The 141,780-nt window shown below is 49.2% G+C and overlaps 2 protein-coding genes across 5 annotated transcripts in view; both read left to right on the top strand.

Annotated features, from left to right (window-relative positions):
* The first annotated feature begins 31,886 nt into the window (after positions 1-31,886).
* On the top strand, positions 31,887-86,219 carry LOC116912156 (tensin-2-like). 2 transcript variants are annotated; one of them, XM_032916077.1, is made up of 4 exons: positions 31,887-32,098; positions 51,259-51,370; positions 65,818-65,855; positions 86,136-86,219. In XM_032916077.1, exons 1-4 carry the CDS (start codon positions 32,072-32,074, stop codon positions 86,208-86,210), a joined length of 252 nt encoding a protein of 83 aa, XP_032771968.1. In that variant the 5' UTR covers positions 31,887-32,071; the 3' UTR covers positions 86,211-86,219. The 2 variants fall into 2 exon arrangements, with proteins under 2 accessions (XP_032771968.1, XP_032771967.1); XM_032916076.1 differs by lacking the exon at positions 31,887-32,098 and adding an exon at positions 43,013-43,328.
* A 21,930-nt stretch (positions 86,220-108,149) lies between these two features.
* Positions 108,150-141,780, top strand: part of Tns3 (tensin 3) — a 130,720-nt gene continuing 97,089 nt past the window's right edge. Inside the window, exons 1-10 of one of the 3 annotated variants that reach the window (XM_032916075.1) lie at positions 108,150-108,178; positions 120,128-120,180; positions 122,162-122,333; positions 123,972-124,022; positions 125,937-126,059; positions 129,815-129,879; positions 132,830-132,913; positions 137,225-137,337; positions 138,024-138,084; positions 138,840-138,915. In XM_032916075.1, the coding sequence (XP_032771966.1) occupies positions 108,155-108,178; positions 120,128-120,180; positions 122,162-122,333; positions 123,972-124,022; positions 125,937-126,059; positions 129,815-129,879; positions 132,830-132,913; positions 137,225-137,337; positions 138,024-138,084; positions 138,840-138,915 (822 nt within the window). In that variant the 5' untranslated portion in view covers positions 108,150-108,154. Of the gene's footprint in view, positions 108,179-108,565; positions 108,660-120,127; positions 120,181-122,161; positions 122,334-123,971; positions 124,023-125,936; positions 126,060-129,814; positions 129,880-132,829; positions 132,914-137,224; positions 137,338-138,023; positions 138,085-138,839; positions 138,916-141,780 lie in introns of those variants that run through there. The other 2 variants (XM_032916073.1, XM_032916074.1) reach the window with 2 other exon arrangements.

Raw genomic sequence — 141,780 nt, 5'->3', positions numbered from 1 at the left:
TTCATTGATCTTTCCCCCCGACTCTCCTTGACTGATCCACAGTCTTGGGGAGACATGCTGTGGTCTCATGAGAGGATTAGAAGCAGCTCTCTTGGAAAGGGCTTCCCAGCAGGCCAACCCACATTCATGGAATGGTCTGATTTTCACAAAACCGGACGGATCCTATCATTTGAAGCTGTCAAAGAAAGGTCTTGTGAGCATCTATTGGGAGGGAGAGTCATAGTGGAGTCTGAAAGCTCCAGCGGGAAAAGTCTGAGATCTCAGATCCATTCAGCATAATTAACTATGACTCTGTTCAGGCTGTTTTCTGCCTGTGACTATCCAATCCAGAAACTGAGGACCTCTGGGCTAGCCCAGGGCAATACATCCATGAAGGTGTATTGAATCAACTCACCAGTCACTATACACAGAGAAGAACACAGCCCAATTCCCAAGAAACCTGATTTGCTACATAAACCCTAAGACTGCATCTATTTCTTAGTATCTGTGTTGTCCCATTAATGTGTGCTTAGGGAATATGGTACCACCACAACAAGGTTTTCTGGGAAGCAGAACCAAAAGAATTTATCCATAACAGGATTTATTACAGAGATCAGCTAGTGTTAGATTCTGGAGGCTAAGAAGCCCCTACCATCTACAGAGCCAGGAACGCTGTGGTGCTGTCCAGCCTTAGTTTGAAGGCCTGAGAGCCAGAAGCAATCTGTTCAAGAGCAGGGCAGCATGAAATTAAGAGCTCATGAAGAGAGAACATTTGTTCTTCTGTCTCCTTTGCTCCTCAGGACTCGAAGGATTGGAGGACGCTCACCGACACCAGAGAAGTCCATCCTAACTCACCATGCCGATTCAAATGCTGATGTGCACTTGGAACACCTTTGAAAATGCCCCAAAACAATGTTCGGTCAGCAGTCTGCACATCCCTCAGCCTTTTCAGGTTGACAGGTACAACTGATGATAGCTCTGGAGGAAACTCTAGACGCAATGTAGGCGAGGGCTGGGCCAGCCTGTGGTGTCCCACATCTGTAAAACCAACATGTTCCAGGCAAGAGGATGAAGAGGGTGAGAACAGCATGGGCTACCCAGCAAGGCCTATTAAGAACTAATCTAAACAAATAAACAAAGCGTGGGTTGGGCAGTGTGAAGCTTCTGCTGTCGAGTTGGGGGTGAGGATCTGCACGTGTGGGGAGACAGAAGGAGAAGAAGAGAGGGGGAAGTGTGTAGCGAACGTCTTAGGGGACACCATAACTGAAGGCAAAGCCTTGGAGCAAGCTTACACTCAAACCCTGGTTGCTTCACAGCCAGCCCTGCAGGCTATGAGGCTACCTCTCGTGTGTTTCCTGTTGCTGTTCAGTAGGTCTTTGGAAAACATTAATTTTCAGTGAAAGGGGGACTCATTAAGGAAAATATCTTAGTCAACCATCTAGGGATATAAATGTATCAGACATTTATCAGGGTAGACAGGGTATCAAGGGCAAAATTACTAAGAATTACCCAGACTCCAGTTGGGTAGAGTCAAGGAGGCTGCAGAGGGATTGGGGGTGGGGGGGTGGGGCTGGGACTGGGAAAGGAAGGAACAGGGCAATGGTTCCAGCCCCACTAGCGCTCTCCCCGCTGGGGGAACTGGCAGGGAGGGGCCAGCTCGGCAGACTTTCCTTTAGCTAAATTGGTTTGACACTTTTGGTTTTCAACTCTGAGACATTTTTGGAGGGCCAAGCCTGGAAAAAAAACACACATGATCTTCTCTTTTTGGGATAATTGCTCATGCCTTGTTTTTGTTTTAGGGTTTTGGAAATTCAGAGCCATGGCACGTGGAGTGGGGAGGCCCTGTGGTGCTCAGCTGTGTATCAGCCAGGCCCAAGTCATACATCCAAAGGTTTCTTTGTTCATTCAGACAAAATGCAGGAACCAGGGAGCAGCCAGACTGCTTGGCATGGCAGCACTCAGGGATACTATGGTCCAGCTTCTCTTTTCAGTTCATTTTTAAACGCTAGCACTGAGTGTAAGGACGGACAGTACGAGCATTGGACCCCCACTGTTTACTGTTCTAGAAACAAGGGTCTAGTTAGGGTACCCATCCCACACTGGAACTACCCAGCAGCGAGGGGCAGGGACAGAGGTCTGGAATCATTTCGTTTGGGTAGGGATAACAGAATAGAGAGATCTTAGCAGAGGCTTCTGTTAAGGAGATGCAGAACCCCTGCCTTGCCTGGAGTCTTCCTCATTCTGAGCTAACAAGTACTTCTTCCGCATTAGCTCTTACCGAGGGTGATCTTAAAGCCTGGTGGAAATTCCTGCATTCCCCCAGGCAGCTGGGATCAAATGAGGCCAGCCAGTGACTGGAGGGCTAGAGTGCGTAGGCAGCTGGTAAAAAAATCTGAGAGAATAGCACAGACTCTGGATAGTCTTGGGTCCTTACCTTAGAGTGCGCTGATCCCTATCACTGCGTTTACTTCTGTCAAGTTAAGATTTTGGGGGGCGGGGGTTTCCTCAAAGTAACGGTTCCTGCCTTGCTCCCCATTTCTAGCAGGATGACTGTGACCTCCTCCCTACCCCCCTCCAACGGGTCATTTGCAAGCATCCTGTGCCTCACCCATGACCCCATGGACTCCCAGAGGGCAGAGAAATTCCTGTTTCATTCCTTAGGGCCTAGGGGCTCAGTGCCCGGGAAGCCTTTACCTCAGGCAACTTCTCCTCCCAATGTCACGGTTTCCCAGAGATAGGTCTAATCTTCCCAAACCATGAACGTCTCATACCTCTTTGCCTGGTGGAGAGGAATAGGAGTGTGGCCCAGGCTGTAGCCTGGCATCCGATCCAGGGTTTCAGTGTCGCTGAAGGCTGCACTGAAAACAGATTTACCAGATAGAATTTTCCTGGCTCTGCTTCTCCAACTGTTCCTGACGAGCCTGGTTCTCCCTGAAGGCACACCAGGGCAAGAATAGGACAGGTTTGGCTAACCTGGCATCGGGCAGTGACCTCACCTGGCTCCAGGTAGGACCCTCAGACAGTTGTTGCACTGGGCAGATGCGATTTTTACCCTTTTGCAAGACGCAAAGCTACCCTGGGTATTTTCCCGGAACAGAATCGAGATATTAAGGGCTGCTGGTGCCCACTTGGAACTGATGGAAATTCCATCTCATTTGTTGCAGAAGTGTTTGAAAGACGATACAATGGCAAAATGGCGTGCCATCCCTTCCCTGGAGTTCACAATGAAAAAACGGGGACAGAGACCCAGCATTTGAATCTTGGGTATCTCTTAGGAAATCTTGTTCAGGAGATCTTTTTCTCCTGTATTCCTGACCTGCCTCAACCTTGCTCTCTCCCACCAGGTTCACTTTAAGAAGTCAAGGAACTTCTACCCAGTACCATCATCTCCTCCTGCCCCGTGAATTCCGGACCTGGCAGGGGCTGTTGAAGCATCCTGAGCTGTCTTGTAGACTGCTGCTTGATACACGTATACCGCCCTCCCCCCGCCCCTACCACCACGTATACACCTATTCCTCCCGGCAGGCACAACACTTAGACACACTGAATGAAACTGGTTTTGCAGGAATGGGACTCGAACCTCCCTCTCCAGGTGCACCTACCTAGCTAGACCTGGAACTGTTGAGCCTATAGAATACTGGGGCCCCGAGGTATTTAGGGAGGCCAGCGAAGTGGGAGGGTATTTTAAGAGCTCATCCTTTGGGTCAATAACCCGAGGGGTGGGTGTTGGGGTACAGCCCCTGGAAGCGCAGGACATTGTTAAGATGTTGAGACCAGGTGACCGGCAGGGCTCCGGTGCGCGGGCCGTCCGTGGCGATTGCCCGAGCCGCCTCGAGGGGGCCCTGCCGCGGGCGCGGGCCGCCAGCCAGGAGGACGGGCCCGCCCGCGAGCAGCTCGGAGCCCAGCTTCGCTTCGGCCATCGTCCCGCCGGACTGCGCTGCGGGTTCGCTCAGGTACCCGGGTCGGGAGCAGGGCAGCAGGGCAGCAGGGCAGGGGCGGCCACGCGCCGCCACACTCTTTGTTTTGGGGCCCCCGCTCAGGTTCCAGAGTTTGGGAGTTCGGGGTCTTGGAGCTGGGACCCAGACCAGCAAACACCAAATCTGAGCGCAGAGACAGTTGAGGGTGTGGGGACAAGGCGCGGGGGCACCCGGGAAGGGCGTTCGGGACCCAGGACTGAGGACAGCCAGGGGGTCTGCAGCGATCTGGAAGCTGGGGCTCATCCAGCTCCCCGGGCCGGCAGGAGCCGGCTCGCCGGAGCTGAGCAGGGCTGGGAACGCGGCTGGGGCGCGGGCCGGCAGGGTCCGGGTCGTGGCGCCTGGCGCCTTACTAGGCGGGCGGGGGCGGAGCGGCACTATCGCCGCCCCGGCCCTGAGGACTTTGCTCCCTGAGACTGTTAGGGACGAGGAGACGGAGAGCCGCTTGGGGCTGCAATGAGACTTCTCAGGACTTTACTCCCGCCTTTTCCAGGCAAGTGACTTGTGTGCCTCTTTCCCTTTCCTTTCGGTTGTTTGGGTGCCGGGGGGGGGGTCTCATCGCGCTTTTCCCCATCATTCGGAGGGGGTACGAGTGCAGGCGCAGGCCTGGGGGCCACCTGTGGCACGTGCCTCCTGGCACGCGGGCACTGTAGCTGACAAGTAGGAGGGAGGGTCCTGGGCCCCGGGGTTTCCGTGCAGTACTGTGTTCTGCCCCTGGGGACGTTTGCTTGGACTCATTTGAGAATCTATGATACAGGGAGAGACCCCAAACCCCTTCCTTCCCCAACTGACATTCTGGCCAGTGCCAGTAGGTGATCCGAACTCTGTAGCGTGACTGAACACAGAAAGTTCCCCTCCAGGTCGTGGGGCCAGCGGACCTCACTATTTAGAGTGACCACAACTGATTGGAATGCCCCAGGCTCTGTCACAGCCCACTCCAACTTTTGTTTTTGAGTTGTGTCTTCTGTCCCACTGAATAGAGCTTCAAAGAGACACCCCAAGCCAGGAATACAGGAGTTACTATATTAATAATGTATACCCCATCAGAGCTAACCCTTTTGACATATTGATGTATTTCCTTGAGGCTTTGGTCTGTTCATATGAATACTAATTAAAAGTGCTTCTAGTTCTTTGCCTGTTAAAAGAGATTTGAGTGTCCTTGTGATTTTGTTGCTTCCCTCTGTGGGGCCTAGGAGGTTATATTTGCAAATCAATCAACAAGTATTAAGAAAGGCTTTTCTGTGCTGAGGGCCAGGAAGGGGACGGGGATGGCTGCAGCTGGAAGATGGAGTAGGCTAGGCCAGGACTCAGAGTGTGTGTTAGAGAGTGTCTGACTGTGTGTGTGGGGGGGGGCTGCAGACAAGGGGTGCGTTTGCTGCGTCCTGGGGAGCTAACTGGGGGGCAATTGGCAAGAAGCCAGACCTCAGACAAAGTCATGGTGACCCCCCCATAGTGACAGAGGGCAATAAGGACCTCTGGCTGAGTATACTAAACTCTTTGCCTGTTGTTCATTTCATCTCACTCAGATGACTCTTGGAAGGAGGAGGGAAGTGGGATTATCATGCCCATTTTGCATATGGGCAGAGAAATGTGGTGGAGTAACCGGGATCCTGGGACACAACGCCTGAGTTCTATGGCCTGGCTCCTGCAGACTGGCTGCTCCGGCTCCCCTGTCAAGTCGTTTTGAATGCTTGTCCAGACAGCAGCAGTTCTTCCGCTGGGGCTAGCTCCTCGCTGAGGCTGCTAAAGCTATCGGTGGCAGCAGCAGATGCTATGCAAACCATAACCACTAAAAAGACAGAACAAGTAGTTGCTTCAGGGAACGCCATACTCTGAAATGCAAACCGACTAGCTTTTACAAAGTGTCTCTCTGGCTTTGCTGTGTTTTGAAATTGAGCTACTTGTAAATGTTGACTTCATAGTTCACAAGGTCAAATATGTTACTTTGCTTTCTTTAGAAGGTACTAGGGGAGGTTTTGCACGTGGCGGGTAGCCACAACCTGACAAGGAGTCAGTCAGACAAGAAGGTGAAATGGAAGATACCAAAGGGAGAGGGCATTTGAGTCTGTCTGGCAGTCACGGCTTCTCTCTGCCCAGGACACAAGGACCAATTTTACAGACCAGAAAAATTACAAGCAAGTTTCCAAAGTCCAGGAGCTACTGGTGTATCTGCACGCAGCCTGCCCCTGGGGCTACATTTTGTTGTTTAGGATCAGCCTACTGTTAGCCATGGGTATGTTCAGGGGAGGCCTGTTCTGACTCTGTGTTTGAACTTGGATGTGGGGAGCGCTGGGTACTGCTAGCAAAAGTTCTTTATTTTTTTTCTTTCTGCAAATGGAACAGTCTTTTACGGGACCATGCCACCTACCAGATAGTCCCAGGTATCGCTGACTGACTACCAGGGTAGCATCCTTCCTTACCAAGGACTCCTTACAGGAGCTTCCGATAGACTGCCCCCTGTATGTTCTCTCGCTTTGTGGCTGGGTGGATTTTGATGTGTCTGCTCCCTGTGGCCAGGGTGGATTTACACTGGGTCTAGGCAAAAGTTCTTTAAGGAGTGCACTGACCTGGCCCCTTCTTGTAGGACCCTGACGCACTGGGAAACAGGAGAGTCTTTATTTCACCTGGAAAGAAATCTGCCAGGAGTGACCTAATGACCTAGAGCGAGCCTCATCTACTCAGAGCTCCCGCTGTCATTTCTACTAGAATAAGGGGATTAGGCCAGCTGCTTCAGTAGGTATTTGGTCCAGTGTTAGCCACCCTGTGCTTCTCAGAGAGTAAAGAGCATTCGCAGCCAGAGCACAATTACTCCTAATACTCACGGTGAAGCCTATGTATCCTCAGTGGACCATCCACGTGGAAATGACGTTTTACCTCCTTACTGTGGGTGAGAAGGAGTGTGTACTACATTTCAAAACCCCCAAGGATGGGGTGTATCTTTTGGTGGAGCCCTTGTGTAGCATGTGAGGACTTGGGTTCAATCACCAGGACTACAGAAGGAAGTAAACAAAGTTAAGTCCCAAGACAAAAACCCATTCTCTTACATTGAGAGCAAAATTGGGATCCTGTTTTGCTGAATCTGCACTCCTCCCCCACCATGCTCTATACAAGCACACTTTGCGGAGTGCAGCTTAGGGGCAGTGACATTCATTTCCTTGATGCTTGCTTCTTGTAAAAGTGGAAGACGCAGACTCCCCAAGTTTCTTGGGACTTCCTTTTGAATTTTGCATCAGGAGTGTTTTGTGCATGTCTGCTGCTGTGGTAAGGGATATGGTGCTGCACTCAGAGTCCCCCGGAGAGGTCCTCAGTGTCTGTGTGGCAGATCTTCCTGTGGCATGAACTGTTGTATGGTGCACCCAATTCTCAGAGAGCGTCTAAGCACCTATTTTGTTTTTACAGCTCGTGTGACCTTGAATTTTGGGTGAATCCTGCTGCCTCAGCCTCCCAAGTGCTGGAATTACCGGCATGAGCCACTGTGCCTGGTTCTGGTCTTTATTTTACACCTGTCCCAGTGTAGCTGCATTCAGGGTTCCTTATGTGGCAATGCAGATGCCCAGTGTGGTCTGCTTCTGCCACACAGGGGGGAAGCCAGGGAAGGGAAGGTAATTGATGATTGGGGCCATCTTGCTTAAGCACAAATAAGACAGCACAAATCCAGGGCCTCCAGAATTTTCCAGGGGAAATTTTCTTTTAACCTTTTATATTTGTTTGTCTGTTTACTCTGTATGTTGTATGTATGTGTGTGTATGCCTCTATGCATGTGTGTGCACCCATGTATTCTCTGACCTATGTGCAAAGGCCAGAGGACAGCTTGCTGAAGTCCGTTCTCTCCTTCCATGATGTGGGTTTCAGAGACTGATCTCAGGTCATGGGGCAAACACTCTTACCTGCTGAGATATCTTGGTGGCCCAAAGTAGCCATTCTCTAGGGCCGTCATAATGACCTATAGATTTGTAAAAAGAGAGCAATAAGCTGTCTTTAGTGCATTTTGTTCCAAATGGGCAAACTTCACGAGAGATTTATTCCCATGATCCTGAAAAGTTTTCCCTGTAGAGTACCTATCCAGGACTGGTTCGGGAGCTCCTAGCAAGAGTGTGGGACCTTTATCCAGGCTGGGGAGAGTGTCACATTTCACAGCGCTCGTGGCTTGTGCCAGCATCCCTGTCTGCTCAGTCTGATTTTCCATGCTGACTTTCTCCATTTCTCTGGAGTTAGTGAGTATAAGTAGTCCGCCCACACCATGGGATGTCAGGTTCCTCGTGAGTCCAATGTCTGCAGTGCTTGAAGAGCTTTCTCAAAGAGGGGACTTCCTCAGCCCCCAGGAGGGAATGCCTCACCCTGCTTCAATGGACCAGCTTGGCTCAGACACGGCAGCCAGAACTCTGGTCCCAGCTGCTTCCTCGGACACTGAGACCAGCCTTTCTTTACATCTCTTCCTTCCTCTCAGCTCTAATTATGGCGCATTAAGTTACTGGTTCTTCCTCTTCCTCTTCTCTTCGGGGAGAGAGAGATAATCACAGCCACACAGCCTTACAACCTGCCCTTGTTTCTGCTTCGAAGACGTTAGAAGATCTCCTGGGAAAATCTGATTACAGCTGCCCAAGGAGGGCCCAGGAAGTCTTAACCTGGGTGCCTGCTGTTGACTGACAGGGAGGCCACCCTTCATAGACCAGCAGGGCACACTTCCAAGTAGAGGAAAGGGTATTGCCTCCTTAGCGGACAGTGTGCTATGATGCCTCATGTGGACATTTTATTTATTTACTTATTTGAAAATACCTGTTTGTATTTACTATGTATTCATGCACACCACATGTATGCCCTGTCCACGCGGTTGTCAACCAGTGTGGGTACTGGAATGGAAGCCAGAACCCACACAAAAGCAGCGAAAGCCTTAACCGTCGGTCCATCTCCTTTAGCCCTTGTGTGCAGCTTTTAATGGAACTGTTATGAGAAATAGGGACCAGGTCCTGATGTTTTTTTTTAATGTTTCAGAATCCCGTAGTTGGGAAATAAAAAACAAAACCACTCTGAAATTGTGGGTGGGGCCTAGTGAGTGGCTTCTCTCTTTACAGAAGAGCCCAGCCCACTCCGGGCCCACAGGAGCCAGTTATTCCCGCCAGAGGGTTCAGGAATCCTGGCTCTCATTACCTTGGAGCACAGCTGCAGTTTGCAGCCTCACGGTGGGCCCACAATAAACTGTGCAGGCCCACATCTGGCCTGCTGGCGGGCGGGCAGGCGGGCGGGCGGGCAGCCCTGGGGCCACATTGGGCCATTAGCCAGGGTGTCTGAGTCTGTGCACATTCCTTCCAGAACAAAGGCCTCCCTAGGCCTGGTCCTGGCGCTCCTCTCTAGTTTGGTAATTCATCACCTTAGAGGCTTCCTTACTCACCTACTCCTCCTCACCCGGCCGTTGTGAAAGTAGATCAGAAATGCGCTCAGGGAAATAAACAGAGCCGCCTCTGGCATCTCCCAAACCTGAGGTAAAAACTCCCAAACTTCGGCAGCCTTCTCCGGCAGCCCAGGGAGCAGGGTCCCGTGTGACTGTGACCCTTGCTGCTTGCTGGCTCCAGGTCCAGCGCTACTTTCGGTTGTGCCGAATTCCTCTTCTGAGTGGGTCTGAAGAGCACCCGGCCCGTGACCGGAAGGATTTCCTGGTCTGGAGGTGTTAGCAGATTCTTGCCTGGGAGGAGACACTCGTTTTCACAGGGAGATCAGAATGATAAATGGCTTCATCGCAGGGATGGGGACAACAGTGTCCAGTTTGACTCCTGTGGTAACACCTGTGGAGTCAGGAGCCCAAGAGTGGAGGAGAGGCAGGCTTGATTTAGGGTGCTTCACATATGGGTGGGGGCTGGGCTGGCACTCAGGGGGCTGGGTGGGGGCTGGGCTGGCACTCAGGGGGCTGTGTGGGGGCTGGGCTGGCACTCAGGGGGCTGGGTGGGGGCTGGGCTGGCACTCAGGGGGCTGGGTGGGGGCTGGGCTGGCACTCAGGGGGCTGTGTGGGGGCTGGGCTGGCACTCAGGGTGCTTGGTGGGGGCTGGGGCTGGGCTGGCACTCAGGGGGCTGTTTGGGAATTCGTTTCCAAATCCTTCTTAGTTTTACTCTTGAGGTAATGGATGCCCTTTTGTTTTCTAGCTGCGTTTTGGACTATGTTTCTATAAAACCTGCCCTCGTTGTAGATACGCTTGGGAAAATGCTAAGGAATCTTGCTCAATGTCCTCTCAGTCAGCTTTCTGCCCTAGCAGAAACAAACCCAAGGACATCTGTGACAGAGAGGACCATTTCATTTTGGCTTATGCGGTCAGGGAGTTCGGTCCACGGTCATTAGGCTTCTTTGCTTTTAGGCCTGCAGAAGGGGAGGCGCTAGCTTGGTAGGGAGTTGACTTCCGGGCAACCCGGAAACAGAACCAGCAAGAAAGGGTCTCAAATATCCCCCACTGTCCTACCTTCCCACCATTGGTCTTCGGAATATTCTACCAGCTTCTAATAAAATCACAGTCTGGAGCCTTTGTGGGACCGTTTAAGGCTCAAGTCCCAGAAACCCTGGCGTTCATCGGTGGGCACCTTGTATTTCCTGTGCCTTTTGAATTGACTAAGCCCAGATCCTTTAAAAAACACTGTGGCAGCTTAAGCACTTAGCTGTACAAGCAGAAATGCTACTGACAGTATGTGCACTTGGTGTGGTTAGTGGGGCTTATCCATCTGTCTGTTTGTTGGTCACAAATGGTGTACATCTTTGCACGTAGACTTTTGGGTGTATCCTCGATAGTCATTTCCTCGGAAGATTTCTAGTGGGTTGAAAGAAAAGAACTCAGACTTTCTTCTATCGTTGTGATAAACTCCGTGTGATGTAATGTTAGCATTTTAACTGTTAACAGCGCCCAGCTCCATGCTTCTCAGTCAGTACATTTCATCCACCGTGCTGTGCAACCATCTGTACCAAGGATCGCCAGAACTCGGCATCTTGCAAAACTACACTGGCTCCCTGATTCCCTCCCGCAGCTCCTGGCAACTGCCATTTTTCTTTCTGTCTGCCTGAGCTGGACTGCTCTGCGGTCCTCCTGTAAGTGGAACCACTCAGCGTCTCTCCTTCTGTGACTGGTAGAAAGCCTTAAACAATCATCCGTGGTATAGTGTGTGTTGGCTTTCCTTTCTTCCCTCCTTCCTTCCCTCCTTCTTCAGGCTTTAATAGTAATCCAGTACTTGATAGTTAGTACTCCAGTGTGGTCCACCATGTCTTAATGGATCCAGTTGTCAGTTAACGAATCTGGGCTGCTTCCACCTTTGAGTGACAGGAAGTAATGTTATTGGGACATAGCCGGGTTGTCCCTTTTCTCTGTTCTTCCTCTAGACACTGAGAAGCAACCACAGTTTTTTGGAGTTCCTTGACATGGCCAAACTGCAACCAAGACACTGGGCTTCTCAGGGCCCTCAAGCTCTTGGTTGGCACCCACAGGGTAAGATCCAGGCCTGAAGAAAGGGATGAGGGAGGCTTTTTACACAAGCTACTTTTTTGACAGATTGCATAAACTTGGTGATGAATGGAATGAGAAAGAAGGAAGAACGTCCTTCATTGAGAGAGAGAGAGAGAGAGAGAGAGAGAGAGAGAGAGAGAGAGAGAGAGCGCTAGCTCAAGTAAGCGCCTTTAGGGCTGCTCGGTTTTATTTTTCAATTAAAAGGGTCTGACTTTGTTTCAGGGGAATGGTTTTAATTTGGATAAATGGTTCGGTCTGGGAACCACATGCCAGCACTTATGATCTATGAGTGCAATTACACAGGGTTACCTCAGCCGAGATTTGCAGCGAATAGTGCAGAGCCCAGCTTGCTCTGGGTTGGCTCTGTTGAATGGCACTGCAGGTCCCTGAGTCACTGGGAGGAGGCAGCTTTTCTGAGCAGCACAGGGAGCTTGCTGGGAACGGCAGCGAGAGCCATACCACTCTCGTGGCTGGCACTGGTTAATTTTTACCCTCTGAGAACGTATTCACAATTCTAAGTCAGGAGTGTCAACAAATGGCTGCCTGTCCCTCTTGGAACACACTGAACCGGAATCAAACTGAACCAGAATTCACCCTTCCCAGCGTGACCCTCTGCACAATTGGTCACGTTTGGAAGGAGGAGGGACACTCATCCTCAGGTTCCCCCCCCACCCCGATTTTTTGAGGCTCCTAGGCCAGCTGGGAGTGTGGGCCCTAGGGAGAAGGCGGAAAGATGTTGAAGGAGGTGGGGCCACATGGGGGCTTGGTCGTGTGGATCAAGCCCCCAGGGGTAACCACCTGCAGTAGCCAAGGGAAATAGCACGAGGCCAAGAAGAATGGAAAGACTCAGGAAGAGGATTCTACTCATCAACTAGAATGAGATGAGTCATAGGGCAATTCTCCACAGTTGGCAGTAATTTGGCCAGCAAATCCGCACTAGTACCCGCTGATGTCAGGGGGCCGGTGGACCCTTGGGGAAGGCAGCCACATGGGAGCTTCAGAGTGGGAGGTGGAGATCTGAGGGTGCAGCCTGCAAAGCAGGATCAGGTGTCGCCCTGCTGGCTTGGGGAAAACCTGATCCTCATCGTTCTCCCAGTAAAGGAAGCACAAGGGGTGACTGGGGCATGGGGGAAGAGGAAGGCAGGGTGGACTCTAGTACTTGGGTCCTGAGCTCTTTCCTAGGGAAAGACAGGTAGGTGGGTGTGTTAGTCAACTGAGAGTTACCGTAACAAAACACCCGAGGCAGGTTGGCGTTGGAAAAATAAGGTTTGTTTGGCAAACAGTTTTGGAGATGGCAAGTCTTTGCTCCTTAGATCCTGGTGAGGGTCTAATGGGGGAGGGCAGCACAGTGGTGGGAACACATATGGGAGAGCGCTCACATCTTGAAACAGGAAGCCAGGCTGTGCTTCAGAGCTCTTCTCTGATAGCTCGGGATCCCATGAGTTTCCATGTCGGTTTCCCCAATAACCTAGCCACCTCCCGATACTTCTCCTATTCTGGGGTTATAGACAACATACAACATGCCACTTTCTATTAGGCTCCACCTCTTACAGGTGCCCCCTACCTCTCAAGACCTCTGCACAGAGAATCAACCTTCATCGTGTCTCTCTAGAGGGACACACTTGAACAGTACCCCAACTGTATCAGCCTTACCACTGTGGGTCCACTGTGCGACACTAGGCTACATGGCCCCATCTCTCCGAAGCACCTCGGTTTCCTTGTTCCTCAGAGACCTTTCTCATTTCCTTTAACAAGAGTGTCATCTTAACCAACTGGTGACGATTGAGAAGTTGAACCAGTGAAACTTCAGCACCATGAGAGTTAGTCGTCCTTCTCCTTTAACCCCTTTACCCCTGCCTCCATTTTAGTAGACATGATCTAGAGATATGGGTCATCGGGATACACACACTGCTCTTGTAAGACATTTTGCTAGAGATGGTAAAACTAACAGAACAATTGAAGGCAAACGGTTCTCACGCTATAACCTTCTCACACGGTGGCGAACGATCACGTTCCTCCTCCTGTCTGGTCCTCCGGTCATCTTCAGAGGCTTAGCTTTAGAGACACAGTGCATGCATGTGTAGTTAGCTTTGGAGATTTTCGCAAAGCTCCGCCCCCATCCTCAGCATGCCCCGTGCTCTCACTATCTTTCTGTGAGTGCCGGAAATGGCTTCACAGTGTGCTCATGGTAATGACCAAACACCGGCACGGTCCCCCAGCTTCAGGGCTGACTTAAAAGTGATCTCGTGGGGTTGGGGATTTGGCTCAGTGGTAGAGCGCTTGCCTAGGAAGTGCAAGGCCCTGGGTTGGTCCCCAGCTCCGAAAAAAGAACCAAAAAAAAAAAAAAAAAAAAAAAAGTGATCTCGTCAATGCTTTTTTCTGAAAATCCCAACTCCTCCTTGTCTACTGCTGGCCAAGTAGCTGGGTGCCCTCTAATTTTGCAGCTCGCCTGAGGAAAGTCTGTGTAGAAGTGGCCCCCGTTGTGGGGCAGGTCGTGGGTTGTAGTCATATCTCCAGGAAATCAGTCAGTGCTCCAACCCCTTCCCAGCTGGAGCACTGACTGGTTTCCTTGTTCTGGTTTCTGGGACCTTCCTGGGTGAACTCAGACACCTGTGACCAACAGGGCTCTGATGGGACTGGGCACGCACTGGAGCGTTAGTGCTGACTTTGGCCCTGTGGGTGTTTGTGGTTGGGACAGTTGGTAAATGTCCAGCTGGGGCCTCTGAGTTCAGCTGTGTACCCACTGCCAGCCCAGCCCAGCTCCAGGCAGACTGGGTCAGCTCTCGGTGCCAGGATGAGCTGGGAGAGTAAGTGGGGGCTGAGCTGACAGAGACTTTTGGCAGATTGTGATCTCTGTTGTCCTGTGTCCCTTTAACCTCTGGAATTACGGCGTGGCCTTTCGTTGTTTCTGCCACGTTGTTCTGCCTGTTGTCAGAACCATGCGTCTTGGGAACTCCAGTTCTCTGGCTCCTGTGGTGCCAGATGGTTTTATGCAAATAAGGGGAAGGCCTCAACTTGGAGCTGCTGGGGACAAACTGGCCCTGCCTGTTTGTTCTGGGGGTGATGGAGCAGAGGAGACTGAGGGAACAAGGTGGCTCTCACACCTGCCTCGGCCCTGTGCTGCCAGGTGGTTCTAGAACTGTCCTTAGGCTCCTGTGACGTGGTGCTGAGAACAGGTCAGCATTGAGGACCTTTCTGAGTGGTGAGGGGTTGTCTGGGGTCACGCACCCAAGAACCATCCTATTTAAAAGCTAAGGGCACACTTGTGTTTTTGTTTTTGTTTTTTCTTTCCTCTGATATGATTTCTTCTTGGAGCCATAGAAGCTTTTTATAATAGGGACAGTGACCTCATGCCAGCCCCGCCTCCCACCCCCCCTCCCCCCACTGGTCAGGCTGGGTTGGCTGCAAGGCCTCTCAAGCTTTCTTAACCCTTGTCTCATCCAGGGTGTTCTAAGGGGGGGCATACTGTCTACCGCAAGTCTTCCTGCTGATGTCCTGAGAGCAAAGTAGCCACGCCCCTCCTTCTGATACTCCCTGAGAAGTTCGTGTTAGATCTCTCACTTGCCACTGAACTCCAAGGACAAGATAGCTCTGTGTCCTTGGGCCAGGGATTACCTGACTCAGGCTCTGTTTTATCCTTGTCTGATGCCCACATGCTTTGCACGAGTGTGTGTGGGAGATGTTTGGGGTTCTGTGCCCAGCTGGGAAACATTCTAGCTTATCTTTACGAAAAGGGTGCGTGTGCGTGTGTGTGGAGGGGGTTGGGAAATGTGCAAGTGAGCACAAAATCGCACATTTTCCCAGGGTTTCAATCAATGTTTCCAGGGTCATGATTTTTTTTTCCTTCTAAGAGTTTCGCTTTGCAATGTCTTTAGCATTCAAAAGAGTAGTTTGTACTTATTTTTTACAGACTTGGGGATCTCACTGGGTGTTACTTTCTTGGGAAGAAGTCACGTTTCCGTTGCCATCTCAGTGAAAGTTGATGGCTAATGCCTGTGAGGAATGTCTGTCAGGCCCCCTGTGGCGAACTGTAGATACAAAGCCTGTACTTGACTAGGCTGGTAGCACAAAGGAATTGTTCTTTCTGGATAGCATGTGGGGGCAGTCTCCCTGAGATCCTTACATTAAAATGGCAAGAATTATTCCCTTTGTCTCCATCTCAAAATGGGTGCTAGTCTTCATACAGACCCACCAGGAAGCGCGTAACCTCTTGTTTAACATTTTAAGTAAAGGTTCTGTTCTCCAAAGATGCCAGGCATCCAGAAGAGCAGGCTTGCGAAACTGGGGTCCCCCCCACACACTTGTTCAGTTGAGGCTACCCCAGTGGCGTTCTTGGATCTTGTATTCAGGACCACACACACTGCCAGATTTCGCAGAGGTGTTTGGATCTGTTTAATGAAAACACCGGTGCCTGAAAGTGGAACAGTTAGCCTGCTTGGGTGAGGACTGTTTGAGGGGACAGCAGGTGGCTCCGCCCACATGCGTTGCGGGCTATGCTCACTCCGTTTGGTGGAAGGTAGCAGTCCCAGGAGACACCATTCCCTTCTTTCTTGGTTCAGCTGGCCTTTCTCTCAGAGGATGCAGCCTCTTCAGGAGTGCTGTGCCAATCAGCTGGGCTCGGCCTTGACCCTGGTGCAGTCACATGACTGCAGTGCAGTCTTTCGGTCATAGCTCCCAGTTTCTGCCTAGGTTTCCATCACGCTGTTCCATGGCTTACTGCGTGAGAAACTGTGGATCTGTGGCAGCTGGACCACCTGGGGCTGGTGGGGGTGAATGGCAGATCTGTACCTTGGGGTGAAGGCAGTGACAGATATTACTGTCGGGAGAGACCATGAGCCTTGAGATTCGTTTGCTTCCTTCTTTGTCCTTTAACTCTCCCCATCCCTCATTTCTTTCTGTGCATGTGTCCTAGATACCTCGAACCTTCCTAAACTAGAGGTTCCCAGGCTCAGGGAGACACATAGCCTCCTGCATCTGGGCAGACCCAGCACAAGCTGCCCCTTTCGGACCCAGGCCTCCACGGTTGTACTGAGTTCCCCTGAAATCCCCGGTTCACTGGCTGTGGCTCACAGGGCCAGGGCATTGGTCAGCATCTCACCTTGGGTTGATGCCAGCTACTGTGCCACCCACTTGCTGATGCCTTGTCTCCCCAGGGAGCCAGAAGGCTTAGGTTTCCTAATAACGGACCTTTCCCTATGTGAGTTCTCAAAGGCAGGGCAGCCAGTCAGAGACTCCCGATGCTCCAGGGATAGATAGGTCTTCCTGATGGACCTGTGACTACAGACATCAGCCCAGAAGGGTCATGTGTATCCTGCGGGCTGGGGATCAGTGGGCCCGGTGGTCACCTAACATATCCTGAAAAACGGAAGATCAAGGGGAATCCCCTACCCCCGACCACCATGGTCTCATTACACCAATCCCTGCTTCCTCCCAGCTCTGCCCTCTCACTGGGTCACTTTTTTGCTTGATGCCACACATGACGGACACTGTGTGTCTCGGGGGATGGCTGTGGTGGCTAAGCTTTTTTTTTTACTCATTGAGGGCTTACCATTCACACACAGCATCTGAATTTTAGCATAGAAAGAAAAGGAAACTGCAGTGAACAACGGACCAGCGTGGGAACTGAGAAAACCTTTCTCACACTTTAAAAAAAAATCATATTTTTAGAAAACTTGAAAGAGTAAATTGTGAACTTTTGTGTACCCTTCATTTTGATATACTAACCTTTTGTGTCACATGTCAGATTTTCTTTATCCTCCTCTCTTACGTGTTTGGGGTTATTTTGTTGTTGTTGTTATTGTTGTTGTTGTTGTTGTTGTTCTAAGACAGGCTTGTTGTAGCCCAGACTAGCTTAGTGATTCCAACATCCAAGGCGATGTCTGCCTGAACCTGTTACTATGTTGAAGTCTAGGCAGTGATAGCCTTTCACTCTTGTTAGGAGATTCTCTCTCTCTCTCTCTCTCTCTCTCTCTCTCTCTCTCTCTCTCTCCCTCTCTCCCCCCCCCCCCCCTTTTCTCTCTCTCTGACAACTTCTTACTGTGTAGTCTGTAGTCTGCTTGATGTGGAACTTACTAGATTGATGAGTCTGTTCTCTGTTCATAAAAACTGGCTCGCCCCTGCCTCCTGAGTGGTTCTATTAAAGGCACTGCCCATCTTGGCTTTTTGTTTACTTAAAGATTTATTTATGTTAGCCTTGGAGAGGTGGCCTAGGAGGATGGGTTGCAACCCCATGGGGAAGGGGGCATCTGATGACCCTTTCCTAGAGGTCAGCTATTCTGCATTTCCGATAATTACACTAGCAGATCCATAACAGCAGCAAAGCAACAGTTATGAAGTAGCAACGAAATAATTTCATGGTTGGGGGGGGGATCACCACAGCACGAAGACCTATCTTAAAGGGTTATAGCATCAGGAAGGTTAAGAACCACTGGCCTAGAGGTTAAGAGCATGTACTGCTTTTCCAGAGGACCCAGGTTCTGTCCTAAGTATCTGCTTTGTGTATCTCACAGCTACCAGTAACTGCAGCTCCTGGATCTAACATTCTCCTCTGGCCTCTGCAGATAGCTCTACTTACACATAAAAAAGACATTTTAAAAAAGATTTATTATTTTATTCTGTGCCTATGGATGCTTTGCCTATATGTGTGTGTGTGTGTGTGTATGTATGTATGTATGTATGTATGTATGTGCACCATGTGCATGCTTTGAGCCTGAAGAGGTCTGGAGAGGGTGTGACATATCCTGAGATTGGAGTTACGGGTGGCTGCAAGTCACCATGTGGGCACTGAGAACTCTGGTCCTTTGCAAGGGCAGTACATGTGAGCCATTTCTCCAGCTCCACCTCTGTCTTTGAGGCAGGATCTCTCGCTGACCTAGAGCTTGCTGCCTAGGTTGGTTGGCTGGTCAAGGAGCCCCATACTCTACCTGTCTCCTTCCCATTGATAGGACTTCAGATGCAATCCTCCATGCCGGGCTTTTTTGTGTGAGTTCTGGGGTTCAAACTCAAGTTTCTTTAGCTAGTGTGGGTAGCACTTTACCAACTGCCCTTCTCCCAGCCTCTACTCTGCTTTCCTTTACGCCACTCTCTGTAATTGTCTCTAAAGTGCTTCAGGTAGCAAGGTGCACGGCACGCTAATGTGCTTGCTTTCATAACGATGTGACAGAGACCTTCTGAGTGTTCACCTCGCAGATGTAGCAATCAGCTGCTCTCCGTGCCGAGCAAGAGCCCATGTTTTTGGATATTGGTTTGATGGAGCGGCTCGCAAAGTCAAGCCGCCAGCCAGCCAGCACTACAGCGGTAGCTATTCGAATCACTAGCTCCGGGTTGCGCCCCACAGAATTGCGTCAGAGTCTCAGGATTGACTGGGTGAGGCGGAGAACCACTCATCCAGGTTAATCCTTTTCCATTGAGTCAGGGAGCTTTCTATTTCCAGAGTCGTTGTCTCCTCAGTAGTCCACCAGCACGGTCCTATCGTCCAGGGCTCTTGGAGGTTGTTCCTGGAGAAAGCTGCACCCGCCTGCCATAGTCACCCTCAAAGGAATTATAGTCTTTGTTCACTGATCCCTCCATTGCTGCTCGAGGTTAGGAAACACAGCGGTGTGGGGCCAGTGCACGTGCTCAGCCTTTGTCTCTGTTTAACCCTGACATCCCACCGCACCTCCCCTTAAAGAGCAAAAGCTCTGAAAGCTCTGCTCGTCTGGAGGCCTTAGCCTCCTAGCGGAAGAAGAGTTTCATTAGGGAGGGAGACAGGGAGTGTCTCTTCTCAGAGTAACCAAGTCACATAGCACTTGGGTGCTCAGAGGGACAGCGTGAGCCACTCCACGAGAAGGGGTTGCGTCCACAGAACAGGAGGTGCTGTGCAGGTCAGAGAAGGAAGCAGCTGGGAGCTTAGTTACACTGAATGTCAATTAGGGTTTCCATGGAAACAGAACCATCAGGAGAGTTTCGTATACAGATGTTCCACGATTTAATGATGGGACCACTTCCCCATAAGTCATCTTAAATGGAAAATCTAAGTTGGCAATGTGTTTCATCAGCCCAACCTATTGAGTGTCACTGTGTCTTGTGGGTTATTGGTGTCCCTCCCTCTTGATCCTGTGGCTACTGGAGCTGTTGTTGCCCGGCGTCAGGCGAGAGTGCTGTACTCATATGTTGTTAGCCCCGGAACAGAGCCAAGCCCTTAGTTCCTAGGATAGAGTCTGTGTGCTGTGGGGTTGCTCTTGCACCACTGACAGTTGGAACCTCATCCATGGAGCTACTCCATACTGGGGACTGTCCACGTGTCCATCTGTCCAGCCCCGTATAAATGCATCTTCTCATAATTCTGAGGTCTGGCAGGTCTCAAATCTGCTGGAATGGCTGGTTTCTGAGGCATGCTCTCCTTATGAAACCCAGGCTGTGTTCAGACTTGCAGCCATTCTTTCGCCTCAGCCTCCTGGTGACTGGGATTATAGGCGTGAGCTGCCCTACCTGGCTGGAAGCCTAGCTGTTCTAGCGGTCCTTGAGGTTTAGGTCTTGAAACTATCTGAGGCAGAATTGCATCTTCCTGGAGCCTCGGGGCTTTTTGGCCTTCATCCGATTTGATGAGACCCTGATTGTGAAAGGTCATGGCTCTAATCAGAGTTTCCCAATTAACTGTTAATTGCACCTAAGCAATCCCTGTACCACAGTGGTTGTCCTGAGGTTTGAACACTTCTGCATCTTGATGCAGCCAGGGAGTCTTTACTGGGGATGGCCTTCCTTCAGGTTTCGTGGGTTCCCTGGACAGTTGACTTCCCCTCCGTGATGCTAAGGCATTCTTTAGGTCTAATGAGCATTTATTGGTTTATATAAATCAAACAGTCACAAGTAATTAGGCATCAGACTTGGTTTGATCAAAGACACTCAACCCATCGTCTTGGAGGAGAGAGAGGAGAGAGAGAGGGAGGAGGAGGAGAGGAGAGAGAGGAGAGAGAGAGAGAGGGGAAGAGAGAGAGGGGAGAGAGGAGAGAGAGAGAGAGGAGGAGGAGGAGAGAGAGGAGAGAGAGAGAGAGAGAGAGTGGAGAGAGAGAGAGAGAGAGAGAGAGAGGGAGAGAGGGAGGAGGAGAGAGAGAAGAGGGGGAAGGAGGGGGGGGGGGGGGAGGAGGAGAGAGAGAGAGAGAGAGAGAGAGAGAGAGAGAGAGAGAGAGAGAGAGATATGTATTCCTGTGGCATTTTACAGAAATCCTAAAAACAGCCATCTGTTTTCAGATGCCTTGCACTTCTTGTCCCAGGCCTGTGTCACCCAGAGTTGGTGACTGAGGTAGAGAAGAACATAGCTCAGAAAGGCCCATGGCACGTGGATGTGGGACAAAGCTCCCACCAGGATCCCCTTCACTTGATGGCTTTAGCTCATGTCTCTCAAGTGATGGAGCACTGTCAACCCATGGCTGATGCCAAACTGAGGTGGCCAGACTCTAGAGAGGTAGGGCAGGGCTTCTGTAGTGGGGAGGTCAGATCTCCTGAGCATGGGGACAATGTCCCCTAACAGAGGGGCTTTCTGGTAACAAAGGCCATACCTCAGTCCTCCTGGTGGGCTCTGCTCCATTCCCCACTGGGACACCAGCCAGGAGCTTGTGACTTACTTCCCTAGGTCTTTAGAGATGCCCTTGTTTGTAGTTTTAGTAGTTTCTGTTTTCATTTTGTTTTGTCTTTACAGCCAGATTAGAAATACAGTTTGCGTGCACTTTAGATGTCATCCGTTCCCAATTCAACCGTTGCTTGTTTTATGTGCTCTTGGTGGTTTATAATCTCCCTGGCTGCTCTTTCTGGTAGGGCTTCTGTAGCCCCCAGCTCAACTTCTTGCTCCAGTGTGAAATCACCACGGGACTGGTGATGTAGTCTCACTCAGTAGGGATGCACCCACTGAGTGACAACTCATGGCCTTGATTTTCAGACACATGGAAGATTCTGGAATTAGAACATGCCCTGTCTCCTGGGACTGGACTGTATCTCCCCTAGGAATACCCAACCTGTCTACCACCAGGCGAGCAGCGTGAAGGCAGAGCCCTGGGCAGGCCTGTTCGGAGGTTGGAGCCTCCTTCCCTGTTTCCTGATGTTCTTTAGTGAAATCTATAAAAAAAGGCCTTTGGGGCATGTGCTGGTTTGTGTTTTTGTCAAGTTGACACAAGGTACAGTCATCTGAGAGGAAGCAACCACAATTGAGAAAATATCTCCATAAGCCTGGCCTGTAGGCAAGTCTGTGGGCCACTTTTTAAATTGATGATTGACTTGGGAGGGCCAGCCCACTGTGGGCGGTGCCAACCCCTTGGCATGCGGTCCTGGGGCCTATAACAAAAGCCAGCTGAGTAAGCCATGGAGAACAAAACAATAAGTGCCTTTCCTCCAGTCTTTACATCAGTTCCTACATCCAAATTCCTGCCTTGAGTTCCTGATTTCACTTCCTTCCATAACAGACTTTAAGCTGTGAGCTGAAACAAACCCTTTCCTCTGCAAGTTACTTTTGGCCATGATGTTTTATCATAGCAGTAGAAATCCCAGTCAAGTCAGAAATTGCTATCAGGGTTGTGGAACTGCTGTGCTAGACCTGGCCATGTTGTTTTGGGGGGAGGATTGTAGAAGAGACTGGAATGCTAGGCTGGAAAAGCCATTGAGCGTTCAGAGCTAATGGGGTGTTGTGGGAGATAGGAAGACAATGCTGAGAGCCATGCAGGTAATGGAGGCCTGGCTTGGGACGTTTCAGAGGGAAGCAAGGACTGTCAAAGCTGCTCGTGGGTTATGTTTGATGACTATCTGGGAAAATAAAACCTTTGCTTCAGGGACAATTGATGCTGGTCAGCTGGGGTTGAGAAATCAGGTATGACTAAGAAGAGACCAGCATCATTGAGGTACAATCTAGGTGTGTTTCCTCATGGTCAGCACACAGAAGCTGTGATCCAGGGGGGACCAAGCTGCATGTCTCGATGGCAGCTGACTTGGTGATGTGTAATCACCAAGTGGTGCTGGCGTTGGCACGTGAAGGATGCAGGATTGAAAGAGTCAAGAGGAGCAGCTGAAGCTAGGCATTGTGAGAGACCAGGGAAGGCAATGGCAAAGGTGCACCCTGGGTTACTGTGAGGCCTTAGGATTTGGGGGGGGGTGTCATGAAGAGAGGATGAAGGTTAACACCTTGCAACAGTGACAGGATCAGAGGCCCCAAAGAGAGGCCAGGAAGCCATTGACGAGGGTGCAGCCTGTGAAGACTCCAGCATATTGGAGGTGCTAAAACTCTGGGATGACTGCCAAGGACATCAGCTACTGTGGACAGGAGCTGGCTTGAGCCTGTGAGATGAGTTAGCAAATGGCAGAGTTAGAGATGGAGCTGCTCAAGTCCTTTGGAGCCAAGGACATCCAGAGTGGATCCCAGAAGTGGGACATTGAGCTCCACAATTTAATGTATACTGCTGGATGTTGTTTTTGCCTTGCTCAGATTGTGACTATGCCTTGGTTATTTCCTCTTGGGATAAGAAGTACGGAACTTAGTTTTTGATTCCACAGGAGCCTGCCTACAGTCAAGAGACTTTGGATTTTTTAGTGAGACTGAATTTTTGAAGAGACATTGGATATTTAAAAAGACTGTACTTTTTAAAAGTGTTTGGATTTTTTTTAAAGACGGTGGTTGTGTCATATTTTATAATTTGATATTAACATGAGATCTTGGGAATGAACAAGAAAGGGAAAATTATGGTTTAACAGTAACACATTTGTATGGCAAGCAACAGGGGTCAGTCATGCTGGTTAGTTTTTTGTCAGTTTGATACAAGCTCAGGTCATCCGAGAAGAAGGGACCTCAACTGAGAAAGTGTCTATCTTACCTTAGGTAAGTCTGTGGAACATTTTCTTGATTAATGATTGGTATGGAAGGGCCCAGCCCACAGTACATGATGCTATTCCTTGTCAAGTAGGTCTGGGTTGTAATAAGGCAGGAGAGCGAACCAGTACCCAGTGTTCTTGCATGGTTTCTGCTTCAGTCTCTGCCTCCAGGTTTCTGCCCTGACTTTCCTTCATGATTGGGAGTAAGCTGTAAATTGAGGTAAACTCTCTCCTTCCCAAGCTGCTTTTGGTCACGATGTTTCATCACAGCAATCAGAAGCAAGCTAAGACAGATGTTGAGAGAGAGCGTGTGGAGTGAGCTCCTCAGTAAAGGGATTTTGGTGTATGTCAGTGTTGGGCTGGCCCAGCAGCTTTGCTCTTGTTGCTAACCCTTTCACCTCTTCACGTAGAAGGTCTATTCTGGGCTTAGGTTAGAAAACCTCATTAAAAGGGGGGACCCCAAGTAAGAAGGGGCTTTATGCTTCCACAGGGTCCCCCGATACTCCTGATCTTTATGTACTCTGTCTGGAGTTACTTGCTCAGGGAATCCAGACAGCTCAGGGGAGTACAGCTTGATTTGGGATGGGCCCCCACTGAAAGGTGCTGGCTCTTGACTAGGGCAATGTCTTAGTCCATTTATGTTCCAAGAAGGGGTCTCCAAAACCCGCGGAGTGGGAGACAAGGACAGAAGGCTGTGTCTTTCGGGTACTCTTAGCTGACACCTGCCTGAATGGCTGCTGTTGAAAAGCGGTGCTCAGAGTCTGGGTCATGACTGTCTACCTTCATCGGTCAGCGAGTATGTGCGGTTTAGGGATGTGGAGGGATTGCTAGTTGGCTCTGGAATGGTGGCCCTGCCTCTCTGAGTGTCCGCTTTTGGATGTTGGGATGGGCGCTGTGAGGTCTGAGAAGGACTCTGTGCTTTGTGCTAATCTAGAGGTTGAGAAGGAGCCTGAACTCATCCTTGGCCCAGGCGATAGAATCCGCTCTGGACTGCTTTCTGAAACCTTGCAGTGTTTGCAAAGAAACAGTGCTCACCACTCATTTTCTACGGGGCAAGTGGGCAGCCCCTAGGGCTGGGGACATTGAACATTTTCAGCAGTGACTATAAATAAGAAAAAAAGAGATTTATTTTAGGCCTTGTGTTGCAGAAGCAGGTGGATCTCTTAGTTCAAGGCCAGCTAAGGTTACGTAATAAGACTCTGACTCCCTGTACCTAAACAAACACACGCACAAACAAACCACCCCCCCCAAAAAAAAAGTTGGGTAGTTTGGATCGTGTGTGTGTGTGTGTGTGTGTGTGTGTGTGTGTGTGTGTGTGTGCGTGTGTGTGTGTGTGTGTATGTGTGTGTGTGTATTTATGGGAGTGCTGGTGGAAGCCAGAAGAGTGTATCAGATCCCTTGAAGCTAGAGTTACAGGTGGTAGTTAAAAAATAAACAATAGGGGTTGGGGATTTGGCTCAGTGGTAGAGCGCTTGCCTGGGAAGCTCAAGGTCCTGGGTTCGGTCCCCAGCCCTAAAAAAAAAAAAAAAAAAAAAAAAAATAATAAAAAACCCAACCACCTGATCATGTGATGTGGGTGCCAGGAACAGAACTGAACACAAGTCCTCTGTAAGAACAGCCAGGACTCTAACCACTGAGACACGGCTGTAGCTCTAGGAATGTGCTTTTTTTTTTTTTTTTTTTTTTTTTTTTTTTGGAGCTGGGGACCGAACCCAGGGCCTTGCGCTTGCTAGGCAAGTGCTCTACCACTGAGCTAAATCCCCAACCCCAGGAATGTACTTTTAATCTCCAAGTCAGTGCTATAGCCCTCAGAATCTCTGTTCTTTTTAAAGATTGATTTTATTTTGGTGTGTGTGTGTGTGTGTGTGTGTGTGTGTGTGTGTGTGTGTGTGTGTACAATGCCTGGGGTCAATATTTACTCTTATGCTGCGTCACCTCTCTAGTCCCAAGCCCTCAGAATCTTAACTCATGTTCCAGCTTTAATACCCTGCCAAGTTCCCAAGATGGCTTCTAAAAGCATACAGACTAAGACATTTTCAAGAAGACTTGCATAGGGAAACCGTCTAGAGAAGACGGTGAAGCCCAGGGAAGGTCAGTATTCAGTGGACTTGGTGTAAAGTCTTACCGACTATGTGACCAGGCCACGCTCCTGTTGGTATTGGCACACCTGACTGTTGCAGGTGTCCCTCTGCTTCCTGATAGAGCTGTGTGCTGAAGTGAAGTTACACCGAGAAGGTCCTAGCAGACCTTGAAGGTCAGGCTCACCCAGTCATTCTGCAGGGACACTGACACCCTACTTGTCCTGTGGGATGTCACATGGTCATGCAGTCACAGGGTATCGCACAGTATAACATCTTTACCACCCTGACACCTGGTTCTCTGAGGCTCCTGGCTGGCTTTGGGCTCCCCACTGAGGACAGAGAGGCTTCGGTACTGTCCCAGTCTACCAGACAATAAGATACACAGATGATCTTGACATTAGCGTCGGGGTGGGGTAAATGGACTGGGGACTTATCATGAAATGAAGCCTAATTTTGGTGTTTGGTGCATGTTTCTCCAAGCTAGTGGTCCATGACCAAGACACTACTGGCAAATACACGGCACTCGGTAAGATTATTCTCTGCTTTACAGAGTGTACTTTCTATGTGTTTCCATGTGGTAGAAGGACTAGTCAACTCTTGGCTAACGATACCTATCCTGATGTTGGACCTCCACTCTCATTACCTGAGTGCCTGGGTACTCAGCCTCCAATACCGCCGTTTTGGAGATTAGGTTTCAAGTTGTGAGTTTTGGGGAGACATGAGTGCTCTAATCACAGAAGCAATGTATAAAAGCCCTGTGGCTTGGTCTATTCCAGTTGTCCTTTTATCCCTCAGCAGCTCTAGTGTGCTCTCACACTCTGACCCTGTCAAAGATGTATCAGAGATGAGCTAGGCTAGTGCAGCACCTGAATGGAGGAGTGTGAGGGGTGGGGGTGGAAGGTGGGGTGGGGGTTGGGGGGGGGCAAGTGCACTGGGATAGACAAAGGACTTGGGAGATAAAGCTAGAGGGGCTGTGTGGCTGGTGTCTCCTTGTCCCTGCCTCAGCGTCCCAACGTTAATGTATGTCTGATCCCAGATGGGTATCAACAGTATTAAGGCCACTCAGTCCTTTGACGTCATCATGGGTTTTCGTTATTTCATTGAGGGAACAGGAGCTAGTTGGGATGTTCAGAAGGTGAAAGCAGGTGTGGGACGCAACCCCAGGCCTCCAGAGTGGAAACCAGCCCCTTTCTTTGCCCCAGAGCACCTGCATCACTGCACGACAGGAGGCACTGGGACAGCCCCTTTGAAGTGAGGGTTGATGGACAGTCTGGGGAAGGTGGGGCGTCCAGACCTGCCAACGTGGGGGTGTGGGACCCTGTGCGCAGTGTCAGTGTGGGAGCTGTACATCTTGCCTGTAGGTAAGAAAAGAAAACAATGCCGGGGAGGAAGCATTCCTGGCGGGGATTAGCTGGGAGGTGGCTCTGGGCTTTGATCCTCCCGGCACCTGGCTTGCTGCAGCTTGCTATGATAGGGACAGCAAATTCCCGCTCTCCTTTTATGTTGGGAACCCACACGTCCCTGACACTGGAAACACTCACCCCCGCCCCCCATCTTCCAATGGTGGAGTCCATGTGGGAGGCAGCAGAGGGTCTGCTTTGCTCAGCTCCATGGGGGGAGTGGTCTAGGGGTTGGCTGGGTTGGGGAGAAGTGTTGGTACCTGCTCGCTGCCTCCTCCTACCCAGACCTCCCCCAGTAGGGCATTTTTCCAGCTCACAGGTTTTCTCTGGAGAATTCCGTGATACACTCTTGAACCCTGCATGTGTTTCACGGTGCTTTACACGGGATACCTGTTTATAGGGGCACAAATAAAGGAATTGTTTTGCTTTGCCGTCCGCTGGTGACCACCCACTTCAGTCCTGGTTATGCCTGAAAGAGCCACTGTGTTTCCAAACATCACCAGTTACTAGGCAGGGAAACCAGTATCAGATGAGCTGAGAGCTTACGATATGTTTGTAGCCAGAAGATAGCCCTGAGCTGGGTGTGGTAGCATCAAAGGCGGGATGTCTGTGTGTTTGAGGACAGCATGGTCTGCTTAGCCTTGGGCAGGGAGGGTTGAGAGTTAACTAGGTTAAATAGCGCGTGTTTGGGTGAAAATGCCCTTCTGTGAGCTCTGGGTATGCCAGGCTGGTTCTGGGTAGTTCAGGCTTGTAGGTGTGTCTGAAGGTGTCTGTGATCACTTTATATCCGTTATCAAACCATCTTTTACGTGGGATGCCACGATCTTTTCCAAGCACACTGACGGCCTGGAGGGCGATTCTGACTGAAGTTATCGGGCTGTTGCAAAGGCAGGCAGGCTGAGCCTCTGGCATGGTCTGGGTCAGAGCTGGGTCACAAGCCGCAGATGAGCTGGGACCCTGGACTCTGTCCCCTTCCATTTGGCCCCCTCCTGCTTCTGATTACCCTCCGAGGGCATCAGATATGTGACAGGACATAGGGCAGGTGGCATGTCTTGGCTAGGGGCTTTCCAGGTGCCATCCTGCTGGGGTTTCAAGGTACTCTCAAAGGTTAAAGACAGAGAAGTTCAAGTGGGGACATCCAGGGATCCCTGTACCCAGAAGTCTGAGGTGGGAGGGGGTGGGGGGATTGAGCACAGCCTGAGAAGTGTAACAAGACCCTCCCTCAGAAAGGGATGGGGGTGGGGGTGTGCTCCAATGGTAGAGAGCACTTGGGCTGAACTCTAGACAGCTCCTAGCTCAGCAGGATTATGACAAACCCGTCCTTACGAATCTTTTTTATGTGTCAAATCCCTGTTGTTTCGTTAAAATCTATCTTGCAGCCAAAATAGCCCCAGGGGGGAAATAACTAACGGTGAAATGAACTAAGTCTGTCAGAGGAATGTGGCAGGTTGGGGTCCATACAAGGAAACGTTTGTAGGTAGCAAGGACATCCCTCTCCCGCGTCTGTGCAATGACTCCTTATGAAAACACCCTTTTGTGAACGTGCCTGTAGGAGGCAAAAGCTGGAAGCTGCTTCCGCGTCCAGCTGGACCCACTGTTTCTCCAGACGTACAGTGCGGGGTCCCTTTGCTGTGGGTATGCCACTGGAAGTCTTTTCTCCAACGGTCTGAGGAGGAAGAAATCCTTCCTTGTTGTTCCAAGACTAGTGTTTGTATGCTGCTTCTGCCATGGGTCTGTTCCTTTCTCCTTCTCCCGCCTCCTCACCTCTCTCTCTCTCTCTCTCTCTCTCTCTCTCTCTCTCTCTCTCTCTCTCTCTCTCTGTGTGTTTGTGTGTGTGTGTGTGTCACTTGCAGTCTGTTGACTCAATTGCCCCTGTTGCTGGATCTCCTTTCTCCACTATGTAAGGTGTTTGCTCACCTCCGGACTGGATTCCTCCTTCATGGAGAGGTCGTAGTGGACAGCAAAGCCGGTGGCTGGAGCACCTGCCAGCTCTCCACCTAGATGGTTGTGTTGTTTCTGCTTTGTCTTCCTGCCTGCTGACTGGACACTGGCTGCCCCTCCTCTATTGGCTTCACTGGCGTTCCAGTGTCTCTGTTCCTCTTGTCACTTGCAAGTGCTCTGACCGTCTTGTCCCAAGTGCTTCTTCTTTCTCCTCTGCTCAGGAAACACCTGGTGCTGGAGCAGGAGAGAACGGTACAATCCAGACCTCAGCCTTCCTTGGTAGGCTTCTATGTCTCTAAGTATGCCCAGAGTCCAGCCACCACCCAGGACACTTGTCCCCCACCATTATCCCCAACTCTGGTAATGACTGGCTCTAGCCACTTCCTGGTACCAAGCCACCAAGAGTCTGTCCCTTGTCTATGTCCCCAGATTGGTCAGGTTTTTGTTGCCCATCCCCCATTCCCTGTCTTCCTTCCAGTCTGTTGCTCACAGATGGGGTATCAGGAAAGAGACTTGTTAGCTTTTCTTTTTTTTTTAAAGCTATATTTCAACAGCATCTGGCCCTTCCACGATGCCTTCTAATTGTTCAGACCACAGGTTAGGTCCTTCTGCTGGCCACAGGGCCCTGGGGAAGCTGCTTGAGGGTCCTGCCCCACACAGAGCCCTGCTGCCTGTCTTTGAGCACTCTGTCCAGTCCTTGTTGATGACCTTGGTGGTGTTTGTGTTTCCTTCTGAGGTCACCATATCAGCACTCCTAGATAAACAGCGGAAGCACCCTGGACAAAAGAGCTGTCCACTACACATCTCCAGACCGATTATCTGCTGTTTCCACCGCTCTCTCTTTGTCAGAGGAGCATCTCCCTTATCGCTTATCAGAAATGGGAGGAGCCTGAGGAAGGCTCTGTTCCTGGAGTCTAGCAGATGTGGACATAGGTCTTCTGTCCTGCAGGGACTCTGTGCTGTGATGAATCTGCAGGCTGAGGGATAGACTCTGGATGGGCAAGTCGTTTGCAGAGGTCTCCTGGAGACACCCGTGCCGAGGGAAAGATGTTCTAACACTTCAGCGGGTCTGAGAATGGCCGTCACCCACAGACCTTCATGAGAAGCCCCTGTGAGCTCCTTGTCGGGTTCAGACCTAGAGGGAGCCATCTCAGCACTCCACTGCAAAGGACTGCCTTTGCCCAAGTGGTGTGACCCTCAGGACGGTCTAACAGTGGGAATGACTTACACCTCTTGCACTTTGTGTACCTTATTGAACCACTGAGTGTTCTCCACGCCGATGGAAGTAGATATAGCATTGATACTGTCATTGGTTTCTGATTATACTGGGGACAGTCACATGCCGGGCAAGTGCTGTGTGTACCACTGAGCGACAGCTCCCACCTCTGATTATTCGTTTTAGATAGAGAGACTCCACAGGCTGTAAGAGACTGCTGGTAGACTCATGACGGAACCTCTCCTCAGGGTCCAGATCATCTTATCATGGGATAGAGAGTCTCTGTGGTCTGCCTGCCTACCCTTTTGTGTCTGTATTTGACTTGTACAGCAGGCACTGCAGTTCACCAAGCTGTCCCTGTGTGCAGCTGTGGGTCCTGTAGCCGTTTCTGGCATGGGCACACAGTGATGTCTCTGTTAGCATTTCCCTACCCCCTTCTCTGGTACTGTTCTCATTGTCTAACCTTGGACTGGGGTGTGGGGATAGACAGAAACGACGGGGCCCTGGTAGGGTTCAGACTGCAGATATTCTGATTAGACCACGAAGAATCCTAAACGGGGCAGTAAGGGCTCTCTGTGTTAAGGCCCATCAGTAGTATCATTCATTCATTCATTCATTCATTCATTCATTCATTCATTCATTCACTCACTCACTCACTCAGCGCACCTGAATGATGAGCTGTGATCCTGTTCTAGTGGATGGAGTCCCTGGCCCCTTGGTGGAGATTTCCAAGTGACAGAACATCACTGTGGTGATAAGGTCACTGAAACAAGACAAAGACAGATAACAAAGTACTTACCGGCAAGGGATGTCTTCTATAGGGCATCATAGAAGGCTTCCCGGAGGAGGTACATTTTGGCAGAAATTTGAAAGAGAGTTGATAGGGAAGAGACAAGGTTGATAGGGAAATGACCCAACAGAGCTTGTCCTGAGGTAGCAGCATGCAAGCAGATCAGACAACTGATCTGGGGGGGTAGGGACAAGATTAGGTTAGCCCAAGGGGCCTATGGCCTTTTACAAAAAACTCATTAGGTGTGGGAGGAGTTTTGCTGGGTTTTGTGTCCTTCCTGAATCTCCCCAGAAGAAGCTCCGCCTGGCTGGCTTTGGATGCAGAGAGGTCAGAGGTCAGTTTATTGGTGGACTAATGGTGGGAGAGGAGGTGTAGATCTCGGCCCTGCTCCGGCCTCCCTCTACAGGGCTTGCTGAGGGATGGTTGTGTGTACTGGGAAAAGGGTGCCTGGGTCAATCCACAGTGGTGGTAGAGAATACGAGGGGACGGGAGGGGTCTCAGGAGGAGATGGGACCCCAGTAAGTACTGGGGGGAGAAGGACAGTCAGCCGATGCGACAGTTCTGCAGTGTGGCCACAGCGGACCATCTAGGAAAAGCTACACTCCCAAGGTTTTGCGAGGACAGGGAACCGAAATGAGGCATCCGGTGCGGTTTGGGGGTTCAGTGTATGTTGAAAGAGTGTGCATACACATTGCTGGGAATGACAACTGGAGGTAGGGAGGAGGACATGATATCCCTTCCTGGTTAGGGAGCTGGGGAGAGGAGGTGTCCGAATGTCTCAGTGGGATGCAGTGGAGCCTTGGTGCTGGGCGCCAACAGTTCCCCTCTACAGGTGTCTTTAGCGCGGTAAAGCGGAGTGGAGGAAGGAGGGTCTGGGTGGGGTTATTTTTGAAGGGTGCGATGCTCTGTAGCAGGTTTATTGCCAAAGGCAGGGGTGGGGAGGACAGAGTTGGTGGTTAGGAGGAGGCGCTGAGCCAGCGTCACATGATTGGAGTCCCGAGGCTTGGGTCCTGCAGTGCGCATGCGTGTAAGATTAGAAAAGACCGTGCCACTGAGTGCCCAGTGCTGGACTAGCCTTTATTTGAGTTTGCGCGTGTCCGCGTTGTGGTTGTACCATGGCCAAGGTAGATTTAGGGTTATGCTCAGGACTGGAAGTGGTAGCCTTGGCTTGGGGTCCCTCTGGTCTTCACTTTTTCTTACAAAACGCAGGTGCACAATGTAGTCTGGTCTTGTGGCTGGTGGAACCAAGGTAACAAGAACAACCAGGGGAGAGAATCTCCTGGTGTCATGACTCCCTGTGCCCTCCACATTTTGGTCAGAAGCAGGCTCGTTCTTCACTCCTGATGCGCCAGTGAGTGGAGATGTTGACCTTTTGGTCCCCTGCAGATGCCTCCCCCCTGCCATTTTGGAGTGGTAGTTACCTCAAGTCCCTTAGTTCTTCCTTTGGTTCTCTGCTCCATACTCCATTTCCTCATCCTCTGGGCTCGCTTCCCACTATGGCTCCTTCCCTCTTTTATTTGTCTGAAGGAGGTGTTCCTTTAGTCCTTTTGGGTTTAAGGAGTCCTGCACCCTCTCACTGCTCTGTAAACTCTGGAATGCATGAATGGAGAAATGGTCCCTTAGCAGCTAATCAGAAATTCAAAGGGCAGCTGATAGGAGGCCTTGCATTCCAAAGACCTAACCCTGGGTGTAACCCAGGGGTGTGGCCTCCAGTGACAGTCACCTTAAACCTAGTGGCTGTCTTTGTTGATCTACACACTTACTCTTTCTCTAATGCAATGTGAGGCCCAGCCTCAAGGGATGTGGTCTGAGGGACCCAGTGAGAACACTCGTGCAGGTTGGTGTGCTAGCACAATAGCACAACAGTAAAGGGGCCCTACCCTAGCCAGTGCCAGCCCCCACCCCCACCATCAGAGTGAGGACAGTGTCCTTTTTTAATAAAGGAGGGTTAGGAAGATTTCCAGTCCCGCGCTATAAGTATTCTCCAGTGACTCTTGAAAATTAAAAGCAACTACTCAAAACTCCTTGGGAAGTTGAGAGCTGACACTTTGCTGTCCACTCTTTGGAAGCCATTCCTGCATTTGCTGAGTGGTTGTGCATGGGGAGGAGGTGGGAGGTAGGGGCTGCCCCTTGTGTGGTAGTCATGTGTTGGTCTCCTGTATCAGTGCTCTGCCAGGCTTGATGAACACTTGGGGTCTGAACCTCAAGGCCATTTCCATGAAGGGGTGGGGGTGGGGAGGCTACTGCGTCTTGTTTGGATTCTCTGAGGTATCTGTGAAAGGTCTGGGTAGGGAAATGCTGACTCATGGCCATCTGAGCAGCAAACTTACCTTGGAAGACTTCGATAGTAAGTAGCTAAAACTTGTTTTGTTGATGAAAACAGAAATAGGGGTGGGGCTTGCAGAGAGGTGGAGGAGTTAGCAGACAGCGAACAAAGCCCCTCCTCCCCTTCTCCAGTGTCTGATTAACATTCAGTAGAAGTCTTTGAGATCGGTCAGCAGTAACAAGGGAAGAAACGGGTGACTCAGTGAAGTTAATATTAAACTTGCCGTTGAATAGCTAGCCTAACTGGAGTCTCCCAAGGCATCCTGGTCTTTGCAGCCTGTGTTGCCTACTTCCCCTTAGGCATGTCTGCTTGGGAGAATGTCCCAGGCTCTGGGCTTCTTGTTCCCAAGTCCATCGCTCCTAGCGTGTCAACTCAGCTGTAGCCATGAGCCTCGTGGGGGGATTTTGAAGACATGCTGTATCTGGGAGCCCCCTCAGGATTTGTGGTGTGAATGACTGGGGTAGGGTTGGATCAGTTTAGGATGTTCCGTCCTCCTCCAGGGGAGTCTAAGGGTCACTATGGCCCGTCCTGACCCTGGGTGGCCCCTTTGATGATGTGCCATGTTCCCTGCCCAGGGTCTAGATGTGGTTTTGTTGTTGTGTGCTGGCCCCAGCAGGAGAAGTTGGGTCGTTTCTTGTCTGGAGAGCGGGGGAGGTGTCTAAGGACTAGGGATAACCCAAGGGTCTCCCTGGGGATTCTGGAAACAGACTGAGAGAACCTTGACATTGGAGGGTGCGGGCTGGGATCTGGATGGAGATCAGGCTTGGGTTCTTCTTAGCAGACTGCCTGGGGAAACTGCACAGGTTTTCTGTAAGTTAGGTCGGATTTCTAACTTTCACTTATTTCGAACATAGAAATTGTTCATAGGCATAGAACCCAGTGGTGTGTGTGCATCTCAGCTCTAGCACGGTATTTTTATATAAGTGTGCAACATCCCGATAACAGTGGGGGTGTTAGCACGTCAGCATCTCAAATGCTTGTTATTTGTTTTGTGGTGAGAGCATTGAAGTCTTCTGTCTTGCAACACACGATCTGTTATTCTCAACTCTGGAAGTCTGTGAAATAAAAACCCAGAATTTGTTGCATCTAAAAACTTTGTGAGGGTTGGGGATTTGGCTCAGTGTGTGTGTGTGTGTGTGTGTGTGTGTGTGTGTGTGTGTGTATACACCATATGGTTGCTAGTGTCTCCAGGCTGGAACTGGTGTTATTGATGGTTGTAAGCCACCGTGTCAGTGCTGGGAATTGATCCCCGGGTCATTCTTATTGTTGTCCTCCTCTTCTACATCCTCCTCTTCCTCTTCCTCCTTCTTTTTCTTTCTCTTCTTTTGAGACGAGAGTCTCACTATGTGTCCCTGGCTGGTCTGGAATTCCCTGTGAGGTCTAGGCTGGCCTTCAATTCTTAAGAAATTGGCTTGCCTCTGTCTCTTGAGTGCTGGGATTAAAGGGCATCACATCCAGTTTAGAGCACTGCTTTATAAATGTGGGTCATGATTCTCTAGGAGTGTGGGGCACAAGAGAGCATTTGGCAACAGTCGAAAGTTTTTAAATGCACAATGACCAAATGAACCTAAAATCGAACGCTCAGTGGGTACGAACTCTTTGCTGCAGCGCTCGCTTGGGTCATTCGGCTTCTCTTTGGCCTTGGTTCTGCAGGCAGTGTGCACACTGCACACTGTGCATGCTGCCTTGCAGTGCATTGCCAGTGAACACAGCGCAGCCTGAGACAGTGCACGCTCCAGACTGTTACATGAGTATCAGTGCTTTCAGTGTAACGCAGTTTTCTGCTCTTATAGAAACATGCGGAGCTAATTATCGAAAACAAAGATTTAACACGTCTGTGCCATTTTCTTCCAGCATGTATTAAATTAGCATAATTTACATTACATTGCGGTAGAATTTTTTTTTTTTAAACTGTGTATATGGCTGCATATATGGCCGTGCATCATGTTTGTGTCTGTTGCTCTTGGGGGCCAAGAGAGGGCATTGGATGCCCTGGGATTAGAGTTGCAGGCTATTGGGAAGAAGCATCATGTAGGTAGGTGCTAAGGATCAAATCCGAGAGCAGCCAGTGCTCCAAGCTGCTGCCCTGACTCTCTAGCTTCAGAATATTTTATTTTCCAACTGTTGTTTGGGTTGCTGGCTTGAGGTTCATAAATAGTTGCTATGCAAAGGCTAGGAGTGCTCACTGGGAAGGCCGAGGCAGGTGAGTCTTTGTGAGTTTGAGGCCAGCCAGCGGTGCATAGTGAGACTCTGTTCAGAAAACCAAAACTAAAATTCAGTGAATTTTGGCTTGGGATTAGGAAGTCAATTGATTCTGAAAAACCTTGAAGATGTTCTGTATGCTGTGTGTAAAAATAAGCAAACAATTCCACCTCATTAGTATGCAAATTTGCTTTAGTCTTTAATCCTGGTAATATGTATGCCAAAGAATTGCTTCAGAATAAATGTTTTCATGATTAGTTATTGTTAAATGTTTGGTTTGTAAGTTTTATACACCTTAATACACAGGCTCAGGAGAAAAGGGGTAGCCAGGGGGGAAAAGCTGAGCAAGCCTCTGTCCAGTATGGAGAGTGTGTTGCTGTAGTTTTACTAAGGGGAAGTAGGTGGGATTCCCACGTATCCTTTCTCCCTCTGCAGGGGCTGTGTGTCCTGGCTCCTTGGGATTGGAGGTCTCTCCCCAGGCAGCCCTCTGAGCCTTTGGGAACAGAGTTTCCTTTCTGCTTTGTTGGTTTAATACACACAGAAAATTGGCCATACATTTATTGTATTTAATAATTGGGTGTTTGCTGCTTCAGTTCCCCACCCTTTTCCGATAGCTATTTTCCCACTGGGGAGGGCGAGACTGTATTTGGGCAGGGATCCTGTTTTGTCTGGGTCTCCGGGTCAGAATGCCATAGGAGGGTGGCTGGGAACCGCAATCTTGTGTTTGGAAAGTTTAATACCAAAGGGCTGGAGAGATGGCTCAGCAGTTAGATGGCACTGGCTGCTCTTCCAAAGGACCTGAGTTCGATTCCCAGCACCTCCATAGCAGGTCACAGACTGTCTATAATACCAACCTCAAGGAATATGATACCACTGGACTCCAAGGGCACCAGACACACATGTCGACCTACATGCAGGCAAACACATATAGTCACAAAATAAAAAGTTATAAAAGAATATGAATAAGCTTAAAAAGAAAAATTTGCCATTGTGGCATTGGCAAGCCTTATAGATATAAGACCAGACTGGGCCTCTCTGCTGCGTTGTCTTGTCTCTTGAGGTTGGCTGCCGAGTCCTTTCTGGGGTATCGTATATGAGCTCATGACCCAGTCACCGCCCCAGGGCTTCGCCTCATATCACCACTTTGAACATGAGGAAGTTAACCCAGGCATTTGAAGGGACACAAACGTTGTGACCACGGCGGGGTCCTTTCCCTTCATGCTCTTGGGAGGGGATTACAGCTCGTAGTAAGGTCCTTAGGTTTGAGGTTACTGACCGAGACACCCCCCCCCTTTAAGAACGATCTTTTATTGGGGGAGGTCATTAATCCTTCTTGACCGCCTCCTTCCTCATGGCTGCCAGCTCCTCCCGCTTTCTCTTGGCGCGGGAGCCAAGTTCTTTTTTTTTTTTTTTTCCCCGGAGCTGGGGACCGAACCCAGGGCCTTGCGATTGCTAGGCAAGCGCTCTACCACTGAGCTAAATCCCCAACCCCGGGAGCCAAGTTCTTGATGAACTTGAGCGCGCGCTTGCCCTTGGACACTTTGAGCAACTCCATTGCGCGCCGCTCATAGGGCGCTAAGCCGCACACCTCCGGGATCATGTCCCGCACGAACTTGGTGTGCTTGGTGAGGCGCCGGCGGCGGCGGCGCCGGCTGTGTCTCAGCTTGCTGAGGTTCTTCGTCACCTTGTGGCCTATGTTGAGACCCACGGCCATCGGGTAGCGCAGGGCCATGGCTGGTGCTCTCCTATGGCGGCCGGGACAGGAAGCTTTCTTTCTCTTTTGGCCAGGAGCTCATCATGGAGCCCTGGCTTGCTAGGTTGACCAGGCTGTCTTTGAACTCTGTGTTCCTGAGGAGTGGATTAAGGGCGTGCCTGTGCTTTGTGACTGATTTGCTTGCTGATTTGATTTGAGGGAGGGTCTCGATAGCTAGGTGGGGCTAGGTTGAAGTTGCGACTGCAGGAAGAGTCGAAGGACTGCCTTTCCTTACTCATCTTCCGCCTGGCCCAATACCTCTACCTGTCTCCCTGCCGAATTCTTTATCTCCTCTTATAGAGCAAGAGGAGGGCCAGATCCATGTAGTTGACTGAGGAGGAACTTACTGCCTAGGAGCAGAGGGAGAGGGTTTCATACTTTATGTCATTACGGGACAGTTGCTGTTTGATGGGGGAAGGTGGAAGCTCGCAGTGGGGATGAGATTTGCAAGAACAGAGTTTCCTTACTTCTCTAAGTCAGGGGGAAGGAAGTATATGATGGTGGAGAGCAGGGAGCATGTTTCCTCAGTGCTGGTGGAACACCCTGCTACAGTTGCAGTTGCTCTACCGCTGAGCTACATCGTCAAGGGCCCTGCTACAGTTTCAGAAGTCACCATCTGTCATTGACAAAAAGCTCCCAGATGCGGCTGTCACAGATTAACAGTTGGCTCTAACCCGCTGCCCTGGCTATTGTCATGAACACCGGCGGTGAAGACCTGTTGGCGGACTGGTAGACTAACGCGATCACCTTGAGCTCAGAGGCTCAGGGATTCCTTCCAAATGCAGTGAATACTGAGAGAGATTTTGAGGTTCAGTGTCCCTTAGAGGACAACACAGTGTTAAGGATGGGAACCCCAGGGTGCTATCTCACATCCATCTTGGTGGTAACAGCCCTTTTCTTCCTACTATGTACCTTGGGTCAAGCTCCTCAAATGTAACATCTTTAGTTTGCTCTCTGGCTCTTTGAGGTGTTCTTCTTGTCCTCAGGATATCTCTGGGGATGGCTTGTGGGGGACAAGGAACTGCTCCCTGCTTGTCCTGTCTCATGTGCCCTCTGCTCACCAGTGAACCCCTGAGATCTTCTGCCCCACATTCTTTTTTTCCGGAGCTGAGGACCGAACCCAGGGCCTTGCGCTTGCTAGGCAAGCGCTCTACCACTGAGCTAATTCCCCAACCCCTGCCCCACATTCTTTAAGCACGTGTTGTCCCTTCCCAGCATTTCCAAGGCAACAGGTAAATAGAGGTCTTCTGGACAGGTTCTGCCATGCTAGCGAGGAGGACATGGCCCTGGGACCCTCCCAGGACTCCAGGGAGTCTGGGCATCCTGACATATGGTCAGTACCTTGGCAGGCACACTGTGTTCCTTTGTATGTGGCATGGGGCATAAACCAGATTCACAGAGAAATGGGAAAAAGGAAGGTCTTCCAAGAGAGGGTTTGACCCAGGTCTTGTGCAAGACTGGGATGCAAGGGCCTTGGGACAAGGGAAGAAAGCCAGGCTTAGAGGTTTCTGCAGACAAGAGCTGCTAAGAGTGGCTTCTTGTTAGCCCTGGCAAAGTCTTGCCTGATCCAAGGCCGTAGTCATCTTGACCTCTTGATTGACACGTGGCCTACCACCTTCTCAATCATAGATTTGTGATTCGCTCTTTTCCTTTTACGATGAAGGTGCTGTGGGGTTCCCTATTCTCCAAGGAGACAGGTGCTAGAGGACGTCTCTCTTTGTGGGGGACCCCACAGTGGCCTCCACAGGGTGAGTGGAAACTGGTCTCAACCCTCTCTTACAAACTTCGTGGCCCTGCCCTGTGTTCTCTAGCACATCTTCTGCGGATCTGCTCAGCCCTTCCCTATTCTAGGAGGCGGGGAGTGCTGACCCCACACGGACTTTGACTGTGTTACTTGTAACAGTGGAGACTCAAGGACTCCATTGCTGGTGGTTTGGAAGGCAGAATCTTCACTGTTTATTTTCCATTGGAGCCCTCTGAGGTTTGACCAGTAGGGGACACTTGAGGCTGTCTCCCATGGCCTTGTGGCGTGCTTTTCTGTCATTCTTGTGGGTGTGACCTTGACACAGGGCTCTGTTTCTCTAACCCTGACCCCTGTGGACAGAGCTGATAACGTCCGTCTCTATTGCCTTCGCTTCTCAGCTTGCCTGTGCCAGGAGGCGAGATCTGCTGCTGCGCCAGTGTGTTTTGAGTCCTGTGGAATGTTCTCCCTAGTCCTCCAAATCAGAAAGGAGGCTTAGGGCTTCCTGTAGGTGTCCAGGTTCTTGTCACATGTCCCTTCCCTGTCACCCTGTTTACATCTTGCAGCATTTCCAGACCTAGTGTTTCGAGTGGGCACTCTGCTGCTACTCTTCCCTAGACTTACAACCACCCCCGGACACACTCCACGGCCACAGAGGCTCTTCCAAGACATCTTCATGGTGCTCCTAGTGTAGCCCCCTGCTAAAACCTCCACAAAAGTTGGGGTCCAGCCTGGCTTTGTTGGGGGTCCCTCCCTGTCACTGCTTCCTGTCATCCTGCTTAGATTCCCAACCTCTCTCTCGCACCCTGCCTACCTCCAGCTTACTGCACAATGGCCACCATGTCAGGCTACTCACCCAAACACATCCTCCCTTCCTTGCCTGGAAAATGTCCACCCCTTCCAAGTCTCAGCCCACTCATTGAAGTCCTGTGTCGTGTGTGGATACTGTTGTTCTCTTCTAATGCTGCGTGCTCATGGACTTCCCAGCAAGCGACTCTGCAGGTGGGTGAGTGTGCACACGGATGCGTGAGCGGCTTCCAAGACAGTGACAACCTTCCAAGAGAACCACCAAACATGTGGTTCCTAGCAGGGCACATGTCAGTTCAGCCTGAGTTTGCTTTTTCCTCTTCTTCTTTTTCTGTTTTGGTTTTTCAAGACAGGGTATCACTGGGCAGCCCTGGTTGTCCTAGAACTAGCTCTGTAGACCAGGCTGGCCTCAAAGGCACAGAGATCTGCCCATCTCTGCCTACCAAGTTCTGGGATCAAAGGCATGCACGACCACCATCTAGCTAATCAGAGTTTTTAATACTTGGATGTCACATAACCTCTCTCCCTGATGGTCACCTTGCTGATGTCTCCCTTGGTTGTCTCGCCTCCCGTTCCCCCTTCGTAAAAAGAATGTTGTTTTGTTCCTAGGGACCGGGTGTAGTCAGAAGCCAAGGAGCTGCTGGTCATTTGGGATCGTACCCCAGTCTGGGCAATGGGAGGCATCAATGAATGGAGCGAAGCAGAAAGAAAATGGGACGCTGGAGGGAAAGTTGTCTCTCACTGTTGTTTGCAGAGAGGGAGTGACATGAGTCTGCCACTCAAGCTTTAGGTGGGAATTAGCCACCAGAGGAGCTGGCTGCCTACCATGGTTTCTGGATTTTTCCAGGCTCCTTGGATCTTTTGCCCACAGCTTGCCCAAGAGGCGGAGTTAGGTGGTTAGAAGGATGTGGCACACACACACACACACACACACACACACACACACACACACACACACACACACACACACACACACACACACACACGAATGAGAAGCAATTGCTGGCCAGGGAGCAGAACGAACGGTGAGAACCTTTTCTTCTCCGTACCCACCCTACACTGTGCCCGTCCGTGTGGTAGGAGCCTACGGAGGAGCGCTACTGCAGGATCCAGATAACCAAACGAAGAGTGGGTTCCTCTACTGTGAATTCTGCTCAGGGATGGGAGATGATTAACCACTGGGGATGGGGAGCAGGTGGGAGGGGGCTCTTCAGCTGAGCCCAGTGAGAGTAGTCATGATCAGTTAGAAGAGAGAAAAGGAAAAGGCCCTAGAAGTCAGAAGAGAACCCATGGCTCATAGTGGAAGGAACAGAGAGGCTGGATCTCAGCTGGGAGCCTGGCTGAGTGGTCTGTCTTTCGGTCGGTCAGTCTGTCGGTCGGTTGGTCGGTCCGGGGAGGCCAGAGAATAGCAATGGGAGCATTGCAGCCTGCTAAAGGAACTGCGGGCAAGTCCCCAGTTTCAAGGTTCTGGACCTTGGCCCAGAGTCCTTGGCTCTGACTGTTGACTCTCCCCAAGGCTGACACAAACCATTTGTTGTCACTAGCAGGAAGGCGTATCACACTCACGGAATTTATTACTCTAATAAAGACTAGGCGTTTTCTGGATGGTGTATTCTCTTAAGTAACCTGTGGCAGATTCAAGTATGCCTGTAATAAAGGGCCACCTTCCGATGTTTGGCTCTCTGTGTAGCAGGCCTGAGGCATGCCTCAGTCTTCCTACTGCTGGGATCGCGGACATGAGCTGCCACATTTGGAAGCGCCCGCCTGCCTCTTCGAGGTAGCTCTGCGCGGCCCCTCGAGTGTGCAGAATTCTATCACATTAGGGTTGCTGTGTCTTCGTTTCTGAGGGCTTGTGGCTGATGTGGCCGTCCTGTGGAAGAAGGGCTTGTGTCACACACACCTCCTGACAGCCAGGAGAACCGCTGCTTCCTACCCCGTCTGTCTTAGGTTGGATGTGGGGATCCAGAGTGGATGCTTTCTTCCTACTCTCAGGGATCTCTAGTCAGTGAAGGGTAGAGGTGACACAGGCAGGAATATGACTGAGAGACTGGTAAAGCCTAAGGCTTAAATAAGCCGCTATAGGAAATTTAGAACGAGGAACAGACATGCAAACATCGAAAGGGTGAACTCAAAGATGAGTAATGGTCTCAGCTGAGGGGGAGGGGAAGAGAATTCTTCCGCAGCTGCCTGATGCTAACTGCAACGAGGGATTGGAGTCCAGGATGGCCTGCGTATCGTGGGCCAATTTTGGTTTTCTTTTATTTTTGTGGCTGAAACTTGTAGAGCAGCCATTGCCACTCCACTGTAGAAACAGAACGGTGGATATTTAGTGCCAGGACCTGAGAGGTTGAATTGATGGCTGGAATTTGCACATGTGGTAACCATAAAGGCCTGTGCAGCCCACCCAGACTGCCCTCCCATCTAAGGCATCTGGGCACGCAGACTCGAGAGTGTGAGATCCACAGAGGCTGGGCTCTGGGACACTGTAGGCTATTACAATGCCACATGGGCTGGGCCTGGTGCCAGGGCCACTGGGGCTCCATGTCTCGAGCTTACATGCTAAGAGCCATGCTACTTCATTGCAGGGGTCTCCTCTCCTCCACCTAAGAGACCCGAGCAACTGCTTCCGCTTGAACCCATCCATCTTCAAAATAGCCCTTCTCAGAAGTTACACTTGCCTCGGGGGAAGCCACACTCTGCTGCTGTTGCAATTGCTTTTAAGGACACAGCCCAGTGCGGGAGAGGGGTTGTTCTCTCAGGAAAGTGAATCCTGGTTTTGTAAAGTGACCCTCGAACTTTCTGGGCTCCTGGTTTGCTCCCCCTCCCTACCCTCCCCCGCCTCCCCCGCCACCCCCCACCGTTCCTTCAGCCTACCCCTACTGTAGGTTTCTAATTTCCTTCTAAAATCCTAGACCCAGAATGGAAAGGCTGAGATGCGATTTGTGAAGCTGGTGGCACTGAGATGGGGAATGGGCACCCATCCCCTAGGGGTGCAAAGTGGCCAGTCATTTGCTTGGGGCTTTGCCTGAAACCCCACTGTCACTGACCCTTTCCAGCAAGGTCACCGCCCCCGCCCCCTCCCCCTTTAAATTTTAAAGGTTCAAAAGCAAACTGGTAAAAAAAAAAAAAAAAAAAAAAAAAGCCCCCTATGCCTTAGCGTGTTTTTTTTTCCCTTCCCTCATCCTACACCAAATTTAGTCTTAGCTGGGTAGTGTTGATTACCCGGTAGATACCTCCCAGAGCAGACGCAGAGTGGACTGGAGGCCGGTCAAGATTTTAAAATGCCAAAAGCCCTGAGAACCTGCTGCGTTTTGATTCTCTTAAGCCCCTGGGCCAGCGCGCCTAGAGGTTTGAAATCCTAGTAATGCCGAACCCCGAGCCAAGCGTCGGTAATTCCAGTCAGATGGCGGCAGGGAGGCGCACCCCTCCCCACCCCCGCCCGCGGGAAGGCGTTTCTTTGCCCACTTCTCCCGCGTCTGGTCTGGCTGAGCAGCGGTGCCCGGCTCTGGGCTGCGGTCTGCGGGGGAGGGCGGGCTAATTCGTGTCAGATGGAGGGCGGCCGCGCGGGGCCCGCCACTCGCGCCTGGCTTTTGTTCCCGGCGTCTAACTTCTGACGGCAGGAGCTTTTGCAGAGTCCGGCTGAGACGCGCGCGATCTGGGCCTCGCCCACGCACGACCCGGGGCCGTCAGTGCCCCACGCTCGGCTGTGGACCGGGGACGGAACACGGGGGTAGCCATGCGGTGGCGCGCGCTGGCCCCGGGCCCGCCTGCGAGGTTGGCGCGCGAGTCCGGGGCGCGTGGGCGTCCACGCCAGGTGAGTGCGGCAGATGGGGCACCCTCGGGTTGTCACGCACGTGGACGTCCCGGGTGGGCGCACGAGGTCATGTACTTGTCCTTGCTGGGTGCGCGCACCTCTGTATGTGTTCTGGACCGTGCACGTGGGTGCGCGTGTGCGTGTGTGTTTGTTTGTTTGTGTGTGTGCGCGCGTGTGCGTGTAACAGTATCTAGGGAGGCAGAACTGGACGAGTGCGCGGCAAGGCGGAAGGCAGAAGGCAAGACAGCCCTAGCCCCCTTGAGATCCAAAAGTTGCTGGAAAATGTTTCTTTGGATCCCTTTCTCTGCAGTAGAGGCGGGACACTGGCCATTGCGCAGACTCTCTCTTCCGCGCGTGTTTCTTGCTGAGGTTTCTTGCGGATGCCCGGGTAGTGCTTGGAAGAGGTCTTCTGCAGGTTTCTGCATCTCCGAGGTCGCCTTGTCTTCCAGGACGGTCCTCTGTGGGGTTTGAATTAAACCGGCGCGGAGTAGCAGCCCCACCTTCCTCTTCTAAGCCTTATAAATCCAGCATCGACTGCGATTGTTTGCCCAGGAAACTTGTGGAAGGTTCTGTGGAGCGAAAAGTCTGCATGTCAGTTTTGCCTCAGCCCCCATTTGCGGTTGCTGTAAAGGAGTGGTCCGTTTAATGCAGTTCCTCGTGTTGTGGTGACCACCATATAATTATTTTCCTTGCGACTTCATAACTAACTGTAAGTTTGCTATGGGTATGAATCGTAATGTAAATATCTGATATGTGACCTCATCAAAAGGTCTTTAGACTCCTAAAGGGGTTGTGATCCACAGGTTGAGAACTACTAAAGTCTGGGGAACTCTGTTGAGCATGGGGTGAGGGGGTCGCTTCTGTGGGGAGGTCTCAGGACAGCTCTGCAGATACGGGAAGGGTTCATTCAGGTTTGGTTGCTTTCAGAGAAGTGAAGTTAAGCTGGGAATGTGTTTTTGATCAGTGCTACCCCAGCGCACCTATATTCGCTTCCTGTGGTGCGCCGAATATTTCCTGAAGGGAAAAATGTAGCCGGGCTCCTGCAGACATATTCTTGTACTGTGAAAGTAGTTTGCCACGGCGAGCTTTAGTGGTGGGAACCTAGCTGCCGGTTCCCTGTGGTTTGACTTTCCGTTGAGTGGAGAGTCTCTCTCTGCTCTCCAGAGACTTTAGTATCAAGCTAATCGTCCCTGCCCTCTCCAGGTGGGCGTCCTTGTGGAACCAGCATCCTTACTGGTTACCCTTCCAAAGTTTGGCTCTGAACAATTAAATGTACTTTAGGTTCCTGAAGTGGGCTTTGCCCACTGCTTCAGCCTCGCTCTATCTCCCCACCCCCCTTTTAGGGAGGAATGAAAGCTCCCATTGGGTGAAGACCAGGACAGTCTAGTTCTGTCTAGTCTCCTTCCACAAGAGAGATGGTGTGCAGCATGCACGTGAGCAGTCGTTATTACGCTGTCTTAATCAGCTCTCCTGGGATCTAGCAATTGAAATGGTTGAGCGAGCGCCACAGTGCCTCTGCTGTTTCCACCGGGGGCAGCTTCTGGACCAGTGAGCAAAAAGCTGCAAGGAAACAGTACCTCTTTCTCCTTGCTTGGAATAAAGGTGTTTGAGACCAATGAAACGTTACAGTATCTCTCCTTTGGCCCACAGACTATGGCCCGTTCATCTCGTGCACAAGTCTTAATTGAGGGACTGTGGGCTGCCTTCTCACAGCTGGGGAGGGCTCACAGAGGACAAAAGAGAAAGAGCACGGTACCCCGAACCTAGGATAGTGCAGTCTAGCACAAGACAGATTATAATCCGAAAGCTGCGAGAAGGGCAGAAAAGGTATGTAACGCCCTGGGTATTACTAAGGGTTAATTCCTGTGCCAGTCTGAGCTTGGCGCTAGGTGGTAGGTAGCCTTAAACATCATTAGTTCCCTGCGGGGTATAGGTCTTGTATATGACAACCCCATCTGTAGAAAAGTGGGGGTTAGGGTAACTATGTGCCTTGCTAATGTGAATATTGCATGCTGCTAGATCCTTGCAGGGCTCTGGATACAGGGTTTCTGCTATCAAATGAAAGTAACCAGACCCAGACATAGGAAGGAGTGTTTACTGAAGGTACCTTAATAGTACAGGTCCAAGGGATACAGCCTGTTTTGGCTGCAGATGAGAATCTTCTGGGAGCTCTAAAACCTTCCCAGTGTTTTGGTCTCACCTCTAGGGTAATCAGATTGAATTGGTATGGGGTGGGCCCTAATCTAACTAAGTTGTTCTTAAAAATCCCTGTGGGCATGTAGCATTCCGGTTTTTTTCCAGCAGGAGGAGAGGGAGGGTGTTACTGTCATTTGAGAGGAATTGAGGCTCGCTCAGGGCTGAGCAAGAGTCTGAATGTGTACCTTGCAGAGCCAATGCAGAGGTTTCTGCTGGGTTCAGGGTACTTTCTTGTCCTTCGACAGTGCTGTCTGTACCACAGCAATGACAGGGAGCTACTCAGGGAAGTGTTCAGAAGACTCTGGGTCTAGATGGCTACGTACACTCTCGGAAGTGGTAATGGCTTTTGAATTTCAGTTTTGGAAGTTCATTGGTGATGTGTAGCCAGAACAATGTGTTGGCTATGTTGATCCCTTATCTTCCAGGTCTGCTACTAGAAATACTCATTAGTTCCTGAAGCCTTTTCTCTCCTTTCTTTTCGTCTACATAGGCTGCCAGTTTATCAGGAGTGAGTCTGTTTTACAGCTTTCCAAATTGGTTGCCTTTTATTTATTTCCTTTTCTCACCTCATCATGCTGTTTAGACTCTCAATGCTAAGTCTCGATTTGCGCCATCTCTACCTTGTGGCATATCTTAAAAGGAAGCATTAGGTGCTTATGTTTAAGGATGTTTGCTGAAGGATTTACATAGTCACCTGTGATCCTGAGGAAGCCTCTTTCTCTCCTGTTTGAGATCCTATCAGCAAAGGGATGTTAGAGTTTGTTAGTGGATCTTTTTAAGAAGACCAGCTAGTTCCCTTCTTAGCTTATTACCTGCTTGTTTGTTTTGCTTTTCCAGACAGGGTCTGGCCTCTACTGTTTCCTTGCCAAAGCCAATAGAGTTCTGGTATAGAAGTTTATTGATTGATATTTGAATGCTACCAATGCTGGGATAAGCCAACTTTTCACGGTTATGAGGGCTATCTCAAAGTGTGATATTTCATTCGCAATTACTTGGGCATTTTTCAGAGTTTGCTATTTGTTTTTCCAATTTGATCGATTGTGGTCAGGCTTTCTTTTTCTCAGTGGGACTTGAATGTATTTGGATTCATTCAGACTCGTTCTAAGTCCATAACACGGCTAAACATGCCAGTGAACTTGAAAGGATGTGTGCTCTGTTGCTGCTGCGTTCAATACTCTGTTAGGTCAAATCGTTTGATAACATCACGCACATCATTGGTGTCTGTGTTTATTTTCTGATCGATCTGTTGATGACTGAGAGTCGAATAACGGTGGCTTAACAGAAATGCATTCTTCAGCAGTGCTGAGGAAGGGCACAGACATCATAGTGTGGCGTTTGGTTGATTTATTTGAGACCTTTTCATTTGTAGACAGCCATCTTCTCCCAAGTCCTTAAGGCTGTCCCTTCGTGAACATGGATTCCTTGCTATGTCTTCTTATCAACCATAGCAATAGCTTGTATTATTTTGTGTCCCACTGGGACATCTCTGACCACAGGGTGCTATCCTATGCCTGTCATTGAAATTTTCATTAAATTACTTCTGCCTCTTGAGAGTGACATTGTCCATCCATGCAGGCTACTTAAATTCCCTTTAAAAGAAATGTATCTTTAAATATGTTCCCTGATAAAATGTAGGTGTTCCTTTGGTTCTTTCCTCCTTCCCTAGCTTTGGTTAGCCCCTTTCTCTACCCCCTTTCCTCCGCCTCCTCATTCTGTGTAACCTTTTCCACCTCTGGCGTTTTACTCCTGTATTTTCCTATCATGCCTATTGGCCAATAACCCCGGCTTAAGACCCTGTTCCCTCAATGTGCTTTTATAGGTTTTCGGCCTTCCTAGCCAGTCCAGGTTAAACATAGGTCTACAACTTCGAAGTTGTATCCACCTACGAAAGAGGAAGGGTAGCGCTTGTCTTTCTGGACTTTTGTATATGGAACTCATAATGTTTTCCAGATCCGTGCATTTTCCTGAAGTTTTGATTTTCTTTGCAGGCCAAGTAAAATTCCTTTGTGTATTTACATTCTTTTCTTCATCCGTTCATTAATTGATGGATGCCTGGGCAGATTGCTTTTCATAGCTGTTACATCACACTGTCTTTTATTTTGCTGATTAGTTACCCCTTGATTGTTTTTAATCAGAAAGTGCGTGTTTTCCCGTGTCTGTGCCACTTGGCGATCATCTTTCGGTTCTGTAAAATCCTCCTTCCCAGCATTTTGTTGCCCAAGGACTGTTTTTAATACATCCAACATACATGTCGGCTATGGATGGATTCCCTTAGCTTTCAGCCTTTGAGTTAATATCATTTTTGGAAGCTATTTTAACTGCACATTCCAGACTTACTGATCTCCTTTAGTGTTTCGTACTGCCCCACTAAATTCTCACATATGTCCTCAAATTCATTATTTTCTTCAAGATTTATGTTTACTTTTTAATTTATGTGCATGTGTATCTTCATGCCCTGAGTACAGACGGAGTCCAGAGACATCTAGTAATCTTGCAGTAGAGGTTACAGGTGGGTAATATATTGCCACCTAATGTGTGTGCCGAGAGCTGAACTCGGGTTCTAACCACTGGGCCATCTCTCCATTAGGGACACAATAGTACATGTCTATTGGTTGTAAAATTTCTCCTGTTGCTCCCACCCCCGTTTGTTTGTTTACAGACATTGTCTCATTTATTTGCTCCATTTTGACAGGGTTTCATCGTGGTAGTAGTTTTAAGTTCACTGCTCTGTCTTTTGAGTAATTGGCCAGTGATCGCATCCCATCTATATTTTACCTCAGAAGCCTCCATTTCCTTTCGTGGTTGTTTTGTTGCATGTTTATGCCTTTTGTAGGGCTATACATACAAATACAATCATCACATCATCCTTGTCTGTTAATTCTAACGTCTCAGTTTGTTTCTGCTGTTTTTTTTTTTTCTATTTATGAATTCTGTTTTCTTGCCTGTCTCTTTACGTGCCTGATAACTTTTGACTGACTGCCATCTGACATCAATTTTACTTTGCTTGGATTCTGGGAAATTTTATGGTCCTTGTGGTATTCCGGTGTGCCTTTTCTCAGAAATGGAGTTGTGTCACTGGACAGCAGCAGCAGCCTCAGGGCAGTGTTTTTCAAATAGCTTATGTAGGCCAAGAAGGGTAACCACTATAGAGCCTCAGTTCTCAACCTGCGGGTCTCGAACAACCTTTCCACAGAGGTTGCACGCACATCAGAAATCCTGCCTATCAGAGACTTGCATTATGATTCGCAACAGTAGCAAAATTACAGTACAAAGTAGCAATGAAAACAGTTTTAAGGTCGGGGGTCACTGCAACAGGAGGAGCTGTATGAAAGGGTCTTAGCATCAGGGAGGTCGAGAAACCACTGTTGTAGAGCTAATCTTTGCAAGGCAATGTCCTCTAAAGTTGAACCACATTGGAGTTCCTGATCTCTAGTAGCAAACATGATGCTCAGCTTTGAGTGAGCTCAGGGCCCTGTTCTTCTAATCCTTCTTGTGAGGCATTGGGTGTGTGGTAGAAGGGCTGGGGCTGGGGTTTTCTTTTCTATAATTTTGATGGGCAAACTCCTCAGTACTCATTCTTTTAAAGGGGTTTCCTGCAAATCTTAAGAGTTGTGCTGTTCATTGTTCTGGGGTGCCCTGTGTAGGGAACTTCTTGCTTCTCTCGACAGGGATGGACTCCCATTTAGATCTTCGCTGCAGCCGTAAGACAGCAATGGTGGTAGCAGGGAGGGAGACAGGAGGGTCACCTTAACTTACTCTTTTCTCTGAAGTGCAGTCGTGGGTCCCTGAACAAGGATGTAGTTAGGATGTGTATCATTAGGCACTGTTGCCATTTTGTTAGTAGCACTCAGTGTGTTTACCCAAACCGAGATTGTGGGACATCACCAGGTGGAAGGACTTCAGTCTCGTTTTGGTCTCAGAACACCTTGGTACAGACGGGCGTTGTTGACCAAAGCATCCTCCCCCTGTCCTTCATTTCCTGTCCTTCGTTTCCTGCTGGGCTGTTTTTAAAAACAATGGCGTTGTGTATTTTGTGCATGATCTTAGGTGTGATGATACATTTCATCTTTGGCTAATACCTTTGCACCAGCAGTGGAAGATCCTGCAGATGGGTGCAGAACTAAGTAAATAAAAAGATGCTGCCGTGCTGTTCCACATCACCTGAGGTCTTTACAAGTAGGGCAGCACATCCTCCCAGAATGGTCATTTTACTCAGCTCCGTATCTCTCAGATTTCTCGTAGATCGCTAGTATGATACACCATTCTGAAACTTAATGACTTGAACTATGTGCCCTCTGTAGCTGCCATCCAGAGTGCGAAGCAAGTGCCTTCATCCTTGCTCTTTCTGGGTCCTCCCTCCCCGCCGCAGTGCGTTCTATAGCTCTTCTTGCATAATATACATATATATATATATATATATATATATATATATATATATGTTATTTCTTGTTTGGGATGGGTGTTTTGTTGTTGGTTTGGTTTTTTTTTTTTTCGGAGCTGGGGACCGAACCCAGGGCCTTGCACTTGCTAGGCAAGCACTCTAGGCAAGCACTCTACCACTGAGCTAAATCCCCAACCCCGTTGGTTTGGTTTTTGAGACAAGGTTTTTCTGTGTGGCCCTGGCTGTCCTGGAACTCTCTCTGTAGACCAGGCTGTCCTCGAACTCACAGAAATCCACCTGCCTCTGCTTCTGGAGTGCTGGGATCCGGAGTGCTCAGCTTTGGGACAGTTTTTTAATTGTTAAAATATATAGTATATTGGCTCTACTGTGTGGGGGTTGGGGGCTGTGCAGAGAGTAGAGCACTTCGGGCACCATGGATACTTTTTTAAACTACGTTGTCACATTTCTTAAAGTTTGTAAGAAATTATCAAACTTTTATCCCCCAAGGTAGCTGTTACTGAGAACAGGAGACAAATGATACATTTTGCATTCTCAGTGAATTTAAATGATCCTGGGGAGTGTGCAGTAGCCTCTGTGTGTGTGTTTTGACTAATATCCACGTGGTTATTAGTAACTGATCACGCAGGTACTGTCAGCAGCAAACAGGCTGTTTTTAAAGCAGTGAATGCACTTTTAAGAGCCTCACATAGAGACTCTGCAAAGAGGAACTTGGTGGATGGGAGTTAATCTCCTCATCCTAATGCTTATCATCAAGGTTAAGGAGGAAGCATATGTGTGTCTGTCTGTCTGTCTGTCTTTCTGTCTGTCTGTCTTTCTGTCTGTCTGTCTGTCCCATGCTCATCTTAGGACCTTCTTTCTCTTCTGCAGAACAAGCAAGCACCTGGTCCACTGGCCTGAGAAGTCAGAACCTTAGTGGTTTTTTTAGGTGCATCTTCCAGGGGGAAACTACAGAGTGCCGTGGGTGTATTTTAATTTGCTCTTTGATAATCCTTTATTCTAGAAGAAAAAGCCTTGAGCGTCTGGACGGGTGTATGGTCACTTTGTTGCTGCCGTGGATGATGTAAGCCTGCTGGCTGCAAACAGCATATTGTCACCTGGGTAGCTGCCTAATGTCACAGTCCTCAGGCACCCCTGGGGAGATGCGCATGCTGAGAGAGGGTATGCTGCCCTCTGGATTCCAGAATGCCGTCTCCTGGCTGTCTTCTGGGGAACTGGAGTTTGCTTGGTCAACTGTTCAAGGCACACTAGATTTATTATCTCCCAGGAAAGAACTTAAAGAAAAAAAAAATGCAAGAGCTGAAGCTCTGACCGTTTCTTCCTTTATTCTTTCAGCCGGAAGAGTTCACCACGTGTCCGCACAGCTTTAAGAAGAAGGACTTTAAAAAGCACAGAGTCTGTGGAGTGTGCAGACAGACCATTGACGGTCAAGGGATCGCTTGCCGAAGTAAGTCCATGCCCTTGAACCTCTCACCCGTTAGACCCAAGCTAAACAAACAGTAAAACAAGACAGTGTTCCTCTGGGAGTTTCCAGAAGTTAAGTCATGGAATTTCCCCGGTGCTCCATTCACCCCACTACCCCCACCCCAAGCCACCTGGCAGGGCCTCCCATGTTTATGCAGATATAGGCTCCAAAGGAAAATTTTCTAGAAAGAGCAGAGCTATTACCATGGGAGAGTGGGTTGCTGCGGACACGTTGTACTTCCTGTCAGGTGGTTTTACAGCCCACACTTCACTTTTTAGGGTTTCAGATCTCCTACAGCCTGTAAATGAAGCGTCTATTCTTGAGTTACAGTTCTTTCTTTCTTATTTGTTTATTTATTTGTTTATTCATTCATTCATTTATTTTTATTGATATTTTGCCTGCACGTCTGACTGTGTGAAGGTGTCAGATCTTCTAGCTCTGGAGTTACAGACAGTTGTGAGCTGCTGTGTGGACGCTGGGAACTGAACGCAGGTCCTTTGGAAAAGTAGCAGTCAGTGCTCTTAACCACTGAGCCATCTCTCCAGCCCTCAATTTTTCTTTTAAAAAATATGCATTTGGTGTTCTGCTTACATGTGTGTCTGTGTGAGGGAATTGGAGATACTGGACACAGAGTTACAGACAGCTGTGAGCTGCCATGTGGTTGCTGGGAATTGAACTCAGGACCTCTGGAAGAGCAGTCAGTGCTCTTAACCACTGAGCCATCTTTCCAGCCCCTACTGAATGCTGGTGTCTCTCAGCCTGTTTGTGGAAAATATTGATCTTGTGTCTAAACCAAGCCACCAGCTTGGCTTTTTTTCTTTTTCCTTTTATTTTAAAAAATTAAATATATTTATTAACTTCTCATCCCAATATCAGCCCCTTGTCTCCTCCCAGTACCCCCCTCTGGGAGATCTTCCCCCCCATTCCTTCCTCCCCTCTTCTTTAAAAACGGGAACCCCCTCTAGGTACCACCCACCCTCACCACAAATCAAGTCACTGCAGAACTCAGTGCACCTTCCCCCACTGAGGCTATACAAGGGAGCCCAGTTAGGGGAACAGGACCATAGGTAGGCAGGCGACAGATTGAGGGACAAACCTGCTCCAGTTGTTGGTGGACCCACATGACGGCCAACCCACACATCTGCTGCATGTGTGCAGGGGTCTAGATCCAGCCCACGCTTGTTCCTTGATTGGAGGCTTAGTCTCTGTGAGCTCCCAAGGGTTCAGGTTAGTTGACACTGTTGGTCTTCCTGTGAATCCCTGTCCTCTTTGGGGCCCTCAATTTTAACCCAACTCTCCTATAAGATTCTCCGAGCTCTGTCTAATGTTTGGCTGTGGGTCTGTGCATCTCTTTCCATTGGCTTCTGGGTGGAGCCTCTCAGCGATCAGACAGTTGTGCTAAGCTCCTCTGTCTTTGTCCTTGCACATCTTGTAGGCAAGACATATTTTGGGTCCAAGGTTTTGTGGGCAGGTTGCTGTCCTTATCTCTCTCTTTGGAGTCGTGTCTGGTTTCAGGAAGTGGCCACATCAGGATCCGTATTTCCCACTGCTAGGAGACTCAGCTAGAGTCACCCCCATAGACACACTGGGGCCTCCCCCATCCCAGGACTCTGGCAGAAGATTGCCCCCTCCTCTTATTTCTGTTCTTTCTCCCCTGCTCTCCCTACACCTGACCCCCTGACCCCTCCCCTTCCCATTTGGCTTTTGAATTATTTTTTTTTAATATATATATATAATATATATATGTGTATATATTATATATAATACACCGTAACTGTCTTCAGACACACCAGAAGAAGGCATCAGATCTCATTACAGGTGGTTGTGAGCCACCATGTAGTTGCTGGGACTTGAACTCAGGACCTCTGGAAGAGCAGTCAGTGCTCTTCACCATGGAGCCATCTCTCCAGCCCTGGCTTTTGAATTCTTTAATGACTCCACATTGATGTGTATCTATCAACACCTACAGCAGTGACTGGCATGCACCATGCTCATTGTCCCCCAGAAAGTACATATATACACACACACACACACACACACACACACACACACACACACACACACACACATTCATTCATATATATATGAATGAAGAGGGCTGGGTTTATTGAGGAATCAGCCCACACAGCCTTCTTTCTACCTTAATGTGCTTAGCACCTCACGTAGCTTTTGCTACGTTTACCTAAAGAGAATCCATGGGTAAGAGCATCGAGGAGAAGCCCTAAGCAGTGTCAAGGCTTACAGTCAGTGTATGTTCATTGGCTGGAAGCCATTGTCCTCTCTTACTCTGGACAATGCTCGTTGCGCTGGCCCTGTCGTTGCCTGAGCTTGGCTTCCCTCTGTAAAGCGGAGACTCCGGGCTGGTCCTGTAGCTTCTGTGAGCTCTGTTGATGTTGTCTTCAGTAAATGTGAGAGGGACCTCAGTGGACCTGTCTAAATGGCATGTGGTTGTGCACATCTGACAGCACGTCCTTTTGTGTTCATATGTGAATAGGCAGGCACTACCTATGTAGCTGTGTTTGTACGTATGAATGGTTGCAGATATGATTACTCATGTGTGCAAATGTGCCCGTTCCTCTGACTGCACGTATCCGTGTGTATGTCTGTACACACAGAAGGGTCACAGAGGGGCATCGGTCTGGCTCAGGGCGCTTGGTAGAGCCGCGCCTGTCCCGCCATGCCTGTAATCTTAGGCAGAGCCCGTCTGGGAGGTCTAGGTGGTGATTCGTGTGGACGATGTGTTCAGGAAGTTCCTCTGTCATTCACTTGTTAAAAAAGGTTTGGTGAGGCCTGTCACCTCCAGACAGACATCTCAGTTTCTCAGGTCCCAGGGAGGCCTTTAGGACTTCATAAACGTGACGGCCAGTATGATGGCTCTGTGGCCCAGAGGACACTAACATTATCCAACTTTCCTTCATGTTCTGATTTTCTGTACGGCTATGAGAGCACCCCCAACACCCCTACTATCAGAGTGCTGTGCTGCCTCATAGATGCCTTACCTTTCTTCCGAGGATGGCAGACCAGAAAGCACTGTGTAGTGTGTGAGGGGGGCCCTCCTCTCACACTGCTTTGTTCTAGGACCAGAACTGTGAGAAATAGATTTGCTATTGTAGCTCAGCTATTCAGGCAGTGGTGGTTTTTTTTTTTCCCCTTCTTTTTAATAGCAACCCAAATAGCCTGAGACATCACATTTATGCACACAAGTATAGTAATTCCGTTATTATGCAATTGCTGCTTTTTCTTTAATGCCCTGAAATTATGTTCCAGGAATCCTCGGTCTGATCTTTCTCATGACCTCTTTTTTTTATTTTTTAATTATTAAATTCAGTTGCTGCGGGTACTACTTAGCATGAAGCTGTTTCATCCTGTCTCTCAAATGCTGCCCTCCTTTTTGAGGACAATGCAGTGTGTCGGGAAGTAATGGCCTGGTGCTCTGGGTCGCATGTGTGAGCCCAGAATCCTTCAACCGTGCTTTCAGATAGGAAGCACCCTGCAAATTCCACAGGCAGTGGTGCCAGTCGGGTAGGCCTGGGAGGCCTAGGAAGGACACTGACTGCTGTGTGCAGTGTTGTGGCTCAGAGGCTGGCTCACCCACCGGAAACGCATTAGGGAGAAGTCGTAGGCTCTGTATGGTGTGGGCATGGGAGGCATCACACTGCCAGAGGCTGTGGACTTTCAGATGGTGCCAGGGCCCAATGAAAGCAGCACAGCCGGCCTCTAAGAGGCCCAGCTTCGCTCATGACAAAGCAGGGAATCTGACATCTCTGTGTAGCTAGGTCCGTATCTCTTGATCCCTAGGACCTGGACCTGTTACTCTTAGATGTTGTGAGCAGAACATCCTCTATCCCTCTATCTAAGCTCTATTTCCCTGCCCTGCCCGGTGCTTCTTATAGCCTTCCTAGAGCCCAGTACCTACCTTAGGCTGCAGACCTTGCATCATCCTCCTAACTCAGTTTCCCTGCAATGGCCTTTGGGAATGACCATAAAATCATGTCATGGCTACTTCATAAACTGCAATTTTGCTGACATAAATATTTGATCTACAGCATATCTGGTAAATGGCCCCTGTGGGGGTCGTGACCCCAGAGGTTGAGAACCACTGCTCTCTAGCCTGCTCTTGGGGAGCAGGCCTGGAAAGCCATAGAGCCTCCATTAGAAGGACTACACTTCTTCCTGAGTGGCCTTGAGGCCGGGCCTCCCCTGTGGATCCACCCCTCGCTCGGATGTACGACCTACCCTTTCACAGTGCTCAGTCCTGGCTGTTTTCTGGACTTGCTTCCGGGTTAGCTCGGCCATTTTGGGGGTTTCTGCTCAAGCCTCAGTTTCTCAGAAGCTGCCTTGCCGCCCTGATTCTCTCCTAATGTCTGGGTGGTCAGTCAGAGGGTAGCTTCAGAATTTTGTTCGGTTTCTGCCCTAGCAGGAAGCCCAGGAGGCTGAGGGGCTGGCTTTGCTTTGTGGGCCAGGTGCCTTGGTGCTGAGTGTGTCCCTGGCACAGGGAGGGCAGGATGCTCCTGCGTGCAGCTCTCACGTGTAGCATATTGGGTGAGCGAGTTGATGCTTGTATGTTATTATACTTGTGCTGATGGACACGCTTTGACGACGGTTGGTCCTCCCATAATCTCCATTGTGAATATCAAGAGGGTGGAAACAGTCCGACCCTGGTATGGAGAAGTGGGGCCTCCGGATAGGTCGTTAGGATTTAGAGTCATTAGCGTGGATTAGGAACGTTTTAAAGAGGGATGCGCGTACGCACATGCATACCCTCGTCATGCATGCACACACGTGTGCTCCCACGTGTTGTCCTGCTCTATCTTGGGATGGTGCCATTAAGATAGCCATCACCAGATGTGGCCTTTGTACCTTGGAGAGGAACTGAGCCAAAATAGATTTCATTCAGACTGCGGTTTCATTTTTAGCCACATAAAATAGGCTTAGGTTAATCACGAAGGCCCTGAAGGGCCCCCCGGCTGGTGGGCAGGCATCCAGTGCAGGAGTGCAGTCGGGTACCTGTGGCATGAAGAAAAAGATGGTTCCTCTGGGGTGCTGACAGGCTCTGTGAGCCAGGTTTGTGAAGCGGACACGCTGGCAGTTCGTCAGCCTGGGTGCTGCCCAGGCTGAGAGCTCAACTCTTAAGGGTGTCCCATGTCTCTCAGGAGGTGCACAGGGACAGTGGGCTGATTGAAAATCTAGATGGGATTGGCAGATGAATGCCTGGCTCAGCGCCCCCCCCCCCCTACCAGTCGTGCTCCATCCTGAGAGATGGTGGTGTGACAGAACCTATCAGAAGAAGAGGTACCGGGGAGCGTCCAGCTCCATTATGTCCTTCGTCTGGTGTGGAACCCTGTGTTCTTCTTGATTCTCTCTCCCGTGCTTCTCAGTTCTTGACTTTGACTGAAACGTCCCATTTTCTGCAAAGAAATCCTGTTTCTTCCTGCCGTCCTCAAAGGTCTTGGTGGTTATGCTTTGAGGTTTCTGTGGGCCAGGGACATCTGGGTCCTGTTAGTCAATTTTGCAGGCAGATTCTAATGTTTGAATGGTTTTTGAGTAGCCCGGATGATAAAACACAAGTTCTCAGTCCACAGCAACTGTGATCTGGACACCTTTAGAGCCCGGTGGGATTGCGTGATTTCCACAGCGTTGCCGGGCAGTGCTGCTCCCAGGGTGCCATGGCTGTCACGGCCAGCACTTCGGGAACAGCTCATAGAGTGTCCCTGCAGAAGGTGCTGGAGAACACACGAGGTAGAGGGTGCTTTATAACTCGGTAAATATCTGTAGAGTGTTGTATAAAAGACTCTGACAACCTTGTCGGCCCGCAGCCTGGATTCCCGAGGCCCAGGGAGACACGTTGAAGAGTAGCTATGTGTCCAGGACAACACATAGCAATGTCAGGCCTTTTGGAGCCAGATGGCTGGCATGCGAACCGTGGCAGTTGGGGAGCCTGGATCCTTAAACCTAGTTTTGCAAACCCTTCTGTGACTAGGGAGTTGACCCTTCTGTAGAGAGCTCAGTGTGCAGGCAGCCACGACAGGAAGTGAGCGACGTTCTCTGAGTGAAGCCTGCAGGGCTGGAGGTCCTGCATCTGGCACATGAAGCTTCAGAGCATTCCATTTTAGCAACTGTTCACTAAATGCAAACTCCAGTTATTGCCCGACATGTCTGCCACGTTTCTATGTAAGAAACCGACTCGCCTTTCAAACCTTGCTTGTTTAAAAATTAGATGACTTTTTTCCCTTTTTGATTTCTCAGACTTCATTGTGTTAGGAATGGTGCCTCTTTCACAGACACACACACAGACACACACAGACACAGACACACACACACACACAGACACAGACACACACACACACACACATACACACACACACACACAGACACAGACACACAGACACACACGCACAGCACGAGTCAGCGTTTCTTATCTTTCCACCTTACATGTTGCAAATTCTCATTCACTGGCTTTATCCTCCCCTTCTGTTTGTGGTATTTATAGCATGCAAAAGTTGTCAAGGTTTCAGACTTACCTAGTGCCTACCCACTATCGCAGTCACAAAGATAGTGTACGACATCTTGTGCTCATTTCTGCCTCTCCCGTTTGGCACATCTGAAATCCATGGAGTTAGTCCTATTGTTTTTTTTCACGGATTAAAGAGTTTGCCTATTTTTTTTTTTTTTTCCGGAGCTGGGGACCGAACCCAGGGCCTTGCACTTGCTAGGCAAGCGCTCTAGCACTGAGCTAGATCCCCAACCCCGAGTTTCCCTATTTTTTTGCTCCTCCACCTTTTGAGGCAACCTGTGATGTCTCTCCTGTGTCAACTTCTTAGGGATGGATGAGTCCCTCACCTTTGTTTCATATTATACAAGGAGCTTTTTATCTTCTAGCCTTGGCTACACGTCAGATCTTTAGCAAATATGGCCTGCCTGCCTGCTGTCTGCCTGCCTGCTGTCTGCCTGCCTGCCTGCCTGCCTATCTATCTCTCTATCTATCTATCTATCTATCTATCTATCTATCTATCTATCTATCCATCCATCCATCCATCCATCTATCTCTTATAGTCCAGGTAATTGTTCTTTTCATATCAAAAGGTTTCATTACAGAAGAGAGGTGGTGGCAGCAGGCAATGATAGGGCCCTCCTTGAGACGGGGGACAACAACTCCTCATTTGGTACACTTTCCGAGAGATATTTGTATTATGGCTTAGTGACCTGGAACCCAGTCATCGCGCCAGGCACACAAGAGCCTCTGCCTCCTTGCTCGTCATATGTTTAAAACATGCTCACCTGAGAGTACATGCTGACCTGGAACTCCCTTTGTACAGCCAGGTGGATTCAAACGTGTGATCCTCCTGCCTCAGATCTCCTGAGTGCTAGCTAGCATTACGAGCATCGGCCACCAAGTCTGACCTGTGCTTCTATTTTCCATTTGTAAAATAGAACAAGAACATGAGAATATGCCTTTCTTTGTGGTTACCAAGGGAACCAGTGGGACAAGGTGTGTAGAGCAGGATTCATGGCAGCCAGGCCTCCAGGGCCCAGTTAGCCATTGTGGCATGGGTTTTCTCCTAGACCTGGATGTACAGGGGCTGGCGGCCTGGATCCCAGGACTGTGCCTGGGTTCCCACTGTGCCAACTGACTTCATTAGCTTTCTCTTGGTAGAATCTAGCTCCATTCTCAGTTGACAGCAACCAAAAGGGGGCCTTCCCTTGTGTGTCTTTTGTAAGAGAATAGGGGACTTGATAGACCTGGGTACGTTCGGTTCATGTGCCTTTCTCTCTGTCAGAAGTGGATCTCTTCCCCATTCTAAAAGCCTCTGTCAAGAAGGGTGAATGGGATTGTCATCTGTCCAGGTTGTCATTGTCCATGTAAGCCTAAGTGTCGTCACTGTCACCGTGAGTTTCAGGTCACTTAGAAGACTATAAAGGTCCCTGTAGATATGACCAGTCCCCATCACCATTGAATACGATAGAAGTGGGAGCTGATGATATGTGCAATAAATGGCTTAAAAGGAACAGTAACTGAAGGTAATCTATTTGCAGTGGAAAATGCCTTCCCTCAAAACTCTCATTCACAAGGAACAGTGAGATGGTGTTCTGTGTTTCTCTTTAGTGGGAAGGTGGGACCTCCCTGCTTTCTTCTGCGTTCAGTCTCTCTACATGCTACGTAAGAACCAGAAAAGCACGCGTTTTCCGTGTCAATACACAGAGGAGAAGCTTGCTGACAGCCTTTCAGATTGCTCTGGACTCTGTTTGGATTTCATATCAAAACCCCCAAATTACAGCTTTTTAAAGATCAGTTCTCTGTGGAGTCTGAAACGGAGTCAGTACATTTCTGTTGTTGTTTGTTTTTGAACTCTCTTTGGTTTGTTGGTCTCCTGTATTGGGTGGATCTTTGAACCAGCAAGGATCACAGTGCCCTGGTCTATTCTTGGTCCTTTAACTTACAGGCTTCCTAGTCTTGAGGCATCTGTTTTAAAATCCCAAAGGAACATCTATGCTTGTCAGTATTTATCTGTTGATTTTATCTCGTTGTGGAGCTCCTGGTTTTGGGTGTAGATCTTCTGAAGAGAGAATTTCCGCTTGAAGTTTCGACATTGGTGTGATAGGCTCACTTTGATTAATTTTGAGAAATCGGCGAGAAGCCCCTTCTGAATAATCATATTTTGTTTGCCAAGGTTCTTTCAGATGAAAATGATGATCCTGATTAAGTAGCTAGTTTAGCTGATAACTCACAGCTGCAACAGTCGTGTTGCGAGTTGGTCCGTTCCCACACGGTCCTGTTCCCATGTGGTCTTGTTCCCACGTTGTCCCAGTCCCACATGGTCATCCCATCCCAGACAATCCAGAGACACTCATTGCAAATGCCCCCTCTGCTCTCACAGAACAGTGAAGAAGCGTTTACTGAAATTTTTCATCAGGATAGTCTTTTGTAAAAAGATTTATTTATTTATGTATATGGTTGTTTTGTCTACATGTATGGCTACATACCAAAAGAAGGTATTGGATCCCTCGGGACTACAATTACAGACAGTTGTGAGCTGCCACGTGGGTGCTGGGAATCGAACTCAGGACTTCCGAAAGAGCAGCCACATCTCTTAACAGCTGAAGCCTCTTTCCAGCCCTCACAAGGGCCTTCTTGAGTGAAGCTGGCTTTTTCCCTCAAGTGTCTGCTGGTATACAATGGTATCTGGTATAAGTGCCAGACCCCTAAATGCCTGCACAGTCATTTGTCCGCAGTTGCCCCACCGTGTTAACGCAGAAGGGAGAAGAGATGTGTGAGAAATAGTTTGGCCTCATCAACCCATTATGAAGTCTCCGTGACCTGGAGGTCTGTTGATCCCTCTGACAGCTACCGGCCTAGACCAGGCCAGATCTAACTCTAAGGGTGACCTTCCTGTGATTCATACAAGGATGAACTGAGGGGGAAGCTAGACTTAATATGATTCTGTCAGCAAGGAGGAAGTGGGCGTGGAGGGTTGTGGTAAATATTATTCGGGGGGTTTCTACCCCATCTTTGATCATTTGGTTTCCATAAAAAAAAGACACAAAACCTCTCTATATTTATAGTGAGCCTTAAATTAGCATTAGAGCTGGACAGATATCAACTCTCTGTTCTAGTTTGTCTGCTTCCCGGTCGGTAACCCTGAGAGATCACTTGCCACATTCCAGCTGGGCCACTCCTACTCCAACAGGTCAGCCCTCACGGCACGTGCTCACAATCCACTCACCCTGTGACTCTTTCTTCTATCTCTTCCTTTCCCTCCTCCTTTCCCTCCTCGTGGCCCCGAGCCTCCTCCGAAGCCCTGCCCATCTCTCTTCTGCTCAGCCACAGGTGGCAGACATCTTTGCCCAACCAATAGTTTTAAATCAAGCGTCAGGGTTTTCACAACAGAATGTGGCATGTGAGAATTCTCTAGTCTGGAGGCGACTAGACCTTGGGATACAGAATACAGCATGACAATACATAGCAACAGACCAACCTCAACCTGTGAGGGTTGAACTGGCAGGAGACACTGGCCAGCATAGGAGTAGGCGGGTTTCTGAAACATCTCAGAACACTTGCGTGGAGACTCCCAGAGCGCGCCATCTTTCTGGGGATGGCTGCATGGCTTTGGGAATAGCAGACAGACCCGAGGCCTGCTGGGAAATGTAGTTCTGTCAGTGGACAGATGAGAGGGCACCTGGCTGTACACATGGAGAGCTCAGGGCAGCATGAATCTGAGGTCCTCTGGGAATTTTTGTGGTGAGTGGGGACTGGGAAGACTGGAAGTCCCACCCCTGAGTCTCATGAACCTGGTGTTGAGGGGAAGGTCATGGGCCAGGAGAAGGAGGCTGTCGTGTTAAATGACATGTGCTGGGACTCTGAGAAGCTGATGGTAGCACCTGCAGATGCTCTATGTCCTCTTTCACACGAGGAAGCTGAATCTGGAGTGTTAGAGACTCTGCCCTTCCGTCTGAGGGGTAGAGGGTGGTTTCAGCAGGAAGAAGTTGGCTAGGACTCGCTCAGAGGGCCAGAAGTGGAGGACTGACGTCCCTGTTTTCTTCTTTTTAATTTTTTGATTTATTTATTTTTTTACTTTGCATCTTTGGATGAGAAAAACAAAACAAAACAAAAAAAAAAACAAAAAAACAAAAAAACAAAAAAACGTACAGCTTGGTATGAGGCTCCCCAAACTAAGATGTTTCAAAATCTAAAATTTGGCTGTACAGGATAGCTTGGATTTTGGAGCATTTCAATCTTTGGATTTTTGGAAGCAAATCGTAAGCCTGTGAAAGTGTTCCCAAATCTGAAACCTAAGCATTTTGGAGAAGGGGCGCTCTGCCTGTACTTACCTTTAGGGTGAGCAGGATTCTTGCTAAAGTCCTGGTGGAGTTGCTGTGTGCATGGTGATACAGCACGTAGGTTTTAACCCACCAGTAATGGCGTGAGAGGCAGAGTCTCAGCCTGAGGGAACACCAGCTGATTTTTTTTTTTTTTATTTCCCTTTGGCAAATAAAGCAAGAGCTGGTGATTTAAACACCTGTAGTTTCAGCACTTGAGAGGCTGAGGCAGGAGGTTTGCCAGAAGTTTGGGCTAGCCTGAGCTACAAGTGAGGCTTTGTCCCAAGAACAATAGCAACAGAGTTTTCCCCCTTTCCATCTGTCTTTTTTAAAAAATTGTTTTAAAGTGATCAACCAGTTTAAGACTTAGTTACTTTTGCTTTGCCTGCGTGCGTCTCTGGACCACATATGTGTCTCATGTCTATGGAGGTCTAAAAAGGGGTGTCAGAACTGGAACTGGAGTTACAAACAGCTGTTAGCCACCACGTGGGTAATGGGAATTGAACCCGGGTCTTCTGGAAGAGCACCCACCGGTCCCCTTAACCATTGAGCCATCTCTGCAATCCCATCCATTTACTCTTAGTCGATCAGGACCACTTGTTTAATAGACAATCATTAAGCATTTATGAAAGTCCAAAGAGTAACCGCGGTGCATTAAATCAACATGTGAAACTGTCAGAATAAAAATAGTAATTTTTTTAAAAAGCCCCGTATTTAGATCAAAGTGTGATAGCTTCTGGACAGGTGGTTGGGATTGGCCGTTATTCCTTTGGGGGCCTGTATGCCTGTTAGTGGGAGCTCTAGTGATTGGGAGTGAGGGGCTTCCTACTTGCTGGTGCCTTGGAGGAGCCAAAGGCTGCCCGGGCAAGCCCCTTACTGTGTATCTTCCTGCATGCCATGGGCTTGGCCCAGCCACAGGTCCTGGCTGGTTCACAATTGATGTGTGAATGAATCCTCAGGGTCCATCCACAGACTCTGACCTCCCCTCAGTAAAAGGAGCAAAAAGAGAGGGAAGTGATGAGTTTTAGAAATACCTGCGCAATCCGTGCTAGAGGCACTGAATCATGAGTTCCCTATGGTGGGCTCCTAATGCTGTCGCCCTCGGCAGAATCTGATGGTGCACGGCAAAGACCGCCTCTCCTCCAGCTTGCAGCCTGTCCCGAGGGATGGGTGTTAACACGATCCCGACATGACATGCTTTGGGGTCAGAGGCACCAAGGCAGCTGGGTGGGCTTCAGAGGCAAGCATAGGATAATCAGAGCGGACGTTGGAACCAGGCTGGGGAGAGTAGGGTGTCGGTAGGGAGCTGTCAGCGTGGGCCCACCAAGGACCTGCGGTTGATCCTCAGGAGGCTGAGCTTTGAAACCTGAACTAGGGACAGAGATAGCTGGATTTCACTGTGCTGTGAACATGCTGTTAGTGCTCCAGTACAACAAAAAGGGCGTCTGCTCTTTTTCATGGTTTCTTAGAATGGGAATGGGAGGTTTAAGGGGCCAAGCAGTTCCCGCTCAGGGTCTCCTCAGAGGCTGTCCATCATCTGAAGGCCTGGCTGAGGTTGGAGCCTGCCGTCACTGAGACCTCATGCCCATGGAGTTGGCAGACTGAGCTGAGTGTTGGCTGGTGGTGGCTTCCGTTTCTTTCCAAATTGGCAGCTCTGCACGGTTGCTGAAGTAGCTCCAGAAAGTGCCAGAAGCCATCATATTCTTTGCCCCCAGAAGCTACACAGTATCCCCTCCAACATGCAGACAGCAGCCATTCATTGTACATGGGGTTAGAACTGTTAAGGCTATCACAAAGGCATCTGCTGCTTCTGGGGTGTGCTATCGCCTTTTCTTTAGTATTTTTGCTTTCTTCTGCTTGGGCTGGCTTCTGTCTTTTTATTTTGCTTTTAAGATTTATTTAATTTTATGTGCAGTGGTATTTAGCCTGTACGTCTTGCATGTCTGTGTGAGGGTGACAGATCCCCTGGAACGGGAGTTGTTATAGACAGTTGTGAGCTGCCACGGGAGTGCTGGGACTTGAACCCACCCCGATCGATTTGAAGGGCAGCTAGTGCTCCTAACCACTGAGCCATCTCTTCAGTTCCCTGTCTGAACAGTTCCCTGTTCCCTCTCATGGAAGCCGTGCTCTTATCTAGTGAGAATCTTTCTTGATTTTTGAAATCCCTGGTCACCCTTAATATGTCGTGGTGATTAGAAGATGAAGAATAAATATTTGTGATATCTATTTTAGCAAATCTCAAAAGCTTGGACAGAGAGTTGAAAACAAGATCACACACAGATGGAAACCTAAATAGGTTCTTAACTCCTTGGGTTCACATACTCCTAGACCCTGGGCACATTTATCTGTTTCAACCTTGCTTAACCCTCTGTGAGCCTTTTTGGTTAAGTATTGTCCAGAAGGCAGAGTGGCCTGACAGAGTGTTAACTTTGCTGAGCTCCTGTGCTCGCAGCACCAAGCTGAGATTTAGTCCCCTGCCTCTGACCTCTGAGGCCTCGTCGTCTGAGTTCTTCACACTTAACTCAGGGTATCACTTTGTAGTTTGAAAGCCGGGGCCCATGAAGAATTCCATTTGACATTGATAGTTCTGTGAGGGGGCACAGAGGCCAGAGAGATCCTAGAATTTGCTTTGGGGGAGCCCTGCTAGAGGGGCGGAGCCCGGACAGGAAGTCTCAGGCAGGTGCCTTGGGGAGCCCTGCTGGAGGGGCGGAGCCTAGACAGGAAGTTTCAGGCAGGTACCTTAGGGAAGGCATTGAAGCCTCCGTGGTACTCCCAAGAGTGGTCATGGTGGCCACATGTGACACATGGTGTCGTTTCATTTCCCACTGTCCTCATGCTGCCCTTTCTGCCACATACGGCCTTGTCACTGCTCTGGGCCATGCTGCTGCTACTGGCCTTTTATTCCTTGAGGCCCAGCTGCCGCCGGCCTCCGGGCCAGAGGGGAGGGCCTGTGAAATCCACATTGGTTCCAGCACCCCGTCTGCATTGTCAGGGCCTCCCGTGACACAGGACCCGCTCTGCTCACATAATGGCCTCTGTTGAAGGACTCTTCTGTAGGAATTTAGACATGAATTTATTCTGACAGTGTCTGCTTGGGTCTCCCGGAAGTGGAAACCTGCAGAGACCAAATGAACTCGTGACTTTCCCCCTCCTGGGAGGGCTCTGATCAAATGCCCGGGGCTTTGTTCCTCCTCTTCCTCCTTCTCCTCTTCTTTCCCCAGGGATCCGTTATAATTTCTGCTCCCCAGGTCCTGCCTTTCTTCTTTAGGGATCCAACTTGGCTGACGGAGCTGAGACTCCACTCCTGATAAATTTTTACCTAGGTTGTCTGAGCTTTTGTTGTTGTGGTTCCCCTCCCCCCCTTTTCTCTGCCTCCTCTTTTTTTCCCCCTGTTCTGGGAATTGAATCCAAGTCCTGATACACGCTGAGCACATGCACCACCGTGACACAGCCATACCTTGGTTCTTAGGTGTCACTTTTGTCTCAGTTTGCATTCTCCGTGCACAGCCGCTTCTTGTCAGGGAGAGAACTCCCAGAGCCCTCCTTTCTCAAGGACAGGGACCCAGCAGTGTCACCTGAGATTGCCTGACGAACATTCTTTCTCTTTCTTCCAGCCTGCAAGTATTCCTGCCACAAGAAATGTGAAGCCCAGGTAAGAAATCCGTGGTTTCCTATGGGACGTCTTTGAGCTGGCCTTCACTGACTGATAAGCAGAGCGGGAGGGGGCCCTCTGGGATGAGGCCCCCGAAAGGAGGCCCTTCGAGCTGAGGCTGGTGGATACCACCGAGTGCGGAAATGTAACTTTCATCTCAAGAGCAGCCCGACAGGGCTTTGAAATTCACGTTTTTGATTATAGAAAATAATTTTGAAGAATTTGATCTCAGATAAGACCGCAGTCATCCTTTTCTGGCCGTGCCACCAGCTCCTTTTCAGCGACGAGTGATTCCCTACTTTCTCCCGAGTGTTGGCATCTATTCTTGGGACAGAAGTGTGGAAGCAGAGTCTCGCGAGGCCATGTTTGCCCTAGAGGAGTGTGCTGGCTCCCTTGACAGTAGTTCATTGTTCGATGTGGTTGGGGAAAAGCTGGACAACCTTGAGTAGGGATCATTAGGCCTACTACGCGTGCTCTCAGAGTGCTCTGTGGGCGGGGTGCTCCCCTGATTGCTGTGGACTGGATCTAGAAATACAGGTGGCAAGGATGTAGCGTGCAGTGCATTCCCTTCTCCACACCCGAAGCTCTGGGTTCCCCAGCTTCGAGCTTGGTCTTCGGTGTGACTGGAGTCTTTTAGAACCTTTCCGATCGTCGAACCATCAGGGGTCTTGGTGAGCTGATCCCTCTCTCTGGCTATAGGACAGGGGAGGTGGGGTTCTGCTGATGCTGTAAGGATCGTGGGTCAGGCTGTCTTCAGTCTCTAAACTGGAGGTTGTGCTGGAGCACGTCAGGATACCATGAACTTCATGGCTTCCCATGTATGTTTTCCACGTGGGACTAGGAAGGGAAGACTTCCTCCACACAAAACCACACACACTTATTATACACCCAAACCTACGTATGTACACGTGCATACACTCATTTTGTTCATATGCATATGCTTGTGTGCACACAGTCATCTGTGTACCCCGAGCGCACACAGGCATACATATTCACACAGACACAGTCACCCACACAGATGGGGAATAAATGGTCTTAGCCCTGTTCCCCCCCCCCCCCCCAGAGATAAACGACTTTTCCTTTTAAGTGCTTTTCTGGCCAGCTTTAGAACCTGCAGAGAGCAGCCCTCTCTCCTCTCCTCTTCACCCCCGGCTCTCTTAAGGTCACTCAGAAGCTCTTCTCTGAGCCTTGCAGGGTGGCCTGGGGCAGCTCTACTTTCCCTTCCCAGTCAGCTCTGCTCCGAGAAGGCCCTCTCCCACCTGGGGCCACGGTTCTTGTTCACACGCACCCCTGGGTGGGACTGATTTCCGACTCGTGTCCTGCTCACCTGCAGTGGAGCCTGGAGTTGGGGAGGCTGAGGTGAGCTGGGAACATCTCACCCGTTTTGGGAGGGTATCTGAGGTGTAGCGCTCTCATCCCCATCCGGGGACTTCTGTGTGTCTTTCCTAGTGGCGTGGCCCCTGTCCTCATAGTGTGTCTTGTCACCCACTCCATCATCACTGACCTGAGCTGAAGAAATGAAACTGCGTGCGTCCTTCCTTCCATTTCTGCCTGCATAGGATTCCTTAGTTCAAAGAATCGTCCAAAAAGCCTTGGGGTATGACTGATACGACATTGCTGAATGCAGCAGTTGGCAGTTTGCTGAGAGATAAAAGGCTTTTCCTCCTATCAGATTCTGCCGGGAGGAGGAAATGCATCCACATTCTCTTGTCTGTCTGTCTGCCTGCCTGCCTACCTACCTATTTATCTTTATTTTTTATTTTTTTTTTATTTTTTTTTTTATTAAAGATTTATTCATTTTATTATATTTTAGTTTTTTGTAGGTTTCTTCAGATTCACCAGAAGAGGGCATCAATCTCTTTACAGGTGGTTGTGAGCCACCATGTGGTTGCTGGGAATTGAACTCAGGACCTCTGGAAGAGCTGTCGGGTGCTCTTAACCGCTGAGCCATCTCTCCAGCCCCTATTTTTTATTTTTTAATGTGGCTTTGAATAGCATGACAGAATGCCACCAGCAATAACAAAGCGCCTTTTCATTCCAAAAATAAGGAGCCCATCGGCTGGAGAGCATTTCTTTCAGGAACTGGAACTTGGTTTCTCGCACGTCAGTCACTGCTGTGAGTTCTGGGTCCTTGCTTACTGTGCGTCATAGATCTCACTTGGGGTTTGAGTCTTTGCATGCGTGCGTGCGTGCGTGCGTGCGTGCGTGCGTTACTGGGCAACCTCCCTGAATGCAGCTTGGGAGAACTGGAAAGCTTTAGTTAAGGTGTGGACTTGGGTCTTGCGTCAGACCTCATCTGTCTATGTCTCATGTGTCCTCCTCATTGGCGCTCCAGTGAGGGTGAGAGCTGGGCATAGGTCCCTGAAGGCTGTGGGTGGGCATGATGAATTTGCATTGCTCTATTTGTTTTGTTAATGTCACCAATCCTAGATGTCTGCCCAGGCCTGCAGTCGCTCCTTTAGTACCAAGGACACAGAGAGATGGCTCTATAAAGAGGATTGGATCGCAGTAGGGAGACCGAGACACAGTGAGGAGACTTAGAAGCCCCAGTATGGTGGATGAGGTTACTGCGTTCCTGAGCTACTGGACACTATGCCCCTCAGGCCAGGCCATGAGGCTCAGTGAGCAGATGATGGGTGGGAGGAGAGACCTGGCTTTTGATCCCCTCGTGGGCTTTGGGCTGATAGCAGACCAGTCTACCTGTTGTGTCCTGAATGTGTCCAGAGTCACATGTTGAAATGTAACCGTGGATGTGATGGCACTAGGGGCAGAGCCTCTGGGAGGTTGTTAGGTGTTGTTGGGTGGTACCTTGTGAACAGTGGGCATAAAGCCCTTATGGAAGACGCTCTGGAGAGTTTTCGTCCCCTTCCATCAAATAGTGACTGCAGAGAGGCTTGGCTGGGGATTCAGGAAGCAGGTCCAGACGTAGCACTAAACCCCTAAAGATCCTCTTCCATTCTGAGCACCCAGCCTTTAGAACCGTGAGCCATAGATTCCAGTCATTTAAGCCACTGAGCACCAAGCAGCTGCCCTACCGTGACCGACTTCTGGGAAATTCCAGCCTACCACCACGAGGACCACTTGGGAGCCTGGGTCTGCCAGGCAACACTTGTCTGCATTTGCCGAAGTAGGTCTGAGCCTCAGTTTCCTTATGTGTGGAACGTCGTATTTAAATTACATGCAACAATGGCCTTCTCTAAGACACTGCCTGAGATGACACTTAGGGAAGTCGAGTAGGCTTGGTGAACCCTGTGGAGAGTTTGGGGTCCCACTGTTCTGCTCCCTGGGTGCTGAGCTTGGGCCTTGTGACTTGTTTTTTATCCCTGTCATCAGTTGACTCATTTGCATGAGGGGAAAAAAAGGAAGGAGAAATACAGAAGTTTTAGGAAGCAGAGGAAAAGAAGAGGGGCTGGGGACGGTCTCTGTGAGGTGCACACAAGAACCAGTCTTGTCTTTGCAGCTTGTGGTTGCCATGGACATTGGCTGTTTTGACCTCTGCCCCATGCCTTGAGGCACGATTTAGGATCCTGGGTCATCAGAAGTCCCCCATGGAGATTAAACATGACTTAGCTGAGCTGAAATACTCATGCGGGGACAGCACTGGGTAGCCATCAGGCCCTGGCATTCAGCATGTGCTTTAACCCAAGAAGGACCAGTCTCTGGCACCAGGGCTCCATGATGCTTTTAGCCACAAGGCCCATCCTCATCTTTACTGGCTGGGCTCCGAGCTCTATTCTATCAGTGACACATCCAAGATGCCCAGTCCTCTACAGAGACCACAGCAAGGGCCACATGTGTTTCTTCTTCCTGTTTCCCTTCAGCAGTATATGGAGGCCTAGGCTGACCCAGGTGTGTATTTCTGTGAGAACCAGATAATGTTCTATGTACACAAGGAAGCCAGTGGGAGTTGTGTGTTAAGCCCTCCGTTATTGATGTCCCTGTCCGGTCTCATTGTCTTGTGTCTGGACTTACCCTCCATCAGGTGCCAGAATACCAGACAGCCCTACTCTGATAGAAATAGGGTCTGGGCGATCTCCACTGTGGTAGGATGACTACACCATGAGCATTTGGGAAAGAGTGGAGTTGGGCTTCAGCACTGAAGATGACAACATCCATACCTAACTCCCTACCCTTAAGGAGTATAAGTGGTGGGCTTTTTCCTTATGGTCCTAGCTATTTTCCTAGGAAAAATGAGCCAATTTCACTAGTAAAAAAACAAAACCCAAACCCCCAAGCCAACTAAAATTTTTTTTCATTAAAACAGCAACAGAAGCCAAAACCCTAAACCCCTACGAGCTGAGAGCTCTTGTGTTGAACCATGTGTTCGTCAGTTTCCTGGGCACTTGGGTACTCTGTGACTTGTACAACATACTCTCTGAGGTTTAGTATTTCTGATGTTCTGTATCTGAAGGTGGGGTGGACAATTATAGGTCATAGGGCAGTGACATGTGATGCTACTGTCTCACCTGACACAGGCATTTGGTGTATGCTCAGGAAGAATGTAAGACAGCCAGTGCTATTATCCACAGGTTACGCTGAAGAACTGAGCCCGCAGGCATGGTTGTTTACCTTTCACATGACACTAAGGGCGTCTGTCCTTGGCTGTTATTGGTAGCATCTTCAGGAGCTAGCTGATGACACCTCCCTGAGAGAGAGTCCATTCTGCCAGCTCAGCGTCACCCAGTATTCTTCCACTTGACTCCCCGTTTGTCCTTACAATGGAAGTAGTTGAATTTTAAGCCGGACAATTTAGCAAACATTTCTACTGAGCTGGGCCCACGTACAACATTGACTTCAGGGTAATTCTAGCCTACCACCATGAGGACCACTTGGGAGCCTAGGTCTGCCAGGCAACACTTGTCTGCATTTGCTGAAGTCTTTGCACTTGAGAGGTTTAGAGAGGGGGGGTGTGTGTGTGTGTGTGTGTGTGTGTGTGTGTGTGTGTGTGTGTGTGTGTGTGTGTGTGTGTGTGTGTGTGTGTGTGTATGCTGGGTAATGGTCTCCCATTCAGCTGCCAGTTTGACCGCTGCCTTATGGAGTTGTTTTTTGAAGTCATTGAAGTTATTCTTTTTGGGTACCCATAGCAGAATTGAAGGGAAAGTAGAGGGGGTTTCTTTCTGATTCTGCATAGCCTCTCTCACCATAAGCATCTGTTGCAACTGAAGATCGACACTGACACATCTTTACCATCCAGAGAGCATTCATTCCACAGTCGGACTCACTCTTGATGTTCGTCTTTGTGTTACTCTTCTCATCACCGTGACAAAAATACCCAGCATTAAACAACTTAGAGGAGAAAGCATTTATTTTGGTTCATGATTTTAGAGGTTCAGCCCACTGTTCTTGGCTCTGTTGACTCTGGGCTGTGGTGAGAGGCAGATCCCGATGGTGGGAAAATGGGAAGGAGGTCACTGTCTGCCTTGCGGTGGATAGGACACCTCCATTTCCCCTCAAGGGATTAGAAACTAGGCATAAGCTGCAGAAGTCCCCATGCCCTACTTCCTCCAGTGTGCCCTCATCCCCAAAAAGCAGCGGTTCTCAACCTTCCTAATGCAGCCACCCTTTAGTACAGTTCCTCATGCGGTGGTGACCCCCAACCGTAAAATTATTTTTGCTGCTACTTCATAACTGTAGTTTTGCTACTGTTATGAGTTACAATGTAACTATCTGATATACAGCATATCTGATATGTGTCCCCTTTGAAAATGTCCATCGACCTCTACCAGGATGGCTGCTCTAAAGTTACTAGTACCTTTCCAATTCAGCCATCAGCTCGGGAACCAAACACAGCATGTGAACCTGTGGGAGACATTTGATATTTAAACCATGACTCTCACTCTATGAGTTTAGACAGAGGGGTCGTAGAGTATATGCGCCATTTACCCTGCCTCAGAAGTCTCATGCACTCCTTTCCTTTCCCAGCTCCTGGTGACCTCCGTTTTTTCTTCTTGTTGTCTCTACAGTTTTGCCTTTTCCAGAATGTCACACAAGTAGAATCCTACTCCCTTCTAAAGCACCAATGGTGCCTCTTCTGCCCCAATGACCATAGTTCATTTATCCATTCACATCTTGCTTGCTCCAAATTACCACTGGGGTGGGAAAAGCCATAAGCCTCTTTAAACTTTGCTCTTTACGGGACATTTTTGTCTTTCCCACCTGGTCCCTTTCCAGGGAGGCTATCCTCAACTCGCTAACTTGGACCTGTTTTGGTGAGGAAACTCGTTGAAGAGTTGCGAGCTGGGGTCATTGTTCCTGAGAGGGGGAATTCTTCTGAGGATCAGGATATGGGGGTGGTCTGCCCACTAGGGAAACCTCCCCTGGGCTCTGAGCTCACCTTGCAGTCAGTGACCCAAGTGCGAATTGTTATGTAAGCAACCAACACTTACCTGTGTGTAGAAATACATGTTTTTGAATTCCATATAATCTGAGCCCCAAACAAGGCCGTTGACTGTAGATTTCTGGAGCTTCGTTGAATGGGATCAGGGACTTCATTTACTGAGGAGAAACCAAGGCTGTTTTCTTCTATGCTTTCTTTTGTCACAGTGTTACTTTTTTAGCTCAGGTGGAAGTAACATTGTGTAGCCTAGACTGACCTCAAATTTATACCAGTTCCCTTACCTCACTCAGTTTTCTAAGTGTTAGGATTGCAGGTGTTAGTCACTGCACCGGCTAACCAAGGGCTTTGATGCCGGCTGTGATATGTGGCCAGATTGGCAGAGAGGACCATATTGTCCTGTAGTTAGCAGTGTAAATGTCACTTTGTGGTGACATGTTTGCTCTTCAGCAAGGTTCTATGTTTAAGCTATGTTTGTAGAGGATTACTTTCCTTACCCCAACAATAGACCCAAAGGGAATTATTATAGGTGTGTACCGTGTAATGATGCGTTAGTCAACACTGGGCTGCACATCTGATGGTGGTCCACCAGCTTGCGTCATCTGGTGCTAGTGCCGTGGTCCGGGTTGTGCAAGCACACTGTATGGTATTTACACAGTGACAGGCCTGCATCACCACGTTTCTCAGAGTGAGTCCCCACTGTGTATGGTGCAGGGCTACAGGATACTCTTCTGAGATACTGCGTTTGTTTTAAGTTAATACCAGATTTAAAAAAAAAAAACAAAAAACAAAAAACAAACTACCCTTTTGATTCTCCCAGAGTCAGTCCATCTTGTGTTGTAACAGATAGAATAGACCTAGTACATCTCTGGAGTGAAGCTGAACCGGTTTGCCCTTTCATCTGACTGGCTGTAGCCTGTTGCTTGCTATGGAACGTGGAAGTCTGGCATCGGTCCTTTGTGTCCTTCACAGGGTTTAGGTTAGGCCTGTGTACCATGAGGACTCTTTGCATCTTTAAAGCAAGAGGCTATCTTCCCATGGTCCTTGATTGGCCCTGGGATGATGGGCCTGAGTCAATGGGGATACGCAAGTGGTTCACTTGAGTTAGAACTGGTGAGATTCCTTGGGAAACCTGCTTCTGCGTTCCATCCCTGTGACTCCGGACAGTAGCCAACCTGAGGTAGAAGATCCCCTGCTGACCCTTATAGTTTGGTGAGTTCAAGCATGCATATCTGTTGGTTGAGGTCTACTCTGGTCATAGGACACTAATGGGGTGTCTGCGTGATGTAGACCAGGGACGTTGGGAAGGCCAGTAGGTGCCACCTGACCTCTTTCAGACAGGTTGTTACCAGTGGGGAAGGGCACTGAAGATATCAAAACAGATTCCATTTTTGTGATGAGAATAACACACACACAACCATTTGCCCTAGGCTCCCATAGAACAGGGTCTTAGAGGTCTTGGGTCTAGAGAAGGGGAGAGAACTCAAGACCAGCTATTGGTGAGCACATGTCCTTCAAATGCAGATACTCGGTGAATATTTTTCTGCCTTCTGACTATATGAATTTTGTGACAGGGTGACTTATTCATTTCTTCTGGCCTTACCCTTTTTGTTGAGATCAGAACTGCAAAATGGGAATTCCTCTGTGTTGCTATCTGGAACAGTCTCAAAATTTTAGAACACACACACACACACACACACACACACACACACACACACACACACACACACACACCACACACACAAAACCTGGGTCTGATTTCTAGTTCTACCTTGTGGTACTGACGTCTTCCATGAGATTAAGGCAAGAACACCTTCCCTTTGGGCTGGTGAAAAGGACTTAAGCCCCCTTGTTAGCCTAGGGCTGTGGCTTCTGTGGGAGCACTCTCTTGTTCCTCTAGATGTGCTGTGTATAGACACCTCCAGTGTCCTCGACTGAGGGAATTTTCGGAAGCATGGTAATCAGGCACTTTCATGGAGTGCTGGCGATCAGTAGCATCAGATAGCGAGGCAGGAAAGGGCAGTGCGCTTTCTCATTCTTCTTGAGACTACTGTCTGCTCCTCTCATTTAGAGGGCTCTCTCTGGGTGCTTCTGGAGACTGGAGTCAAAGATCTTGGTCAGTGGCATTTGCACTGTGGCATCTTAAGGCTTCTGTCAGGCTGCCTGTGGGACTGCCCACACCCGGGCTGCTGCCCCTTTCCCTGACCCTCAGGATACTGCCTTGTTGTCTGTCTTCTCAGCCCTTCCAGGAAGACTTTTGTGATCCTAGTCCACCAGTTCTGAAGCCAGGGTGACTGCCTGATTGGATTCTCAGCTGCCTGTAGGCCAGGGTTTCTTGCAAGTTCCTGAAGAGCAGGCCTCTGCCCCTTTTTCAGAGGCGTGTGGGTCTGTGATCGTGTCAGTCAGTGTTTGTTCATGTGTGCCAGTGTTTGTCCGTGTCTGTGTTTTTTTTTCCCCACAATATGTATGAACCTCTACTCTCCCAGGGACCAGCTAGCATTCTGTTTTTCCAGTCCAACCCGGCTTATTGGTAATACTGCTGTGTGGTCTCCAGTTATCTGGCTTTTCTCTACAGGCCTGACTGAACTTGCATGGTGAAGGTTTGCAGCTTCTGGGTGCAGAAGGCTGATTGGTGACGTTGGCTGGCTTCCATAATGAAAACATAACCTCCTGCACCATCAGCTAGCTACCCGAGTTCATTATCAGCTTGGGAAATTCTTGTAATCACATTTAGCTCTGACTTCTATCTCCCTCCCACTTTCTGGTCTCAGGAGCACTGCCTCCTGTCTTGAACCTGTCCTGGTATCTTACCATTGACACTGGCTTTCCTATGAGGAGTACTTGTCCTCTTTCTGCAAGATTCCCATGTGAGCTAACATCTCATTCAACAACCTCCGTCATCTCCCCCCATGAATGAGCTTCTTGCCCCCCATCCTTGGGATTACTGTTCATGTTTGGAACTCGACCTACCAGGAATGCCTCCCTGATTTCTGCTTTCTTATGTGTGTCTCCCTTACTTCTAAGCCCTAGTCCAATGACACCTCTTGTTCCTTCTCTCCTGATCCCATACATTGTCTTTACAAGTGAGAACCCCACTTGTGGCTGTCTTATCTACCCACTCTTCCCTCTACCTCTAGTGGAGGCCTTTTCCCTGCCCCTCAGGCTGGGCACAGGTGGAGGAACACATAACCAGGAGGATGTTATTTGTACATATTTGAGGTACTGTGGAACCTATCAATGTGTTGCCCAAGGATGCACATCTCAGAGGTGTCCTGACAGTCTTGAGAATCTCTGGTCCAGTCAGGGGTCTTTCTTCTAGTGTCTTCCCAGTATTGTCTTCCAGAGCCTAAAGTTAGGCTGGGAGAGGTATTCCGAGCACCTTCTCCTACCCGAACGGGACTTCTCTGTCCTGACTAAGCAGGAGACCTTAGTGGTATTTTTACAGGCTTGTGCTTTCGAGAGTGGATCCTCCTAGACGGAGGACTGATCGGGTCCTACATCTTTAGGGTGTCTCTGTGTGTCTTCCTCCTCATAAGATGTTCAGATACTTCACTTTGCCTCCCTGCCTCCCGGCCACGCCCATACCCCAACACTATCCTGTGCTGTTACTATGTCTGACTGTGGACAGCCAGCTTGTTGGTCATGACTCTCCTCGAGATGGGGTGTACTCCATGTAGAGGTTTATGGTCCTGATGCTGCTGTATTCTGCTCCAGCCACTTCTGGAGTAATATTTTGTAAGAGAAGCCATCCCGCCCACACACAGACACACGGAGACAGACAGACAGACACACCCTGCCACACCTCTTTTTCGGCAGCAGGGCTGAAATGACTGTACACACCAGTCTCCAGAATGTTTTAACTTGCAAAATCAAGCTTCTGTTTACAAGGCTCTGCTACTTCTGTAAAGCAGTTAATTTTAGGAAGGGATTCAGGAAGTAGCCACCCCCATGTTCCCCTGAACATAGAAATAGCCCCAGAGCTTCCTTCTTCCCTCCTCCCAGGGGCAGCTGACAGAGCTTGTTTTTGTGTGTTTCCAGACTTTTGACTCACCTGAGAATTCCCCGAGACTTTCTGAACCAGTGGGTGGGTCAGCAGGGGAGGGCACAGGAGGATTTCGGGGTTTTAGCTCTCGAATGTTTGTTACTCTAAATATCTCCCTGCTTACCGGATCTTAGGACAATAAATACTCGCTGAGCCTTGGGGAAGGCTGAGGGAGCTGAATGAATGGAATGTAGAATGTAGGGTAAAATCTGCAATTCCAGTCTTACTGTAGATTTCCTTCTTTTGCATTTGAAGAGCACCACGTGTAGCTTGTGACCCCATTGGAGGTTCTGTGTGTGGCCTGACCTTGAAGGTCTTGAATGGGGTCAGGAGAAGAGATTGACAGGGCTTGTTTATCGTTGATTTTACAGGGCTAAACATTGAACCCAGAACCCCCACCTGCTAGGCCAGCACTGTGCTCGACTTTGTGGGTTCCTTTAAAGGAGACTTCTTGGGCCCGGAGGCCTGGTTAGCTGGGACAGAGGTGGCTTGTGAGTAATTCTTTATGGTGTGCTATCCTAGAGAGATGGCTTTGACAGGGTTGAGAGAACCCTGGTGGATGATTAGTGTTGGATGGTAGGTTAATGTCAGATGGTCTGAGGTGACAGTTGTTTGCAGAGAGTATGAAATAAAGATTTAACTAGTCAGATATGAAATTACGGTTACGTTTACTTTAATTCTTAAAAGACGTGTCTTATCTTCCATTATGTGTCCTTGAACACGTCTGTCTGTGTGTACGCACACGTGAGTGCAGGTGCCAACGGAGGACAGAAGAGAGGGTTGATCCTGTGGAGCTAAAGTAAGTGGTAGTAACTAGACTATCGCTGTTGAAACTGAACTCAGATCCTCTCCAAGAGCAGTATGTGAACTTAATCATTGCACTGTCATTACTTATTATTTATTTACTTATTTACTTTATATTACATTATTCTTAGACACTTTGTAGAAAAATGTCTTAAAAGAAAACTTCCCATAGTATCCTGATTTAAGTTGAATGCCGGAAGATGCTGCAATTTCTTTTTAATAGTTGAGTGTCTTGCCCTGGAAAATGGTATTTGATTAACCACTGTGAATGGCTAGTGTGTGAAGGAATGAATTAATGAATGACAGGAGGTTGAGACCACTGAACCAAGAAGAGTTGGAGATGTGACCGGTAGCTCTCTGTCTGTATTTAAGATGCTGACTGAAAGAGACCACCTCCCCTGTGGAAAGCCTTTGAATTGTGAGAACCAGCCCCTTCTGTGGCGTTAGGCACCTTCTCTCTATCATCAGCCAATGGTCATTCATTGTAAGTCAGCTACGTGACCAGGGGAGCCTGCCTGATAGATTCAAATGGAAATCTCAGATTCTGCATGGCTGCGGCAGAAGCTTATGGGAGCTGCTGCTTGACTGGGCCTCAGCCCTTTACTTATGGGAGGGCCCTTTCCTGGTGGACAGTCTGGTGAACATGAAGCCCGTGTGGGAAGTGCACAGACCCCCCTGTGGACGCTGCAAATGCAGCTCAAGCCTTGAGAAACAGCCATCCTTCCTTTGAGCTTTTCTTTGTGAGGAAAAGGGAGTGAGTTGTTGGCAAATGACAGGTTAGGGGTCAGGATATTTGTACAGGAATCTCCTAGAAAGTATACAATGTACTCTGTCCTGGAATCGGGTCGGGGGCCTCATTCTTTCCTCCCTCTTGACTGCACCCCTTGAGCACAGCCATTGCTGTATCACTTGTGTTTGGCTGAGGGGTTACAGCTGCCTTTGGGGGAGGCCGGAAGGAACATATTCAGATCTCTAGCTCTCTCTAGGCAGAGTTGTCCTGCTGACATTCCGTCTTGGAGTGGGAACAAATCCCTTTATTTATAGTTGCTGAAAGATCAGATGTGACGTTGTCTGCCAGAGGACAAAAGGAGGGGGGGGGTGGGGTGTTGCTGTAGGCCTGCCTGTCCACCTGGTAGTGCTGGCTTCCTTGCAGCGTGGCACGTGGTTGTATCCATGGATGTGCATGCAGGAAAAACAACAGTTGCAGCCCCTTAAGCTTTGGCTTCCCAAATTCCACCATATTTACTTTGGGCTTATTGGCTCCCAGCACTTAGGAGGCGAGGCTGGAGGATTGCTGTGAATTTGAGCCTAGCTTGGGCTTCAGAGTGAGTTTTTAACCCTCCTACTTTCCCATGAGAAGGAAGATTAGAAGGAAGAAGAAGGAGGTTTTAAACCAGCGTACTTCATTGGAAATAATAGGTCACAAGTCGAACCAGGAAAACATCAGATTCAAGGGGGAAAGGATTGCTGCTGCCTCTTTTAAAGATTTATTTTATTTATATGAGTACACTGTTGCTGTCTTCAGACACACCAGAAGAGGGCACGAGATCCCATTTCAGATGGTTGTGAGCCACCATGTGGTTGCTGGGAATTGAACTCAGGACCTCTGGAAGAGCAGCCAATGCTCTTAACCACTAAGCCATCTCTCCAGCCCTGCTGCCTCTTCTAAAAAAATATTTATTTATTTTTACTTAGTGTATGTGTTTGCCTGCATGGATGTATTGGGTGTGTGCATCTGGGGAAGCCAGACGAGGGTGTTAAATCCCCTGGAACTGGAGTTACAAGTAATTGTGAGCCTTGATATGGGTGCTGGGAACTGAGCCCTGGTCCTCTGCAAAGGCAGCCAGTGCTTTTAACTGCTGAGTCATCTCTCTGTCTGCATTGATGACTGACTTTGCAAAAGACCCTGTGTGGTGCCATTGTCTCTGAAACACAAGAGCCTCAAGTGAGGGCTGGAGGGATAGTGCAGGGTTCTTTGACATAGAGCTAATTGAACACCTTTCCCTTTTCTGTTAGACAGGCTTTCACTTTGTAGCCCTGGCTGGGCTAGCTAGCAACTGCTGAGTAGTTCAGGCTAACCTTGATTTGACACGGTTCTTGCCTTTGCCTCCCAAAGCTGGGCTTAAAGACCTGGAGCACTGTGACTGGCATGGCAGTCTTTCCTAACTACTTAAAATGTGAGTCACCAATGCCAGCATTCTGTATTTTTAACTGTTTTCTTAGCTGGTGACACATTGCTGGGGACACGAGGAAGGTTCTGGGGAAGTGTGGCTGTTGGTATCAGGCCTGTTTTTTTTTTTTTTTTTGGTTCTTTTTTTCGGAGCTGGGGACTTAACCCAGGGCCTTGAGCTTCCTAGGCAAGTGCTCTACCACTGAGCTAAATCCCCAACCCCTAGGCCTGTTTTTTTTTTTTTTTTTTTTTTGCTGTGGAAATGTGTCTACTTATTTTGAAGCAAATACAGTTTGATCCTTGGCATCTTAAGTGGGGAGAATGGCTTTACAAGGATTACTCTTTCTTCGATGAAGCTGGATATATTAGCTTTAGCTTTTCTCTTCTGGTTCTTTAGCAAGCATTTTGCCTATTATCGTGTGATCTTTGTTTTTCTGCTTCTGGAGATAAGACAAAAGAACTTGGTAAGTGTTGGCTTAAGAGTTTATAGCCAGGGCCCTGGAGTTGCTGGATGTTGGGAGTCTAGGATGGGCCTGTGTGCCCGAGAGCCTGACATGCTTGGCCTTGTCCTTGTCCTTGTTCATGCATCCTGACCTCATACTTTTGGATAGGCTAGTTCCTTGGTTAAATGGTCCTGTCCTAGGGTCCCTATTAGACCTTGAGTCCCATGAGTGTCCTGGGAAGGGGTACCTTTCATGCCCTTTGAGAATTCTCAGAATTCACATTTTGACTTCTGATATGGGGGAGCAGAGGGGCTGCAGAACAGTGTTCTGGTTTTTTTAATTCTGTTGCATTCTCCTACAAGCCCCATATGGTTTGCCCGAAGCATAAGAAGACCTAAGATGCCTTCCAATAGCTCTTTCCCCTAAAACTCACAAGCACAGAGAGGTTGGAGAGGACACGGAGGCTAGGCTCAGGCCAGCCAATCCCAGAGCCGCTGGCGGGGACTTGCTGATAACTGTGCCAGGGGCACGATCTTCCCTAGTCTCCCTACCTTTAAGGGAGACAGCTCCAATTCCCGTAATTTCACCACTTTTCCTCCTAGCTTGGTGCCTTGTCTGTGGCAGGCAGCCCTGGGGTTTAATTGTGTCTGCTTTGCTGGCTTGTTTCTCATGGGGATTAAAGCACGCTAAATTGGGCTTTCCCACTTAGTGGCTAACAGGGCTTCTTGAGGAATGTGAGCCTAATTAAGGATTCCAGGGTCATGCCTAGCAAAGAGGTCCCAGGAGCAAAGGTAGAGAGGGCTTTCATCCTTGGAAAGGTTAACGAAGTTCTGCAGCCTGCATTTCATGCCCCTGTCCCTGAGGGTCCCTTGTTCTTGCAGACTCCTTGGGGAGCTTGACCTTGACATTCCCGCCTCAGGCTTTGGAATTGTTCAAGGAGCGGCCTTGAATGAAGAGACTTGTTGCTGGTGGGGGTCTAGTCCTGCCCGACTGGTGTTCTGAGAATGCTTTGGGTCTCGGAAACCTTTGATAACTAACTGTTAGACCGAACCATATTTCTTCAAGTTCATGTGCTGGAATCTTGACTCTAGGACATGGCTGTGTTGATAGGCATGGTCTCTTAAGAGGTCAAGTTCAAACAAAGTCACTAGAGTGGGTCCTAATCCCATGTGACCTTTCTTCTCCTAAGAAGACTCAAGATATAAATAGGCAGGTGAATGACCGCATGTGGGAGCGAGGAGAGGACAACTTCAAAGAAGGGAACAGTCCTACAGACCTCAGTCTAGATCCCTCAGTTGGCCTCCTGGGTCGAGGAAATAAAAGTCTCTATTGTTTATAAAAACCCTGTGTCTGTGGGGCTTCATTGTGGCCCCAGCAGTCTAGCATGGGCAGCATTTAAATAGAGTGTCCTGTTCTTTATGTGACAGCATCAAGGGATGAGGAACTTTTCTCTTGATTCACCTCCTCCATTTATAGTGAGTGATAATCCCAGTCATAAAAACAGTTGAAAACTCACCTTTTCTAAAGCTAATACAATGGGCCTGTTCACTGGTTAGTGATGTTTACGGTCAGCCGTAAAAGCTATAAAGTGATAAAAACTGCCTCTTGGAAAAATTCTCTGCCTGGATGCTGCTCTCAGCCTCTATGTGAGGTGATGCTGCTCTCAGCCTAGATGTGAAGTGACCTGACCCATGTTGCACTCTGGATCTCAGTGGCTAGCAGCTGGGGACCGAACCCAGGGCCTTGCGCTTGCTAGGCAAGCGCTCTACTGCTGAGCTAACTCCCCAACCCCTAGGTGGCTCTTTCTTTAAGCAGGCAACTGCTTTCTCTCCCACCGGCAGTGCAGAGGTGGCTAGTGGCCAGTCTTTTTCCTTTACTCCTTTGTCTTGTACCTGAAAGGTTCTTGGTGGATTTATTGGAAGTTACCTGCATTCATTTATTGATGCATTTGTTCTGGTGCTGGGGGGGTTAAACTCAGGGCCTGGTGCGTGCGGAACTCTGCCAAATTGTCCCCCTAGCTCTTGTGTGCTCTTACCGAATGACTGATGGCTGATTCTCCTTTCAGATCTCCATGCATGCATACTTGATGCCCACTTGAGAGAGTTCTCCTATGGGCAGAATCATCTAGAGAACAAATAAGAAAGAGGGCCAGTAGAGAGAGCAAGCACCCAGGCTTCCACTGTAGTAATAACGAGTAAAAACACGCTGGGAACCTGAGGGCTTGTCTCTCCATTCTTCCAGGCTTCTGTGATGGTCTAGAAAGCTCATTCACAGGACCCAACAGGATTGGAATTTTTGATGATTCACAAGGTTGATTGCAAACTTATCTTTATTCTGTGTAGTAGCATGGAGTGATTTTAACCATGCATCTCCTAGAGAAATTGATGGAAAAGTAATCACTCTTGATACGACTTAGCCAAAATGAAATTTAATTGAGCACGACAACCAGGGTTGAATTCATAGTTTGATTGTGTGAGTGAGAAGAGAAAGATGAGAGTCTGCAAACAGTAGGTTCAACGGGCTTGTCCTTTCTCTCTTTGGGGACTTTGATCTCCTGAATGATCCTCTCCTAGTACCAGAGACTTCTGCTGCTATAGTGAGGGGCAGAGGCAGCTGGTTGTGGCTGAAACTTTCTTTTTCAAAGTACACGTCCCTTGTTGGTTAAAGCTCTACCTTTTGTCCAAGGTTCAGGACTACAGGAATCTGTGGTTACCCTGATAGAGGTACACATGGACATACACACAGACATGCACACATTCTGACATAGAAAACACACTCACATATTCCTCCAGGGCATGCATGTACACGCACATACACACATGTACACATCCACATACTTAGTGACTGTGTCACACATCAGAAGTCTCTCACAAGACCCTCAGACTTTTAGTCATATGGACTTTCATGTCAACTCACATATTTCTCAAAAAAAAAAAAAAAAAAGGTGGGGTGTCTATCATACATTCTAGACAAGCTTTATACCACAGAGCCCAACCCCACCCTCCTCCTAGTCTCTGCATTTTAAATACGCACACTGCCATTGGCCTGTGTAATTACTATCAGGTCATAAGCCCCTCCTGCTTCCTTGATGACCCGCTGGCTTGGAGACAAGGTTATCAATGTCAACAGGCTCCTGGTATCCACATAGCCAGGTGTGGGTTGGACGTAGCCTTGTTTGTTTATGGTTGTCCTTGGTAACCACAGATTAGGCCACAGACAAAGCCAAGTAAAGGCCATAAAATGGCTCTCAGGCAGGTTCCTCAGAGGGGCCCTGGTCAGGTCAAGAGACGGACACGAGTCCCAAGATCTATTGCTCGTAGCGTAGGGCGCATAGCTCTCTTCTGGGATTTTCTGTAGCTGCTAACCCTGACCCTTTACTGCCATCAGGAGGAGGAAAGGCAACTAGGACCCGCTGGGTGTATTTTGTGGGATCCAACGTGGGACAGTCCTTCTTGCTTTAACTTCCCACGCACTAGGCAGAATGTGCTGAGTTTCTGTGTCGGTAGGGTTCAGGACAAAGACCTGCAGACAGGCGTGGCTTATGGAGGACGTGTTTATGGAGCTGATTTGAGCCTGCACATGCGTGGCCCCATGAGGCTGTGTCCTGGGGTTTGGCGCTCAGTCTGCAGTCCTCTAGTCTCCACCCTTCTGAAGTTTGCTCCGTCTCCATGATGCCATGCGCTGGCTGGTAGGTGCGTATTAGGGGCCAATCCCAGAAGGAGGTGTCTTAGCTCAGAGATTCCTGCGTAGAAACATCCGTAGGAGCATACCCGAGGATGGGTTGGTACTAGGCAGGCCCTTGTCCCCGTGCCCTGTGTTGGTGTCTGCTACTCAGTTTTCAGTCCAGCTTGTGGCCTTGGATGGATATCCCGAGATGTCCCAGGTGCACAGTGTTTCCCTCAGTGACACGCCAAGGGGTAGAGAACCAGAGCGTTAGATCAGAGTTGCAGGAAGATGGGGAAGGTGCCATCTGGACCCTGGACGGACAATGAGCTGTCTTTGTTCTGTCAGCTGGACCACTGCCTGCCTGTCACTGGACTATGCCTTTATCCTCAAGAGATAGAGTTGGGGAGGTGGGCAGGTGGCTCCACAGGTCACTGGGGCAAGAACGGTGGTGGCTATGAGCGCCAGATCTTTGTGGGCTCCAGCGAGTAGAAAGAAGTCTGGAGAAACTGTGTCCTGCTTTCTAGTCAGGGTGGACGGCGGCTGGAACCTGCGAGCCCACAAAGATAACCAAGAAGCCCAATCAGAGGGCTGCTGCTGGGTGTCCACGTTCCTTCATGCCTGGTTGACTGTCAAGAACCAAGAATGGGAGCATCCTGAGAGATGCAGCGTGGTTCTGACCATGGTCAATTACTGTCCTTACTCTAAACCAGAAATAAACTGGAAATACCAATTATATCCAGGTATCTCCTATCCTGGTGTCTGGTCATAGCTACATCAGAAGGACATGTCTTGATGTGTATTCTTCTCTGGCCTAAACTCTTTGTAGATCAGGCTGGCTTCAAATTGACAGATTCTTTCTCTATCTCCCAAGGTCTGGGATTAAAGATGTGTGCCCATGCCAACCCCTTAACCACGTTGTTTTTAAAACTCGAGTTTCTGGTATGGCTGGGAATTTCTCCCACATATGCTTCTGGTCAGTTACTTGACAATATTGATAAACTATATTTAGGACAGTTTTTAGTTTATAAAGTTAAGCATTCGTTTGGTATATTTAAAATCTGTCTACTATGTAATGCTTGGTGAGTCAACATCAGTACATCGTTAACTAAAGTCCACAAGCGTATAATTCACACAGGGGGTTCATTGGGGTGTTGGTCCTTCTGTGGGTTTGGACTCTTGTTAGTGACGTGTGTACCCATCGTGACGGTACCAGTCAGAACAGTTGAAGTGCTCTCAACATTGTCCGTTTTTCCTCTTCCTCTTCTCTTCCCTCAGCCCCTGAGGACCACACACATTTTCCTCTTTCTATAATAACTTTGCACTCTCTAAGATATTGTAGTTGGAACCATGCAGCCTTCAACTTAGCAACGCACATTTACTGTGCCTCTGTCTCTTCATGTGCAGTTAGGCCTTTTCTGCCTCCCGATGAGTAGTATTCCGTGTTGTGGACTACAGGTGACATCCCGAGGCAGAGGCTGATTGCTCATACATTCCTTACCATCGTGACTATGTCCCAAGGCCCCAGGATGCCTGTGTGCCCCAGTAGAGACTTGCTGGGGTGGAGTGAACCATGGATTTTTTATTAACCATGAGTTCAGTTCCCTTTGTTCGGTGTCATCACAGGCCCATATGGTTCTAGCATCAGCATCCTCTGTGTCCCACTCCAACGGTTAGTTTTCACTTTGTGCTTGTCTGTTGCCTTCTCCCCCCCACCCCCCGTCAAAATCTAGTCTGTACATGGGAAACTGAGAACACACAGATCCGAAACGCGTGTTTCTGCTGCGAGCACAGAAGAGACGAAGGTGTACTTAGAGGAAAGAGTGAGCGAGAGCCAGAGGACCCCTCTCTCTGCCAAGAATGTGAGTCAGCATCCTGGAGGAATAATGGTGTGTCCCAGACAGATGGGTGGGCGTGTGTCACATAGCTCTTGAGAAACCTGAGCAAGATAAGCCTGTAAGTAGTGTCCGCATCGGAGACCAAGGTCACTGCTACCTGCAAATGTGCTCCAAATTGGAAACCACAGTGACTGGGCAGCCTTCCTTTCCACAGTATCAGGAAACTCTTTAAAGAAAGGGAATGACCCAAGGGGTCTGAAGTGGGCGAGTCAGGAGAAGGCTGGGGCGAGTGATGCAGGTCACAGGAACAAGGTCCTCAGCAGCCTCTCAGACAAGCGTGACTCACACAGGGACTTCAGCTCTGGACACAGCGGTCTCTGCCTGAGCACTCTTCCTCTCGCAGCTGCCCTGAAAGCAAGGTGTTGTTCTCAGTTGAGGTCTTACTTGCTTTTCTCTGGAAGCTTAGCGAGCTGACTCTGGGGGAGTTGAAGGGAAGCCCTCTCCACTGTTTCAGGAATAGGTACATTCAGACTATGCGTTCAGTTTCCCATGTGTAGATAGTTCAAGAGAAAGGAGCCCATTTTGAAGAGGAAAAAAAAAAAAAAACATCTGTAACTGTGAATGTGAACACTCTGGGCAGGTTGAATCCACCCTGCAGAGCCCTCCACCTTCTCTGGGCCCCACGTCTCATGTTCCCCAATGAGGAAGGATTTAGCTGGGGGTACACTGACCGGTTGTTTGACATTCGAGGTGAACTTCTGTTTTTATGAGTGATGTGCAGATTTAAAAACAAACCATTGTGGACGGCTGTGTCATAGCTTCTTTTCTAAAACTCTCAGAAGGGACTCGAACTTCCTCAGAGTTAGCAGAATGTGGATTTTTGTTGACTCCAGATACTGTGACACGGCCCCAGCCTCTGGAAACTGCTTTAGGTACCTTGGCTGCTGCCCGAGAACCCCTCACTCATGTCTCTTTTCCCTTTTAAGGTGGTGACTACCTGTTCTGCACAAGTCCATCTGGACCAGGTAAGATTTTCAGATTCCTTTGGGGCTCGGGTATGATCAGCCGGGATGGTCTCAGCACAGCCTGTGTCTTCCGTGGGGATTTTGTTTTTGTCAAGATAGGAAATCCACCTGATTGGTGGTGCACACCTTTGGTCTCAGCACTTAGGAGGCAGAGACAGGAAGAGTTCAAGGCCAGTATGGTGTACAAAGTGAGTTCCAGGATAGCCAGGGACTACATAGAGGGACCCTACCTCAAATAAAACAAAGTTAGCAAATGCCCTGTGCTCTTTTGTAGTGGCAACCTATAGGACCAGTAGCATTTACCTTTCGGGCTTGGACTTTAGGTACTGACTTATCTTCAGTGACAGTAGAGTGTCCTAGGGTGGCATTCACCTCTGACACAGGCCATGCCTCTATCTCACTGAAAGTAAACACAGCAACACTTTCTCTGTGACTTGTCATTGGGTGAGTGTAAGAAGTTTCCCCTTGCTCCTTGGCGGGTTCTGCATTGAATGTCATGACAACCTGCTCTTTGTCTCTAGTGACTTCTTAACTTGCAGCAGGCCTGTGAACTAGGACGTAGGAGACAGGCAGCCGGCATTACCACCAGTCAGGAGGGGTCCTGAGGAGGCCCCTGTGGTGTCTGTTGGAGTTGCTTGGGGGGGATACACACTGTCCCAGCGTCACTCGTGAGGGAAGGCAGCGAGCCTGCCACCTCCAGAAAGATGCCTTTCATGTGTGTTGCTTGACTTTTGCAAACTGGATGGGGTCATGGTGCCACTCTGCTCTCCCATAGGTAGCACCTGACGACTCAGTTGGGGTCTTTCTTGTTTTCCTACTGTCGTGTCTTTCTGGACGGAGCCCGGAGATCTCTAGACACGAGGCTGGTTCTGTCTTGTAGAGTAGAGCATTCTGAGACCTCGACGGAGAGGCAGCACACCAGCCTCGTTCCCTTGAAGAAGCCAAGTTAAGATCCTGGCCTCCGTGCTGAGGCTCCGTCTCCTGTTTTCAGTGAGGATGGTGGTGCCTGTGACCTAGCTGGCAGCCGAATGAAAGCAAAGGGATGTTGGGTTGGCACGTCACGGATGCCTCATTCACAAGATATCCATTATGCTCGCATTCCTTTGAATGCTCTCACAGGTCTTTTCCCTCTGAGAATGTAAGCTGTGCATCTGAGGTCATCGGAGGGATTTCTGCCAACTGTAAGGACCGTGTCAGAGTTCCAAGGCCAGAGTACCTCAGGCTCACACCCAGGCTGCCCGTGCTGGTTTCAGGGCACTGCCACCCACCCACTCCCCTTCTCTGTGAGCCCCATAGTCAGGGTCTCGAGACACATCTATGTGTGTGTTATGTATGTATTTGCTATAAGTGTATGGTATATAGATGTATGTATTATGTCTACCTATAATTAGTATGTTTCTATGAGTGTGGCATTACACGTGTATTCGTTATATTTGTATGTATATGTCTTACGTTTGTAAATGTTGTGTTTGTTTATATTTTCCCCATGTTTGTATACCGTGTATGATTACTGATCACCATGCCTGTGAGTTTGCACGCGCGTATTTGTGTAACCTGTATGCATACACTCATTTGTGTCATAGATGCGATTTTTATGTGTACTTGCTTGTGTGTATACCTGTATTCATATTCATAAACATACAACGTGCATTCCTCAATGCCGGAAACACATTCTGAGGGCCTCCCTGCTAGGTGGTATTTACACAAACTGCCTTGGTGGAGTGGCCAAGTGTGATGGCATAGCTGATGCTTAATTTAAAAACTGTTTTAAGCTTCTTTGGTTAACCACTAACACTCAGACACACACATTGGCTGAGGCTACCCTGGGGTTTAGGACATCATTGCCATGATCCTCTGCATCAACGTGTTGTCCCCCTGGGAAGCCTTTTGAGGCAGGCTGGAACTCTCACCTCCTGTGGAAGCCAGACCCCTTAAACCTGCCCGAGGCAGTTTCATAGTTAACCATTAAAAAGAAGAATGAATGAGGGGTCTGGGGAGATGGCTTAGTGGTTCGGAGCACTGGCTGCTACAGTAGAGGACCTAGGTTTGGTTCTCAGCACCCACATGGTGGCTCAGAACCACCCATAACTCTAATTCTAAGGGATCCAATACCCTCTTTTGGCCTCCTTAGGCGCTGTACATACCTAACGTACATATACACTTGCAGGGAAATATTCATACATGTGGTAGAAAATTAGGCTGAAAATATTTTTAAAATTTTATATATATAAATTATATTTATATATTTATAAATATATATTTTATATATTTAATATATAATAATATATTTAATATATAATAACATATATTATTTATATATTAATATATATATATATATATATATGTAAGTACACTGTAGCTTTCTTCAGACACACCAGAAGAGGGCATCAGATCTCATTACAGATGGTTGTGAGCCACCATGTGGTTGCTGGGAATTGAACTCAGGACCTCTGGAAGAGCAGTCAGTGCTCTTAACCGCTGAGCCATCTCTCCAGCCCCTACTTTTCTTTTTTTAATTAATTATTGTGGACTGTGCACCATTGAATGTGCACATGTTGATGTGTTAGGCTATGCAGTAGGTCAGCTGACCCCAACGTCACTATAAGCTCTGAGTGGCTCAGCGAATCACTGTGTTAAGGCAGCTGCCGAGTTTCCAGGTGGTAAGAGGCCATGCCTGTTCTGGTGAGACCGCCGTCTTGCGGGTAGTTTCTGGACTGGAATGTTATGTGGCATGTCTTTCTTTCTGTCTTTCTTTCTGCCTCTCTGTCTTTGTCTTCTTTGTCTCTGCCTGTGTGTGTGTGTCTGTGTGCTTTTCTTCAGAATAATCATGCGCATGTCAACTCCGTATTAAGTGCTCAGACTTTTGCAGACGGCTTCGTCCACAGACGGTTCTCCACATCAAAGAGATGGCTCTGATATTTCAGCTACTGGGGAGGGTGAGTCATCTGAATTGTGAAGACGATGCCTGTGAACTGGAGCTGATGCAAGGACCCCTGTGGATGTTCTGGTCAGGTCTTTGGCTGTGTATCTGACCTTCTTGTGGCCGTGTGTGGGGCCTATGTAGGTTTTTGCTGGGTTGTGTGGTGCCGTCTGTCCCCGTCACTTACATATTGATGGTATGCCAGCCTGTGTCTGCGCCATCAGTAAAGAAAGCACCCAATATTCCTTGCACTCTTGGCCCTGCGTGGGCGGAGAATAATCCTCTGGCGTTGGCCCTCGGAGTTGCATTGGCTCTAACATGCTTCCAGACGTCACCGTGAGAGCGCTAGACCGTGTGACTGGCCAGGTTACCTGGGAACAGTTTTCGTTCTCCTGGCTGTCATTCACTGTATCTGTACCTTCCTCTGTACCTGAGACTTTGTCTGTGAGGTCACTGCGAAGGCTCAGCAGAAGCTCCCCAAGGTCACTCAGACATGGCTCCTTTGCCTGCAGCTGTGTGTATAATGAAACTAGACGTCGTCGGTTGCTGGAGTCCTTGGAGCTTAGGCCCTAGCCAGGCTTGGCCATCCGTTCCCAACCTGTCAATTAAAGAGACAAACAATAGGAGAAGCCAGAGAAAGGAAACGTACTCGTGGTTCACAGAGGTCTGGTACCGCCCTTCTCCCCCAAGTCTGTTTTCGTGGGCACTGATAGGTTTAGGTTTAAGCAAAGGTTATGTAGTTGAGCTGTCCTAGTCAAGGTTGGCTATACCCATCTTCTTTGGCCTCTCCTCTCCTACAAGGTGGTCTGATGTTAGCAGAACTGCATAAACTCTTCCTGGGAGACACTTGTCCTCTGGCTGGCACTAGGCGTTAACTTTAGGCCTGCTCCCAGCATGAGTTTTCCTGGGGAAAAATTCTCATTCTCTGGGGACTATTGTCTCTGTAGTCCGATAGGCAAAGGGAGGGCCACTCTGGGCTCCTTAGGATATTTTCCCTCCTGTGGGGCTGATTACAGTGCTGCTTCTAGTGTTTGGTGTAACCCATGTGTAAAACAAGGAGCAGTCGTGTGCAAAACTGCCCACTTGGTAAAAGTGGAAGGGAAATGAGTGGCTATTTAGGGCTTCTCTGCTTCCTGTTCAAGGCTGGTGTCCGTCTCATGAGTTTGCAGACCGTGTCTGTGGGATGAACATCCTGGAACCAGTGGCTACAGACACTCCCAGGGCTCACTGCTCCTGGATGAACGTCAGCAGAGGTTCCAGCGTCCGTGTCCCCTGAGCCTTCTCATAGAATTCCTGGTCTCGGTGTCACCTGAGCTGACACACGTGTCCCTCTGGGATACTCCTGGCTTCCTCTGCATGTGACATTAGGGGTCCTGGTGACTCAGGTTCTGTGACTCAGCACGGCTCCAGCTTGGGGAACAGGTGGCCTGCGTGCCTCTGGGTATGGCATATGCAGCTGTAGCTGGCAGTTGCTTCTGAGGTTGGCCCCTTTGCCTTGTCAGTGCCTGGGTCCTGGCGCCTGTACCACCTGCTCTCCTGCTCGGTCCCGACACCTCCTGTGCTGCCTGCCTCTGTTTGGTGGGTGTGAACCTGCAGAGTTCACTTCATGTAGCGCATTTGGACTCTGAGCTGCCCGGGTCTGTGAGTCTCGGAGTGGTGCAGGCTTGGCGAGTGACAGTTTGGATCGCTGTGGCACACTTCGCTGTCCTGGACAGTAAGAAGGGCATGATAAGCCTTACCAGATGGACTGAGTGACAGCCTTTGATCAGTGACTGGCTCAAGGGACAGGGTTGCCTTTAAGGTTCATTTATTTGTGGGAACAAAGGTGCCTTCATGATGGAGGAGGAAGGACCTTTGGAATGGCTGCCAAGCGTTAACCTGCGATGCTTGGCTTCTGCTACTTTGCTGATAGCAGAGCCTGTTTGTCCTTCTGGCTTACGAAAGTTGGATGTGAGGTTGGCTTCATACATGAACTAAAAGGGTTAGTTGGTGTGATTAAGGCTAGAGGCTGGAGAGCGAACCTCTCTCTTCTGTAAAGTGATGACGTTGTTGATAAAGCAAGTGTGGTAGGTGGGCTATGAGATCCCTGAACACACACATACACACACACTCCCCCCCCCCGTGTGTGTGTGTGTGTGTGTGTGTGTGTACTTGTACATGTAAATGTGTGCATTTGTCATTGAGCCCTGTATTGTACAGGCTAGGCAAGTACTCCTTCACAGAGCCACAAAAGGGCTGTAGACATATGACCCTTTACCCATTTCTACTTTGAGACAGGATTTCACTAAGTTTCATAGGCTAGCCTTGAACTTGTGATCTTCCTCTCTTAGCCTCTGGAGCAGTGAGGACTGCAGGCCTATGCCACCAAGCCTGGCTGAAGGCTTGCATTTTGCATGTGGGGAGAGCGGGGGAGGAGAACATCTATTATGTAGGACATTGCAGAGGATGTGGACCCAGGTGGTAGGACATGTAATGACCCATGGCTGTCATCTGGTAGTCAAAGGTTTGCTTCATTGTAACTTCATTAGGACCCAAGGCAGTAAGTATGTGGAGAGGCTGATGTGGTTTTCAGAACAGTGAGGGGCCTTGGTGGTTTTATGATCTATTTCTGTCTATCCAAGGAAGTGGAAGTCTCAATGACAGGTGACAGGTTCTTTAGAAGCAGGGTCTGCAACTCAGCCGTTCTGCTGACTTGTACATACATGTACATGTATCTGGTCACATGTACACATAGGCACAGAATGTAACAGGACTTTTAAGTGTCATAGTAAGGTAAGCGGATCTGGTCCTTGTCCAGGAGGTGACACAGAGAGTCCTATGATGCGGATCTGAGTTCTTTTGCATAAAAGTCCCACTCTTCTGCAAAATGACGTGTAACCACTTTCCTGTGGGGTCCCTGTAAGAACTGAGGTGATGTTTTACAATTCAGTGCTAGCTGGGCATGGTGATACATGCCTTTAGCTTTCCAGCCTTTAGTAGGCAGAGACATGAAGATTTCTGTGAGTTTGGGGCTAGTCTGGTCTACACAGGGAGTTCCAGGACACTTAATAAGACCTGGTCTCAACAACAAAAACAAAAACAAAACAAAACAAAAACTTCCAAACAAAGAAACCAAACATATAAATGCACTGAAAATTCTCAGAGCTGCTCACGCCATACCGAATACCCAGGCTGAGTGGGCTGAGCCTGATTCGCTTGTTCCTTGAGTTGGAGAGGACAATGAAGCCTTTTACTTTTGTGGTTCTGCTGTTGACTTTATGTTGTTATCTTACTGTTTTGCTGCCCAGCGGGGAGAACCAGTCTGATGAGCTTTAGAGAAAATCTCTACTTCCGGAGGACAAGGGTATGGAGGTCATGTAGTGTTTAATGTCCAGCGGATCCTCTTTGGAGACAGGACAAGAAGCCTGGGATGGGGCAGCACTATCAGACAGGTGTATGCGTCTCTTGGTACCTGCCAGGATCAGATAGCCTACAGAGAAACAACCATGCTGTAAATGTGACCTCACGGCTTCCCACAGAAGCTCAGAGGCAAAGCACGTATTCTTGCTGCTTTTACTTCAAGTGCTGTCCAAGGCAGGTTTGTGTTAGTCACAGTGGAATTCTGATCTCAGATGCAGGAGAGCCTTTACCTGTGGAGCTACTGGGGTCCATGCCCATGACATGCTTCCCTAGGCTGCTTCTGATTGCTCATTTACCGATGACCTGTAAGGAACAGAGGTGCAGCTAGTCCAGTACCATACTGCTTACAGGGTGGCTTCATTCATAAAGGAGGCCTGGCCCACCTGGGTCCCTGCCTTCCCCAGGGTTGTGAGGCTTTCAGGGCAGTGGCAGCTGCAGGGTGCAGGTGCACGCACAGGTGCACACACAGGTGCACACACAGGTGCACACACAGGTGCATGGCTCTTCCTACTGCCAGGTTCATACATAGTGTGCCTTGCCGTTTCCCATGCTGCAAGGAGGAGAGGTTACACAGTATAGTTTTGAACTTACAGAGGCTTTGCTTTGTTTTGTTTAATTGGGGCGAAGCAAGTAGGCTGTGTCTGTGACATGTGACGTCAGGAGTCAGGGTCTATAGAAGCTAGCAGTGAAAGTTTTTCCAGAGCAGCCTTTTAAGAGTGGAGTGATGTTCTGGATGTTCAAGACGGGCATGTGCATGTGTCTGTACTGTGGTATGTGTGTTCATGCATGGTGTGCATGTTGGGGTGTGTGGGAGCATATATGTGTGCACGTGCACAGTGTGCGTGTGCACCCTGTGCTTGTGGTGTGTATGTGTTGGCACTTTGTTCAGTAAGGTTTGCTTAATTCCTCCAACCGCACAGAGAAACGAGATCAACATGAGGACAGACTGACTTACTTAGAAATCTGCTCGGGTTTCTTTTGTCTTTGCATTTCTACCACTGGTCATGGTAGAGTCTCTCCTAGGTCCTGAATTATTTCAAAAATAATTGTCTATCAAGTCGTTGAGGAGGCACTTGAGGTGAATGGAACAAGCTTACTTTAGCGGTTCTCTTATTTTGCTGTAAATTTAGCAGTAACAGATTTCAAAGCCACTCAAGTTTTTCATCTGTTGGGTATTGGAATTTGGTGAACCAGGTGCTGGGTGACCAGTAATCCAGGACAATGGAGTGGGTAGCCTTGTTCTCCAGGGCTGTGTGAGCATCTTCTGCAATGGCCTCTTTGTATACATGTATGGTGTCCATGCTGTAAGTCTAGGGACTGGACGGCTGTTGATTTCCTGCTTATGGATTGGATCTACCACATTGGTAAAAATAGTTGTAGGTTTCACATCGACGCTCAACTATTCCCGAGTAAGGTTAAAGTGCATACACAGCATTGGGTGTAGAAAATTAGGGAACCCTTGGGGACAGAGAGAGGATCTGGGGGAACTGAGCAGGCTGGGGTGGGATGGGTGAAGCCAGGGAGCAGGCTTATGTCTAAGCCCATGTGACTTATGTGAGGTCGAGCGACTGGAAAGTGGGAAGGTGCGAGGTCAGCAGACCCCTGCAGAACATTGGCTCTTGCTTGGGGAAGAGCCTCAGGCCTGTTTCTTTCCAGCTGCTGCCTTCTGGTCTTCCAGCCTTCCCCACTTCCCTGAGGTCTGGGCATCACACCACTCGTTCTGTCTCTTCCCAGCAAGCTCTAGTATGGACTGCAGGTAGCTGGCTTTCAGTGAGTCCAAGGAGGCGCAGAACCCGGAGTTAGGCAGAACTCTGGTTCCCCAGAGTTGTTCACATTCTGTAGTAGCAGGCAGCTTCTGGAGGACAGCAGAGGTCAGCCTGGCTCTCTGGGCTGGCTAATGGAGACACTTTCATTACATATTTACTACTGACTTCTTTCCTTGCTTCTACACCATCCTGAAGGGTTCAGGGAAGCCTGGATGTCATCGGTTTTTGAGGTGTGGGTGGTTGTGGATGGACAGGGCTTTAAAGCCACAGTTCTAGACTCCCCTCAGATGCTCGTATTTTTAGCTTTGCTCCCAAGTGTTCTTACCTCCCTGCACCTGTGACTGACTTGAAGGGAGTGGGGTATGAATTGGTGATGAGGGGTGACCCCACAGTCGCCCCTCACAATTGAACTTACACCTGACCCTTCACCTAAGGAAGTGTGTGTGGTGGGAAGAATGCATAGCTGTTGTCCTCATTTTTCTGGGTTCCAGAGGACACTCTATACTGGTATTACTGGAGTTGTTTGAGTCAGAGTCTGGTTCCTCTAGCCCTAATGGCTTTGGTTTAGCCACTGGTCCTCAATAAGCCAGTTAAAGAAACAAATGATGAAGAAAAGCAGAGAGAGATTTATTTAACAATATTGTCACACCAGAAAAGGAAGAAATCAAGAGGTCCAGTGACTGGTGAGTCCACCTTCTTGGACTGGCATGAGGCTTAGCTTTAAATAGAGCACAAGAGTTTGTACAGCTAGACAGTCTCAGTCTTGGAGTGGTCCTGTCCACCATTGACCCATCACTGTCTGGCCTCCAGTTTCTTCCACAACGGAGTCCGATCAGGAGTCAGAACTGTGTAAAATAACTTTGAGGCCAGCTTCCCCTCTGGCTGACACCTGGCTCCAGACATTTCTTCCGGCATGTGATTCCTAGAGAAATTCTAATTTGGAGGTCTAATTCCATTGTCCCAGTAGATGGATAGCCAGTGTGAGGAGTAGATCTCTCCACAAATACCTTGGCTCTTACTGGGAAGTTAGAGGCTCAACTCAAAATGATGTTTTCCGTAACAGTCACACCTATCTCAGACCTGTAACTCTGGGAATGTGAACGGGCGGGATGAGAACGGGCCTGCATTCACACGTGGAGATGTGCAGGGAAAGGGCCCTGTGGTGACAGAGGCAGAGATGGAAGCGATGAGTCTACAAGACCTGGGGTCCCAAAGCTGCAGTGGTCATGCAAAGACGCAAGACACAGGACCAGTCTCAAGAACTGGCCCCATATGTTGGGGGAAAAATGCCTGTGGTTTTGAGGTGTGCACTGCGGGGTTCTTGTTCCAGTAGCCTCAGGAAGCCACTACTCTGGCAACGTGGTCATATTGCTTAATTGTTCTCCAGACAACTGATGGGAGAAGAAGCCACTCTGTCTGCAGAGCAGTGAAATAGTCTTCCGAGGAATAATGTGTAGGAATAGAACGGAGCCAGAGAGGCTCTGCGTGAGGTCCAGGCCAGGAAGGGAACTGATGGATCCCAAATGGAACCTTGAGAAGCAGCCTTTGCCTGTGACCTATCAGGGGCACTGGGCAGGACTGCCACACCCCTGTCTCCAGGGAAGGATAGCAAAGCCACACTACCAGGGACTCCTTATCTTGCCAGCAGATGCTGTGAGCAGGATGCTGGTGGGCCAGCCAGAGCCTGCCGGTGTTCACGGATGCTTCCCTGGGATGCCTGACTCGAGCTCAGATCTTCGCTCATCCATGTCTTGTTTCAGTTCTCTTCTAAAACATCCGAGAGATGGTTGACCTTGGAGGCACAGATCTTTGGGAAGTCTGTGGCTCCTCCCATCCAGCCACAAGCCAGACTTTGATCCTTCTCTTTCTTTGATTTCACCATCCCCTCCCACACCTAAAATAACATGCATCTCTTGACTGTGTCCAACTGCGAGGGTTTTTCTGGGTTTCTGGGAAAGGCAGACCGGGAGAGGAGGTTCCTGGAAGCCTTGTGCTGTCATCTGTAGCCCCAAGCTACACGTCTTAGCACTGGTCCTAGTGGGAAATGGAAAAGGAACCCAACAATGCCCGCCTGTCACAGGCAGGCCGGCTGCCTTTGTCACCGATCTTTGAAAGCCAGGTTGGTTCTTGTTTAAGCTTTTGTCCTCCCTCTGCAGGTGGAGGGATTGTGAGGCAAGGCCAGGACATGTTGACCTTTGGTGGTGTCAGCTTACGCACAAAGGGAGCACAAAGCCCTAGCTAATGATTAAATGCCCACACTGGGCTGCGGGCCCTGGTTATACTTGAGGTGATCGCTCCGTTCTCACCATCATCCTGTCCTCTCACTGTGTCCCTTCACTGTGTCTGCAGATTTGAGGCTGGTAGACCTCCCTGGATCCTAGGGCTCTCACTATAAAGAGAGAAGTGAGGCTGGCAGGGCAGCAGCTCTTGACCCTAGCCCCCTGCCCTTCCCTTTCCCCTGGCTCCCTGGGGACCAGTTCCTAAGGCGGTTCCTCTTAAGTATTGACCCAAGTCCCCAGGGTGCTGCAGCTAGCCCCTTTCTGAGGGACTCACAGGAAGCTGGGATTTGAGTGACTGGAGTGCTGCCAAGTCCGGTGGCTAGTTTGCCCTGCAGTGAGCCAGGCAAGTTGGCCAACGGGATTTCCTTTATTCCTCGGCCATGCATGTTAATGTGGGGCCATTGAAGACAGCGGCCATGTGTGATTGTTGACGGAACTATGACTACTGAGTGTAATCGAATGCTTATTCGCTTTGGGTTTTCACCCCCTGCTAAACCTTTGGAAAACATCTTTACTAGTTATTTGAGGATTTCATATTATGTACTTTGATCACGTTTAATTTCCTCCTCCCCTAGCTTCTCCCAGACCTAAACCACCCCCCTTCAAACTCATGTTACTACTTTTTCTAAAAGTAACCCATGAGGTCCAATTTGTCCTCCCCTCCCTTCCCTTCCCCCCCCCCCCTCCCCTCTTCCCCTTTCCCCTTCCCCCCCCCTCCTATGTGTGGGGGCCATCCAGTGCAGGTTATCAACCTACCAGGGCCCTGGCTCTCCCTTACCCAGATGCCGTCATCTCTCTGGAGCTCCTCAATTAGAGACACAGCTCATGGACCCCCCCCCCTCTGCCCTTATGTCCAGAGGATACTGTTACTCGCTCCAGACCTCCCCAACTCCCTGCTTTTTTAATCATTCCACCCCCACACCCTTCTGCAATGGTTCCCGAACCGTGAGTGTTATAGATGTCCCTGCTGTGTTTGGCAACTCCGTGACATTCATTCTCTCTCCTTGGATGCACAGAGACCCCTCCAATGAGGTCTGAGAGCGGACTAATCTATGAGTAGAGAGATCTGAGTTTAGAGGCAGTTGATTAATTATGCCTGTTTTAATAGAAAAAATATTAAGTTCTCCTCTAGGACCTGTGAGCCCCTAGCTATAGGCTCTTGGCCAGATTTATGAATTTACTCCTGGTTCTGTCTTTCAGCCTGTGCTGCAAGCCTTAACTCTAATTAGAAAGCAGAAACAACATTCTTGTTACTGTTACACTCATGGGTTGATCAGATCTGGTAGCTCATAGGGTTCACCGGTGGGTAAGTCTGTTGATGTTCCCCCTAACTTCCCCCAAGCCTACACAGCACCTTGCAGTCTAGTACTGTGAAAGCTAGCCAGCTACCAAATTTTGGTCCCCACTACCAAATTCTGCTGGACTCCTTGCTTAATTTTTTATTCCTTGAATTAGAAAGCTCTTAGGGTATGGCCTGGTGATGTTGTAAACTCCCAATCACGTGGGACATCTGTCGGCTTAGTACTTCAATGGTCTGAGGGTCTTTTACCTTCCTTAGGTGTGCCCAGCAAGATACCGTGCACTGTCCCTAAATTTGTATCGGTGGCCAGTCAGAGAGCCAGGACCCGATCTCAAGTTCCTTCCGTACTGACATGTGGCTATGGTGGCCCATTTCTACCCTGCTTCCTTGATGTATAGGGGTAGATAGACCACCTTAACTGTGATCTTCTGCGGTTGAAGGATCTATTTGGAAGAGCAGGTATTTGTAGCAGTTCCCTGGGCCCACAGAGAGCAAACACCCCTGGGTGCTCTGCCAGCAGCGGGCTGCTGTGTTCTGGGAGTCTGGAGCTTGAAGATAGTGCCTCCTGCCATCAACGTTCTCCCCTAGTCCACTGGGAACTTTTCATACACGTTTAGCAAAGACTTCTGTGGGAAGGGAAGCCGTTTTGTGTTTATTGGAAACTGTCGTTTTTTCCCCAGTGGCTCAAGTATAAAGAAAGAACAAGAAAAATTGTATGGGATTGAATGTTTAGTTCAGTTACACAGATGTGCACACATCTGGGGCTAAGCCTCCCAGCATGGGGAGCATGGGGAGCCACCTGTATCTTTTCCTCGGCCTTAGAAATGTGGGGGCTGTTCCTGGACTGTCTTCTGAGAACGAATTAGTTCTGGAGAGCAGGCTTGGGGGTGCAGGATCAGGGGCTTCAGAGGAACCCGGTGGCTCTAGATCCAGGTTGAGATAGAGCTTACCTTTGCTCTTACCTTTGGTAGGCACACAACTTTGATCTATAGCTTACTTTAAACACATTATTACTTAAATAACAGTCACGACGCTAGGAGACTCATTTTAATGATTTATGGATAAAAAAAAAAGTAATCACTTAACTTTATTCTTTCTTCTTTTTGTGCTGGGGATTAAGCCCAGGGCCTTAACATATGAGAGAGCTCTACGTCCACTACCCTTCCTGTCTTGTAGGATTGTGTCTTGTGGTTTCCAAAGAAAGGATGAAGGGGAGGTTTGAGTGGCCTGTGCTATCACAAAGAGGAAGTGGGCTGCAGGTCATGTGCTGCCTTGGAGGAAGAACACCCACCCCTGCCCTGCAGTTACCAGAACTGGAACCAGAATCAGATCCAGCTCAGATCCATGAGCAACTGACAGGAAATGAGGGGCCGTGATCTATGAGATAATTCCTGGGAGTCAGCTGCGACTGGAGGCCTGAAATTCTACCAAGTGAAAAGAAGCCCAGTCTTTTAAGATTTATTGCTTTTTGTTTTACATGACTGGTACCTGCAGAGGCCAGAAGAGGGCCCTAGATCCCCTGGAACTGGCGCTCCTGGTGGTTGTGAGCCAGCATGTGGGTGCTGGGACCCAAACCCAGATTCTCTAAAGGAGAAGCCAGTGCTTTTTAACTGCTGAACCATCTCTCCAGCCCCGAGCCTGGTCTTTTAAACATGTGTTGGAAAAAGAAGAAGAGGGGCCTGTTGTGTAAGGGGACCAAGGACACATTCAATCCACATCACAGGGCTTTAATTTGGATCCTCATTCAAACGGATACAAGAGCAAAATAGCATGAAACCATGACATGGAATTTTCTGTGATATCGAGGAATTACCTTTTGAATACTACCTCCATTTCTTAAAGTCCTTATCATGTCTGACTCTGCTGAGGTGTTTCTGGTTTGCGTGGTGACATCCATGCCAGGGAGGATAAGTGTGAGCTGCAGTTCATTCGGGTGGAGAGGTTAGCCAGGCTCCTCCATCGGCTTCAGGAGCCCGCCTGGACTTCCTGGAGACAAGGCAGGAAGTGAATGACATAGACCAGCACAGGGCCCAGGCTGGCCAGGAGACACATTTGACTTCTGAAGGCTGGAAGGAGGATGTAAGAGATGGTTCAGCTGGTAAAATGCTTCCGTGTAAGCACGGAGGACTTGAGTTTGGTCCCTAAAACCCACGTTAAAAAGCTAGGCGGAGTGTTTTAATCTCAGTACCGGGAAGGAAGTGATCAGCACATGTTTAGAGTTCTCTGGGTATCTGTGTGGAGACTCCAGACCTGCAACAGGCTTCTCAGGTGCTTGCTATACCTGAAGTTTGGCCTTCCCAGTGCACTGCATGCATTTGCACCTACATGAACATACTCCTCCACATGCTCCTGTGCACACATGCATGCACTGAAGCGGCTCCCTGAGAGCCTGCCGGCTTCCTCGTGAACAGCTCACCAGAACGGGCCGCCCTTTCTACACAAAGCGTTTCCGTATCATCCAGATAAACCGTTGCTTCAGGCCAGCTAGATGCTCTTGCAAAGCTGTTTTTTCAGTGGGAAAATTCTGTCCTTTCCTTGGAATGGAATCACTACGGAGATGAGTTGGCAAGTGAGGGGAAATGAAAGCAGTTTAAGGCTACGTGGGGTAGTGGTTCCCTCTCTTTGGTGTTATTCGTGTAGGACCTGGCCCTGGCACCACAGTGGCCATCTGAAGAGATGGGGATTCTGAGGGGTGTGGCTCAGTGGGTGTCCTAAGGAGGGGAGGCCCAGTAAAAGCACATGTACTATGGTTCTTAGTGTGGTCTCGAACTCAGGGACTTATTGGGAACTCAGGAGTGTACAAATGTTCTGTGCTACCTATCCCAGGCCCTGATGAATTGTAAGGCAACAGGAAATGAATTAGAGTACCGTAGGGCCTAGCTCTGCACTAGAGCTTGTCTGGGAGAATTAGTCAGGGGTGGAGGGGACCCACAGGTTAGTGGTCACCTGGAGTCCTAGAGAGGCCATTTGGGTGTGACTTCATTTATTTGATTTTTGGAGCTTGAGGTAGATTTCATTCTCACTGCAAGGAACATCAGTGTGGTTTGTGAGCCCTTCAGCCAATGCTGTCCTCTGACTCACTCCTAGTTTGACATTTGTTCACGCAGAAGATGCTACTTGAGGTCTTTTGCATGCTACCTCCCATTTGTCCGTCCCTGTGGACCACATCTCAGATGTGGGAAATGCACTGTGCTGTCTTTTCCTCCTTGTTACAGTCCGCTGTGCACAGCAGTGCTGGAGAATAGCAGATGATGTGAGTCGTCTATAGGTTAGTTTTCTCTGAAGGCAACTGTAGTCGGTTTCCTGTCTGATTCATTTACCCAGAACCTTCTGTGGGAGCCTCTAGAGTAGAGAGACTCCAAGTCACTGGGTTGGAGGTGGCAAGCTGGGGGAAGAGCTCACAGTTCTGAGATATAGAATTTCCCTCACATCTGTCCTATCAGAACTACAGCAGTCAGATGCTGGGTCCCAAGCCATTTCCCCAAGCAGCATTCAGGAAGGAAGAAGGGACTGTTTGTGGGGTAGGAGAAATTTCTTCAACATACACTAAGCTAGTGGTCTGGTTCAGCTGTGCATGACATCTATGCAGAAGAGGACAGGGTTGGGAATATGGGTGTGTCCAGGCCTCCTCTGATCATGTTGGGAGGGCGTAGAGCACACTGGTTGATCGATCACTTTCTAGATGACTGCTAGAGTTTCTATACTTGAAAGACGATGTCTTCCTCAAATCGGGGCATTGTCATCTAAATAAAAGTGACCTAAATAATCAGTAGTTTCTTCCCACTGTCTGGTATCTGGATATCAGAACCTGGTACATTTACAGGTCCCTTCCTTTTGCAGCTTCTTTTCTGCGTCTGTCACAATCTCATTTTGATGGAACATCAGCGAACTTGAATTAAAATGCCACCCCGATGACCCCACTTAAATTCTTCAAATCGAAGTCAGATTTCTAGTTCCTGGGGTTAGTACTTCAAGATCTGAATGTTTAAGGGACTGTTTTAGCCCTAGCCATTGGGATTAGACTTTGCCACAGTCTCCAGGGTTAGGGTGGGTATAGCAAGTCACCATTTTAGAATTATTATTTTAATCATATTAATCATAGATGGTAGCATTGGGCTAAACAAGTGCTCTCCTGTGTCTGCCACCGTGAACTCATTATGTGGGTTTTTGTTGTTGTTGTTGTTTGTTTTTGTTTTGTTTTTTTGTTCTTTTCTCTTTGAGATCTCTCTCTCTCTCTCTCTCTCTCTCTCTCTCTCTGTGTGTGTGTGTGTGTGTGTGTGTGTGTGTAACCCTGGCTGTCCTGGAACTCATTCTGTAGACCAGGTTGGCCTTGAATTCAGCGATATACCTGCCTCTGCCTCCTTAGTGCTGGGATTAAAGGCATGTGTCACCACAGCCGGATGTGAATCCATTAAGTTTAAAAACGCTTTGTGCCTGTGGTACCATGCACTGATATCTGTGCCAGGGCCATGGAGGTTCAATGTGACATTGTTCTGGCGATGAGACTTAAATTCCAATACCTTTTATTGGCTCAGCCGGGGTTGGGCACTCTTCCGTGAGTAGGTGTTACATGTACAGAGTTAGTTAAAGGTCCTACCTCCTCACCCTGTCTTTGAGACGTTTGTCATAGCTGCCCAGGGACTTCTGACCACCTTAATCTTGTCTTGGTAGTTCCCCTTCAGGAAAGGAATTAGATTAGACACACCTACAGCGTCATTTTGCCCCACATAGGAAGCTCCCCCACGCCCCTCAGGGGGATAGTGTATCTGATCCTGGATATAATACAGGACCTTCAGCGGGAGGGAAGTCTTTATAGTGAGTCTAAACGGGGGGAACATCTCTAGCTGCTTCTCCTGCACAGCCACCAGGATGGCACATACTTCACACTGAAGGCCGATCCCCTCAGCGTCATTTACAAGAGTGGGATGTTAGAGAAGAGACAGAGCTCGGATGTGAGTGCTCTTCAAGCTGGACCTTTGAGCACCACACAGCTATTAAAGCTTGCTTTGCAAGCAGTCGCCGTTGTAAGCAAGCCTGGGCTACACAGTAAGTTCTAAGCTAGCCTTGGCCACATAATGAGCTCTTGGGAAAAAAAAAAAAAACCACAGGGTTTGGAGAGACGACTCAGTAGTGGTTGAGTGGAACTCAGAGGACCTGAGTTCAGTTTCTGATATCTACATGGTGCTGCTCACAGACTCCTGTAATCCTGTTTCCAGGGGAGCTGGCACCTTCTTCTAGCATCTGTGGACAGTCTCATATACATAATATACACTCACATGAACAGCATGCATATACATCAATTAAATTTACACTCAAGAAGAAAATTGATTACAGCATGCATATACACCAATTAAATTTTCACTCAAGAAGAAAATTGATTGACATGTATATCTAAGCTCTTTGAGTCCTAAATGAGTATATATAGAGTAAAATTGGGGAGTCCATCCCATGTGGCTAAGCCACCTTGGAGTGTGGAGGTGTGTGTGGTTTTCTAAAAGCTCTCATTGGCTCTGACAGGGGCCTTACACTGGCCTTTGGGGGCCTGGACAGCACTATGGGGAGGTAAGTTTGGTAGGGAGAGACTTAGGATGGGGCAGGGGAAGAGGGCAGACAAATGTTCCCCGTGTGCATAGAAAACTGAACCATTGTTCGGCTTCTGCTGATCCTTTTCTCAGTGGATGCTCACAATTACCATTCTAGTTTACCGTTTTATCATTATTTTCAAAACTGGTTTGCACCGGGCAGTCATCCTATGTAGAAGCAGAAAAAGAAGAACCTTCACCATAACGCTTCCTGTGGGTCTCAGACCCTTGAAGCAGTTCCAGATTCAAGCCCCTGTGTACAGAGGACATAACCATCACCACTTTTCAATCTGCCTTTCCTGTGCTCATGTAGGGATGGGGTGGGGCTGGGGGGTGGGTAGGGCCGGGGCTTGGGGGGGACAGCAGTGGTGGTGATGGCTCAGGGAGCACTTGGTCCTGCTAACCTTGACCCATGAAAAGGGTAAGATTTCAGTAAGGAGTTGAGCCTCTGGTCTGTAACTGTGACACGTTGATTCTATTCAGTGGTGAGATTCATCTTGCTGACAGGTTTCCAGGCTGATCTGTGAAGGCATGTTTCTGACGTCTGCTAGGGCTCTCCAGGACAAGTACTGCCACATCTCCTAGGAACCTTTGGAGGAGATTTGGCTTGGTGTGGGTACACAGAGCACAATGTGGGCCAGAGGCAGCCGTCCTGGGGCGCATGAGCAGTTCCAGTGAGGGAACTGGCTTGTCTCTACAGGGATCTCTGCTGTGCGCTGCTTGGGTCAAGCGCACCGTGTACGGAGGGTACCTTGTGGTCAGTGTTAGTCAGTGTAAAATAACACTGGGCAGTGGACAAGCGGTGATCTAGACGAGCCCATAGTGCCTGTCCTTAGAGAGACAGGGCTAGAAATGGGCCTTGATTTTCTGCTTCTGTGCCCTTCCTCACCTGCAGTCTGTGCTGTCATGGCTGCCGTCAGGCATGTCGTCATGGCGATAATCAGCTGCAGTCGACCCCTTGGAGTTGGGTGGAATTTGCAGGAGCTGCCACTTGTGAGAAGTGCAGCCAATCTGAAGTTCATTGACACGAGGAACCATTTTAGGTTCTGGAGCAGCTGAAGGCCTTGATGATCATGAGTTTTTAGAAGTGTCTTTTGGGGAAGTGGTTAGTACGTTAGTGGGGAGAGTGGAGAGCGGACAGAGAGTGAATGTGGGGAGAGGCAGTCATGAGGTTCTCTAGGCAACTTTGGGAGGGAAGGGACTGCCCTGAGAGTAGGTGGCTGACCAGTCTCAAGCAGAGTAAGTTCTCATGCCACCCTTCCTCCATCCCGACGCCCCGTTGTGGCATCCCCATTCCTAATCAGCCTCCCCATTGTGACCAGTTATCAGCACGTCCTCAGGAAGGGTGCCCAGGTCGCATATTTCTGAGAAGATACTCATTGCTATGGCTTGCATGTAAAGCATTCCCCCCAAAGGAGCATGCGTAGAAGGCATGGTTTTCAGTGTAGAGACCAAAGCAGGGCTTTGGGGGAAGTGACTGGTCACAACGGGTCCGAAGTAATCGATGTGCTAACCCACAGCTGGTTAACCACAAGTTGGCAGCATTACTGGGAGGGGTTAGAAGCTAAGTGGGGTCTGTTTGGAGGAAGTCGGTCGCTGCCACGTTGGGAAGTGGGTGGGTGGAGGTGGGTGGTTGCCCTGGAAAGCTGTGTCTTATCCTTGGCCCCTCTCTCTTCTCCCACTCTGCTGATACAAGGTGGGTGGCAATGGTAGAACCAGCTGAAAACCCAGAAACCAAGAGCCCAAACCTGGGTCACAGGATAGAAAGGGAAGAAAGACGAGATGGAAGGAGGCATCAGTAGGGGAAGGGAAAGATGGATTTTATGACAACAAGAGACCTTGTCTGTTTATAGTCAATTCTGGTCACTCTGATGGATACAGAAAAAGTCAACTCCAAGCCGTAAAAGCTTATTTTGGTTCAATTTCAGAGTTTCTGAGTCTATAGTGAAGCAGACGTCATGGGTTACAGGGAAAGGGGCAGTGGATATGCAAGGTAAGTAGGAAGCAGGAAGGGATCTGACCAGGTAGGAAAGACAGGAAGGATATTCCAATGGTCCCAGCCTCAGTAGACCACACACCCCCCACTCGCGATGTGACTGGAAACCCCCACAGCGTGGTTTTACTTTGTGCCTGATCCAGAGCAAAAGCCTCCATCCCTACTCAGTGCCAAGCACGCAGTGTGCTCTATGCCTGCCCTTGCTGAGCCACTCCACCAACTATGGCTATTCTAGCCTGGTCTAAAGCAAGGATGTGCCATGCGCATAGGTAAGTCTGAGACTCTGCTGTTCTGTTCTTAGGAGAGGGGACAGTGTGGTGCCAGCCAAGGTGTATGCCTGTCTGTGTGGTCTGTCAGTGCTGCCTGGGCAGCCCCTACTTCTACTGGATCAGGACTCCCTATCATGTGAGTTGGGGCCCACATACACAGTAGGTCCTCAGTATTTTGGAATAGCTCATGATGTCTGAAAACTGCATCTGCTTTGTCTCCACCACTCTTCTGTGAATGCTACGTCTAGGAGCCGTTGTAGGTCTGGTCTATATCTGTGGATCGCGTTTGACAGTGACTGGCAGGTCTCTTAACTGTGTGCTTGTGTTTACCCCACCCCAGGCCTTAGTTCTGATGTCCTGGAGATAGGATCTGTGTTGGCTGGCTGGGGGCTGCCCACAGTAGGATGCTTGCTTTTTCCCCCTGTAGAGTTGTGTGTGTGTGTGTGTGTGTGTGTGTGTGTGTGTGTGTGTGTGTGATGGTTAATCTAGGCAATAGGATGCTTCTCAGAACTGGAGAGAGGGCTTAGCACAGGCTGCCCATGCCTGCTTAGCACAGGAGAGTCCACATCCTGGCATCTAGATAGCTGTTTTCTGCCTTCTCTAGCAAGCAGTTGTGTTCAGCAGTCCTGTGCATTGTCCCACTGTGGGTGACGTGCCTTGTGGCCACTTCTGCCTGCACATCCCTGTCGTGGGGACACTTCCTTGGGGGTTCATTTGTTTCTAGTTGACACATAGTAAATGTGCACCATTATTATCTACTGTCACTCCACTGGAATTCTAGAACGCATGCTTTGCCAACTGTCCTTTTGAGCCAGGCTCCCTTGCTCTCTCTCTCTGTCACCCCTGGGTATATAGTGTGCATATGTATGCTCACATGGGCGTGTGCACGCATGCATGATTTGTAAGTGTGCACATGAAGGCCAGAGGCTGATGTTGGGTATCTTCCTCTATTCTATTGCTCTGCCTTCTTTCTTTTCTTTTCTTTTCTCTTCTTTTCTTTTCTTTTCTTTTCTTTTCTTTCTTTTCTTTTCTTTTCTCTCTTTCCTTCCTTCCTTCCTTTCTTCCTTCCTTTCTTCTTTCTTTCTCTCTCTCTCTCTCTCTCTCTCTCTCTCTCTCTCTCTCTTTCTTTCTTTCTTTCTTTCTTTCTTTCTTTCTTTCTTTCTTTCTTTCTTTCTTTCTTTCTTTCTTTCTTTCTTTCTTAGACAATGTCTCTCTTTGAGCCCAGAGGTCACCAGTTTGGATACAATGGGTAGCCAGCAAGTCCCAGATACCCCTGCCTCTGTCTCTGTTAAGTCATGTGTTGCCCATTTGTCATATGGGTGTCGAGAATCCAAACTTAGGTCTTCTTGCTTGCAAAGCAGGTGATTTACTGATGGAGTCTTCTCCCAGCCCCTTTCCCAAGGTTTTGATGGTGTTTGGAAACTCTTGAGTCCTCAGGGTCTCGTACCTGTGTGCAGCCCCATTAAATGCTCTCAGTGTTTCCTCGTTGGAGAAACCAAGGTAGGGACCAAAGCTGGGAATGGTTTCTCTGTGGCAGAGTGTTTTACAGTGCTGCGACTCTAGTCCTACAGGACAGTTGACAACCAGTGCTCAGGCTTCCCCTGGCAGTCATTCTCATGGCCTGGGTTTTGCTGGCAATGAGGCTGCTAGCATTGAACCCAGTTCACAGAGGTGAACACAGATACTGAGAGGAATCAGTGTCCTGTTGGTACCACTGTGACACCGTGGCCAGTAAGAGGGACAGACGGATGGTCCTATCCAACCCCAGGTCCTGATGCCTTTCTGCCTTTTGCCTGGAGTGGGTGTTAGGGTTCCCGAGCTCACTTGAGCTCAGCAACCCTGTCTCCCCTCTGCCCTGGAAGTAGATCTAGATGCTTTCTTAGGGAGCAGTAACCCCAGAGCCCAGTGAGGCTGCCGAGTGGCTCTTCCCGTCTCTTCCCGTCGTCATCTTTCTGTGTGAAGTGTCAACATATTGTCGTGAAACAGCTAAAGCCGAACAGTAGTGCGCAGAGGTTAGTTATGAAGTAAATACACACTCACCTCACTGTCAGCTTATGGGATGTGACCGACCCTGTCATAAAACACCGTTTGAACAGCTGCCGCGGCACTTCTGACGGCCGTGGACAAGGACAAGCTGGCTGATTACTGTCTTGCTCTTAGCCAGGTGATAGATCAAGCCCAGACTCCGTCAGTTGCTCAGCCTTTAAAGTCCCCGCTGTCACCAAGCTCTACGTATGTGCCCAGCTAACATTTCCCTTAGTGTTCTGGCCTGGAGGCTGGGAACAAGCAGAGCATGTACCTGCCGTAAGCCAGCCTTCCGAAGGTCTTTCCTTTGTGCTCCGGCCCTGGTTTTCAGTACTTGTTTCCTTGTTTGCTTTCATTTTTAAACTTTTGCTGGATTGTACGGTTTATTGATGAACCCTCTCCGGTTCTGTTTGGAAGAAGCAGAGACCAAGGACAGGGGAGAGAATGAGGGAGCTGTTTGGGAAGCAGGTAGGTGTCACGCGCTGCTAGGGGCAATGCTTCTTCTGCCCCTTCGGAGGGGAGGTCCTCTGTAGGCTGCTTCGACGACTGTAGAAGGACACAGTAGCCCCACCTCCCGAGGTTGGCACAGAGCCGCTCGCAAAGCACCAGGCAGCCCTTCCTGGTCTGCCGGCTGTCCCCAGTCAGCACTGCTCTTGTTCTGCAGGCCCTTGGCAGGCTGGCCCAGAGCCTCAGGCGCACAGCGTCCTTGTCAGTGCGCATGCATGCATGCCCTGCCTCACACACTTGCCCACAGCTCCTGACTTAGGCCCTGGAGCCTCCCACACTTGTAGGGCCCTCCCGCCTGCTGGTATCCTCTCCTAGATTCAGGACAGAGGCTTTAGCAGGAAGAGGGGCATTCGCAGAGTGGCAGGAGGAGCCAGAAGTCACGCTAATCAGAGCGGCTATTTCAGGAAGGAGAAGTAGCCCCATGACCGCACAACTGAGCACAGTAAGTTCATGGTCCCTGGGTGCCCTTCCTCTGCCAACTGTACCCCGGCCCCAGGTTTTTCAGTACAGAGAGAATGTGGACCATCACGATGTGTTATGTGTGTGTGTGCATCTCTGTCTCCCTGGTCAGTCCTGGCCTCCTCCACACTCATCAGCGCTTTCTTCACTGTGTTCCATATGGCCGTATACCAGCCAGGCCTTCTGGCTGTGTCCAGATCTCTGGGAATCATGGGTTACAAATGGCCACACGTGAGACCTCAGCAATCTGTTTCTTGGAGTGGGACTCAGAGACAGAGCTGAGCGTCTGAATGAGTGTTTTTTCCCCCTGGTACTGTCTACCATTGCTGCTCATGTTGAAGAAGGAGAGAAGGGGAGAAAAATGAAGTTGGGCAACTCCGATAGTTTTTATTCCTGTGTTACCTTCCTGGAAGTAGAAATGAGAGTCTTACTGGCCGTGTAACGTTACATCGCTCCTTTCCTGAGCTTTCACTTCTTCCTCAGAAGGGGGGACTGTGGTCAAAGCAGCTTTGCAGTGACTAGTGAATCTGCACTAGGACACCAGACCTCACGTGGGGGGGAATGCATTTCAGGAGCCTAAAACCTGATGGGGGCGTGCGAGTGAAATGACTGGGTACATAGCTCTCGTTTACTTATCACCTATGCTAATGAGTAGTACTGTGTGCTTAGTACCCCCACGAATGCTGTTTTTAGCCTCTTGTAATCTGTCTGATTTAATCTTGCAAAGGCGGCTTTGCCTTTCCTTAACAGATAAAGGAACCAAGTCAGTTCTATCGCCAGGCTGGGCAGTTAAGTGCGAGAGCTGGCTACAAACGGGCCTTTGGCTTCCACAGTTTGCCCCTCTCCCATGTCTTGAGTATGGGGAGGCAGAAGGCGGGTATCTTAGTTCTGAGTGCAGCTGGGGCTTTTGGAAAAGGCTGCCATGGCCCCTGACTTTGTGAGGAAGGCAGAACAGCTGTGGTGTGGTGAGACAACGTCTCAGCCCAGGCCCTGAGCAACCATATCCCCCCCCCTTGGGCTCCAGCACTGTGGTCTGTGCTCCGTCATCAGCTGCATAGCCAGCTTCCTGGTACTTTTGGCCATTGCTGCTGTTGTTTCTTTCCACAGAGCCATGACACTGCTCGTGTCTGTGCTGGTTGGACTGTTAGGAACAGTGCAGAGGCCTGGTGACACAGGATGTGCTATTTGCTGCCTGCTCAACCCTAGCCCAGATTTCCTCCCCCGGAACTAAGCAGAACACCTTTTGTCTTCTCCCTAATTATTCGGGGAAGATGTAGCACATCCTGGCTGTCCTGAGACCTCCTTGACCTTGGGAAAGGAGTTGCCCTATCTGCTTTGGTTTGGTGCCTCTTTGGCTAGTGCTGCATAGAGGGGCCACGGCCTATGTTCAGGGGTGCTGTGCTGCACGGGGAGACAGTCACCAAGGAGGACAGAGAATAGTATTGAGGCAGCCTGAGTGAGGCTGGGGCTCCTGCAGCCACCGCTTCTCCCCTCCCCCTAGTAGGCACAGCATACTGACCTGAGGTGCCGGTCTGCCGAGCTGCTCAATGTCCAGCGCGGGAGTGTGAAAGCAGTCCTCACACCGCTTAGAATGGCTAGTTAGCTGGACGCACTGGGGTCCGTGCCTGTTTCCTCTTTCTTTCACAGGTCCCGTGTGTATGGTGGGCCAAAGGCTGAGAGGCCTCTGGGGACCACATTCAATGCCTCTGCTATGTCAGCACGCAAGTGCAGTGTGCAGAAAGGAATTTACACAGTTAGGCTGAGCGCGTGTGGAGCTCAGTGGTGGAGAGGTTCTGGATTCTATACCCAGATGGCAGGCAGGCATGCAGGCAGACGGACAGACAGACAGACCCACACAGGTTATTTCCATGTAGCTGCAGTCAGCGTAATACATAGCTAAGGTATAAACAAAATCCTGGCTTGTTAGGACAGGAAGACCAGGCACCCCTTTGTTGGGAAGATATTACATATTTGATGAGAGGAGACCTCAAGGAGTCTATGGAGTTAGCAGTGAAACTTGGATTTCCTGGCTTAGAGCATACTAGGCTTTGCACAGCATGTGCAAAGACCCTGGGGTAGGTGAAGCAGGACTGAGCAGAGTGACTGAAGACTACCGTCAGGCAGGACAGCTCACTGTTATCTCAGTGGACATTCTGAGAACCTGCTTTTTACCCTGTGGCAACGGGACACCCACCTGTGAAGGATGCTGTGCTAGAAGTGTGCACAGGCATTGACTAGAACACCGGGGTGGGGTCAGGGGGGCTGTATGCTACAAGCAAGCTGTTCCCAGTGGATTTCCCATCAGTCAGTTGCTCCCTACGAAGATTCCTTTGAAGCTCCTGCCGTCCGGTTCCAGGAGGCTGCTTGCCCACTGAGCCTTTATCTAGAGTTCCTTCTTTTCTGGGTCACTGATACCCCTCCCTAGAGAAAAGCCTTATTGGAGACAGCAGTCATGGATTTATTTATTCTGTGGCTGGCACCATTGGGAGGATGCAGCAGACCACACTGCTCTAATCCTTGGAAGGAAGGACTTGAAAAGATTGTCGTCATTTAGTAACCCATTTTATGGTCAAGGAGCCTGAAGCATAAAGATGGAGAGGCACCCATCCTGGGTCACACAGCTCCAGATACAGGCTCTGGCCTTACAGCAGCTCTGTAGGAAAAGTTCTTCTCACTCCTCCTGTTGTTTCCTGTCCTCTAGGCCCGGGTCCCTTGCTCCTTCAGCCAGAAATTGATGCAGTGCTTGTCCCGGAGGGCGGCTCCTGAATCCAGAGTCATTGGGGGTGAAGGGTATCTGACTCTGGTCATGCGTCCCGGATGACTCTGCCCTGATGATACCCAGAGTTGGATGGGACTCAGTCTGCCAGGGGGTGGTGAGGGAAAACAGAGTGGTGAGATGCACGGGGTCTGTTAGACTCTGCTGCAGCCCTTGTGGCTGCCTACCAGGCCTGACTGCTGCTGCATCGTTTGCAATGCTAGGTGTTCTCTGAGCACCGATTTTGACAAAAGCCCTTAGGACGCACAAATGTTCTAGTCAAAGGAGGCTACTGAGCATCCAAGCCACAGCTCGCCTGACGTCCTTGGCTCTGCTTGGATGGGAGTGCCCTTAGATGTGATGCTTGTAATTCAGCCTCAGAGTCACAGAGGTGCCCCTCCCATGGGATGTGTCTCAAGACCCAGGATACCTGGGATGGCAGAAAAACATATGCTATGTTTTCTAGTTATAGATAACCTGTGAGGATGACACAGTAATAGCAACTATTAAAACAGAACAATCACAGCATTTGTTTTCTGTACAAATTATGTGACTGCGGGGTCTATTAAAATGCCTTAATGCGCAGTGCTCACCTCTTTTGGCGGCAAGGAGCCTGGCTACCAGCTCATACTGTCCGACTGGCCCCCTGACCCTGCGTGACGAGTGGTTCGTGCTTCAGTGGAGGCAGGAACCAATGGCTGTTGAACTCTTCCTGGTGCACAGTCCCTGGCTACCGGCTGGAGCACAAGCATGGACCGTGGCTCTGAACTTGCTGTACCCTGAGCAGTGTGGGGTTTCAGGGAAGGGAGACTGCAGTGTTGGGCACATCCCAATACAGCACGAAGCCTAGGAATAACAACAGTTGTATGGGGATATTAGCATCAGGCAAGGGCTGGACATTTTTGTCTTTATTCCTGGAATAAAGCAGGCCATGGAGCCTTTGTCCCATTCTGTGTATGAGTTCATCTGAACTCATGCGTATTCCTGCCTAGGGTCCCACAGCTATGAGGTTGCAGGGGAGGAGGTGCATAGTCACATTTGGGGCTACCTGGTGTCAAATTCTGTTACCGTTCCATGATTCTGATTGGACGCAACATTGCCACAGACACAAGCGAAGCCAAATTGTGGTGTATCCAAAGGCACTTCTTTTGCAAAGGCTGGGGTGTGTGTCAATCCCCAGACCTTACCTCTAAAGGGGAGCATTGGTGAGCAGACTCTGCCTGCTCCAGGCTTCCTGCTGGATGGGGTGCCCTGGGCAGCTTCAAGTTTTCTCTCAGAGTGACTGGTGTTCTGTCTGTCATCAGTCTTGGGTCATTTGAGGCTACAGGGTGGTGGGTGAGTATGTGTGTACCTCACATCTTTCCTTGCGTCCAGCTGGTGTTTGACGTGGTGTTCAGCTAGCAGCTCAGGTGACGATGACTCTGGAAGTGTTTTGGTGACAGTCCCTTGGGACCTTTCCCATGGCCGCCTTATGCCTAGTATTTCACCAGCATCAGCACCACCAGGACCCTATGTGCACACAGCCTTCTCTGTGTAGAAAGGATGTGCTCGGGTCTACCACATGTGAGACAGCTCAATCTGGGCTCCTTCCTCCTGGGAATGGAGCCATGGTTCAAGCTCGCAGAGAAAGGCGTCCTTGTCGTGGAGGTTTTTCCTGCTGTGCCACACCGAGTAACACTTGGAGTGTGGCAGAGTGCACGGTGAATGAATGGGCTTTCGCCTCCGATGTTGTCTACATTACAGGTGTGACAAGTGTACTGCAGGACACGGCAGTGGCTAGCACACTAGGCTATTACTCTGTGAACGCCTTTATTTTTCCTACCAAGCTCTGTTTGGATTTCTTTCTTTCTTTATTTTTTTTAATTAATTTTTATTTATATGAGTACACTGTAGCTGTCTTCAGACACCAGAAGAGGGCATCGGATCTCATTACAGATGGTTGTGAGCCACCATGTGGTTGCTGGGAATTGAACTCAGGACCTCTGGAAGAGCAGTCAGTGCTCCTAACCGCTGAGCCATCTCTCCAGCCCTTCTGTGTGGATTTCTAACCCCAAATGACACAAAGACATAGCCTTGGGAGGGTGATCTCACCTTACCCAGGGCTACAGGGGCCCTGATGTCCACATGTGGAGCCTGTGTCCTCGAAGGTTGTGGTTCATCCTGGAGCAGGATGCCCTCGCTTCCATGCCGTCTCACACGTGCTCCCCGTCCTACCTGACACACACAGAGCATGCAGATCCTGTGATTTGTCCACACAGAGTCTCATGACCCACGGGGTCCTTGTGCTCTCTTGAGAGAGGCATGTGGGTCTGTAGTCATGGGTGAAAAGCTGCTATTGCTCCATTTACTGTACGTGATACAAAATGATCACCGTTAGCAGAAGAAATTAGTTCGAATTACTTAGCAAATTAGATTTATTTTTAAAGCGTGCATGTGTGTGTACAGGCATGAGTGTTATTATGTGTTATTATGGGTGTGTTATTATGTGTTGGTACCCACAAGAGGCCAGAGAGCACACTGGGCCCCCTGGATCTGGAGTTGAAGGCAGTTTTAAGCAGCCTCGTGTCAACAATACTGAACTCAGATCCTAGAGAGCAGAGCTGTGCCTTTTCTCTCCGGCCCCCTAAGCTATGACTATGCTCAAATTTAAATCTTTACCACATTCTGCTTTTTATCTTCTTGGTGGGTTTCTGGGCTAGCCTGGCCTCCAAGTGCTTGTTGCAATAGCTGTTGTTGTTTTATAAGAAGATAGTGGTGACCAGAGTGGTGGGGCCAGGGTGAGCACTGAAACTGCAGGGAAGACTGCCTTACGTAAAGGACAGTGTAGCCGGAGCAAGGCCACGGGGCAGAAGTTTAGCCTTGAGCACGGATGCTGCCTGGCCTCCTCCACTCTTCTCCTCAGCACCTGTGGACAGTGAAGGCTGCGATAAGATCCTGCCAATAGGGTGAGAGGTGCGGTAAGGACAGACTCTGGTAAGGACAGTGTCCACCTGTGCACTCCTCTTGTTCGAGATCTGGTCATCGCCAGCAGTGGCTCATGATTGGTCTTCCTCAGGAAGTCTCTGGGGACGCATGGGCAGCCAGAGCAAGTGACCTCGCCATGCATTTCTGCAGCACAGCCATTTTCAGGGGTTTGACTGCACGCTCCGTGAGTGGTTCTAGGCATAGAGCCCTTACATGCCGATGTGGAGCCCAGGGCCGGTGGTGTCTGTGAGAAGGTTTGGGTCTAGGCTCTGGGGGCTGCCGAGTACTGAACATAGTTTGCAGGCAGCCAGGCCTGGGCTGGGTTTCCAGCAGGAGGCAAGGGGCCAGCACACACAGGACCGGAGCTTGGGGTATTGGAGGGCACTGAGTTCTGTCTGACCACAGATAATGGCTCAGAAGTCTGTTAGGACTAGATAGGAATTGGTTGGGGCCAGACAGAACCCCTCTTTCCTGCCTCATTCCCTCATTCAGATGTGATGGAAGATGTTCCTTTGTGAATCGTGGTGGGTCCCAGTGGGAGGCACCTCACGTAACCCTTCAGTTGCTGGACAGTTTATGAAGTTAGCATCTAGGTGGCTCAACTCAGGTTGGACCGGGGTTGGGGCCAGGATGGTGCATTCTGTATAGTCTCTTCCGGTTGGCCCCATCCTCCGAAATCTTACGGTTGGGAATTTAAAACAAATTGTCAGTAGATATAATGTGCAAGACTTCAGATTGCACGCAGTCACTGTACCATGTGGTCAGCATGAGTGGCATCAAGCTGGATCCATAGGTGCTGGAATCGGATAGTCCGTCTCAGTGTGAGCAGGTCCTGGGCCCTCAGGGACACTCACACCTGGAGATTAATTACCTTCCCCCCAGTCTCCTTATACTAGGGAGGGCAGCACTCCTGTGCATTTATTTTATTTTTGCAGGTGGCAGTGATGGTGGTGGTGGTGGTGGTGGTGGTGGTGGTGGTGGTGGTGGGTGGTGGTGGTGGTGGTGGTGGTGGTGGAGGCAGTGGTGGTGGCGGTGGTCGTGTTGGTGGTGGTGGTCATGGTGGTGGCGGTGGTGGTGTTTGTCGTGGTGGTCGTCTCAGTATATAGCTGCTGTTGGCCCGGTATCTCATTCTGCATCCCAGGCTGACCTCAACAGCTCCTGCCTCAGCCTTGCCAAGGCTAGGATTCCAGGCCTGCCCAATGCCTGCTTCCTGTGCCAGCATCTAACAGTCACACATTCTCCATGTGGGTTTAAACTGAAAATGAAGCTCAGAGGGAGAACTGAGTGGTCTGGCCAGGCCAGTGAATCTCCTGTTTTGTCTTTTTTTTTTTTTTTTTGGATACACTACGAGGCTGTGTGCTGTGACTCATGGTAAAATGATAACTATGATTTAAAGTTTGAAAACTATAGGATGCTCGAAGAAATTGGACGTGGGGGCGTTTTCGTCTGTTTTTGTTACCATCTATGTCTGACACACATACACACACACACATAGCCTGTGTAATTTCTAGAGAACAAATGCTTGCTTACTATTTGAAGTTTGTTCTAAAAATACTTATTTTTGTATATGTGTACATGTTTTGCCTGCATGCATGTTTGCACACCATGTGTAAGTCTGGTGCTGGTGCTCTCGGAACTCCTGGACCTGGAGTTACAGGCGGTTGTGAGCTGTCATGTGGTGCTGGGAATTGAGCCCAGGTAGGTCCTCTGCAAGAACAGCAAGCAATCTTAACCACTGAGCCGTCTCCCCATCCTTGGAATGAGTTTTTCTTTAGTTTAGTTCATGGTTCTGGGGTGGAGAGGTCTTCTTAGGGGCTGCTTTTGAAAGGTCTCACCAAGGGTCACTCTAAACTTGGGTCGCGGAGTTCGGTTGGAAGGTACTCTAACCACCACACTTGCTAGTAGGGTCTGTGCAAAGTCTTGCACTGCAGACCGTGTCACATGGCAAGAGGAGCACCTAAAGAAACAGAGTAGAGCAGTTCTTCGGGCAGGCCGGCTGCAGATGACCCATTAGCCTGTTAATGTAGGAATGACTCAGTCACAGAAGAAGACGATACTGATCCCTCCTGACCAAACTTAAGCAAGGATTAAATCTCCTCCCGAGTGGAGAGGAGGGTTAGACCACAGCCTGGGTCTCAGCATGGTGTGCCTAAGTGAGCGGATGGCCTGGCGTGGTGGTAAGACAGGTGTAGAGACCAGGGCAGTTTCACCTATCACCAGTGAGCAGCATAGATTTACCTGTGACATTCTCCACTCAGAGAGGCCTGTTAAGAGGTTGATATAGGGAACATTTTTCTTTGCTTTTTGCTATAAATCCAGCACTCTGTCGCTATGAGCCCTTCCTAGTTGTAATAAGCAGATGCAAATCTGAGATTCTGTAACACTAGTCTTCCGTACACAGGGTTTCTTACGTTGTTTCTTCCCTGCTTTTTTGGAGAGGGCATGTATGCATTCTGTTTGGCTCCGTGACGGCAGCACAATGGAAGGAGTGAGAAATTCAGCTTGTGTTTTAACTAAGATTCCTGGTCTTTTGTTAATAGTTGGAAGCTAATGGCTCTGTGTGGCTGAGTGAAACAGAACCCTCAAACCTGCCCTTTTTGCAGGAGAAATCGGTGCTTAGGATAGTGACTGAGCCCAGGCTGACAGCAACCCCAGAGCCATGGTCCTAGTGTCCAGCCTTCATGCATTTATCCTGAAGTGATGAATCGATGTCCCCGAATCTGGGGACACACACCACTCAGCAGGGCAGCGATGCCTTCCAGCGATGTGGTTACAATCACTAGGTTACCTGGAAGCATGACTAGATCCTGTCCTGATGTCTGATTTTGATTATGAGGGGCTGAGGGTGGTAGGGTGGTCCTGGCACCAGGTCCAGGTGATGTGGCCGGACCACAGCTGTAAGGAAGGTTGAAGCCCTACCGAGTCCTCCATGGCCTCTTAGCCAGGTTTGCATGTGAGCAGCTGCGCTTTGGTGGGGTTCTTGCTCCAGGTCCAAGAGCATCTCAGATCCACCTTCAGCTCCTTCCGTTCTCCGTCTTGCCTGACATCATCTCCTTTGCACAAAAGGCAGGAACAGCCCTTTGGGTGGTGGGGAGAAGTGTAACGGTCACACGTGAGACTGGCAGTGTCTCCCAGCTGGCTGCAGGCACGGTGGCTTTCTCCCTGTTCAGATGTGATGTGCGTTCTTTGGTAGAAAACAAAACAAAACAAACAGACAAAAAGCGGGAAAAAAAAAAAAAAACCTTCCAGAAATGTAAGAGGGAATCGTCGAAGATCTGTGTCCTTGAAAGAACCTGCGGCCATTCCAGGCCGCATCCAGCATTCCGTCCGTCCGTGCCTAGACGTGGTTGTCTGTTGTGTGAGAGGTCCATGTACCAGTGATCCTGACTTAGGATGGTTGGACTTGAGCCCCCCTCGTGGTAGAAAAGTGATGAGCTCTCAGTAGAAATCATATTGGTTCGACCTTGGATCTTTTCCTGGACTTGCGCTCTGTGGTATGATTTCTTCGGTATGCAGTGTTCGCCGGCTCTATCTGGTCAGCTGTCTGATCCCAAGGGTCATGGTGACCTCTTTGTTACTGGTGCCCAGTTATTCTCCAGGTTAGATGTATTAAACCTATTTAATTTGAATTAATCTTTAGTGCGTGTGTATGTGTGTTTGGCCATATTGTGTAGGCTGTGCATGTGCTGGTGGTGCACAGAGGCCCGAGGAGGGTCTCCGAGTCCCTGGAGCTGGAGTTATAGATGTGAACTGCTCAGGGCAGGTGCTGGGAACTGAACACAGGTCCTCCAGAATGACAGGATGCGCTCCAAACTGCTGAGCCTTCTTTCCAAACCCTAAATTCAGTTTTGTTTTGCTTTGTTTTGGTTTTGGTATTTTCCACTTTGGGTGGGTTTCTCAGGGACACCCCTCACTGTGGGTGGAGGAGCATCTGCTCTTGTGTGCTGGTGAGGTCCCGAGCTCTGACAGGCCTCATTGGCTCTCGGAGACCCAGGATGCATTTTTTTTTTTTTTTTTTTTTTTTTTTTTTGGTTCTTTTTTTGGAGCTGGGGACCTAACCCAGGGCCTTCGCTTCCTAGGTGGCGCTCTACCACTGAGCTAAATCCCAGCCCCCAGGATGCATTTCTATTGAACATCCAAGGCGCCTGCAGAGTTGTACAGTTTTCTAGTCACAGCTCCTCCTTCTCTGTTTGCCCTTTGCAGTTATGTAAACAAGGTCTGCAAGTCTCCTGCCACCCACTCTCATTGTTTGGGGATTCCTGCTGAGAATTGACAGTCCTAAATGCTTGTCCTATACACTCACAGTGTCCTTTGAAATCAGGACTAAATTTACAAATCCCTCAGTTTACAAATCCGTAACACTTGTACAGAATCTTTGTAGAGCTTTCTGGATTTTTTTTTTTTTTGTATTCTAATAAATACAAATTCTGCTCCGATAACATCTGAGTCCCAAGTTCAGTTCCTGCATTCTGAGGGGCACCAAGATCTCCCTGGAGTTTTCTATAGATTTAAGGGTATAGGAATGGGTTGGAAGGCCCACAGGGAAGTTCTGAAGGCAGGAGGACTCCAGCTACGTATGAGCAGTAAATAGGCTGTGGTCACTTGGGGCTACACAGAGTTCCAAGCTATGGCACGGAGCATGTCAGTGACCCTCAGGGGTCCAGAGGGGGAACCTGGCTCTGTCATCTAACAGGGGAGAGGAGCAGCCTCCCCGAGCCTAGGGAGAAGGAACTGTGGAGTACAGACAGACACTTGAATGCTCTCAATACCTGATTCCCAAGCAGGGTGTCGGTCCTGGCCTCTGCCTGGGAGGCAGGGCTTTCCTATTTGGGGTTTCTGATTTCCCAGAAGGCTTTGAGTTGGGATGACTTTGGGAAAACAGCTTTTTTTTTTAAAATCTATTTGTAACATTTATTTTCTGCCCCTATAAATCACACCGACTGGAGGGAAGTCCAGATATTAGTTGGAATTAGTGCAGATGCTTCTGAGTGATTACTGGGGTGGATGTTAATAGGATTCTGCCCCCCCCCCCCGGCTCTCCGGGGCATAGAGCATGGGGCAGGAAGAGTACTTTAGAGTGCCTTGAGGGGGCATGGCTAGGCTACTCCTCCTGCATATGTTGGCTATGATATGACCTATCCCTCACTGAGCATCAACCTTTCTTCTGAAGTATGGAGAGACATTTTACTCATCGATTCCAGGTGACAAAGAGGTCAGAGAGCCTGTTTGGGGGCAGTGCCCTGTGACCTAAACCCCACGAACACTCATAATGCTCCTGTAGCAACGTGTATGTGACTTTGGTGTGCAACACAACCTTTTATACCCGCCGTGAACCGGAGTTAGACTTAGCACTGCTGGGAGTCGCTGCCACGAACCCATGATTGGCAACTACGGCTCACATTGACGGGGGCAGGGGAACCTCCGTGACCACATCAGAGTCTTCTGTATGTGTCGAGTTTGTGGCTGCCCAGCCCTGGAGAGGGTGGTCTCCCCATCCCCTGCTTGCTGCCTTTCTGTGGGCAGCCTGAAGTTCTCGGATACTCTGTACACCTTCCCCGGATAAAGAAGATGGGAGTGACAGTGTTTGCTTATCATTGATGATTAAGCCGTGGGACAGCTGTCATTTCTTCCTGGTGGCAGTGGTGGTGGCATGGCTGGGTGGTGGGTCCAAGTTGCCGTATGGGCTGGTGTGGAAGGAAATCTCAAAAGGACTCATGTTTTGCTCTTCGTAGGCTCCTGAAGGTTCCACACCATCTGCTCCTCTCCGCTGTGACAAGCCTTCAAGGTGAGTGTTTCTATGGGAAAGAAGCTCATTCCTATGTCCTTGGTCATGGGTCAGAGTTCATTTCCGGAAAGGAGGCTAGGATATTCTGATTATTTATTTTGTAGTAATCATAGTGGTATTTTGGAGGCATGCCAGGGGTTGGTTGGACCCATAGCCTGGCACATGCCAAGTGCTATGCTCACCCCAGTCTATCCTGCAACTACTGATTCAAGACTTAATCATCAAAGTTAAAACATCTCATTTGTAACCGTTTCTGAATCTTACCCATGACATCATAAGCCTGCATCGCGGTATGGAAACATCTGTGATTGTCTTTTGGTAAATGGTGACATTGTTGACTTCTGATCGATTGTATGACATCAGTGGTGAGGAATGGGTTGGCATGGCCCAGGGAACAGCGAGCCCCGGGGGACTGCTTGCTGGCAGGCCAGTGGCCAGGAGAGGTGGCTTTCAGCTCAGGGTACATGCAGAACCTTTGGGAGGCCCCTCATTGTGGACTGGGATAGTTGTAAGAGGTCACTTTACCTTTATTGTTGTTATTATTACTGATTCATTTGGTTTATTTTTTAAAGATAATTGAAACTCTTACGTTAGTGTTTGCTGAATAAGATGGAAAAAATCTTTTAAAATGCTTAAACAAGTCAATTGTAAGAAAACAGATTAATGGTGTTGATACTTGAGGTTGTTTCTACTTTTAGGTATGATAATGGTATTATAGGTAATTTAATAAAATATAAAAATCTATACTACCATGGTTTTCTTAGTATGTATATATGAATATATGTATCCAGCCATCCAGCCATCCATCCCTCCATCTCTCCATCTATCCATCCATCATTTGTTTAAGACAAGGTGTCAGTGGGCAGCTCTGGCTGGCCTGGAACTCCTATATAAACCAGGCTACTCAAAAATTCAGAGATCTTCCTGAGTACTGGGATTAAAGATATATGACACCATGTCTGGCATTGTTAGTTTTTTTTTTTTTTTTTTTTTTAAAGATCAAAAAAGTATCTAGGCGTTCTTCAGAGTAGTTGCAAGAATAGAATAGACTTCTGGGTAGACGCTGACCGAATGTTGGCGCAGGCTGTAAGGTGTCAGTATTGTGTAGGGGTGCATAGGGACAACACCAGGGGATGATGGTGATTCGAAGGATGGATGGGTGCATGGAGTTTGCTGAACCATTTTTAATGTTTTTCTTTCTTTCTTTCTTTCTTTTTTCTGAATGTCAAGGAAAGACAGAAACACAGACAGTAAACATAGGGAAAACAAACCCAGGCAGACATCCTGGGAGTGGTGGCAGCAGGGTCAGTAGGTGACACCCCACTCTGGTTTCACTTACAGTGTTTTCTCTGGGGCTTAGCCCTGTGCCATGTCTCTTGGATCCCTCTTGCGTCCTGCTCCTGAGTGTAGGCATCTGCGTCCTTTTCTCTCGGGGCTCTCCCCACAGAGCCTGTCTGGGAGAAGAGTTCCTTCACAGCAGAACGGCCGCTCATCATGTTCTGACTCAGCCACCTTCCAGAGCTGGGGTTAGCCTCGTCTCTAGGCTTTTTGTCTCTCCTCGCATCCCCGCAATTTATCCGGTCTACTTCTCTAGCCTTTCCCCCAGAGGCAGCAATCACTTCTGTGTCCTATACCACCCTGTTATCTGCCTCATGCTGGCCCTGATGCCTTAGCAAAGAGCAAATCTAGGCAAACTGTGGAACCTACCGTACCTCCCCACACCTCCCCATGTGCCCACATGCTGTCTACCCTGGCCCTGCCTTCTTTGCTGAATCTCTCCCAAGCCTATTCGCAGTAGTTAGTCTCTGTGTCTGCTCCTTACATAGATCTTACATATCCCAGCGAGTGAGGAGCAGTGTAAGTGGCCCGGAATGCGATTCCCAGGAAGCTGCTCTTTCCAGCGCTCTCCTGAGACCCTAGTGGATAAATGTTCATCCGTTTTCTTGTATCCTTTTATTGACCGCCTCTTCCTCTCTTGCAGGCCTGTGGTCCTGAGTTCAGCCATGGAGGACAGCCACGAACTGGACCTTACCTATGTCACCGAGCGTATCATCGCAGTGTCCTTCCCTGCCAGTTGCTCGGAGGAGTCCTACTTGCACAGCCTGCAGGAAGTCACGCGCATGCTCAAGTCTAAGCATGGAGACAACTACCTGGTGAGTGGGGATGGCAGCCACGGTGTGGCAGACGGGCTGGAGGCAGGAGTCCCTCAGAGGACACCTGTTAGGGCCAGGGGTGTCCCTGTGCCTGACTTACAACTGAGGAATGGTTTGGGGACTGGAATCTGACTCCTGAGTCTAGGGGTGGGGGTTGGCCATGCTCTGTATCCTTCCATTTCTATCTTTGCTCTTATTGTTGTGTCCTGGGCTGTGACAGTTGACTGTACTGGTGGCTGATGCCTCTGTCCAGCGCTGGGCATGGCTTCTCATCAGTAAGACTGGCTAATGGGAATGTAAGGATTCCCAGTCAGAATCTCTGGTGTTGGGAGGCAGCCTTGTCTCCTCCTGCTCTCTAGTGCGTTCGAAAGGCAAGCAGGTGGGTGTCCGAGAAACAAGCCAGTCCTGGGGGCAAATACAGGTAAGTCAGTTTCCCACCCTGTGTGTATCAGATAAAGGAGACCGTATTGGAGCAGAAGTAGAAGAATCTCACGCTCCTCTCTCTGATTGGCTCTGCTCTCTTCTAGGGCTGCCAGCCATAGGGAGCCTCTTTTCTTGCTGCTATAATCACCTCTCACATTACATGACAGCTTCTAGCACCTTCTCTCATGCTGCCGCCTTATCTAGGGTGAGCTAATCTTACAGAGACAACAAGGAGGCTATTGTCACCCTTAGCAGCTTTCTCCCATGGCTAGACACACAGTTAGGTTCGGTGGGGAAGCTGTGGCTTCCAGGAGAGTCTCTGTGTGGACTCCCAGTGACCTCCAACAGTAGACTTGTACTTCCTGAGGTCCAGCCTGGTTATGGGCAGGGGAGTAGCATCGTAGACCCCCAGGATGGATGGATGGCTATGTCGTTCATGAGACATCTCCAGAGCCGCCTCTCTGCCTCCAGGACAGCCTCTTCAAGACCAGAGCTCCTTCAGTTGGAGGCTGTCCCCAGGGTAGTCCCTTTCTTCCAACCCTTCCTAAAGAGACTGCTGCGGGCATCCTCAAACCCGCTGGCCTTTCATAGAAGCCACTTACAGTGATGCAGACGGTCAGGATATGGTGTTCTGTTTCCTCCAATGAAAGGCAGCAGAGTGCCGATGATTCAGGCAGGGCAGGCGTGGGGCTGACCCAGAGTGGGCCTGGAACGTAGCTGGGGCCGCGTTAGGGAGGAACCATGTGTCCTTTATAGGACTTTGTGGTCTTCTGTAGGACTCGGGTCCACAGACAGCTATGGTTTCTGAGTGACAGACAGGTCTCAAGCTAAGGCTTTCCATACCTCGCTCCTCTTCTGATGAGGGATTACTGCTGCCCCCAGGGTAGTTCTTGTGCTGAGCAGGACCTAGAAGAGCTACTGTGTAAATGTGGGTGTACACACTCTTTGTGTTTTAAGATGTCTGTAGCCATTGAGACTTTTTTAAAAGCAGAGCAAACAAACAAACAAACAAAAAAGGAAAAGTTTCCTTCCCCGTTTTGATTCTAGTTAAGAAAAGAAAAATGCAGGATTCACAAGGTTCCTGTGCCATTTTATTCTGTGACTGACCACACATACATTTGTGCATTTCCATCCTTTTTGGTCTCCTTAAAATGCAGTTGTCTCCTTCCTCTTTGAGAACCACAATTTATCTAAAAGCTTTTGGTTTCTTTGCAGGTATTAAACCTTTCAGAGAAGAGATACGACCTTACAAAGCTTAATCCAAAGGTATGGAATTGACTTCTTTATGTTTTGACTTTGTAAAACGTCAGCGATGCATGTTTTGCTTGTGCAAAAGTTGTTTCTTGTAGGCCTTTGTGGCGCATAGCTTGATATTATGAAATATTATGGATCGTTTATATCCTTTGGTTACTTTTAGAATTAAAAATAATAGCTTCATAGAAGGTGACTACACACTACACTTACCTTCTGTGGCAGCAACTTATAGATCATAAGGGGGGTCCAGCATCCCCTATCTGAAAAATCTAAAGTCCAAGTTACTCAAAAGCTAAAACTTGACGTGAAACAGTGGCTCAGTGGTTAAGGGCGTTTATTTTAGGGCCTGAGTTTGAGTCTCAACACCTGTAGTAGCAGCTCAGGTAATTCCTGCTCCAGGATGGTCAGATGCCTCTGCTCTCTGCAGACACTGTACTTATTTGGACATATCACCCCCAGGGACACATACAAAATAAAATTAAAAAAAATTTTAAGCCAAAATATTATGGCCTGTCAGCATAACACCATGGAGAGAAAATTCCACACCCTGGAAATTTTTGCTCTGCGTACAATATAACATTATTGAAAATATTATATAAGGTTGCCTCAAATTGCTTATACATATGGCGCATATGAAACAAATTGATTTATCTTGTTTTCTGGAGTGTGTCTCCAAGAAACATCCGTGCAGATATTCCAGAATTCGAAACAACAGCACCAACAAAAATAATCAAAACCCGACTGGCCCTACTTGATTTGGAGAAGGGATACTCATTTGTAAAACATCCGTGTGAGAAGAGCAGTGCAGCCCACGGGTTTCACTCACCGCTCACTAATTCGCAAACATGTGTGCCTGTGTTGGACTGTGTCTGTGTGTTTGCATGTATATTCTACACATGAAAATGGTTGCAACCGTTAAAATAGGATGATACAGGCTGAACATACCACAACCTGAGATTAAAATGCTGTGAAAACCTCAAAACTTTGGAGTGCTAATGCTATGTTCAAAAAGTTCAAATATTGTTAAATTTACAATTTTGCTTCTTTTAGGGTATGGATGCTCAGAAATTGAACAAAACTTTAAAACAGTTCTGGCCCCAGGCCCTTTGAATCAGGTCCCTTCAGCCTACCTAGTACAGTAGACTACAGCACAGAATTTACATGTGTCTTGGTTATGCTGGGTGCACAGGGAAAGGGCCCAGAGCTTCATGGAACTGAAGTGCTGGCTGCTTTTACTGAGGTCTAACCTGTTGAACTTTCTATTACTTTCATGTATTAAAAAGCTCTGCCCACCCCATCCCTGAAAAATAGAAAGTGGAGGACAGACAACACCCCCATGTGGCTTGGAGGAGAAACAACACCCCCATGTGGCTCTCCCAGGGATGTGGCCAGAGGCTGGGCTTGCTGGGGGCTTTGGCCAAAATCTCAGTGGTTTTCTGTATTCTTGTGCCAAAGCCTGAAGGTGCTCCTTGGCTTCTGGAGGGCTCGGTGTCCTTGACGTGTGGTCTGCACAGCTCAGGAAGCATTGGGTTCCCTGTACTTGCCAGACTTCCTTTTAGCTTGAGTGGGTCATATTTGACAGCACTGTGGGCCACAGACACTGTTAAAAAAAAAATCTAAAGATCTTGGGGTCCTAGATTCCTCTACAGTCAACTCTGAACCACTAATGTCTCCGAAAGGCTTCTAGAGAATTGTCACCTCGCTACAAAGGGGCAGACCAGTGCCTGGGTGAGGGGTGGCCTGTGGACAACTTGGTGGCCTGTGTTTTCTTTCCCATAAAGGAATCTAGACAGGTGCTCATTGGCGTTCAGAAGAGGCCTACCCAGCATCCCCTGTGACTGACAAGTGGATTATGTCACTGTGAGATTACCACAGAAGGGTCAAGGAGGTGGAAACTGAGGCAGCTCCCTTCTCTCTCTCTTGCAGATCATGGATGTGGGCTGGCCCGAGCTGCACGCACCACCGCTTGACAAGATGTGCACCATATGTAAAGCCCAGGAGTCCTGGCTGAACAGCGACCCCCAGCACGTGGTCGTCATCCACTGCAGGGTGAGTGCTCTGCTCCCGCAGGCTCTGGGGTTCCTGCTGGGCATTTAAGGAGCCAAGTGGATTAAGATGAGGCTGATCACAGGCACCGGCTGATTTTCCTTGAAACCACCTAGTTTCCAGGGTACCCATCACCTGGTGTGATAGGTTCCACGAAGGGTGCATCCTTAAAAACAGACACAAACAAACAAAATAAAACGAACCCCCTAACCCTCGGCTTGTCTTTAGAATTTCTTTCTTTCTGAAACTTTCTGAAACTCCCTCCTAGCCATTCCATTCTGTTCTTGTTCATTTGGCGTATCAGTGAAGTTGAATGGTAATACAATTGAAAACACATGGGTCACCGAAGAGAAAAACACCACCTAGATATTCGATTCGACCCGCCTTCCGCAAGCAATTCTGGGCTCTCTTTGTTCAGTGTATGGGCTTCTGATGTTTTTCTTTCATTACCTACCATAGAGCACTCATTGCTTTAAAATTGTTTGAAATACCCAGAAAATGTGCCTTGAGAGGTAAGCTTTTAATTTGGAATCGCGGTTGCCGGTGGCATCCAAGGTTCACTGTCATCAGGCAGCAGGGCCGGAATCCGCTTGCTTTGCACAGTGACTGCTCCCTTCACAGATGCCCGGAGTGACTAACAGACACACTTGTCTCGGCTAGGGCAGCGGCAGGGTAGAGCTGGGTTGCAGTAGCCATTCCCCTGTGTTACAGCATTTGCGTTTTGCCTTAAACGCGTGCTCAAGCCATCCCCAACGTGAAAGGCCGTGCTTCTTGCGGGAGTGTTCGTCCGCTTCTTACCCCTTGTTTGGAAGTCTGTGGTGAGGAAGGTTCTCGGCAGATGTTGGTTGGGGTGAGTGTAGGACTTTTGAGCCTTGGAACAGAACCGTGGAAGTATTAAAGGCTGTTTCCTATCTTAAGAGTGTACGGCCAAGAGTGGATCCCATCTACCGGTGTTTTCCTACAACCTGTGAGCTAAGAGCTGGTTGGAAGGTGAAAATTCTTATAGAGCTCAGTCTGACAGAAATGAGGAGTGCACACCCATCGCCTTCCCTCATCCTCAGGCACTCACACTCCCTGCAGGATGGAGCATGTACACCCACACCCCCGTAGCATATCTGCACCAGGCCTGTGGTATACCTGCACCAGGCCCGTGACGCTGAGTTATATGCTGAGGCATCATGTCAGGAGACTTGGCCAGCCTTGAGTTTGGGCAGTGTCCATCTTCCTCAGTTTTCTTGCAGAGTTTTAGGATTGCCATCGTTTCCTTACGTCTTTGGTCCAATCTCCCTGATGGGAGGAGACTCAGCACTGACTGAGGTTTTCTGTGGGGCTGGCTGTGTGTGTTGGGGGACTGACCCGATTCACCTGGCTGTCCACTTTCTTCACCTGCAGTTGTCCATAGGAGCCTTCGCGTTTTGTGCTGTTGACCGCGGTGGTTCCCTTTCATTTCTGTTCTCAGTTTTTGAGTCTTCTCTTCTTTTAATCTTAGCCAAAGGTTTGCTGATTTTCTGTTACCTTCAAAGCAAGCAAGCAAAATGCAAACAACAGCAAAGCAATCAGTTTTGTCGCCTGCTTTGTTGTCTGTTGTCTGTTGTTTTATTCTGTTTGCTCTCTGTTTTCTCTCTTATATTAACTTTGGACCTAGTTTGGCCTTTTTCTAGTTACTCAAAGTATAAGATCTCCATTTGAGATCTTCCTGTTTAGATAGATGTTTATTGCTATAAATACTCCTGTCATTTTAAGGTTTTTTTCCCCCCACATTACCATGAGACATTGTAGCTGTCTCATGTTTGTTTATTTAATGTGCATGGTTGTTTTGCCTAAATATATGTCTGTGCACCACATGCATGCCTGATGCCAGGGGAGACCCAAAAAGGGCATCTCATACCCTGGAACTGAATTTACAGATGGTTGTGAGCCAGCATACAGGTGCCAGGAATCGAACCCAGCTCCTCTGGGAGACCAACCAGTGCTCTTAACCACTGAGCCATCTCTCCAGCCCACGTCTTACTATATTTTTAACTTTTCCTTCCAACCCCTTGTTTGACTGAATTGCTGTTCAGTTACATGTTGCTTAACTTCTGCATATTTGAGAATTTCGAAAGACCACCTACCTACCATCCCGTTCTGATTTATACTTTTCATATGATGGTGGTCAGAAAAGACTTGGTAGGATTCGGGCTTCACTCTGTTGGGATTTGCTTTGTGGTTTCATATATGAGCAATCCTTGTGGCTGTCCCCTTGTGCCCTCGAGGCACGTTCTCTTGCCACCGGCGAGGTGTTCGGTCCGTGTGTAATAGGTTCATTTAGTCTGAGAGGTAGCTTGAGTCAGAGTTCCCCAGCTATTTCGTGTCTAGATGATCTGCTATTGAAATGAGCTGTCAAAGGTCTTGACTGTCGCCATGACGCTCCTCCACCCACCTCTGCTTTGCACCCGTAGCTAGTGCCCCAGAAATGACTGACGGCATCAGCTGTAAAGGGTCTGGTTTTGGCTGAGCAGATGTTTCCCTATAAGTGATGTCTGTTGTTAAGACAAACACCAGCTAACAAAAGAAATGCGTTAGTATCATTAGTAGCTTCATACTTCATAAGGCTAAGGAGCCAGGGTCGCACCGCCAAGAGTCTGCCAGGTGTCTGCATTGCTATTTCCCAGAATGCCCAGCTTCACACAACAGTGGATTTTGTGGAAACCTTGAGCTTGTTCATTTATTTGATTTTAGGAATAGAGCTGAGGACGGGCGATGGAGTTCAGTTGTAAAATGCCTTCCTGTGTGTACAAGGTCTAAACTCTAGTACTGACTTTTTTTTTAAAGGAAGGAAAGAATAGATTTGGGGAGCTACAGATTAGTGACCTGCCAGTGTGGCTTTCTGTGCCTGGGACTCTGGTTTGGCTAACTTTTCTCAAAGGAGCTAGGCACTATTTCAGCTCTGCATGCCTCGGGGTCCTGCTGATGCCTTCCAGCCTGCTTCTTTCTGCAGGGTTGGTGGGGGCCGCTGGAGCAAAGCAGCCAGTCTCCAGGGAGGCGATAAGATGGCGGCAGTCAAGTTCCACGTGACTTTTCAGACATCTCACAAACTAATTCCGTTTTGATTTGAGATTTAGCTCACAGATTGTAGGAAAGGAGTCTGTGGGCAGAAAACGGAACTGGCCTTGGGTTACCATTCGCAGAGCCCTGTTAGCAGGTCACAGCAGGATGGCCTGAAGTGTCAGGCCAGCACGTGGTTCTCTATGGCGCCGCCCTGGCCCACAGAGCAGTAGAGAAAGCTCTGTATTGGTGATGTTGGCTGTGATCCCCCATTGGATAAAGGGCAGTGTTGGGCCCTGGTGTGGGATACCACGAGCTCACCAGGTTCTGAGGTCCTGTCACTTACAGCAGCACGCACACCGATCTCCGTCACTTGTCAGCCCTTGGGCAGGCGTTCCTTCCCGTTTCACCTGCGTAATTAAGTCATGCTAATTGTTGGCAGTTTCTGGCACCCGTTCACCCAACCTAATTGGGAGCTGGTGAGTGACTGGCTGCTGCCGTGTGGATATGCCCTCCGGGGATTTACACAGACACTCGGCTGGCACCTGCTCTAGTTAGGGGCCCCCATGTGCAGACTCCCTGCTTGGCATGGGTGCTCTAATAGTAGAGAGGCCGAGGGGTTAATGCTTGTTCCCCGCCACGCTGTTCATGATGGAGCCTGCTCCTGTCTCATTGTATCTGCATGCGGTATTCTATAGAAAGGACAGTGACTCCTCTCTGGTCTCCCGCAGGGCGGTAAAGGACGCATTGGAGTGGTCATATCGTCCTACATGCACTTCACCAATGTCTCAGCCAGGTAAGCCGGAGATGGGGGCTCCTTTCCATGGGGTATGGGAAGTTGGTTTGCACATGTGGGCAGTGGTCTTCCTGGGAAGCATCCTGACCTCACCTGTCCCTCGGTCCCGGAGTGTTCTGTGCCTAGACTCAGCTTCCAGGGGAAAAAGCTCCATTTCTATTTGGGATGTTGTCTGTGACTGATTCCCAGGCGCTCTCTGGAGGCATTAAAACTAAGCAAGCCCAGTCATTCCATTCCCTAGTGAAAACAGCCATGTCACCCTGATGAAAATGCTCACTAGATTACTGCACACCTTGTAAATTATGCCCTTAGCAGCCACCGCGTTCTGCATGTTCTGGCAAATCCACTGAATGTTTACCTCTAAGACGCTAGGATCCTGGTATTAGGATCCCGGTCTTAGCCCAGCCGTCGTGGCACTGGACAGTCAGCTTTCTGATGTGCTCTCCGAAGCGCGGGTTTCTGCTAAGACTGAATTTCAGTTTAGAAAATGTCATCGTTGGGTAGGAGTGTAGTTTTGCTTAGTGCACTTGCCTAGTGGGTGCAAGACCTCGGCTTCCTTCCCAACCCTGCACACGAAAATCATTCGCACACTCCCAGTTTGTCTCGGGAGCTGCGTTGTTGTACACAGGTCATTCCGCCCTAAGGAAATAGAAGCCTTCTCTTCTCCCTTATGAACCTTCCCCTTTGCAGCGAGAAGGAGTGAAATTGGACTTTTGGAATGTTTTCTCTGGAAACAAATCAAGAGGCTGGTGCTTGCCAGGGAGGAAACCCTACCCTAGGGTGAAAAGCAGAACCCTGTGGGTTTGAATAATCATCGTGTGTGTGCCAGACACATCCAGATTCCCAGTCACAGTGGCCCCTCAGTTATGTAAGAGGAATTTGGTTGGAGACCGCACTTGGCCCAGTTGTTTCTCAATACAGACCACCCCGCTCTCCGACATAGTGTAGAGAAATCTCTCCAACTGCAGTTTGAACCAGCCGATGCCCCCGGAACGGTAAAACCCTGCTCTCCCTGGGCTGGTACATCACATGTAAACGTCAGGGAGCATGCGTGGAACTTTCTGGGCCTCAGCATCCTGTCCGTACCTGGGCTGTGGGAACTGTAGTTGAGCTTCTTCATGCCATGACCGTCCTGCATGTATCTCCCCCTAGAGGCTTTCACACCGTACCGTAGACGTCACAGCATTCTTTTCCAGCTAAGTGGGTGGTGAACATCAGTGCATTTTTTTTATCTCTTGCTCTTGTAAATTTATCCCACCTCCTAAGCCTCTGCCCCGGGTGGCTCGACCATCCATGGGTGTGGTTATTACCTGTTTAGGCATTTGCTGGGTCTTCCCACCCAGGTGGCTTTCCCTTTTCTTTAGAACCCAGGACTGCTGTTTTCACAGGCGTCTGATCCCTCCTCTCCCCCGAGGTTATATTTTAGACACCACAGGGGACACAGCTGATTGAAGTGTGTCACAAACGACAAGTAACCTCAGACAGAGACTGCAGGTTACCAACTGAGAGAGCGTTCTTGCTCCAGGCACTCTGAGGAGTTTAGAAGACAAAGCCAGAACCAGTCATGATAGAGAGAGCTAAGCATTCTGTGTCTCCTGATATTAACACTGGTCAGGGCTGCTTCCCTGGCATCTGATCAAATGAATGGATTCCAGAGAAGATAATGTTTAACAGCCAGACTGGATATGAAACCATGTCCTCTAACTTGAAAGATACATCCACTTAGTCTTTGACGTGTCTTGGGCTCAGATGGACCCTGCTGCATCTGTGACAGCCTCACCAGCCCAGCCCAGTGTTGAAACAAATACATGGGGTGAGGTCAGTGGTCGCTCACACTGGACTTAGAGCCATTACCTTTGCTCGCCTCAGCTCCGCATATATTTTGAAAATGTTACGCTCAGAATTCCTACACGTGTCATTGTTCCCGAGCGTATTTTCACATTTGTTTGTTTTTTTTTTTTTGAGACAGGGTCTCACTGTGCAGACCTGGCTGCCCTGTAAATCACCCACCTTTGCCTGCCTCTGCCCTCCGAATGCTTCGATTAAAGACATGCACCACCATGTCCGGCTGCCTGTCTGATTTTTTAAAAAATATTTATTTATTTATTTATTTATTTATTTATTTATTTATTTATTTATTTATTTATTTACTATGTACACATCACACAGCTCTCTGCCTGCATGTACGTCTGCAGGCCAGAAGAGGACACTAGATCTCTTCACAGCTGGTTGTGAGCCACTATGTGGTTGCTGGGATTTGAACTCAGGACCTCCGGAAGAGCAGTCAGTGCTCTCAACCGCTGAGCCCTCTCTCCAGCCTGCCTGTCTGATTTTTAAAGATGGCTTTTGTTTTAAATAAGTTGTATTTCAAGGTTTAAGTCAGCTCAGTGACCCTACGATGCCCCACAGTGAGGTTTCCAGAAGGGTCTGTGAACATTACTCTGAGTATTGGGGGTGGCGTTTGAAGGTCAGGTAAGCTGTATGACTTTCTGTGGAGTTACTGTAGGGATATCCGTGGAAGCCAAGGCTGCAACGCCCTCCTTAGCCATCAGCCTGGCCCTGTTCCTCGTTTCAAGCTTTCCTTGAAGCTACTTAGCAGTGTCACATAATATACTTCCAAGACTTCACAGTGCCTTCAGTGTACATTCTAGCCTTCCAAGGCTGGGGCCTTCAGCCCGTGCCTCTCCCCGTGAGACAGTGAGTCTCACCTTTAGAGAACGGAGTTCAGACAGGACTTCAGTGTGGCTCCTGCTTTGAGCTGAGTTCACTCCTGCAGAACAGCGGTGGGCTGTGCATGGAGAGGTGCGGCTCCTCGTGGGGGAAGGTCACTGACAGATGTGGGATGTCCGTCCCCGCCATTCATCCTTGAGAGGCAGGGCAGATCACTGACCTGACATACTTATTCTTTCCACTCCTTTCTCTCCCTCCCTCCCTCCCTCTGCTTCCCCAGTGCCGACCAGGCACTGGACAGGTTTGCAATGAAGAAGTTTTACGATGACAAAGTCTCGGCTTTAATGGAGCCCTCCCAGAAGCGGTATGTATCCATCCTTGGGGCCAGTGGAATAGCCTTCGACTTCTCTGCACCGCCATTGGGTCTTGCCGAAGAACATGGGGGAGGGGTTTGCTGGTTCCCAAGGCAAGGGTTTGAGCCCTATAGACCTACGTGTCTACTAAAAGCCTCGCGTCTGCTGAGAGCCTGTGTGCGCTCACCTGTGGTTCACTCCCAGAGAGGAAGACTCAGGGCTATGTCTCGTTTCAGCCATGGTAATCATTGTCCCCTGATCGTGAGCTTTGGTTTCCACGATCAAGTTGGACTCATTTCTGTCTGTGAGAACAGGGATCCGGGAACTCGATGGAGAGACTGGAGGGCTGATGTTTCAGGCTGTGTGGTTTTAGCTCACCAGTGTTCTAACGTAGATGTTAGAGACATATCTATGTGGACACGAGTGACTCTCTGTTCCAATTAAACTTTATTGACACAAGTACGGTTTCAGATCGTCCTAGGCCGGCTTCCGCTCGACAGTATCAGCTCCTTGAGGCGGGAGAGAATTTCTCTTGGCTGCTCCCTCTCAGCCTGTCCTGGCTACAGCGCGGAGTGGCTCCTGACGTGTTGGGGTGTAGCTGTCAGGGAACAGGGCTTTCTCTTTCTGAGGCACTCACATAATTTCATTGCAGCTTTGTCTCAACACCAGAATTTGTCCAAGAATTCTGAAGGCGGTTGTAAAATGGCCCCCATTTTGGAGATAAGAATTGGTCATAGCCCCAAACCTTTGTATGTGAGTCTTGACGTTCCAGATGTGCTTTCTCTAATACAAATGCAGGCCGGGCCAGCAGACGTGATGATTGTAGTGGTCTGGGTCCACCCAGACGGGTCTCGGTTTGAAAGAATGTGCGCTAGGCTGTGGGACCATGGGTTGGAGCCAGGCTGTGTCCTGTTTTGAGCCACAGTCCCTGACAGGGAAGGAAACAGTGCTTCCAAACTCGAGCACATTGTGGTGATTCCACGTGAACGGCCCCTGTTCGGTTATGAACCCATGAAGTATTATTTTTCTACTGAGCAGTTTCCAAGATGGCAACATTCCTAAGACTTGCCCAGGAGCTGAGGTGCAAACAAGATACAGCTCCCACAAATGTCTGGACTCAGGCGCGGCTGCCAGGGCTCACTACTTAGAGAAGCAGTGGCTTTTAACACTCTTGGAAAGTATGAAGGAGAAAGAGGGAAAACATCTCGTTTTAAAGGGCTTCCAGCCCAACAGGGTTCAATTTTGCATTCCAGACTACTGCTCAGTGTTTGAGAGTAGGACTGCCTTCTTTCTGTCTCTTTTCTTGCCTCCTTGCCTGGTCCCTGCATTAGAAGACACAAACCAAATAATTTTCGAGTGGCCTTTCGGAAAGGCCGTTTGGGATAAACTTCAGGAAGTGTGGGAGAGACCAGAAGAGTGTAGAGTAGAAGCACTCATAGGCTGTGCACCTCACTGCTGTCTGAATGCCTGTAGGCAGGGAGCTGTTCTGCAGGTTATGTTAGGATCAAAGTCAAGAAATTATTTCAAAGTAAAGATCGCACTTAACTCTGTCAAGGTTGAGAGAGAAACTTAGGGATCGTGGTTGAGACTCTCAACATTTTAAGCAACGCTAGACAGAGAAGGAATCACCCAGAACCTTTCACAGAGGACTGGATCTAGATCCTATCTATTACCTGCAAATGCTTGCTCGAAAGACCTTTACATAAGATGACTTGTGTAGAGCTGATGTGTATCCTTCTGTTGTACCCTGTGTGTTTTCAAATTTCTATTAGTGTATAAAATAATGATTTTATTATAGCATTTGATAAATGTGTGTTATGCATTACACTCATATATTTATACCCTCTTACGCTTTTTGGTACCTCCTCTTCCCACTGGTACTCTTTCTTCCCCTAGACAGATGTGTGCGTGCGTGCGTGCATGTGTTGATGGTCTTCAGTTCATCTACTTTGCTCTCTTCTTTCAGGCTGACTCTCCATCCACTCTGAACCTTCTAGGTTCCATATAACACTGAACACAGCCTAAACACCGAGCACCTAGCTGTTACACTAACAAAGTGTCAACACTAAGTGCCTAGCTGTTACACTGTCCAGGCTGTACTGTTTAGGGAATCATTAGGGGCTCATGGGGCAGCAATCCCAGACTTAATCTGCATGTCTGAGGTAAAGATGGGGGTTCTTATCCTCCAGGATGTGGAAGTTGGCTGAAACCATGGTCATAGACCACATAGACAGAGGCTTACTATGGTGTCTGTTCACGTGGGTCCACTGTGAGCTTAGTGCCCTCTAGTGGACAGCAGGGAAGATGACAGTCATTAGGAGCAAGTTTCAATGAGGAAAGACTGGGGTGCAGGTGGATATCTTCTCTCCCTGAATAACCACTTGTTATAACCATGAGTGACTCCCTGCCTCAGCTTTTCATGAGCAAGCTTGTGCAGAAGCACAATTCTGCTGTTGCCATCTGTTGGTGCACAGTGGGAAACGTAGTGCCTTTTCTTTTCATTTTTTGGTTTATTTAGTGATGTAGCTTTCCTATCTGTAGTATTGTTAGGAGCTTGTGGCCTCTGGTCAGGGAGAAGTCTTGGCTCACACAGAACGGGAGTCACAAATCTTCAGGTTGCAGAGCCACATAGGATTTGCCGTGTCTGAGGAACTGTAAGCAGGAACCAGTGCCTGGGTTGGGTGTGCATCAGAGAAGGAAGTGACCATTGCCAACACAGAGCCCTCAAACTTCCAAGCCCTCTGCGTCAAGAGCTGTCTTATCTGAGAGGGTCACCCACAGCAGGTCTGGATTGCCAGAGTCCCTTCACAGGAGCGACAAGTCAAGGACACACATTTCCTAGTGTCTGGGAAGAGGGCAGAGCTGTCTTAGAGTCCTAGATATTCCACCCTGAACTTGTGTGTAAGTTTATTACCTTTGCTCAAGGCTGCAGACCCAAGGGAACTGATGAGTTCTCTCATGTACAGAGCGCAGCTGATGGGTCCCAAGCTGATGGTTCTCCCCTCCTGCACCTCTATACAGGAGGCTAGGAAACTTCGAACTCTGAGGAAACTCACGGAGCAGTGTAGAGGTTGGACAGGCACGGCTGCTTACCTGAGTTTGTGGGGACACCAGTTTTCTGTAACTCTGAACTTTTGTCCTTGTCGTAACAATGTAGCAATGTGCCACTAGAACTGTGGGATGCTGACGCCCCCGGTCTGTCACTGTGGATTTTTCCCTACTAAGTGAATGCTTGTGGATTATCTAAAGTTTTCCTAAAGGGCACACCCTAAGTTGGGAAAACACTAAAAGTTTTCTGTTTGGTATATTTTGCCTCCAAACTCAGTTGTTTAACCGTGATCTGGGCCTGCATTCCAGTGGGCATTTGAAGTGTTTTTATTGTAAGGTAGAGCCCATGTCTGTGTTCATGGGCTTGATTGATGGCAGCCACTTCCTGCTTGCTGCATGGACCATTAGTTTGATAGCATGTCGTTTCTTCCCTCTTGCAATGAAGGCAGTACTTTGTTGGAGAAAGGCAAACAGACAGATTCCAAGAGACGTCCTGAAGGCTCTGGTGAGGATTGCTTGTAGTGGAAACTGCTGTCAGGGGCCTTAGGGCATTGGCTACCTTTGGGCTTCCATGGGACTAGGATACAGTTAGGCCGGGCAGGGCAGAGGAAGGGTACAGTCACACTCTGGGCATGGCTACCATGTCATGCCTTATGGGGAACCTTTGATCACACACACGTAGTATAGAAACTTCTCTCTTGTCTGACATGTGTGTGAAGGAGTGTGACAGTCATCGTGGAGGCCTGAGGTCAGTGCCCGGAATTCATATGGCAAAAGGCACATCTTCAGCATGTATGTATGGGTGGCCGTGGGTGAGCTTCATCAGCTGAGATGAGACCGCTCTGGGGATGGGTGTGGGGGAGAACAGGAGTTTAGGGGCCATCGAGACCAGCTGCTCGCCATGGCTCATGTGAGTGGAGTGAGCTTCTGGGTGTGTCCCATGTCACTCTGCTGAGCTGGCCTTTCTGGTCATGGGCTTGGGAACGTGTGAGGAGACTCCCAAGGTGTGAGCATAGGTGTGAAAGAGCTCCTTATAAATAAGTGACAGACAGTGTCAGCAGTTCTCAGAGCTGTGGGTGGAGCCTCAGCGAGGCGGTGACTCCCCACGCTGAGCATAGGATGATTGTTTTGTTTGTTTGTTTCTTTCTTATTCTTTTTTCTTTTGTATACAGTGGGACAAGGTGTCCCCGGGGTCTCCAGATGCAGCTTCCGTTCTGTGCTGGGACTCAGCAGCTGTGATTCGGCTGTGGAGTCTCAGCCACTGTCTCCTGCAGGTACGTGCAGTTTCTCAGTGGGCTGCTGTCCGGAGCCGTGAAGATGAACGCCTCACCCCTGTTCCTGCACTTCGTCATCCTGCATGGCGCCCCCAGCTTTGACACTGGAGGAGGTGGGAGACTTTCCAGCCCAGACTAGAGAGAGCCCTAAACTAGCAGCCTTTTCCTTCCTCCCCACGGTGTCTAGATTCTGTACCAACAGTTGGTTCTAGTGTGTTCGGCAGAGCTCCGGCTTCGTGAGGTGGGACCAAACCATCAATCACAGGAGGGACAGGCAGTGATGGAGGGATTACGAATACCTCTGTGAGCCAGGACGTGAACTCCTGCTAGGCCAGGGTCATTCTGAGTCAGCAGCTGTGTGGTTCTTCTCGGGGTTTCCATAGCTTTGAGATAATCCAGCACAGTAGACTCCCTAACTCAGGGTCCTTCCTCCTTCCTCTCCGGCATATTCTCAGACTTCCTGTTCCACGTAGGTACTCACAGCATAGGGCCAGAGACCTTGCCCCTGTCCCATGCAGATGTTCACAGCATGGGTCCGGGGGCAGAACCTGCTCCCTGACTGCATCTGAGCAGGTGCTAAATTGTCACTCGATTGTAGCTATGGCTACTACTCCCCCCTGGTCGTCAGGAGTAAGGTGAATTTACAGAAAGGCAGATTGTAACCAACTCACCCCCCACCCACTGTCCTCCAGTTAAAGCAGCCCTCTGGTGGGAGGTCCAACCATGTTACTTTGTTACTGGAACATCTGTTCAAGTGTTCATGATCCCGCCTCTCCTTGGCATGTGCCTCTCTTTTCAGCTTGCCGGCCCTTTCTGAAGCTCTACCAAGCCATGCAGCCTGTGTACACATCTGGGATCTAGTAAGGCTGGGTGTTTAGGGTGGCTTGGGGGGAAGGACTGTGAAATGGGCTATCTCTCCCACACACAGGAAGATGTGGAGTAGTGGGGCCAGTCAGGCCAAGGTCCCCGAGCTGCTGCTCTGAGAGGTGCATGGTCCCTGCATCTCTAGCTGCCTCCGGTGAGGGGCTGAACAGTGGAGCCCCCATGGTAGAGGGGTACCATTGGTGTTTGGAAGCTGGTCTACTGGAACGTGTTAGGATAAAGTCACCCGTGGTTCTTATTTCCCCGTAGCGTTTTGGGTAGCCTCAGAATTTGTATGGCTGCCCGAGTTTGCTTTTCAGTGATGTAGAGAGCATTTTGTTTGCAGTAACAGAAAGTGAGAAAGACGGTAGACATCCTAGCACCCAGAAAGACTCATTTCTTTTCTGGGCTCAAATCCCCACCATCCCCCGCCCCCATGCTTCCTCCCATGCGAGGGTGACATTGTGGAAATTGTATCCTCCAATTGTCACAGGAGCAGGGTCTGTCCCCAACTGGGTACCTCTGCTGGTTGAGGCAACTCTAAGCATGACATTTCCAGTCTGGGGCTGTGATGGTGCTAAAATGATTCACCCCAGCTTAGAGATTTCTCAAAACCTTTTGACTAATTTCCACAAGGTAAAGCCTCCGAATTCTGGGTTATTTGTGTAAAACCAAGTCGTTTTCTCAGCTTGTACTATGTGCTCATGAAATCGCGGAACTGTATATAACAAGCTATTTTCTTATTCATCTGAAGCAATGTGGGCTCTGAAAACCCCAGCAGGATCCGCATTGCCATAGAGCCTGCCCAGCTGCTGAAGGGTGACATCATGGTGAGTACCCACAGACTGTAACCACTGTCAGCCACCCGAGATAGTGACCTGGATGGCGAATTGATTTTGCCTTAGAACAGAACCATCCAGTTTACAACCTCCTTCCCAAAAGAAGAGAAAATAACCAACAGGAGAATGAAAAAACAGCATGATTCTAAAGGGCTTTAATTTGTGACTAAAAGTATTTTAATTACAGTGACAGGTCTGTGTCCTTGATCATCATTTACCACAGAGCTCCTGGGTCTGTGCAGAACAAGGTCCCTACTCAGCCACAGCCCCCTGAGTATCTGATCGCCTGACCTCCTTTGTGATCCAAGGCCTCCCAGAGCATAGCATGGAGAGCCAGACTGTAGTGTATAACTGGTGTTGTTACAGTGTGGTTATAATGATCAAAACAGTGATTTCTCCAGATAATTCTGTTCTTGGAGGAGATTAAACATTACTTTTTCCACCTTCTGTCTGTCTTGACTACAAAAGATTCTCTATGTGTGAAGTAATTTTAGGAAAGGTTCTGTTAGAAAGCCCGGAAGGCATGCGTACAGCCTACATGTGTAGAATAATTTAGATACGATCTTTTCGTGGTCTTGGCAGACCTGCTTTGTGGAGGTGATGGGTGATTTAGGAGTGTGTGTTACATTTTATTGTAAATAGCTCCCCCAGAGTGAGCACCTCCCCGTTTTCAAGGACGGATAGACTGACGCTCAGACCTCTTTATGAGCAGCGGGAGGTGGGAGAAAACCTGAGATGAGGAAGCTGACTGGAGGTTGGGTATAACTCCCCATCTCCTCTGGAAAACCAATGCCAAGCCTCCATCAGACTGGCAGCTTCCGAGTCTTCCACAGCTGGACAATGCAGAAGCTTCCTCCCTCCGTCCTCTCATCGCTTGTCTTTCCTCACATTCCTTCTTCTCCTCTTCCTCCATTTTTCTTATTCTCTCTCTGCGTCCCCCCTCCCTTTTGGCCCTCTCAAATTTTTAATTTTTACTCAGGTGTCTTGAGCTTAGTTTGATTGTTGTTGTATTTTTTTTTTTTTATCATTGTTGTTTGGTTTTTGAGTTTCCAGTCTTAGGACTGGACACAGGGAGGAGAGAGGTAGAGAGTGGTTTCCTTGTCTTGAAGATGCCTTCTGGGAACACAGGTTGTACTGGAGAAGGGAAGCTGAGGATGCTGTCTAGGCCAAAGGAACCTAAGTTGGACGTAGCTCTGTGGCTCAGGAAGGCCATGGTGGCTTGGCTTCACGCTTCCTGGTGGGACCTTCCTAGCATGTCTGCCTTTGTGAGGAAGCTCATCCTGTTGGAAAGGGACATACCTGGTCCTTTCTGGGGGTGGATTTGTAGCCTCTGCCTAGTGAGGACCATGCTTTGCGAACATGAGAGGAACAAACTCACGTCACTATCCTGGGACAGTGCCTGACACTGGGATGTGGGGAGGGGGTGGAGGGACAGGGTGGGAGGTGGACCACATCACGTCATCCTGAAGCATCTCGAGCCTTGTCACTATCAGGGAAGTAGTCTCTCAGCCTTAAGAGGTCACCTCCTCGCCCCTCTAGAGGAGCCCCTGGTTTAGGTATCCCTTACCTTACACTGTGCTCCTCATAGCAGGCACAGGCATAGTCAGAACACAGGCCCCAGTAAACATTGTGTGCACCGTGGCCACTGGGAAATGGATCTGTACAGCTGTGGAGCTGTTTGGAGGGTCTGTGGCTGGGAGGTAACTCTTGGTCGCTGAGGTGGTTCAGAGACAAATCAGGTGGCACGTGGAATGAGGGGCGCTCTGGGTGGGTGAGGAGGTGCTTGCTGGTAGGCATGACTGGACTTGACTTGTTCCTGGCTCTGTGCATCCTGTGGCGCTGGCTTCTGCTTTAGCTCAGGAAAGCGTTCCTGTGGATTGTTGCCATTTCCCAGCTGGCTAGGTGAATGACTGTGTGGGTAGCATCCAGAGGCCACCCGGAGGCAGTTCTTATCACACGACGGTGACCCACGACTGTTGAGTTACATTTATAAGCGGACTATTATACGAAGCTGTTGACCTCCGGGACTGTACCGTTCTGTCCCTTTGCAGGAAGTTTGCACTGATGGTATTTGAACCTTCACAAAACTCTATAATTTCCGGCTTGAACTTGCAAGCAAGCTGGTGCCGGGTGTGGGGTGATGGTCAGAGGGACTGAAGTGGTAATAATTAATCTCAGTTGTCTCACCCTGTCTTGCTAGAGCTTGGCAGTCAACTTTCCTGCGTCTGTTTGTCCTTTTTGGACAGCATTTTGTCTGGAGATGAAGTTAGGGTGTTTTCTTTGCCCAGTGGCTAGCTTGCCACCATTGAAGCAACTTCCTATGGAGGCTTTTGATGGCGAATGGGGTACTGCCAGGAGTTGACATGTCCCCATGTCCCAAAAGATCTTAAATTAGTTAATTATGTTTAAATGTCATATTCCGTGAGTCTCTGAAGCTTTTGTAGACCATACGTCTATTTATAGCCTATCTAAGCAAACGTTGCTTGCCTCCAGCCACCTATTATCTGTTTAACCCAGGATGTATACTTCTGTGATAAATCTAGACTAGTCTGTCACATGACCATGAGTTTGACTATTAACTTGCATTACTTAATTATCCTAGACAGTTCGTAATAGCAGCTATTAAAAGGGCTGGAACTAAACCTTGCATTTTTTTTTTGATGGGTACAAGAGAGGACTTTATTAGTGAGGTGGGGTAGGGTGGGGTGGGGTAGGAAAGGTGGGGGCAAACCTTGTATTTTTAAATGGGTTGCATAGGAATGATACCTATACAAGAGATGATATTTACATATGTTATATTGTAACAAAAGTGACCTTAAATTTTGTATCAATGTGCAAAGATTCTTGCTAATGAAA

The sequence above is a fragment of the Rattus rattus genome, chromosome 11 (genome assembly GCF_011064425.1).
Source record: "Rattus rattus isolate New Zealand chromosome 11, Rrattus_CSIRO_v1, whole genome shotgun sequence".
Lineage (NCBI taxonomy): Eukaryota > Metazoa > Chordata > Mammalia > Rodentia > Muridae > Rattus > Rattus rattus.
This window is presented reverse-complemented; position numbering and strand designations above follow the sequence as displayed.

Excerpts from the sequence above, each read along its gene's own strand:
- LOC116912156 (XM_032916076.1), top strand. The coding sequence starts at position 43,251 with ATGCGGTGGCGCGCGCTGGCCCCGGGCCCGCCTGCGAGGTTGGCGCGC. Across the intron at positions 43,329-51,258 it reads CGCGTGGGCGTCCACGCCAG|CCGGAAGAGTTCACCACGTG; the intron begins GTGAGTGCGGCA and ends TTATTCTTTCAG. Across the intron at positions 51,371-65,817 it reads TCAAGGGATCGCTTGCCGAA|CCTGCAAGTATTCCTGCCAC; the intron begins GTAAGTCCATGC and ends TCTTTCTTCCAG.